Source organism: Mustela nigripes, chromosome 12 (genome assembly GCF_022355385.1).
Source record: "Mustela nigripes isolate SB6536 chromosome 12, MUSNIG.SB6536, whole genome shotgun sequence".
Taxonomy (NCBI): Eukaryota; Metazoa; Chordata; class Mammalia; order Carnivora; family Mustelidae; genus Mustela; species Mustela nigripes.
In genome coordinates this window covers 34,007,596-34,151,774 of record NC_081568.1, presented here as the reverse complement: position 1 = coordinate 34,151,774, position 144,179 = coordinate 34,007,596, and the positions used below count along the sequence as shown (strand labels likewise).

The 144,179-nt window shown below is 40.0% G+C and overlaps 1 protein-coding gene, 1 long non-coding RNA gene and 1 other non-coding gene across 6 annotated transcripts; all 3 read right to left on the bottom strand.

The window, feature by feature from the left end:
- Positions 1-33,190: 33,190 nt before the first annotated feature.
- On the bottom strand, positions 33,191-43,221 carry LOC132028091 (uncharacterized). Its single transcript, XR_009407345.1, has 3 exons — positions 43,193-43,221; positions 37,019-37,106; positions 33,191-33,242 (listed from the first exon to the last, which is right to left on the bottom strand). It is a non-coding gene; the product is annotated as an uncharacterized LOC132028091 (long non-coding RNA).
- Positions 43,222-48,874: 5,653 nt separating this feature from the next.
- Positions 48,875-141,099, bottom strand: NNT (nicotinamide nucleotide transhydrogenase). Of its 4 annotated transcripts, none has more exons than XM_059417091.1 (22): positions 140,931-141,099; positions 135,843-136,043; positions 131,152-131,381; positions 128,430-128,647; positions 125,192-125,279; positions 120,011-120,099; positions 113,959-114,146; positions 95,993-96,126; positions 95,517-95,708; positions 94,453-94,606; positions 91,409-91,570; positions 90,316-90,426; positions 88,959-89,104; positions 87,532-87,727; positions 84,776-85,009; positions 83,480-83,640; positions 80,966-81,145; positions 72,765-72,924; positions 70,613-70,694; positions 52,705-52,823; positions 51,341-51,456; positions 48,875-49,847 (listed from the first exon to the last, which is right to left on the bottom strand). In XM_059417091.1, exons 2-22 carry the CDS (start codon positions 135,994-135,996, stop codon positions 49,698-49,700), a joined length of 3,264 nt encoding a protein of 1,087 aa, XP_059273074.1. In that variant the 5' UTR covers positions 135,997-136,043; positions 140,931-141,099; the 3' UTR covers positions 48,875-49,697. The 4 variants fall into 4 exon arrangements, with proteins under 4 accessions (XP_059273074.1, XP_059273076.1, XP_059273073.1 ...); XM_059417093.1 differs by lacking the exon at positions 140,931-141,099 and adding an exon at positions 140,817-140,905; XM_059417090.1 differs by lacking the exon at positions 140,931-141,099 and adding an exon at positions 140,518-140,648.
- On the bottom strand, positions 129,282-129,407 carry LOC132029025 (small nucleolar RNA SNORA33). The gene has a single exon (XR_009407662.1). It is a non-coding gene; the product is annotated as a small nucleolar RNA SNORA33 (small nucleolar RNA).
- Positions 141,100-144,179: the final 3,080 nt, after the last annotated feature.

Below are 144,179 nucleotides of genomic sequence, written 5' to 3'. Positions count from 1 at the left end.
ATTTTTAACATAAGAGTGGTTTGGAGTTCCATTTAGTAAGGCACATACATAGGTCTTCCTTGGTGGGAACACTCAGTAACCGGTGACCTTTTTGGTCCACATACACTCCTCCTCTTGTCAAAACTTTGTAAGAGCCAGATAACACGTGCATTGTATCTTGAGATTTCAATTGGTATTAAGCCGTTTTCCACTGTCTTGTGTTTTTGTTTTTGTTTCTTGGCAAAGATTTCTTTTCTTAAATTATGTTCTTATTCCTGTACACTTTTATCTAACACATAATGAGACTGGCTTTTATATTTGATTTTTACCCCCTATCACATGGGACTCTCCCATGTCTTTGTTCTACTAACACTGAGCCCTGGGTATACCAATATGTTGTCTATACTGGGCCAGTTAGAAAAACCAAAGAAGTTTAAAATCAGGGACAAGTTTCCATGAAAGATTCAAAAAGGTTGAAATAGGACACATGGACAGAGCATCACTGAGTGAGACCCTGAGTGAGATGCCTAGTGCTTCGTATACTTTAATTAGGCCTTAAGTAACACGGGACTATCTTTGCTTCTAACCAAGGCAACTGTATAACAAGAAACCCTAAATATACTAATTTTTTCTTGCCTTTCTGGACCAAGAGACCATCATTCAAATAAGGCTATACATACCAAAAACAAATGTAACGCTCATAACATTCACAGCCAGGAAAAAAGAAATTCACATTAGTGAGAAACAAACCACCTGAAGAAAGATATAAAGAAGACACCTTTAAAGATGTGTAATAGAGCTGCCAGCCCAGGAAAAGTATCGCATACAGAGAAGCCCATAGGAGAAAATAAAAGGAGCTTCTACGGCTCCAAAGGTTTAGCCAAGATCAGTAAGATAAATAAGACAGCTGTGGAATTTTAACCCTTCAACAGTTCAGCTAAATATCTTGTGATGGAAAGTTTAAGATTCTGGAACAGATAAACCTCGGGCCTCTAGGCCATTGAGTTTGCTTCCACATAGGAGCCAGGTAGTGTCCATTCCCTGTGAAACCTTTTATTCTAAATTGTCACTCTTTCTCATAGTTCTTTGAGAAGATCATCACTACCTCTGCTTTTGATGCTTTTCAAAAAATAAAACAGTTCTGAATTTATTCTTGGTTAAACATACTGGTTTCTAAAAGAGATCCTTTCCAGTCAAGACCTTCACCTTACCCTATTAGTCAACAGCTTCTCCTTATCTTTCTAGGACTTGCTGTTTATCATTGCAAAGCCTAGGGTAAACAAACTAAACATGAAAAAAATGAAAAGCGTAGACGACATTAGTTCCTAAAATACTTCCTAGGATGCTCACCACCAAAACAACCCCTACCCTTCATTCCATAACAACATACACACAAATCTATCCCTAGGATCCCTTATTCTTCAGCCATTTTTCCCCACCAAATGTATGCTATCACACCCAAGCCTTTATTTGATCCCTCCATCATTAATTATATTAAAAAACAGTATAAATATCCATTCTACGTAAGCTCGTAGGTTGAAAAAGATAAACAAGTTTCTGCAGACTAAGCCAAGCATTACTGTTAAGTAAAACACAGTTTTCTATGGGTTAAAAAGTATAACTGTCACTAGAAAACTCTAGACCTATCAAACTCTATACCTATATTACAGATCTTTCATGATTATTCAATATATGTGGTACCAAGGCTTACCAAGGTCCTTCAAGATTCAACCCATCTTCCATGCTTCCTTGTTTGAGTTCTGTTTTTTCAAGTAGGGTTATACCCCACCAATAGAGGATCATAGAAGAGAAAGCAGGAGTTGAGGAGCATCTCATTTCCTAGGCAAGATTCGGGACCAATATCAGAAGATGAGTCTTGGGTCCTATGTAATAAATCCATTCTTCTCCCAACACCCCTGAACCGCTCAAGTTTTCCATGGACAAATTGCAGCAACCCATACCCTTTATTCCTCTTTTTCTTTGTCTAGGAAAAAAGGAATTACTAAAACTGACAAGTCCCAACAGAGGATTCAGTTAAACTCACCCCCAAAAAACATTTTTTAAAACAATTTTAAAAAAAGATTATCACTGACCTGAGATTAAACTGATATTGTATAAACCTACCTAACTCTTCAAGGTTTGAGAACTTTGCCTCATCTCCTAGGTCCTGTCTCTTTTCTTGACGTCTGAATAATACCCCTCTGTACTAAACCTTACCTGGGATTCCTGAATGTACATTACTTTCTCCCCTCCGTGAGGTTGCTGCAGACATTGAGTTCTGCATTCTCTAGCCATGGATTTACCTCTAACCTCTACTCATTTTGCACCTGTACATGTCCACCCCAACCATTTTCTCAAATTCTGAGATGCCCAGCTTGGCTTGACTTCTGAGATTCTAACTTCCGATTTATTCCAAAGGCTCTCCTTAGTCACTCAACCTCAGCCCTGCCTTCTTCTGGCCCTGTCTCCTGACCTAATACTGCAGACGACTTTCCATGAAGTCCACATCCAAGTCTAACTTAGAAAATATTATGGAGGTCTTCAGCCAACCCTTCAACTTAAGGAAAAAATAATGAAAGGCCTATTTAAGTAGCTTCCACCTATTCCCACATCAAGCAGAAAAAAAGGGGGGGATCTCAGCTCGTCATTTCAAATAAGAATTATGGTTAAAATTATTTGAGGAAAGCACTGACTGAGAACCACATTTTTTGGCAAACAAATCTATCAGTTTGTAAAATTGGGTTTGTTTTTTTTAATGATTGAAGGAAGTTTCCCCAACCTTATTTGTATGTACATGTTAGAGTCAGATTTTAATTATTACTGCATAATAAAGTGACACTTCCCCAAGAAAAAAAATATTCCTTCTTTTAGGGAACTGGCGTTACATAACCATCAGAGATTTCTCCCTCACCGATACTTTAAGAGAGTTTTTCAATACTGCTACACTCTTCCACACTTTTCTTCATTCTGATCCTAACATCAAAAGTGAAATTCCTGAATGTGTCATACTTAGGTTTTCACATCAAGTTTTAGTAGCCCCCTACACAACATCTCTAAATCACTTCTGCCTCAGGGTTCACCGCTGGTCATTTGCTGTGTGAACAGTGAAACATGCAGTGTTTTTCCAAATGGTACAATATTCCAGTAGAAGCCACAGCGCCTGGGCCCCCCATTCCGTCTGCCTCTGGTTTCTGTCAGGCTGACACTCTGTAGGTCAGTTCACTCATCCTTAATACATTGTTTAAATATACAGTAAAAGCAATATTCATAGAGTGGTATAAATATCAGACTCCCAAATTACAACACTTTTATTTAAATACTTCCATCTTCTACCAAACTCATGGAGAGTTCAACATTTCCACAACGAGATTTAAACAGACCCAAAGAAATGCCTGAAGTGGATGATCCAAAAGCAAAACACTGCAAGGAATATAGGGTTGTTGGGTTGGGTTTTGATTTGCCTTTTTTTTTTTCTTAATCTCTGCTTCAAGTGTCATTGTTTTGCAACTTTTAAGAAAAGTGCTACTGAACATATGGATTGTTCTAAGGGATAAAGATTTGTTCTTTAAAATACTTTGATTTGTATAAACCTTTTTCCATCCCTAGTGAGGGACTCGGGGTGATAAAAAGAACAGGTGCTGGTATCCGCAATTCCAGATTATATGCATTACTAAGGTGATAAGACTAAGAATCTATCTAGAATGAAACTAGTGAGAGTGTTCATCTGCTATACTTACCTTACACACAGGCAAATCAGTATAACACTTGACCAGAAAGTCATGTATATCACTTATCACCCATCTTACTGATGACGAGGATTCCCTGTCTTGACTTCCCTACAGTCTGACTTTGCTGGTATTTAAACAGTAGGAAGTTTACATTGGGTCTAGAGAGTGCTCTGCAAGGGGGAAAAAAATCTTCCTTTTTTCCCCAAATAATTGCTAAATAAATGTGTGGTTTAGCTCTGAAATTAGAGAGTAATGTAAGTCTCTTCTTTACAATGTATCAAAAATCACTCCCCAAAATCCAGAAAGAATAAAATAGTTTCTTACACCGTGAGAGTTCCTAAACCCAATATCTGTACTTATGTTTCAAAAATGGTTATAACATTTAAGAGTAGGCATAAGAAAAGAGTAGATTTCATTTGGGGAGAAAGATAAGAAAAATCAAATTGTCTATCCCGGTATTTCATATATACTACATATACTACCTCTCTCTTACAATGTATTCTAAAATGAATATAAATAAACAAGCTTGAATGGAGCAAGTCACATGAAAATAATTTTTCTTTTGAGAGGAATGCATGGCATATAGTAACTAATAGTTCCAGTCGATGAAGAACTTCCTGACATGAAAGATAGTAACAGATAGTCAATAACATAAGGTAATACTGAATCATAAACCAAAACTTTAGCTACAAGCTTCAAAGACCCAAAGAATTACTAGTGAATAACATTTAAATCCATTGATATGAGAAGAATTTTAAGTATTTTTCAAATGCAGATGTCTTTAGAATAATGAATTCAGGGAAAACTTGATTTTTATTGAGATCTTTTTCAAAAGAAAACCCATCTCCTGATGTTGGTTTAATAGCAAAACTTCCTGAAATTCAACTGTTGTCGAGTGGGGCCCCCTTCCTCTGCTTTTTGTAATTGTGGACAATCACTAGACACAACGTTTTCCTGAAGTGTAAGCCAAGCCCCAGATGCCTGCCCAGATTCTCTCCTTCCCAATTTACTTTGACGTCCTCAGTTCCTTTCATAGGAAATGAACATTACCCTCTTGCGTATCTCGCCTCCTCGGGTGATGTCCCGTCCAAAAAGACCATTGTCAGAAACCAGCCAGTTTTTACCTGACCCAGACACATAATTGAAATGCAATTCTACAGGTGTCTGGCAGATGAACTAAGAGAGAAGCCTCTGCAATTTCCATTTTCTTTCTATAACCCCAATCTCTGGTGCGTAAATCATTTTTCTCCCTTCTCTCTTCTTGAATGTAAGTGAATGCTAAAATAGTTAATAAAGTGAGACCACACTGTAATTTCTGCCATTTCCTGAAATCTGCCAACTTGGTGTACTGTTTTCATCATTTTGCAACCCATTCCACATTCGGGCAAGTGTCAGCTCCCAGTCTGACATGCTGAGCTGTGGCATCATTCATGGAAGGATGAAGAACTTGTCCAACGGTCAGTTTCCCGAGCGATGTAATACCAGCTAAGGTTGGACCCAGGCCTCAGCCTGTGGGGCTTCAGGAAGGGTGGTCAAAGGGGGAAAAATACACTTTTTTTCCTTAGACACAAGTTACCTCTGATACAATTTCCTTATGAACTTGCTGGCAATTCTCGAAGCAAACGGACTATTTGTTCCTCCATGGGAATTTTCAAAGCCACAGGATAATGGTTTCAAAGAAAGGAAGGGGGAATGATGAAATCAACAACAATGCTATTACCCTTTCAAGGAGAAAAACTACCAGCATATTTCAACTGGGTGGTCCAATTATTATGAATGAATATTTGTTTTTTATTTGTTTGTTGGTAGTGTGACTTATTCCAGAAAGGATTTAAGGCAGCTTCAAAAGAAACTTATAATAGAGCCAGATAAAATAACTTTAAAACACATATGGGGGGGAAAAAATCAAAGAAAAGCTAAAAGGATGGAAAATGAGAGGGAGAAAGGAAGTCAGTAAATAAAATTCATGTTATGTCCTTTGTCTTGCTAGAGGCATATCACAGATGATTACTATTATTATTAACTATAAATTAAGAATCCACAAGTAACAAAAGCACTCCTTGTAGAATGAGGCTATAAGTTTGGAGGGCACTGATAGCTGTTCTTAAAATGAAGACTACAGAGTTCTCTGTCGGGCAGCCTTCGGTCTCAACAACAGATGGGCTCCTTTCCCATTGGAGCAAACATACACATGCTATGAGCAAGGTGCTCGACCCATGAAAACGTTGCAGTCTTTGTCCCTAAGCTCCTATGTATTTAAGCTAACCTGAAAGAGTGACATGATTGGGAGTTCATATTTATCTGTTAGGGGCTCTGGCATGAAAAGTTCCCCCACACTGAAGTATTCAGGACTTGCACCCTGAAAGCTGATATCCTTGCATTTCATGACATTGACGGATGAGCAGCGGCACCATCAAATAACACCTATAATCTGGACCCAGCTCTCTGTTGGCTGGAGAGCAGTTTCTTGCACACCTATGGAAGGAAAATCACTGGATCAAATAGGGGTTTGGGGGAGGAAAGGGGAGAATTACTTCCTTTGCCAAAAGAACAGTCGATATTCATCCATAGCTTGGCTGATCTATTACTCTCCACCGTGAGATTAGCACCTAGGATTCACTATTCATGGAAGTATTCTCTTCAAGAACCTATGCCCGGGGGGCACCGGGGTGGCTCAGTTGGTTAAACGGTTAAGGGTCTGCCTCCCACTCAGGTCATGATCCTAGAGTCCTAGGATTGGGCTCCCTACTCAGCAAGGAACGGTTTCTCCCTCAGCCCCTCCCTCCTGCTCATGCTTACTCTCTCTCTCTCTTTCTCAAATAAATAAATAAAATCTTTAAAAAAAAAAAAAAAAAAAGAAAGAAAGAAAAAAGAAAAAAGAACCCTATGCATGACATGTTGTGACACAGCAGGGTCATCAGGGTCTGTCTCTCACTCCTCCCCTAAGTGGCAAAGAGCTGAGAATCGCACAAGCTCTTCCCCAAGGGCTGTTCCCTGATGGCTGCTTTCTCTACTAACAAAACGGACATTTAGAAAATGGGACCTAAAGAGAAGTTCAGCTGCTTTAAAATTCCTCATGACATCTTCTATGCTACTTTATCTTTCAGTGACATCATGGACTTTTCTATACTGGCCAGAACACTGGCAACTATGCAGGCCACAGTGTTCGTCCTAAGGCATAGATGGTTCGCATTGGCCTTTTTCTTGGCACCAGTGCAGTACAGTGTGGTCAAGCTCCAGGGAACATCAGTGTGCTGAGTGGTGTCATTGGAAACATAATGCTTCATTTCACAGTGTGGAACTGAGATTTCCTAAACTTCCTCAAGATTGGTTCCAGCCCAAACCAATACATCACTGAAGACGGCCAAATTCCCCTTGCTATGAATAAAACACTTTTTATTGGGAGGGTCAGAAGTGCTGAAGTGTGCCCGTGGAACCTCTCACTTCCATTTCCAGAGGCTGCTGGTGTATCAAGAACCAGAAGAACCACCGACCTATGTGCCCTTCACTGTTACTGAGATTCCGTCACCTATCCTTGCCTCCATGGCTGCAGAAATAACCGCTGTCATCCTAACCAGAGTGAATCCTGACACCAATGGTCACAGCCACAGTTCTTACTTCCAAAGGACCTGCTTATGTGCCTGGCACCATCCGAGACGTTTTACTATATTTCATTTGGTCTTCACAATAGGTTTATGAAATTGGTTTTATAAACCCACGATTTTATAGAGGGGGGAAACCAAAACTGAGGGAAGTAATTTGTCCAAGATTACGAAACAAGCAAGTGCCTATGTTTCAGAAGTGTGAGTTATTGAAAAATTTCTTCCACCCCCTTGAAGAAATACACTATATGAGTTATAAATTATTGGAAGCCTCTGAAAATTTTTTTCTTAGCCTACTTATAGGCCATGAAATTATTACAAAATAAAATCAGTGAGGTATAGAAGGCCAAATGGATAGCACGAGATCTCCAGTCCAGACAAGCTGAATAGCCTGGTACCATGTTTATGAGTCTGTTGCAAGTTGCTATTTGATAGGCTACACAAATTAAATAATGGCCAACAAAGTGTCAACAGGCTTTATGTCTATCCAGGAAGGTGGGACTCAAGGGGCATAGTCCATAGTTATTTTTTTTTTACCCAAAATTCATCCAGGTATTAAAACCAGATCAAGCTCCATGAAAACATGTTTCAAGGAATCCAGCAAAATTCTATCCAACTAAGGACTTAGCAAAATGCCTACAACTAATCCATGGCCTGTGGGTTCACTGGGAGCTAGTTTGGGAGGTCAAAGCTTACACACAAGGGAAAACAAAACATGTACAAATGTAGCTGAATCTTTCCTCCCAAAGCATGCTGGAGAACTCATGTAAATATACAAATATGCTGAGCTGTATTGTGAAAGGAGCCATTTGTTTTACTAAAACAAGTTGGTATGGTGCAAGATTTTTCTTGGCAAATAAACAGAACACAATGGAAAAATTTGTAAACAATGGGGTTTTCTGGCACTTTTTTGAAAGCTGAATGAACAGCCTTTCCAAAAGGTAAAAAAACAAAACAAAACAAACAAAAAACAAAACAAACAAAAATAAAAACAAAAAAAAAAACCTCTTCCTTCTCCTCAATCTCCCATGAGATACTACTCACATATAATCATTTTAAAAGTCAAAGCAGATGAGGAATTACAGCTCAGTGATCAGCAAAGCTTATTAAAAGGACCATTTTGTTACTAGTCAACTAACCTGCCAAATGTTCAACTTGGGGAGCCATGTAGGCCAAGCCATACTTGCCAGAATGAGAAGTCTATTCATGATGGTCACACACTCGAGTTCAGGAGGTGAAGAAATCACTCCTCTTCCCAGAATTCCTCTGAAGTGTAGTCATCGTCACAGTGACGGAGGTTTAAATAAAGGAATTGTTTTAATTACCGAATGTTACTACAGGGACCAAATGTTCTTGCCTAAACACAGGTTTCATTGGAAAAGTGTTGGCTGATGGTCAAAAATACAGAGGAGGAAAGTTCCCCAAAGATAAGGTATATGATGTTGGCTGAAGAAAACTCTACCTAGTATGGTCACCCCTCTCTCATGAGCAGATTCCTGATGAAGTGGATGAAGTCTGTCTTTAGCAACCTGTACATCTTTTTTCTACTTGGCCATTCAAGATGGTTGAACTCACACACGCACACACACGCACACACACACACATGCACACACACACATGCCATTGTGAAGTCATTGACTCATTTCATTCTTTAATGTGCTCAGAAGTACATTTACATCATGCATATACTAAAGATGCAAAGGACTGTGAATTCAATCTTTTCTTAGGTCAATTTATGTCCAAAAAACTTTTTAAATGAGAATTTTATATACTTTATTATGCATAATTGCATAAAATTCCACATAAAAGATGTACCTTGGACTTTGTTATCCAATTTCAATTCCTCCTCCGTAAGGAACTGGCAATAACCCTTCATTACTGTGACTAAGGGACTCATGCAGGCACAATTCTAGATCCTCTACTCTGTATCCCATGGTAGGCTTATTCCATCTGGTTTGTACTAGGCTATATCCTTATTTCAGGGTTTCTGCGATTAAAAGTCATAAATGTTGCTTAAGTACTTAAAGCCTATCCACTCTCAACCAAGTAACCACTGTTAACAAGCTGCATACATATTTTTATAATCTTCTGCATGCTCATATAGTCTTATATAAACACATATATAAAAGATATGTGTGTTTATATACATAATTTGATATATATACTAATAAAGGTATTAGGAATTCTCTGATTTTCAAGAATGAGGCTACATGCATACATACATACATATATACATACATACATATGTTTGGAGGCTTTTTTCTCACTTATGAGTATATCATGGAAGGAACACCTTGGAGGTTCAGTCAGTTAAGCATCTGCCTTTGGTTCAGGTCACGATCTCAGGGTCCTGGGATTAAGCCCCAGGTTGGACTCTGCTCAGCAAGGAGTCTGCTTCTCCCTCTCCCTGTGTTCTCTCTCTCTTACTCTCACTCTCACACTCTTGCTATGTCTCAAATAAAGAAAATCTTTTTTATTTTTTTAAGAGTATATCATGCAAATCCCTCCAAATATCAATTCAGTTCATTCCTTTTAATGGTTGCATAATAGGTCATAGTAAGTGTTTGCCAGATTTCAATCAACCATTTCTCTATTGATGGGGATTCATTTTATTTTCTGTTTTTTTTTTCCCCACTTAAAACAGTACTACCCAATTAAAAAGAAAGTACAATGGAGATATTTTAAAACTTTATCCCTCCAACTATTAATTTAGCTCATTCCTTTTAAAGGTTGCTTAATAGTTTGTAGTAAGTGTTTGCCAGAGTTTAATCAACCATTTCTCTGTTGATGGGGATTTGTTTCATGTTCTGTCTTTGCCCAGTTAAAACAGTGCTATCCAGTTGGAAGGAAGGTACAATGGAGATATATATAAAAGCTTAATCTGTAGAGCTACAAGTACGCAAGGCCTACTCTAAATAGAACACCAGTGAGGGATTATCCACACATGCTTTCTATTCCTTTGTTCTTCTCCCGATCCGTATAACCGGCACCTATAACACTGCAGTGCCCCCCAGCTGGTCTCTGCTTCCACTCCTGGCCTTTCCATTCCACTTCTCACACAGCAGCCAATGAATTGTGAAAATAGTAAGCTACTTTGTTTCATTCCCTTGTTCAGAACCTTCCATCCGCTTCCATTCATACAAAGAACGAAGTCCATGGCCAACCAAGTTCTACGCAATCTGGCCCTTGGCCACCTTTCCAATCTCACTACCTGACATTCTCCGTACTCTCGCCCCACTAACTAAATTCTCTCTCTGGTTGTTCCTCTACTGCACCAAGAAGCCTCCAACTACTGACCTTTCCTTCTACTGCTCCTTATTCCTGAACCCTTCTCCAGAAGTCCTTGGTTCCCTCCTTTACTCTACTCAAGCCTCTGCTTAAACATCCTCTCAGTAGAGAAACCTTCCCTAATTATCATACTTAAAATAGCCACCTACCTTGCTATATTTATCTTCAAATCTCTGATCACTGCCTGACATTACATAATTATATACTTTCCTCCATTAGAATGTAAGCTTTGTGCTTCATCCTCCACAGTATCCCCAGGCCCTGGAAGAGTGCATAGCATGTAGTAAGTGCTCAATAAATATTTGTTGAATAAAGGAAAGGGGTTAGTAAGGGAATGCTATGAAATAGCTACAGTACATGCAGACTTCAAGTCTTTTAGGAGAGTCATAGCGGGAGACATTTTGCCTGGATTTGCTCCCGCATGCGCTTCATCTCCTACCAGTACTTTATGTTACTAACTCCTCTCCACAAGCATAGACAGTTAGAATTTTCTGTGAAAGTAAACAATTGTGCACTGCCCCTAAGGATTCATTATACCATTGGTACTACCCCGCACAGTTGCCTGAGATCCCATTTGTGGTCTCCTGAGCTTGAACTACAGAACTGTTAGTGGAGACCAAGGACTAGAGAAAAACATGTCCCAATAAGTGAAGGGAGTTTTGTTTCTCTTTTGGGAGTTGTATGAAAAGGAATAATGGAAAATGGATGCTGAGTTGTATTATTCTCATTTTTCTTTGAGTCCAACATAATTCAAAAGACAGACACTCCCATTATTTCCTATTTCCAAGTATTCATAGTTTGCATATGGACTTGAGCTTCAGTAAAAAGAGCTAGTTAACTAGCACAACAAGCATTCTGTGAAATGGAAGTGATTGAGGATTCCATTAAGCAGAGTATCAGTAGACAGGGTTAACTCTATCAAGGAACATTCTATCACGGATGTGTCATGATTTCACTGTCATTTCTGCTCCCAAGGCTTTCCCTCAGAGGCAGCAAATGGAGCTGTCCACACAGCAAGCTCCACAGACTCCAATTTCATATTACTGGGCAGACTCAGAACACATCCCAGTGGATGGAAAGCAGTAAGTTCACCAGATGGTGGAAAGACCTGAGATTCATATGAGAAAAACCAGCCTATAAATCCCTCCACCATGACTACAGCAAGCAGAGTAGACTGTGCCCTTCCTAGCTTGGGCTCTCTTCCTCCATCCTGACCCCTGCCTGAAGACATCTTTTATGTTGATTTTGACTTAATATCACCTGAACCAAGATACTGAGAAAGACAGTAAAGTGGAGTACATAAACATTTTTAAAATTTATCAAAGAGTTATAGAGCTTACTATTTGCTAGACTTTGCTCTAAGCATTTAAAAGTTATTTAATCTTTGTGTCAACCCTCTTACGTCAAAGCTGTGATTAATTGGCTTATTGAATTGTCCAAGTCACATAGCCAGAGACCAGCAGACTCAGGATCTGACCCAAGCAGTATCACTCCAAGCTCCATGCTTAAAATCGTAACCCTACCCACCACTTCCTCTGACAGTGTGGGGAGACCAAATCTTATTTGAAAGTTTTCCTTTTTAATTAAAAAAGCTATTTGTAGAAATTGTCAATTAAAAAATGGAATAGCAATAAAAAGCCACCATTAGTTTCCATTTTCAAGCATATCTACTGCTTTTGCAAAACGAACTTAAGGAGGAAGCTTTGTATTTGCGGAAAAAATGGATAAAATATTAATGCTTCATGTCCTGGATTCAGGTTACACCACAACTATTTGCCAGGGATAATTTCACTTGCACTGATCATTTTAAAACCTGTTCCAGAAATGGTTCTGTTCCATGGGAACACCCATTTATAAACCTTGTAATCTGTGGTTAATTCCTATAGGATTTCATTTACCCCAATTTTCACAAGCAAAGTTAAGCTAGTTTTGTGCTTTTTATATACATTTGGTTGTATGTAATTAAGAATATATGGTCTCAGTTTTCCTTTTATATCTCATATTATTTTCTAGCAATTTTTCAGAATGTTCTGTACTGCAGGGAATTTGTCTCATGCAATGTAATATGAGACAAGAATTGAAAAAGAGATTATGTGCTTTGAGAGAGGAAAATGTTAAGGAGAAAGTGTTTATAAAATATATAAACTAACAATGAGGAGTTGAAGAATAGCATCCCACTAGCTTGCATTTTATAGTCCCTCTCATCCCTCAATCCAAAATCTCAAACAAAATCTGTTCTCTTTATTCCAAAAGGGAAAATTTGGTTACAGATTAATTTGGGGATAGTCTAGGGTCTTATGGCCAGTTTGCAATAGAGTAAGGACTCAGATTTTCCACTAATTAAAAAAAAAAAAAAACAGTAAGAAACATTTCTTGCCTTATCAAAATGGTAATAACCCAAGGCATACTTTTATTATTTTATTTTATTTTACTTTCTTTTCTTTTCTTTTTTAAAGGTTGGGAGATACTGATTTTCTTTAAACAAGGTTATAAAGAACAAAGAAAAAGAAGGTCCCAGACCCTGGACCATGTTAGCAGCACAGGGATAGGAAGCTTTAGGCGGCAAAGTAGAAGGGCTACTCATCACCTAAGACAGTCAAAGCAAAGATGGCCTGCAGGAGACAGCCCCCTCCTGCCCTTGGAAATGGTATGCCTGGGCAGCAGGGGAAGGCCACCGTGCTGTGATGAAGCTGACAGCAAGGGCAAAGATTGAGGATGCTGGCCTGTACTGTTTCTATGAACAGTGACATGGAAACCACACATGGAGAAGATAAGCTATGGGTCTAGAAGAGGCAACCAGGCACTCCACATACTCCAGGGACCAATTATGAAAATGGTTAAATTTGATTTTTAAAAACAACTCCTCAGGCTTTAGCTTATGATTTCATACATGGGCTGTATTTTACCTGGATTGCTATGTGACAGGTGAGGGCCTAAGAGACCCCTGGAAGAGCCTGGCCTCAGCCCAGGGCAGGTGTTAGAGCTACCCTACATTCCAGCAATTACACTACTTGGTGTTTATCCAAAGAATACAAATACAATGCTTCAAAGGGGCACATGCACCCCAATATTTATAGCAGCAATGTCCACAAAAGCCAAACTATAATAATAATAATAATATAATAATATGGTATTATTATACACCCTAATATGAGACTTGGGTTCAAAATCCAGTCATGCTTTTTTCTGATATAATAATAATAATAATACAGTTGCTGTTACCAGAACAACAGAAAAGCATGACTGAATTTCTGAATTATCTGGGTTTGAGGGAAACTTTCTTAACTGTGACTCAGAACCCAGACACATTAAGGGAAAAGACTGACACATTTCACTACATTCTCTATAAATTTAAAAATAACAATTTTTTGGAAGGCAAGAGGTTCCATTAGCAAAGTAAAAACACACATGACAAACTGAGAAGAGTATTTGCAATATGTATCAGAAAGCATTAATAATAGCCTCAATATGAAAAGATCATATCCACAAAAATAGATTAGATTTTGCCATAGTAGGGGCACCTGGGTGGCTCAGTGGGTTAAGCCTAGGCCTTCGGCTCAGGTCATGATCCCAGGGTCCTGGGATCAAGCCCCGCATCTGGCTCTCTGCTCAGCAGGGAGCCTACTTCCCCTCTCTCTCTGCCTGCTTCTCTGCCTACTTATGATCTCTGTCTGTCAAATAAATAAATAAAATCCTAAAAAAAAAAAAAAAAAAAAAAGATTTTGCCATAGTAACAAGCAACCTGAAACATCCCAATGGCACTAAAACATTATTTCTCACTCACACTGCATGTCCATTATTGGTCAATGGGGAACGCTGTAATCATACTGCCTCAGAGACCCAGACTGATGGAGGCCATCTCTGCCCACACTTTTTCAATCACGGAGGCAAGAAAAAAGGGACGGGTCTCACCAGGGGCTGGTTCTTTAAAGCATCTACTGAGAATGCACTTCAGTTCCTGCTCTACTGACCAAAGCCAAGTCTCATGGGAATAAGTTCAATAGGTGGGAGTATCAGTCTTGGTGAACCATGACAACACACCCCACGATCTATTTCTAACAATGAGGAACGAACAAAAAATAAAATTTCATATGAGAAATAATCAATAGATATGTTGACAAGAGAGTTTTTCTACGTCGGCACTACTGACATTTTCAGGCAGCTAATCCTTTGTCGTGAGAGCCCCGCATCTGTGAGATACCAGTAGTGCTGCCCTCCAGTCGTGACAACACAAAATGTGTCTGGATATTGCCAGATGTCCCCAGGGATCAAAATCACCCGCAGTTTGAGAACCAATGCTTTATACAAAATGAAATGCAAATGATCCTGTTTAAATGGCTATCTGCTCAATCTCACCCGTAATAAGAGAAATGTAAATCAAAACTGCAACGTACCATTTGCCACTCACAATGTGGGATGAAATTTAGAAGTTGGTCAGTGTAATCCCTTCTCAAGGCTAGGGAAAAGTCCAAAATATATTAAATGGGAAAAACAAGGTACAAAAACTTTTAAAGTATGGTACCCTTGGCCCAGAATATGCAACTGTAGATTTGTATTTATTTGTATTTTTGAAAATAAATAAAACAAATGAAAAACAAATTAAAAAAAAGGGAGGGTCACACTTGTTGGTAAGAGGAACAAACAGAGAAGGAACAGGGAGGGAAGCCAGATTTACCTGAATATACTTCAGGGGTTTAATTTTGGACATGTAAATATTTCTCATAACCAAGAACAGAAATACTTTTTGAAAAGTAATTTCCAAATTTAAAAATAAGTAAGCCTAAAAATAATAAGCAAAATAAATAAATACCTAACCAAATATGAAGTTAATAGCATGACCATAGAGAGAAGTGTTGTTTCAATTATTTTAAAATATAGTATTTGTATTACACATCAATAGTGGAATATATCCTAAGGACACAAAGAAAAAAATCCTAAACTACATTTAAATGTCTTATTGTTAGTACTGATAATATCATTGTTATTTCGAAACTGTTATATATTAATCCAATATTATATTTATTTGGATAAAGTAAATAAGTAATATATGAATGTGTTTGGAAATCAAGCTTCAGTAGAAAAGAGGTGTTAGGGTGCCTGGGTGGCTTAGTTGGTTAAGTGTCTGACTCTCAGTTTTTTTTTGTTTTTTTTTTTTTAATTTTTTTTTTTTTTAAGATTTTATTTATTTATTTAACAGAGATCACAAGTAGGCAGAGAAACAGGCAGAGAGAGATGAGGAAGCAGGCTCCCTGCTGAGCAAAGAGCCCGATGCGGGGCTCGATCCCAGGACCCTGGGATCATGACCTGGGCTGAAGGCAGAGGCTTTAACCCACTGAGCCACCCAGGCGCCCCAAGTGTCTGACTCTCAGTTTTTGCTCTGGTCTGGATCTCAGGGTCATGAGTTCAAGCCCCACACTGAGCTCCATGCTGTGCATGGAGCTTACTTTTAAAATAGTAACAATAACAATAATAATAATACAAAAGTGATAAAATAAAAACCCTGTAATCTTACATTTGAGTATGAAATACCACAATGAATTAATAATTTACTTTCTCTTCATAAAAAAACAAACATTTATTAAGTATATCTGAAAGGGCCTGGGAAAAATGACAATTCAGCAGTAATGAGCACACCTAATGACCAGATCTCAAAACACCACTTTGTAGGTTGGGCAAGTAATATACAAAATGAGCCTGGGAACTTATCATGCCAGAGGTCAAGAAAGTTGTCAGATGGGGTGCCTAGGGGACTCAGTCGGTAAGTGTCTGCTTTTGGCTCAGGTCATGATCCCAGGGTCCTGGGATCGAGCCCCGCCTTGGGTTCCCTGCTCATCGGGGAGCCTGCTTCTCCCACCCTCTCCCTCTGCCCCTCCCCATGTGCTCTCTCTGCTCTCTAAATAAATAAATAAATAAAACCTTAGGAAGGAAGGATGGAAGGAAGGAAGGAAAAGAAAGGAAGAAAGCTGTAAGATAACACTGGAGACATGCCATAAAGACATAGAAATGAACTCGAATGAGCCCACTGGCTGAAGAGGGCTCTCACAAAGCAAAGAAATCTTAACATCAAAAAAACAAGGAGCACCTGGGTGGCTCAGTGGGTTAAGCCTCTGCCTTCGGCTCAGGTCATGATCTCAGGGTCCTGGGATGGAGCCCCGCATCGGGCTCTCTGCTCAGCGGGGAGCCTGCTTCTCCCTCTCTCTCTGCCTGCCTCTCTGCCTACTTGTGATCTCTCTCTGTCAAATAAATTTTAAAAATAAATAAATAAATAAGGAAAAACAAGTTGGCCAAGATGTGAAGAAAAAGGAATACTCGTGCACTGTTGGTGGGAATGCCAACTGGTACAGCCACTGTGAAAAACAGTATGGAGTTTCCTCAAAAAATTAAAAATAGAATGACCATATAATTCAGTAATTCTACCACTGGCTATGTTCCCAAAGAATACAAAAACAGTAATTAAAAAAGATATATGCACCCCTCTGTTTATTGTTTTTTAATTAACATATAATGTATTATTAGCCCCAGGGGTACAAGTCTGTGAATCACCAGGTTTACACACTTCACAGCACTCACCATAGCACATACCCTCCCCAATGTCCATAACCAACCACCCTCTCCCTACCCTTCTTCACCTGGCAACCCTCAGTTTGTTTTGTGAGATTAAGAGTCTCTTATGGTTTGTCTCCCTCCCAATCCCATCTTGTTTCATTTATTCTTTTCCTACCCCACAAACCTCACATGTTGCATCTCCACTTCCTTATATCAGGGAGCTCATATGATAGTTGTCTTTCTCCAATTGACTTATTTCACTAAGTATAATACCCTCTAATTCCATCCACATCGTCGCAAATGGCAAGACTTCATTTCTTTTGATAGCTGCATAGTATTCCATTGTATATATATACCACCTCTTCTTTATCCATTCATCTGTTGGTGGACATCTAGGTTCTTTCCATAGTTTGGCTATTGTGGACATTGCTGCTATAAAAATTCGGGTGCACGTGCCCCTTCAGATTACTACATTTGTATCTTTAGGGTAAAGACCCAGTAGTGCGATTGCTGGGTTGTAGGGTAGCTCTATTTTCAACTTTTTGAGGAAACTCCATGCTTTTTTTCAGAGTGGTTGCACCAGCTTGCATTCCCACCAACAGTGTAGGAGGGTCCCCCCATTTATTATTGCAGCATTATTTACAACAGCCAAATTATAGAAGCAACTCAAGTGTCCATCAATAGATGGAAGGATAAAGAAGATATAGTATATATCTACAATGGACTATTACTCAGCCATAAAAAAGAATGAAGTCTTGTCATTGGACACAACATGGGTGAGCTAGAAGGCATAATGGTAAGTGAAACAAGTCTGTCAGAGAAAGATAAATACATAGGATTTCACTCATATGTGGAATTTAAGAAGTAAAACATAGAAAAAAGGAGGTAAACAAACAAACAAACAAAAAAAACAGACTCACATATAGAGTACAAACTTGTGATTACCAGAGGGGAAGTGGATGAAATAGGTGATGGGGATAAAGACTACATTTACCATGATGAGCACTGATGAGTATAGTTGTGCTTTTTCTTCTCTAAGAGCACACTATGTCTCTCAATAAAAATCAAGGGTTTTTTTCACAGAGAGAGTGGGAAAACGAGCAGGGGGAGTGGGAGAGGGAGAAGAAGGCTTCCTGATGAGCAGGGAGCCCAATGCTGGGCTTGATCCCAGGACCCCGGGATCATGACCTGAGCCGAAGGCAGACACTTAACAACTGAGCCACCCAGGTGCCCATTTATATAGATTCTTTACATTTGTTACTAGGTTTATTCCTAAACAAATTATATTTGTGTGTGTGTATGTGCATGTGTGTGTGTATATATAATACATATATAGAGAGAGTCATATTAGCTATGACAATAGTATTGTGATAATAGTTTTAAGCCCTATCTGTTAGTGATATACACTGAAGTATTTATAGATCAAATGATACAAAGTTTGGAATTTGCTCCCAGTCCTTGGTGGGAAGGGGAAGCAAGCCAAGGCATGGGGCAGAGTTAAAATAAAACTGGGAAATGGCTAACAATTGTCAAAGCTGAGTGATGGCTATATTGGAGTTCATTACTAATTATCTTTGCTTGTATGGATGTTTCAAAATTTCCTGAGTAAAAAGATTTTTTTTCAAATTCTTGGCAGGAGGCTCCCAAGTGGCTCAGTTAGTTAAAGGTTGACTCTTGGTTTTGGCTTAGATCATCATCTCAGGATTGTGGGACGGAGACCTACATGGGCTCTGCACTTAACACAGAGTCTACTTATCCCTCTCCCTCTTCTCTTCCCCCATCCACATGCATTCTCTCTCTTTCTCTCTTTCACATAAATAAATGAAATCTTAAATGTATAAGGAAGATGTGGTCCATATACACTATGGAGTATTATGCCTCCATCAGAAAGGATGAATACCCAACTTTTGTAGCAACATGGACAGGACTGGAAGAGATTATGCTGAGTGAAATAAGTCAAGCAGAGAGAGTCAAGTATCATATGGTTTCACTTATTTGTGGAGCATAACAAATAACATGGAGGACATGGGGAGATGGAGAGGAGAAGTGAGTTGGGGGAAATTGGAAGGGGAGACAAACCATGAGAGATTATAGACTCTGAAAAACAATCTGAGGGTTTTGAAGGGGCGGTGGGTGGGAGGTTGGGGGAGCCAGGTGGTGGGTATTATGGAGGGCACGTATTACATGGAGCACTGGGTGTGGTGCATAAATAATGAATTCTGGTACACTGAAATTTTTTTAAATTAAAAATTAAAAAAAAATCTCTTGGTCAAGCTCAGGTGTGACATTGTCAATCAACAGCCCTACCCAGAACCTGTCTACCTGATCTTCCCTGATATGTCTAAGAAGTAAATACCCCCTGCACTTGACACACTCAGAGGATGCTCTGTTCATCTTCCATCCTTCTTACTCACTGAGTATCCCAATTCTACATTGCTTCCAGGCCGAGGAGATAAAGGATTGAATTCAGCCCTAAAAATTAATAGGCAATGTGTATCAGCTGGTTCCACAAGCTAGTGACATCATAAAAGCATTTGACTGAGGGCCAGCCTGGGTTAAAGGTCATACTGAGTTAACGTCTATCAGATTGAGGAGTGTGTTTGTCAGGACCCTTCATGTGGATGTTCCAGAACAATGACAATATGTAGATACCAGGGCTGAATGAAAATTGAGACATTCCCAAGATGCATAAACTGGATTTACAACCCCGCTCTGGCACCACCGCTTTCTCCATGGATCATATCACAGAAGGATCTGATTAGAAATAGAATACACAGACAGACTATGTGACGATTTTGCAATCCTCTGCTTCAGGGCTAGCAGGCTGGATGTGCAAACAACACAATCAAATGATCCCCAAACAACATCTTAAATCCCTTTATGAACTATTTGGTACTATGGAGAAAAGAGAATTATGACATGAACATCAGCAGGAAAGGTGCAGTTATGCCATGTTACCTGACAAGATCCAACCTCCTGAAAACTGCTTCTGAGTCCAGAATGCCTACAGATCTTGGAGTCAGGCCAACACGCATTCAAATCTTGCTTTCGTCCCTGCCCAGGTGTCCATCCCATGGCAGGCTGTTTAACTGTCTGGGTCTCACTTCCTTCATCTGTCACGTGGATATGAAAATGCCTCTTAGCAAAGCTATTGTAAGGATTAAAGAAAACTCTACACACACACATACACACACACACACACACACACACACACACACACACAAGTGCTTCATAAAACACATAATGAGGACTAAATAAGTAACAGCTATTACAGTTATATGAGCCAGACTGATGAAATGTTCTAGCCATTTTAGACGGGAGGCTCTAAAATGACTTTGTTACAATGCTAGGAAAAGGGAATTCAACAAACCATTTTAAAGACTATTTCAGACACGTAACAAGACATGAACCCTTTATGGATCATTTATCAATGCTGAATACATGCCTCCTCTGATGTGGTAGAAAGAGATCTCGGCCTCGACTTACAAAAGCCAAAATTGCATTACTAAAAGTGCCTTGGGTGAAAAGAACAGTTGGTCAGTGGAAATTTCAGTTCTCTGTTTCCTACTACCGCTCTTGAAATTTCCATCAGTCCATTTGCCACATCACTCTGACTGCATCTCAATTCCTGCCCCAGCCTGTGCACAGTTCCCATGGCTATGCCCACCTTGTGTGCTCATCCATTATCTCACTCCTAAAATTTCTTTATGTTATGTAAATATTTGATTGTCCATTTTTTATAATAGAGCTTCATAAATTTATTAGTAATAATGCGTGATAATGTGAGTAGGCATATTGCTTTGCAAACCTACCATTTATCGTGCCTTCTTCTTAGGCATTTACAAACACTTTTTATACATCTGTAGTAATAATAACAATAATAGCTAATATTTATTTAGCACACATCATGTGCTAATAACACTACTAATTTCTAAAGATCATTAAATAGCATAATCTTAGTGACACCTGATGATAGGTACTATCATGCCCATTGTATAACATGGAAACTGAGATTTAGAAAAGTTTAATTACTTTCTGGTATCTATATAGCTACTATGCAGACGAACTGAAATTAGAGCTCGGTAAGTCAGATCTAGAACCTATGATTCCTATCACCTATTAATATTTAGGATTCTGTCTTATAGTTACTGTATAAACTCTTAATATTATTTTTCAAATATTTTAATATTATTTTTCAAGTAATTTATTTTTCAAACAAACCCCAAACCGGTAAAAGATCATGTCTCATTCATTTGTGTGTCCCCAGAGCTTTAATGAAGACCCTGACACATATACAGACAACCTTTGATGAATGAATAGATCAAGTGATTTCACACAAGACTGTACAATTTTAATTATATGGTATTTGTCTTTTTCTGACTGGCCTATATATACAATGGAATATTGCTCAGCCATAAAAAAAGAATAAAATCTTGTCATTTGCAGCAACACAGATAGAACTAGAGAGTATTATGTGTATATAATATTATATAGTATTATAGTATATAATATACATATTATATTATATATATTATAATATATATAGTATTATAGTATATAATATTATATAAATACTAGAGAGTATTTATTTTGTTTTTCAGTATCTGCCCTAACACTAACATGTTCATTTTTAAAAACATTCTGATCTATTAATTTAATACAAACCCCTTTGCTGGCTCAGTCTGAAGAGGATATGACTCTTGATCTCAGGTCATGAGTTCGAGCTCCACATTGGGTGCAGAGATTACTTAAATAAATAAAACTTTTAAAAAAAAAATTTTAAAGACCTGAGAACTATACATGAGCAATATTTAGTAGCCTAGTATTTTTTAGGTTCTTCAAAGTAAACTTCCTTGCCTCTCTCACGGATCTCTAGTTTACCCAAATCCAACTCTCTGCCTACTCTGTGCCTAGCCTCAGTAACCCAGTGTGGCTAGAGGAAAGCAAACCACCATACAACAGGTCTCACTTAGCACTCATTTCCAGTTACCTACAAAGGTCCCCTGACACTGCCTGGCAATCGTCATCTCCCTAGTCCATTCACTGTTCTACTGTCCTAGAAATTTATTTTGCGTGTCTCTGATTGAACCACAAATACCTCTTCTCCCTCCTCTCTCTCAGTTCTGGGCCTTAGTTCCAATGTCGCTGAGAAAATGGAAACCATCAGAGGAGTACCTTCCACGTGTTCTCCCCCATCAATTCTACTACTCTTGTCTCCCCTGCCTTCCTGCCTCTTGGAAATGGTGAACTGCCCATGGTCCCTTCGGGGTCCCTTTGGGGGCCAACTCCTCCACTGAAACATGCTTCCCATCTGCTCTCATTTAAATCAAGGTCATGGCTTCTACAGTTCTCCTACTCTCTTCTGAATCACCAGGTTTACTGTTTACTGGGTCAGCAGCATTGTCTTCTTCTTGAAACATTTTCTTCCCTCGGCTTATGAGAGATCACACCCTTTTGGTTCTTTTCCTACTTGAAGAGCTGTTCTTATTTGGTCTCTTTTGATGATTTTTTCTTATCTTCCAAAACTTTAAATGTTAGAGTACTAAGCCCTCTTCTGTTCTCTATCTCTACTCATACCTAGGTGAGCTCAAGACTATAAATTCCATATATACCTTCATGACCCCCAACCCCAATCTCTCCCCTGAACTCTTGTATCTTGAACATATTTCCACTTGAATGAGTAAAAACATCTCAGATTTAATATGTCCAAAACTAAACTCTTGATTTCTAATCCCAAACCTACTCTGCTCCAAGTAGTACCCATTCCAATGAATTGCAGCTCTCTCTCTTGTTCAGGAGAAAAACTTTGGAGAGATCCTTGATTCTTTTCACCCATATCCACTCATTCCCTCAACAAATCTTGTTGGCGCTCTCTCAACAACAAATATAGAATGTGATGACTGCTCCCTGCCACTGCTCACACACACTAAGTAGAACGACTGACATACTACTTAGAGATCATTAGCTTCCCAACCGGTATCCCTGCTTCAACCCTTGCTCAACTTTGGTCTGCTCTCAGCAGAACAGCAGAGTGATCTTTTTAAAAATGTAAGTCATGCCTTCCTCTTTCCTTTCCTTTTCATTCTTTATCTCTCCTTTCCTAAAAACTGAGTTCTAAGACCATTAGAAGCAGAGCAAGGTAGGCATCCTCCTGATTGGGGGAGTTGTGGTGGCCCAGAGTGGGGCCTCATAGACCAGAGTGGAGTAAGTAGTGTCCCCCTTGGGAGGACTTCCTGTCAGAGCCTTGAAGGAAGGGAAAAGTGGGGTGAAGAAGGCATCCATAGAGAACAGTGGTCCAGGATAGGAGGTCACAACTCAAGCATAGTGCAAAGAAGACCAGCATGAAAGAAGAGTCCAGCAAGGGACATGAGAGCCCAAGCAGGGTAATAAGGACATCCATGCAATAGGGCAGTACGCTGTAGGGTGTCCAACAGAGGGGTGTCCTGTGAAATATGAAGGAGTCCACATAGGTGTGGGGAACCAACAGGTATAAGGCAGTAGACTCAAGAGCTCAAACAGGGAGAAGACCTTCACAAGGGGGTGTGGCCAAGGAGTATCAGAATCCAAGTGAGGTAAGGAGGATATCCGTTCTAGACACTGGAGTGTGTCTATACAGGTAAGGGACCAAGTTGCAGAAGTTAAGACCTAAGAAAGATGAAGAGCATGTCCACATCTGGGGCAGCTCAGCAGGGGGAAGTAAGAATCTGAGCTGAAGAGGTTTCCATGCAGAGAGACAGTTGCATGTGGGTGTCAAAGGCCAAGCCGAATGAGGGTCTATATAAGAGGAGCAGGTGGGTGTGAGCTACTGGAGCTCCAGGGCAGAAACAAGAGCATCCATCAGGGCAGGTGCAACAGCAGCATCAGGAATCTGGATACCAACTGGGGGGTTGGTCAAATAAGTAAATGTATTTAGGGTACTGAGAGCAAATTTCCTCACTTTTAAGTTACAAATGTGGAAAGAGAAAAAAAAAATAGAGTCACATTGGAATTAATAGATACTGGTGTGATTTTCCACATATAGTATCATATCATCTGCGAAGAGTGATAATTTGACTTCTTCTTTGCCGATTTGGATGCCTTTAATTTCCTTTTGTTGTCTGATTGCTGAGGCTAGGACCTCTAGTACGATGTTGAATAGCAGTGGTGATAATGGACATCCCTGCCGTGTTCCTGACCTTAGCGGAAAAGCTTTCAGTTTTTCTCCATTGAGAATGATATTTGCGGTGGGTTTTTCATAGATGGCTTTGATGATATTGAGGTATGTGACCTCTATCCCTACACTTTGAAGAGTTTTGATCAGGAAGGGATGTTGTACTTTGTCAAATGCTTTTTCAGCATCTATTGAGAGTATCATATGGTTCTTGTTCTTTCTTTTATTGATGTGTTGTATCACATTGACTGATTTGCGGATGTTGAACCAACCTTGCAGCCCTGGAATAAATCCCACTTGGTCGTGGTGAATAATCTTTTTAATGTACTGTTGAATCCTATTGGCTAGTATTTTGTTGAGTATTTTCGCATCTGTGTTCATCAAGGATATCGGTCTATAGCTCTCTTTTTTGGTGGGATCCTTGTCTGGTTTTGGGATCAAGGTGATGCTGGCCTCATAAAATGAGTTTGGAAGTTTTCCTTCCATTTCTATTTTTTGGAACAGTTTCAGGAGAATAGGAATTAGTTCTTCTTTAAATGTTTGGTAGAATTCCCCCGGGAAGCCGTCTGGCCCTGGGCTTTTGTTTGTTTGGAGATTTTTAATGACTGTTTCAATCTCCTTACTGGTTATGGGTCTGTTCAGGCTTTCTATTTCTTCCTGGTTCAGTTGTGGTAGTTTATATGTTTCTAGGAATGCATCCATTTCTTCCAGATTGTCAAATTTATTGCCATAGAGTTGCTCATAGTATGTTCTTATAATAGTTTGTATTTCTTTGGTGTTAGTTGTGATCTCTCCTCTTTCATTCATGATTTTATTTATTTGGGTCCTTTCTCTTTTCTTTTTGATAAGTCGGGCCAGGGGTTTATCAATTTTATTAATTCTTTCAAAGAACCAGCTCCTAGTTTCGTTGATTTGTTCTATTGTTTTTTTGGTTTCTATTTCATTGATTTCTGCTCTGATCTTTATGATTTCTCTTCTCCTGCTGGGCTTAGGGTTTCTTTCTTGTTCTTTCTCCAGCTCCTTTAGGTGTAGGGTTAGGTTGTGTACCTGAGACCTTTCTTGTTTCTTGAGAAAGGCTTGTACCGCTATATATTTTCCTCTCAGGACTGCCTTTGTTGTGTCCCACAGATTTTGAACCGTTGTATTTTCATTATCATTTGTTTCCATGATTTTTTTCAATTCTTCTTTAATTTCCCGGTTGACCCATTCATTCTTTAGAAGGATACTGTTTAGTCTCCATGTATTTGGGTTCTTTCCAAACTTCCTTTTGTGGTTGAGTTCTAGCTTTAGAGCATTGTGGTCTGAAAATATGCAGGGAATGATCCCAATCTTTTGATACCGGTTGAGTCCTGATTTAGGACCGAGGATGTGATCTATTCTGGAGAATGTTCCATGTGCACTAGAGAAGAATGTGTATTCTGTTGCTTTGGGATGAAATATTCTGAATATATCTGTGATGTCCATCTGGTCCAGTGTGTCATTTAAGGCCTTTATTTCCTTGCTGATCTTTTGCTTGGATGACCTGTCCATTTCAGTGAGGGGAGTGTTAAAGTCCCCTACTATCATTGTATTATTGTTGATGTGTTTCTTTGATTTTGTTATTAATTGGTTTATATAGTTGGTTGCTCCCACATTGGGGGCATAGATATTTAAAATTGTTAAATCTTCTTGTTGGACAGACCCTTTGAGTATGATATAGTGTCCTTCCTCATCTCTTATTATAGTCTTTGGCTTAAAATCTAATTGATCTGATATAAGGATTGCCACTCCTGCTTTCTTCTGATGTCCATTAGCATGGTAAATTCTTTTCCACCCCCTCACTTTAAATCTGGAGGTGTCTTCGGGCTTAAAATGAGTTTCTTGGAGGCAACATATAGATGGGTTTTGTTTTTTTATCCATTCTGATACCCTGTGTCTTTTGACAGGGGCATTTAGCCCATTCACATTCAGGGTAACTATTGAGAGATATGAATTTAGTGCCATTGTATTGCCTGTAAGGTGACTGTTACTGTATATGGTCTCTGTTCCTTTCTGATCTACCACTTGTAGGCTCTCTCTTTGCTTAGAGGACCCCTTTCAATATTTCCTGTAGAGCTGGTTTGGTATTCCATTTACAATTGCATCCAAAACCATAAGATACCTAGGAATAAACCTAACCAAAGAGACACAGAATCTATACTCAGAAAACTATAAAGTACTCATGAAAGAAATTGAGGAAGACACAAAGAAATGGAAAAATGTTCCATGCTCCTGGATTGGAAGAATAAATATTGTGAAAATGTCTATGCTACCTAAAGCAATCTACACATTTAATGCAATTCCTATCAAAGTACCATCCATCTTTTTCAAAGAAATGGAACAAATAATTCTAAAATTTATATGGAACCAGAAAAGACCTCGAATAGCCAAAGGGATATTGAAAAAGAAAGCCAACGTTGGTGGCATCACAATTCCGGACTTCAAGCTCTATTACAAAGCTGTCATCATCAAGACAGCATGGTACTGGCACAAAAACAGACACATAGATCAATGGAACAGAATAGAGAGCCCAGAAATAGACCCTCAACTCTATGGTCAACTAATCTTCGACAAAGCAGGAAAGAATGTCCAATGGAAAAAAGACAGCCTTTTTAATAAATGGTGCTGGGAAAATTGGACAGCCACATGCAGAAAAATGAAATTGGACCATTTCCTTACACCACACACGAAAATAGACTCCAAATGGATGAAGGACCTCAATGTACGAAAGGAATCCATCAAAATCCTTGAGGAGAACACGGGCAGCAACCTCTTCGACCTCTGCCGCAGCAATATCTTCCTAGGAACAACGCAAAAGGCAAGGGAAGCAAGGGAAAAAATGAACTACTGGGATTTCATCAAGATCAAAAGCTTTTGCACAGCAAAGGAAACAGTTAACAAAATCAAAAGACAACTGACAGAATGGGAGAAGATATTTGCAAACGACATATCAGATAAAGGACTAGTGTCCAGAATCTATAAAGAACTTAGCAAACTCAACACCCAAAGAACAAATAATCCAATCAAGAAATGGGCAGAAGACATGAACAGACATTTCTGCAAAGAAGACATCCAGATGGCGAACAGACACATGAAAAAGTGCTCCATATCACTCGGCATCAGGGAAATACAAATCAAAACCACAATGAGATATCACCTCACACCAGTCAGAATGACTAAAATCAACAAGTCAGGAAATGACAGATGCTGGCGAGGATGCGGAGAAAGGGGAACCCTCCTACACTGTTGGTGGGAATGCAAGCTGGTGCAGCCACTCTGGAAAACAGCATGGAGGTTCCTCAAAATGTTGAAAATAGAACTGCCCTATGACCCAGCAATTGCACTATTGGGTATTTACCCTAAAGATACAAATGTAGTGATCCAAAGGGACACATGCACCCGAATGTTTATAGCAGCAATGTCCACAATAGCCAAACTATGGAAAGAGCCTAGATGTCCATCAACAGATGAATGGATCAAGAAGATGTGGTATATATACACAATGGAATACTATGCATCCATCAAAAGAAATGAAATCTTGCCATTTGCAACAACATGGATGGAACTAGAGCGTATCATGCTTAGCGAAATAAGTCAAGCAGAGAAAGACAACTATCATATGATCTCCCTGATATGAGGAAGTGGTGATGCAACATGGAGGCTTAAGTGGGTAGAAGAATAAATGAAACAAGATGGGATTGGGAGGGAGACAAACCATAAGTGACTCTTAATCTCACAAAACAAACTGAGGGTTGCCGGGGGGAGGGGGTTTGGGAGAAGGGGGTGGGATTATGGACATTGGGGAGGGTATGTGATTTGGTGAGTGCTGTGAAGTGTGTAAACCTGGTGATTCACAGACCTGTACCCCTGGGGATAAAAATATATGTTTATAAAAAATAAAAAATTAAAAAAAAAAATAGATACTGGTGTGAGCTCGTGGTTTCCAATATATACAGATAAAGAAATAGGTAGAGATATGTGTGTAGTTATGAATCAGTGTGTGTCTATGTAGCTGGATTTTTAAAAATTAAATTGAACAAAAAACTACAAAGAACAGATCCAAAGCATAAGTGCATAGAAAAGTTGAATGTAAAACTATCAAAAAAGATATACCATGAAAACTAAACTAAAGAGGAACTCAAGAGCCAAATTTCAAAGAACTTTATGTGACCCACTAAGGACTCCGGACATAAACACCATCATGGGTTGGGTAGTACGAGATACAGTCTGGTTCACAAGCAAGATGGGTTTATGGGTGAGAAATTCAGTACAGTAGCAACTGGGTCACCCAAAGAATGCAAAAATTTCAGTAACTGGAACACTTTAACAAAAGGAGGAGAACTCATGCAACTGTGAGGTTAAGGTGTATTGTTCGTCTGAGGGAGGCCAGTGGACGGTTCATGCAATCTAGCACAAGGTGATATTTGCTTGGAAAATTCACCGGACCCAGACTCTGTCTCTCAGAAACACAATTCCAACATCCCAGAGTTTATCAGACTCAGGAAAAAATTACTCTGACAAAGCTCACAAGAGCCTGGTTTATAAAACCAACATGTATGATTCATTAACATTTAATGAGAAAAAAACAAAAATACTATGGGTCAGGCTGACCAGCCTATTATCTTCCTACACCTACATGTCAAGCCATACTAGAAGATGATCTAATGAACTTGGACCCCTATGTGGTTTTACTCGGCTCCTTCCCTTCCATCTTCCTTGTTGGCTCTTCTTTGCCTCACTTCTTATCTAGAGAGGTTAGCCGCAGGGTCCTGCAGGAACCCCCTACCCTCCTTGCCAGAGGCTTTGATTTGGCTTCGAGTACTGAGATGCACCAGCAGGAAATCAGAGGGTGGGAAAAAAGTAAAGTTGAGACGTTTCCTCCTGGTCTCTCCTTGCTGGGTTCCACTTCTCCTGGCAGAACCCTCATCCCTCAAGATCACTAGGAACCTCATCATTTAGGCTCCAGCATCACTGCCTGGGCCCTGAGCCTGCAAACCCCACTTCCTCCCCCTTGGGTCGTTAGCCTCCAGATAAGTGATTGTTTCCAGTTGTTGCTGGTCTCTGTGGACCACCTCAGTATCCAGTTTGTTCCCTCAACCTGCCCACACCTCTGTACGTCTCTTCATTAGAATTATCTGGGCTGACTTGCATTTCTTGCAGTCTGAATGAGTAATACAGTGTTTGTGGACCACCAAACACTTTTGTATTCTACTTAGGGTGAACAGCCATCTCCGTTTGCACAGGACTGAAGCAGGATTCAGAATGTTCTGTTTTCAAATCTAAAAAAAAAAAAGAAAGAAAGAAAGAAAGCTGCTTAGGGGCGCCTGGGTGGCTCAGTGGATTAAGCCTCTGCTTTCGGCTCAGGTCATGATCTCAGGGTTCTGGGATCAAGCCCCGCATCAGGCTCTCTGCAGAGAGCCTGCTTCCCCCTCTCTCTCCGCCTGCCTCTCTGCCTACTTGTGATCTCTGTCCATCAAATAAATGAATAAAATCTTAAAAAAAAGAAAGAAAGAATGTTCTGTTTTCCTGTCACGATGAGTTGGTCATCCTAATCCCACCTGACTTTGACATAACTTCTTACCACAACTATCTGGCTTTTTATTTCACTTTTTCTTGAAATTGATTCATTCCCCATTCAGGTTTCCCTCCCTTCCCCTATGAGCCTCTGGAGTGTTTCTTGTGCTCCACATATGAGTGGAACCACATGATAATCGTCTTTCTCTGACTGACTTGTTTCACTTAGCATAGTCCCCTCCCGTTCCATCCATGTCGATATAAATTGAATTTAAATTAAAAAAAAAAAGAAATTGATTGATTTCATTAACTTGTTGCTTTTAAAAGAAACATTAAATCACTACTATAAATGGAAAACTAATATAACTTGCCTTTGATCGATTGAACTAAACATATTATAGAAACAAGAATAAATGGAAACTACATGATAATATAAGTAGAAATTATTATTTGCAAAGGGACATGGGCACGAATCCTGCTCTCTCTATGCTTGGTATTAAAGGCATTCAAGACACACACTGGCCCCAAAATTAAACTTTTTGCTTCGTGTATCACAATGTGATCATATTTTTGCCATATGAGTCTATGTTATTTAAGGACGTGCATGTAGGTACATCATCTCGTCTCTGCCCTGTGGTATGGGTTCCATCCTTAGGGAAACAATGGTGTGGTGGAGGGTCAAACACCCAACAAAATCAGGCTCTACCACTCAGCTGTCCGACAGAAGACACTTTGCCCCTGGATGGTGCTGGGATGGATCATGACCAGGTGCTTCTGACTTTATTTCTATGAGCCCAAGCCCTATTCTAATGAACAAATCCTTTTCTTTGGATACAGCAATCTTTTTATCAGGAAATAACCAAGGCTTTTAAACCAGGGACAGCTTGGTCTCTTTTAAATCTGATAGAGTATGTTTATCACACATTTTAACTCTTAGAATACGATCTTATTTCTTTCCATTCTATGTTTTTAAAAGGTCATTCAAAATTACATCTGTGTTCTACCTGTAAATACAAAATATTCTGGCAACTTGTGGGAGTGGGAGTGGGTAGGTACATGTACAGTGACCAGGTTGGGTGTCATACAAGAGGTGACATTAGAACTCGGGCTACAAGATGAATTCGCTTTCTTTAGATGGAGAGAGGCAGCAAAGTTAATCTAGGCAGAAGGAACATGTGTGCAAAGGCAGAGAATAATGAAAAAATAAAATATATGCAAGAACTGAAAGGAGTTAACCATGATCTGGGAGTGGACTTTCAGAGGACATAGTTCCTGTGTAAGTAAAAGAACCCAAAATTCATATAATAGTAATCAGTATGGCATAGAGGTAAAGACGTCAGGATTTAAAGTCAGATTTGTGCTACTATCTCAGCTTCAGAATTCACTCTTTGTATGACCCTCAACAATTTCTTAACATTATAAGTCTCTGTTTCCTCACCTGGAAAATGGGAAATACTAATTCCGTTTCATAGAATTATTATGAGGATTAAATTTAACAATATCCTTAGACCAGTGGTTCTCAACTAGGGGCAATTTTGCCCCTCTAGAGATATTTAGTAGTGTCTGGAGATATTTTTATTATCACGCCTAGGAAAGAAGGAGAAAGTGCTCTTGGCATGTAGTAGATAAAGATCAGATGCTGTTTCAACACGCAGGACAACCTCCCGCAACAAAGGCTTGTCCCAACTAGCATATTGAAGATGCTGAGGTTGAGAAACCCTGGCTAACCTAACACCTGGCTTACGGGATGCAGGAAATGTGGTCCAGAAAGAGAAGGAGGAGGAGGAGAAGGGGTGATACTGTACCATGCGGATGAGTTCAGCTGCCTATTTGGCAGATGAATGCCAAGCTCTTATGAGCCGCTGTCACCAAGTTCACCCCTCATCCCAGCCATCAGCTGAGTTTCTGCCAGACAGTTGATCGTAGGGTGACTAGATAAGAATTATAGACTGATGGGCCCGGGAAAAGGAGTCAAGCACCTAACCCACAGGGAAGTTTTCTAAAACAGGGAGAGTGACCATACCTCCCTATATCTCTGAACCATGGCCACCATCTCCTGTCCAATGAGCAAGTATCTCGGGGCTGAGAAAACAAATGGCAAGACTCAGTAACCAAGTTTGGCAGGTCATTCTGTCCATGAGTCTTGAAATAGTGAATCATCGTGACTCAGGTCTAATGGACCACACATGTACTTAAAAGGGACCTCGGAACACTGTTTAAACAGGTCTTGCCTATAAGACCCGGAAACCAAAAGACTTCTGATGATCCTTCCGTCCTGCCTGACGATGGTGAGGCAATGCTAGGAGTGGCTAGGGACCAGAACAGACGAGGCCCTGGTGAGCATACAGGCTCGGTGATAGTGAAGCCTTTCTCAAACTAAGCTTCAGCTAACCACACTTTGGCAGAACAAAATACAGAAGCAAGGCTCTGCCGACAGAGGTTTGAGCCACAAACCAGCGAGCGATCTGCATGTATACATGATGCGGAAAGAACTGCTTGTCAGATGTTGGTTTTTCTGAGCCACAGCACACATGCGGCGGTATCGTCTTCAAATTAGGAAGGACAGTTGCATTCTTTGACTACTCAGGCATGCGAGGAATTAATGAGGGATAATGCCCTATGTTGACAAGCTAATGTCTCAGCAGGGAAGACCAATTAGGAAATGTGCCATTTAGGGTGCTGCCTATACTTCCAGAATCAATTCGAACAATGTCTTTGTTTGAACTGACATCTCAGGAAAATGGATAAAATACTGAGACTCTGGAGTCAGAATGGGGCTTGAATAGTAGCTCAGCCGCTCGCTCACTTGCAATCTAGGAAAAGCTATTGAATGCCTCCAAATACCCATTTCCTTAATGGGAAGAATGGTAATAATGGCAACTGGAGATGATAACATTGGCGACTTCATGGAGGCGTAGTGAGCACTGAATGGGATAGCAGGGTAACCCCTTGGTGAATACCAGCTGTCTTGAGGCAGTCATGGTCCACCAAGGAAATCACTTACCTTTCCTCCGCAGATCATCTCCTAGTTTTCAGCACAAAGGACACAGGTCTGTCAGTCACATCACGTGATGACAACTGTGGGTGGGGCGTAGGGATCCACGTACACTACACGTATAAGTGTAAACAGAAATGGTAACTGGTGATTTTGTTCCTGATTCTTCCTAGACGTGGACATAGCCTTTCTTCAGTTTAAAACGTATCCATTCAAATGTATGTCCTTTTCTTTTTCACATCCATATTGCCACCATTTGGGGAAGAATACATATTTCCTTGGAATAATTTCTTCCTCACACTCTTTTCTTTCTTAGCGGTGATACTTACCATCCCCTGTAGCATCCTTCAGGTTCTGAGAGCAACAGAAGCTTCCTGGGGAGAAGTTTGCTGTCGGTCACTGCACTCATTCAATCTCAGCAGCTACAATGAGAAAATGAAACCGTCTTTTCCTGAAGTTCAGAAGAAGCTAAGCTATCCCAAACACCGCACATTGGAACATAAATGCCTTATGCTCGCTTTGGCGGCGTGTGTACCAATATTGGAACAATATAGAGACAATTAGCGTGGTCCCAGAGCAAGAACATGAATGCCTCAACTGAGCTTGAAGGGACGGTCTGTCCCCTAAACAAACACTTGGTAAATATAAGTGAGTTTCATAGATAAAGACAGAGTGGTAATAGGTTAGGATACTAGAAGGAGAAAAAAAGGAAAGAAAGGCTAACTTAATTAAAGTGACTTTTTCCAAGATTGTTTTGTGACTCGGAATATATAAGTCTTCACTGGTAAGTGAAACACGATGAGAAATGTCAAGAATGTTAACATTTTTGGAGGGCTTACTGTGTGCCAGGCACCAGTTTAAGTCTTTTTTTTATATATATATTGTCACAACAATCCAATAAGGCGAAAACTATGGCACCCTCTTTTTCCAAGATGAGGGAAAGGAAGTCTAGAGAGGGAAATTCCCAAGACTACACAGCTAGGAAGGGGCAGATCTGGAGTAAAGTCAAGCAGTATGAATCCAGAACCTTCTCATTCAACTCCTACACTTGAAAGCCTCTAAATGAAAAGAAAGGAATATCCTATCACACCATTTAAAATCCAGACAATAACCCATTTCACAAGTAACACTATGAAATGGAACGATTACTCTCCACATGTAACAATTTAAATGGTTTTGTTTCCAGCCAAAGATTAATGCTACATTTTAAGGAGAGGAAAGAGAATTTTTTAATTCACTAGGTTTGGACGGTTAGCCCACAATACATTCAAAATTTACTGATTATTCTTAATGAGAATTTTTTTTCTTTCAAAAGCTTAATATTTTTACCAAAAAGGAAGATGAGATTTTCTCCAAGTACTCTAATAACTCTAAAGAGCTGTCTTAAAGTTTTCTAATTTTTCATAGCCTTATTCTATTTAATTCACAAATTTTCCCCTTGCCTCCCCTTCAGTGAATAAACCATAAACCCAATCTTTTTTTCTAATTAGCTCACAAGCACCATCTAGTGAAGAAGCAGAATAATTACAGAACAGTTCCTGTTGCTGATCATGATTTAATCTGTACTAATTAAGCCTAACCTCTGTTGTAAAACAGAATGAGATTTGTGAAATGCAAACATTATGACTAAGGTCAAAACTATGCATTTCAAGTTTTGTTGTTGTCTTGAATTTTTAGAAATTGAATTTTAGAAGTTGAATTTAGAAAATTTTTAAAAATTTGAATTTTAGAAATTCAGAGTTTTAAAAATTAGCATGCTTTCTATTTCCACTTCCAGTTGGCCTTTCTACTACCAAATATTATGGGTCCTCAGACAGCATAAAGTGACACATTTCACTGTATGAATACCCCAGGGTAGTTTTGACATTTCATTTTCTATGTCAGTCCATGCACTACTTTCTTCCTCCTTCTTTTCATTATCACACTAACATGAATTTCTTTTTTTTTTTTTTAAGAGAGAGAGAGCACACACACAAGTAGGGGGAGCAGCAGGCAGAGGGAGAAGCAGGCCTTCTGCTGAGCAGGGAGTCTGATGCGGGGCTCGATCCCAGGACCCTGGAATGATGACCCGAGCCGAAGGCAGACACTTAACAACTGAGCCACCCAGGCGCCCCCTAACATGAATTTTTTAATATATTCACCTAACCATTTGTCAAGGACTGTCTCTGCCCTCAAGCTCACTGTCCAGGAGATAGAGACTTTAGGGAAATAAAGTATTACAGGTATTATTACAGAGGTAATGTGCTCAGAGACTATGTTAATTACAGTGGTAGTATCCTAGAGAAGAGACATTTTCCATAGTGGCCAATCACTGGTGTCAAATGTGACAGAGGTGTCCAAGAAAATGGGTTCTGAGATTTTCACTGGGTGATAAGGAGATTGTTAGTGACTTTCAAGAGAATGATTTTAGCTAAATAATTAGGATAGGAGCCAACAACAAAGGTTTCTAAGGAGTAAAGAGGGTGTCGGCAAAAGTAAACTACTCATCTGAGAGCTTGAATTGGTAAAGAAAGCTTCTTGGTTCTTTTTAAGATTTTATTTAGTTATTTGACAGAGATCACAACTAGGCAGAGAGGCAGGCAGAGAGCGGGGGAGGCAGGCTACCTACTGACCAGAAAGCCCGATGCAGGGCTCGATCCCAGGATCCTGAGACCATGACCTGAGCCAAAGGCAGAGGCTTAACCCACTGAGCCACCCAGGCACCCAGAAAATAGCTTCTAGGTAGAGAAGATAAACTAATGTCAGATTAATGTTTAAGTTCTCTTGTTTTAGAAAACCTTGATAACGTTTCACAATTTAGAGCAAAAAAACAAAACTATAATTAAAACCCAAGAGCATAGTGGTTTGCCTCCTTAGATTATTATAAAGCTTCAGCTATGCTCTGCCTCTAATAATCAATATTAATGTTTAATATTTCATTTTAACTTTACATATACTAGATAAACAAGTACAGAAAGACAAGTTTGGGGGTAATATAGAGGAAGTAAAATGTGGCTTAGCATTCTTAGCAGAATTATTAGGCTAATAAAGAAGAAAAAAGAGTCTAAACTGTGAGGAACTGCCGAATGAAAGGAAATTTTCTGCAAAAATTCAATCAGCTCTGCTCTAACAAAGTAACCTCTATAGGGCACAGGGACCAGCAGAAGACAAGGAAGATCTCAGATGGCAGCAAAGAGCAGGACCAAAATTGGGGCAGGCTGGAGAGAGTGTGCTTATGGAGAGACACATCATTAAAAAAAAGGAAAAAGGAAGAAAGGGAAAGCCCAGGAGCAGCCTGTACTTAACAACTAGCTGTCCCTATCCTAGGAGCGAAGCACAGGATCCTTCTCATGGCACCACACCAGAACAACAGACTCTGTATTTCTAAAAGGTGAAGACATCTTCTGGAAAAATCGAGTGCCAAATACAGGAATGGAGGGAACAGATGTCAAAATGGTACATTAAACTGTACTTCTTGGCTTCTTTGTTCAGCATCCCTAAGAGTTCACAAATTGTATGTAGTTCCCATCTGACCAAGAGGTTGTTCTCTAAAAGTTAGCTGGTAAACCAGTTCTATGACTGCACAGTACTGTGATTCAGAGTAGAGCTGGACTGCCCGGGTTCCAGTCCTGACCCCACCACCTACTAAAGTCATTGGACTCTGAGCTTCTATAGCTGTTAAAATGGGATGCCTACTCAAAGGATTGTTCTGTTGTGCTTAATGAGTTATCACATTGACGTTCTTACAGTCACGTCTGGCACCTAGGATTCAACAAAGGTTAGCTATTATCATAAGTAGCATGCTGATAGGAATAGGAACCCAGTAGGTAGTTCCTAGAATAGGAGGGTCAGAGAGCTGTGGCTATGGAAAAGGCCAGGAGACCAATAAGTCACCAGGGCTTTGGTAAATGTATAGACAAACCTCTCTAAATAAAAACAGAAAACTTCTAACTGCATAAGAGAAGACTTCTAAGTGTTTAGCAGACATTTAAATTCCAAAGAGCCCACAAACCAAAACAATAAATTAAAATACTGAATTTCATTTTAAAATTCAGTGACCAGATGACAGTAGGAAATGCTGTCTATTATGTCCTTTCTTCTTGGAGCTTTACAATGAATGTTATCAGACTCTGCAATTAAAAAAAGAAAAATACCATTGCATTTTGTTTAATCCGGCTTTGCCTAAACTTTTTGACCATAGAAACCGTTTTCCTCTTACCTGTCATTAGCGACACATTTTGAGAAATGCTTCTCCAGGTCAGTTACTTCCCAGATACTCGAAATTAAAGAATAAACAGCAGTTATCCCTGAGGAAATAAATGGACAAGGTTTTGATTTGACAACCCTCAGAGGATTATAAAAACGCTATTCATAAATTGAATATTGGCTAAATCATGATTGCCAGTCTTGCTCAACCCATTCAAAGTCAGAATAGCAATGTTAAAATAAAACATAAAGCTCCAACATTTCCTTTTTTCTGCTCACATTAGTAAACCCACTATGAATGATTTGATTTTCTGCTTAATTATTACTTATTTTAATGAAGATAAATGTGAGAACTGCAAAGTGTATTAAAGCACTATAGTTCTGACTTAATATGGTGATCATTTAAAGTGGACACAAATATTAAATCCCTATGTTGTACACCTGAAAATAATACGTTATATTGTCAGTGGTACCTCAATTAAAATAAAGCATTACAGTTCTTTCTTAATAATCTGAAATTTAGTTATAAAAGAAAGGGAAGCTTTTAACTCTTATTGCATGAGAAAACAGGAATATTTATGGCAGCCCAGTGATGTTTTTACAAGGCGTGCTAGTACTCATGTGAACTCTTATTAGTTTTCTTGCTTCTGAGAAGGTCTTTATTCAGGGGTAAGAACTTAAGTGGATTAGGCATTGCAAGGGGTCCATCATGCTTCAGTAAGTCTTAGCTTAAGCATAGCACTCTTAACAGATTTCCCCCCTCGAAGCATCTCTTAGGGTTTTTAGAATGCCAGGGGCCTGCTTTCTTGCCCATAATAGGACTGAAACACCCAGTCCAGGCACAAAACTGTCTAAAGTAAGAAGGTAAAAGAGAAGTCAATTGTTCAGAATCTCGGTTCCTCCATCCATTCATTCATTTCTCTAACACACATATATTGAACACATTCCATAGCTCGCAGTATATTCTAAGTATTGAGAATACTCCAGTGGACAAAAATCAGCAAGATCTCTACCTCCTTGGAGCTTATGGCCTCAGGTGGTATAAATGTAATATAAGTACATATAAAAAAGGTTAAATGGATATTGCTCTGGAGGAGGCATGTGGCTCCATGAGCACGTTTCATAGGAGAATAGCCTTAATCAGGGCCTTCTGGGACACTTCCCTAAGAAAGTGGTAACAGAGCCAAGAACGGAAGGAAGAGAAGTAGTTAACTGGATGACAAAATAAGGGAAAGTCTTGCAGACTGACGTAAATGTGGGAGCAAGGCTCTCTGGCAAGGCAAGGCCAGCTCCTCTGAGCCACTTCCTGGGAGAGCAAAGTAATGAAGGAAGCCTGGCTCCAAGGTCAATGACAGGGAGCGATGTTGTATGTCCAAGGATAGTTGCGCATTCATCTTTGGAGATGGAAATTCTTAGCTTAGAAGGAAAAATATTGTTATTTAAGTACTGTTGAAGTGTCAAGGACCAGGACAGCCTAAGAAGAAAGATATTCTGGAGTATTTCTACGTGTCTCCCAACTCTTGCCACCTGGAAAAATGACCACCCATGCTTGCATGAGGAAGGGGGAAGTGGAGACAATGAACCATAATAGAACCATAATAAGAAGGAATTTAAGGAAATGGGGAAAGGATGCATAGTCAGAACTAAGTCAATGCATGGTTTTTTTTTTTTTTTTTTTTTCTAAAAGAAGAAGAGAGAAGAAGGAGGAGGAGAAGAAGGGGAAGAAGGAACAAAGTCTGTGATCAGCACTTTGTCATAGCTGTTTCAATCTTCCATTGCTGTATAACAAACCACTCCCAAACAACAAGCTGTTATTGTGCAGAATTCTGTTTATTAGGATTCTGGCAGGGTTCAGCTGGTGATTCTCCTGTTACAAGGATGTTGCTAATGCAGCTGCCTTCAGCTGCTACATCCAAGACAGCCCCTAATCCTCCAAGACTCTCTCCAGATTGCCTCTCATGATTCAGCCCAAGGTTCCTTATAGTCTGACCACAAGTTCCCAAGAAAAAATTTTCCAAAAGGCCAGGTCCCGATCCACAAGCACTTGTCCAGCCTCCCTCTGCATATCACTTGTTAATGCCCGTTGGCCAAAGCGAGGCATGTGGGAAAGCCCAGAGTCAAAGGATTGATTCACACATGCAAAAACAAGAGTTCTTGGAATTTCTAAAAATGGTGTCAATTATTCTCTGTATGTGTGCATATTCTAGAACAAAAACATCATGGAAATTTTTAGTCTGCTCTTTTTTTTCATACCAGCAAACATTCTCTTCACACCCCCCCCCCCACTCTATGCCAAAAACAAGATAGCTTTCACAAGTGTTTTAATCCCTATGACACTAGGTTGTGCTCTTTGGAAAAAGCATGGATCTATATGAAAGAATCATTCACTGAATTCATCTTTTAATCCATTGGCAAAGCTGGTGAGATGTGAGTCATCTAATTTTGATATTTACTAGGAGAAACGGTTGAAATTATTAAATAAGATGCTTGAGCACCTGTAATTTCAATTACTTATGCCATCCCAATTCCTTATCACCATTAATGATCACAAATTAGTTACATTAGCATTCATGACGTGTCATGAGGGACCTCGACCAGTTAAGTTTCAATCGGGGAAGCAGAACCACTATGAGTGATAGGAAAGAAGAGATTTACTAGGAACACAACTTGACACAATTGTAGATGCTGGGAAGAAGTGAAAGCCTCCAGCCCAACATGAGCTGAGAGAGAGTGAGGACACACTGGACCCCTCATCTGTCACACACAACAACACAGGGGACCTGCAGAAGCTGGTGCCCTGCCCAAATCCATGTACATGGGTTTTGCCCAGAAAGCTGAGAAGCTGAAGAAAGAGATCCAACACGAGTGAGAAGAGCTGGGGTCCCAACTGAAGTGCAAGGTCAGCAAATTGGCCTGGAGATAAGTCCCCATGAAGCTGCAGCAGTCCTTGGGGGCCTGGAACAAGCCTTCAGAGTGGTATGGCTGCTGCTTTGCCTCATCTCCCAAACTTCACAGTTTCTCTCGGGGTTAATGTAGGCCCAGACAAGGAAAGAAATTCTAGGAATGGTACTTCCAGATTAGCTAAATTGACACAAAACCATACTGACGGTGGTCACCACCCATCAGAAACAGGCCTGATAGACTGATCTTCTGAGATCAACTCAGAAGTCAAAGAAGTCCCAGACTTTGGAAAAGGTAGAGAAACCGGTACTACTGAATAACCACTGTCAGTTTCAACCGACTCCACTATTTCTTGGTAACCTGAGGCTTCCATAACACAAATAGAGTTCCTCCTTCACTTGTGCTCTAAGATGGGGGAGAATAGATTGTGAAAAATGCTGACAATGTTATTTTTTATTTTACTTGTGAGAGTAGCATGAGGAAAGAGAGATTCATCAGTACCAAAATTGACAAATGACTACTGAAAGGCAATAGAAAAAATTTTTTTAAAAACTATGACTATTCCAAGACTCATGACTCCAAGTGTCCTCCCCACAATAACTTGGAAAATGACAGTCCTCTGGCACCAGGGTTTTATTTAAAATATTACCAACTATGAATTAAAAATATGTGTTGTTACATATTTGAAGAGAATTATTTCCTGTGAAAAACTGTGATTCAGTGAATTTTCACATGCTATCTCTTCCATTTAAAATGTTTTTCTACAGGATGGGATCAGGAGAGACACAAACTATAAGAGACTCTTAATCTCACAAAACAAACTGAGGGTTGCAGGCGAGAGGTGGGTAGGGAGAGGGTGGTTGGTTATGGACATTGGAGAGGGTATGTGCTATGGTGAGTGCTGTGAAATGTGTAAGCCTGATGATTCACAGACCTGTACCCCTGGGGCAAATAATACATTATATGTTAATAAAAATAAAATAAAATAAAATGCTTGTTCTGGGACATCTGGGTGGCTCAATCGGTTAGGCATCTGCCTTCCACTCAGGTCATGGCCCCAGGGTCCTGGGATCGAGTCCCGCATCAGTCTCCCTACTCAGTGGGGAGTCTGCATCTCTCTCTGACTCTCCCCCCTTGGTTGTGCTCGCTCTCTCTCTCTCACTTATTCTCTTAATCTCAAGTAAATAAAATCTTTTAAAAAATAAAATAAAATAAAATAAAATGTTTGTCCTTCCAAAGGCACAAACCTTGTGCCTAACCACCTCTTATTTATCTTCTAAAACACTTCTCTGCACAAGGTCCCCAGAATTCCTTCCTCTTACCCAGGCAGTAAAATCATTCTCTTCTATGAGCTACCTCCATAATTTGCAAATCATTTCATTTCTGCACTTCCACTAAGTTACAATTTTGCATCCCATATTTCACTGCAAGAGAAGATGCCACATGTATCTGCTCCCTGGCATAGCACATGTCAAACAGTAACTAACAGCTAGGCTTTCCATTGCCCTTGATCATATATTTTATAGATAGGAAACCCAATTGAGTCAGTGGTGGAGGGAATAGAATAAAAAACATTGCAAGCACGGCATCTGGGTGGCTCAGTGGATTAAAGCCTCTGCCTTTGGCTCAGGTCATGATCCCAGGGTCCTGGGACCGAGCCCCGCATCAGGCTCTCTGCTCAGCATGGAGCCTGCTTTCCCATCTCTCTCTCTCTGCCTGCCTCTCTGTCCCCTTGTGATCTCTCTCTCTATGTCAAATAAATAAATAAAATCTTCAAAAAAAAATTGCAAGCATAAGCAATTTCCTACATCACCTTGTGGTCTAGAAAATGTCATCAGTGCTACCATTAACTCTTTTTATGGCTTCTTCCAGTTTAAACAAAAACTCCTTACTCCACATCTTTTCCAAAAATCTCGTGCCAAACATCTGTGATTCTTCTCTCCTTTGCCACCCCCTCTCTTCACCTGGAATCTAGAAGAACTAGCATAGTTTGGGTTTGCCCCACCTCCTGAATGCTCCCTCCGTCTCTCTTCTGTCCTTCCCCATTTCCCCCAGGCTGAGCAGTGGCCATTTCCCCCTTTAACCCTCTGATCCACCTGGACAAGACCTCTAACCCTCCAGACTCTGGTACATCAGGAACATCTTTTCTGCTAAGCTCTCTACATGGTTGCCCCCTGTTGTCCCTTGCAGTTTATTCTACTTTCATACTCCAGTGGTGCCATGAAAATATTAAATCATGGTACTTTCGAACATATTTATTACCTTCTTTGTTCTGTTTGTTCAACTTCCTTTATTCCAGTGGGCGGGGGAAGGAGAATATATTATTCCAGAGGACCAAAAAGTTTATGCATAAATTAGGAATAGTGATATTTACCAGGCATTGTAATTTAAGAAGACAAATATAATTAATTGGCAGAAGATACGGTTCTTGTTGCTCCATCTGCCACAGGGTAATTAGGGGAATATTGTCATGTTTTGTGCTCCAATTTCCCCAGTGAAAATTACAATTAATAACATACACAGAAATCATTATTTTTAAAAAAATATTTCATCAGTACAAAAAAATTAGATGGGCTATAAATTCTAACTGTGTTCTTAAAAAGACAATATTTATCAAAAGAACTTGGGGTTTGTTTTTTTTTTTTTACCTTTTTGTTTTTATTTCAGATGTGCTCCAACTCACAACAATGGTTCAACTTTGGCTATAGATTTAATACCAAAGTGCTGCTGATAAACTAATAGATGATAGAGCACTTTACATTCCTCATAGGGCAGAGGACCAAATGAAAAACCTTCCCCAAAACAGCTCAATGTCTAAAGTTTTAAAAAATAAAGGTCTCTGACCTGAAGCTCACTTTCAGTTGGTCTCAGGAAAATAATTAAATGGCTCCTCAGAATTTCTTTGGTTAAAGCATTCTAATCAATTCATTTTAAATTATATAAATAGAGTACTTAACTCCTTTCTTTGTAGAAATATTATTAATATTCTGTTCTCATAACAAAGGCTTTCACCCCAAATATAAATCATAGGAGAAATTTGCCAAAATATGTTGAGAGGATGATATCCTCCACCTTGTTCATTTCTTCCTTCCCATTCTACATGGCTTTAAACAATCTTAGAACTTCTTTCATTCCATTAGACCAAAGAGGAAGTTAGAGAATGTCAATGGGTAAAGATATCAGTAACCACATCTAAGTAAGAGGAATAACAACATCAGAGGATGCCAGACTAGACCGATGAAGACCGAGGACCCGCGCACTCCGCTCAGACATCTCTGTAACTCACCCGGCTCTCCACCCTACTTTGCCTCCGAGTGAAGATGTGCCCCCAGGAGTAGGAGGAGACGTTTTCAACAACAGGAACAATGGGAGTTCAAGAAAGGAATTCAGTTCAGTTATGGAAAATAAAGTTGTATTTTGGTACATCAGAGTTTGTGGCCTGGGAGGTGGCAATTCACACCAAAACACTGTGGCCTGACTGTTGGGTGGGAGGCTGTGAGAGGTCGAAGCAGGCATGGCAGTGCAGTAGGTAGACTCCGGAAAGCAAAACCCAGAAAGGCTGCTCCAAAGGCTTCTTGTTTCTGCTCCTAGGGAAGAAGCAATCCCAGGACTTAAGCTTTTGTGCATGAGGCAAATAGCAGCAGGTGTTTGGAGAGAGAATGGGTGGAGAAGCAATCATGACAGAATAGGCAACAACTTTTGTGGTGCCATATGTGAAAAATATACTTGAATCGTTTAGTATGACAAGGTTCCTCCCTTTCGTGAGTGCCCACTTTCCTTTAGCTACTTTTGCTTGATAAACATCAACAGAGTGATTGAGGAGACCTGCTGCCTGCCAGGTCGAGGGTGCCATTTTCTGTTGTAGGAGGCCCTGAAAACTCACAGGAGGTGAACAGGATGGTGCCCAGCATGAACTGAGCACTTGTTAACTAGTAGCTGCTGTTAATATTACCCACTGAGCTACTAAAATAAGTAAGAGAACAGAGTCTCTCTATCTGGAATTTAAAAAAAAAAAAGTTAAGATAATCTTCCAGATACTGAGTCCTAAACAGAAATCCATGTGGACCACACACAAAAATCATTACCCTCCCTCCACATCCATGGGAACATACTTAGTAAAATGCCTTTATGTTTAATTAAGCAAAAGGTGAGACCCTCCATACATTAAACGTTATCCAATGTGGTTCATTATGTAGAACATAGTAACACTTTTCATAGTGATGCCATCATCCAACCACTTGTCCTATATTCAATCATCAAAGATCACCCATTCATGATACTTACACAGACAGTGTTCTAGCTGAGACAGTATTCTGATCCATGACAAGAACCAAAGTAGTACAGATACGCTAAAATTCTTACGTGTAGAATAAGACTTTCATAAGATTTTGTCATAGTCTTTGAATGTTCTATTGGTCTCATTTACAATGATGATTTCTAATCCTTATCTGACCATGCATCCAAGTTACTATAATTATACCTAACACTAATGAAGCAGTTATCCCTAATCAGATACAAGGGTGTGGACCTAAAGGACATCTACATTTCCATGCTCACAGATACCCCAATGGGACAAAACCACAGAGCTGGCTATAATTTGCAAGAACAAAATTTTCCATGAATCAGTAAAGCCCTGAAAGCTTTACAAGGCCTCTTCTAGAAGGAATGATATCTGAAGCATAGTGTTCCAGTAAACTTAGAGAGCAGTGACAAAGCATTCTAAGATAAAGCCATGACATGCTGTTTCCTCCCTCTGGGGAAGAAGTTACTCCCTCTGACATAATACAAGGAACTTACCCACTCAGACTTTCTCCCATTTCTCTAGAGGTTCGAGGTGATCTTTCAGTTTGAACCCAGCATCTGTGTGTGTGTGTGTGTGTGTGTGTGTGTGTGTGTGTAGTGGAGGTCGAGAATCACAAGGTCTGGATGGAATTCACCAGGCACAGCCCCTACTACTCTGTGTAAGCACCAGACTTGTACAGAAAATGGACTTCCTTAGAAGGGGGAAAAAAGCAAGGCTGGCTGACAACTGTTCACTGGCTTTTGGAAAATTGGATCCAGAAAGGGCTGATTTAGATGAAAGTTTACTAGCTAAATCTAGGTCTACACCTTACTGGAGATGTTTCCAAATTTCCAAACAAAAGCAAAAAATTCTTTTTGCTTTTTTTTTTTTTTTTTTTTTTTTCCTGTAGTAAGCCAAAAACAGAGTGTGTGGATGAGGGGGAATATGGCCTTCTTTTAATTTCTAAATGTTCCTTTTCCATGGGTTTTTCCTATTCACTATATATCAAATCACTGTGCTGCTGTGTTTTTCAATGTCCCAAATGCAGCAGGGAGGAGGAGGAGAGAGCTCTTAGATCTTCCTCTTCTGTCTTTATAACAAATAGGAACACCTCCAACCTCTTGCTCTAAGGTCTCATTTCCAATTCACGTCTCTCCATCACTGTGGGAAGTGTAGCTACCATCTTCCCACATGTCACCTGCATACCCCAAATCTACATCATTTCAATTCTTCTCAACATCTGTGACAACCACTTTTACTCCTCACCATTCTACTGCTGCCACATATACTTCCCCCAAACTCGGAGTCCCTGAGGTGAGCTGGATCCCTCCCGTGCCCCCATTCCAGTACCTTCAAATCTTTGTTATCCACAATGACCCACACAACACAGCCCAAGCACCTAGATCTCTGAAGGACTGGCTTGGTCTCTGAGCAAAATATGAAATATCTGGGGCAAACTGGACTCCATATCCTTTATGCTATCTTTTCATTAATTATTATTCTTCAGAAATGGGCTTTTGGAAGGAATTGGGAAATAGAGTTCAAAGTTATGATCTTTGGCAAGGGTATGAAGTACAAATATTTTATATAGAATCAAGTAGTCATCTGCTTTCACAATCAACATGACAGAGATGTAGTATTTCCCCACTACTTCAGTTCAAGCTTTTAAAGTTCTCCATAATCATAAACTGGCCTATCTCTACCTATCCAATGTAGTTTTCCACTCTTCCTCCCAAAAATTATGTACCAAGATCCAACTATCTTTTTCTACCACTATCTTAATTATATGCCAGAGTTTCAAATACTAACATTCTAATTACTGTCTCATCAGCTATATCACTGCAAACTATATCACTGGAAACTGTATCACTGGAAAGCTAGATCACTGGAAACCAAAAGGTTTCCATCCAGAATTACAGTATACACCACAGTAAATGTTCATATAACCACCTCAGTCGTGAACAGTTCAATCCCTTAGTCCAATATGGAACTTCGAAAAGTTTAAGAACTGCAATCTTAAGTGCTTTGACATTCAAAGGTTACCATTTCTGCTCCTTTACTAAACTAACACTTCAAAAGTTTCACTTAAAGGAGCGCCTGGGTGGCTCAGTGGGTTGGGCCTCTGCCTTCAGCTCAGGTCATGGTCTCAGGGTCCTGGGATGGAGCCCAATGTTGAGCTCTCTGCTCAGCGGGGAGCCTGCTTCCCCTCTCTCTCTCTCTCTGCCTGCCTGCCTACTTGTGATCTCTCCCTCTGTCAAATAAATAAATAAATAAAATCATTTTTTTAAAGTTTCACTTTAAAAGTTTTCCCCCTCCTTGTTAATTAAACTAATGCTTCCTTCCTTTGAAGATTTAGATTCTTTGAGAATCTAAAGAGGAGCCAGAATATACAAGTTGCTGCCACTGGCGTGTAGAGCTTTGGTTGTTTTTTGTTGTTTTTGTTTTCTCTTACCATTCTGACCCAATAATACTTATTGGCAAGGACTCTCAAAAACTGGCAAGAGCTATAAATTAGACATTTGAACTCTTCTCCCCCAGCTATTCAAAAGAACTGTCCAAATTTCCAGTACGAAAATGCTTTAACTCATAAGGCTTATGCCTTAAGGGACTTGAAAATTTGCCTCTCAGTCAGATGAACACATGGGTTATGAGTTATTAATTATACATAATAAGGCTCTGGGATAGCATAAATTGAACTAAACCATAAAGCTGACGGATACATAATATATCCCATATTTGTGTTGGATGATAAAACAGCAAAATCTAAAAGTTAGGGCCATGACTTGGATGGAATCAGAAAGGCGAGAGCCCACTATCCAGATTCATTACCAAATACCGAACTGTTTTCACTGAGTCCATCAATGCCTGAAACGCCCACTGCAGAAAAAGATTAGTCCTCTCTCTGTGTCCTTTCTATTCCAATCCCTAGAAAAAATGTGGAGAGAGAATGGTAAGAAGATTTATATGCCAGAAAACTGTCCGCAGTTACACAGACAGAAACATACATCTAATGCATTAAAATGTATACATTTACTTTTACACATTATTTACTTAGATGCATAACTTTAAACACAAACTACCAATTTAGGACAAACAAGAGAAAATAAAGGATTGTTAAAAGGCCTAAAAGACATGTCAACACTAACCTTTCAATGCCTAGGTAGAATTAAAAAAAAAAAAAAAATATATATATATATATATATATATATATTTGGTAACAGACTCTGGGGTACAATGGATTGATTTTGAAAATTCTTTCTAGTTGAATAGCACTATACAATGTGAGCAATACAAGAATAAAAAGAAGTCGCATCTTCTAGTTACAGGACTTAGCAGAAAAAAATGGAATAAAAAAACAGGATAGATAAAGTTTTTTTTTAAGATTTTATTTATTTGACAGAGAGAGATCAACAAGTAGACAGAGAGAAAGAGAGAGAGAGGAGGAGGAAGCAGTCTTCCTGCCGAGCAGAGAGCCCGATGTGGGACTCGATCCCAGGACTTTGGGATCATCTCTATCCCAGGACCCTGGGATCATGACCTGAGCCGAAGGCAGAGGCTTTAACCCACTGAGCCACCCAGGCTCCCCAGATGAAGATTATTTTTGTTGATATTAGACTTTACCATAAGTAACCCACCAAATTTTAGGGAGTTGTACTTTAAGAAATTATATATTCAAATTCATTTAAATATCCTAACCAATAAAGTAAAATAAAACCAACTGGATATGGGTTCAATTCAGTTAACACAACTGGATGACAAAGGACTAATGAGTAGCAAATAATGAGGTCCTAACTTAAAAACATGGAAAAATACTTACTACAAAAAATAAAAATAAATAAATTCAAGTATAATTATTTTTAGTTTAAGTTGAAGGCAGGAATTATCTCAACAACAACAACAAAACAATCCAAGTTGCTGCTTTCCAGATGTACCTACTACTTTGATATAGGGAAAAGGACATAAATAAAGATAATATTTACTTTTTTCTAGTAGAACTTTCATGATATAATCCAGACTTGAGGTTACTAATGACCTGAGATCCATTAGCAAATTGCATTTACCACTTAAAAATTAAAAAGGAGTCTTTCCTGCTTTAAAACATATGTACACACACACACACACACACACACACACAATCACACACAGATCTTGATCTCAGGCACAACAAAATGGAAGCTGCTTACCAAACCAGCAGATACCATGAGTTTTAAACTGAGTAAATACGAGCATGATAGTAAAAAATTTCACACCAGCTATTTCTTTTTCTGGTTTAGAAATAGCTTTTCTGTGTTTATAATTGTTTTTGAGAAACATAGTACCAAATTAATTATGTAGAGAGGCAGATATCCCAAGTACTCCTCACACATTCACCTAGACATTTTGGCACAGTACCAAAGTCACAAAGAAAATCTACACTTTTGCTGCAAAAAGACATGATCTTTACTCGTGCTCAGATAAACAAAGAGGTAGTGCAGAAAAGGTGCCACCATTTTTCTCAGATGTCATCAATTACATAAGACCTCAAAACACACTCTGATTTGGAAAAGAAAAAAAAAGAATTCTTGCCAACAGTTAAGAGACTTAATTTAACTTCATCTCTTTCATAGTAGCAAGCCTTCCCCAGATGTTACTAACAGGCAGAACTATTCGCTTTAGCCCTTTGTTACCAGAGACAATTGCTACATCTCTATGCAAACATGATGAACTCATTTTATTAGTCAAATACTTGAATTCCATTCAAGTGCACTTAATACAGTAATACACATTATAAATTGATTGAAATTAAAAAAAGATCTTGGATTGGAAAATGGATTTTTAAAAATACTAATTTCAAATTACATGTTTCATTGATGTCCTGATGAAATACACAAAGCAAATTATTTGTTTCCAGCATCTCTGAAAGATTATCTAGTCCTTTAATATATTAAAATAGAAGTCAGAAAATACATCCCTGAAGCCTAGAATTGGAAATACAGTTCAAAAAGTTGAAGCCAATTTGATAACATTAATTCAGATTATGGTTAAATGGTAAGAGGACAGCTCAGGAGTTGACAGAAGTTTCAAATAAGTAGCATTTGTTGTAAATAACATAAATGAAGGTAGCGGTAATGTTTACAGGGTCAGATTTTTCAGATCCACATATATAATGTAAGTACTAAGATCCTAAAGATTTAATTTCTTAAAACACTGCTGACTATTAAGGAAGAATAAAAAAAAATCCAAATGGATTACAACTAAAATAAGGCTGTTCTTTCTTTTAGAAAATACTTCTGGAATTCATGACACAAAAAATATGCACTGAAGACATGGCGAATCTTTTTTTTTTTTTTTTTTAAATCAAGGAATCACTGCTCCTGAGAAATCTCCCCACATGTTTCGCTTTCTTGTCTTCTTTTTCTTCCAAGAGCTTTGCTACAGATGTGTATCAGCTGTATATAGTGATACGGGATTTGTCTGTTCCCACAACGGAAGAGGTGGCTTTGTCAGACAACAGCTAGGTCTTTAAAATTTACTTCTGGTAGGATTCTCTCACTTTCGCCTGCAGTGCGTCACATGTCTTCTTGGCATCACCTAGAAGCATGGCCGTGTTAGGTTTGTAGAAGATGGGATTGTCGACTGCAGCATAGCCAACACCCAAGGACCTCTTCATAACTATGACCTAAGGAGCCAAGACAAAGGGAGAGAGTGAGTGTATGTTAACAGACACGATGGGGACGTGACAGGGCCAGCACCGCCCTGCCCTAGCTCTGAATGAAGTGGTACCACAACCAAGTCCCCAGTGCACAGACTTCTGTGACACACAGGGAATGTTTTCTTAATACATGTTTACATTGTATTAACTCTCATTTTTAAAATGTGCCCGTACTCCTATCCATGAGAGAAAAGTCGTATTAACAACATAGTTTCTTCTCATTGCTTTTCTCCATACAGACTGTGTAACATCTTCTAGTCAGAAAAATAAGTATCATTCTCTGACTGGGCTTCGGAGAACAAACTTGGCACATAAACTTCTGCTACAGATCCTAAGATAAATGTAGCTGAGTGGGAAAATGGGATGGTTCTTATTCCATCACTTTAAAGTGAGGCAGAAGGTTCCACGACGAAAGCCCGAAGAGCAATCTAGCCCATCACAAGACAGAGCGAATGACTAATATTATGCTCCTACAAAACAAAATGGAAGAAGTCAGTCTGTCTAATACTGATGTGTTAGAGTCACTTACAATTACATGAGTTATGAAGGGTGCTATTCAGTTAAATATCAAGTCAGTTCTTAAAGAAATGGAAAGATCTTCTGTGGTAGTCTGGGACATGTAATCTATCCAAAAATGAAAGCAATATAAATTTACTCCCACTTCACACAGCCTTAGTACAGTAACACATTCTGCAAACTCTCAAATACTGATGACCAGTGCAATAATTTTCCATCTACACATGAACAAGTGCGTATCTCACCCACCACAAATTTCAAGCTCACGTATTTATGATAAAAAGAAACAAAATGAAAGGGAAATGTACATCATATCATTACGACGGTTAAAATGCAGATCTGACCTGAGAGTGGTAAGGAGACCAGCCCTCCGCCAGGGCGGCAGAAATGGACAAGCCTGTGAGTTCTCCATAGCCCAGCAGTTAGCTTCCATGGAGGTAAGGTGCGTGCGCAGGCCTTGCCTCCTTATGCCATGTCACAGTTTGGATTTCTAAATCACCTTTCTTCTGGACACTCCATAACAACAACAGATGCCCTTTCAAAAAAACTAAATGAAAAAATGTGCTCGTCTTCGTATATGAAGGCAATGATACTGACTCACTGTCCCAGAGGGAAGCCATCTGCTTCCCTGGACGCTCTGTGGAAGTCAGCCAAACTCATTTCAAAAGCTCACAGCTCTTTTTTCAGCTGTGGTTACAGATTTTGTTAATCCACCCACATAACATCATCTAGTTCGAATGCTGACCGGCACATTTACTTGGGTTCTCTGGTGACCACCGAACAGACAGAAGCTGGATAGAGACAGTGGGGCCCTACACCCACTCCAGCTCCTGGGGCTCCCAAAAGGCATCGGCACTCCTCACCAACGTGAACCAAGACAGCTCTGTGTGTGTGTTCTAGGAGACATCTGATGATTACAATGAAACACAAGTCTGAAGCCTTACCTGCTTTGACTTCCAGACCTCGAGGACTGGCATGCCTGCAATAATAGAATTGGGGTCTTCTTGAGCGGCTGAATTCACTGTGTCATTGGCTCCAATCACAAGGACCAAATCGGTGTCTACATAATAAAGAAAAAAAAAGAGAAATAAAAAATGCAAGTGGGTCATTTTCTTTTTTCTCAAGCAAATCAGAGTGATCTGGACTTTAAAACAACAATAACAGAAGCTAATATTTATAGGACTCACACTTGTGCCAGGCACTGTACAAAGAGCTTCCTCAGAGAGGCTCAGTAACCTAGCCAATGTCACACAGCTAAAACAGTAGATCCTGCAGCTCAGCCTGAGCATCCTGACCAAACCTTGCATTGCTGTGCTTCCCCTCCCCCACAGTGGATCTACCCAATCTGACTTGACGGTTTTTATTATCTCACAATGATCTTGCCAGTTACATTATTTTATAAGATTTGCATCCCATTTTCATCTTTTCAAATGACCACATAAGATGCTATTTGATGTCTCAAAGAAAATGGTCTAAAGGTCTGTACTGTATTAAAGCTGCGTCCATAATTTCTGGAACTGGCAGGTTTCACACATAATTTAGCAACAGTGAAATCTGAAAGGGGGCATAAAATGTCCCAAATTCCCTCTATAATATAAATTACCTTAGAACTTTGCCAAAAATGCCATGTGAATGTAGATATACATACAACTTCATTATTTTTCTCTAATAAACACTATTTTTTAAGTTTACAGTGGATACTTGCCAGAGGGAACTGGTTTAACTTTAACAAACATGATCTTGAGCCAAATGTCATTAACATTCAACATCTACCCAACAACAGCCATGAAGTACGGCACCTTATCTAGCAAAGTCCTGGCACTTGAAAAGAAAACCAAAAACTACTTTCTTGATCGTGAGTTGTTACAATTGGAAACCAGTAAAATCTCAGATGCTGAAAAGAACTGGACATGAAATTATCAACAGAAGCAATTTTATACGTGAGGAACCTGAGGCTGAGTATCCATTTCCAAAAGCGAGAGTCAGAACCTGGATCCGAAAGCCAGGTCTCTTTAGAGTCCCTCTGCAATGACTTCCACTGCCCCAGCCCCACCCCGAGATTTTCACCACCTTCCCATCTCCTCCTAGGCCCAAAAGTACCCTTACCACTCATGAGCCTCTTGGACCTCATTCCGTACTGTCTTTCATTTATTTCATTTATTTATTTCATTTCAACTTTACACCTCCTAGGAGCAGGTTATGCTTCATCTGACTAGTAGGTCTTCAGTAACCCCACAATTTAGGTCCTAAGACTGGTATCACTTTATTCGGACTAAGAACAAGCTTCTCCATCACCCCCACTACTTACCTGGGAAATCATGGTTGATCTCGTCCATTTCCAGCACAATATCGTATGGCACCCCGGCCTCAGCCAGCAGCACATTCAGCTGACCAGGCATCCGGCCTGCGACTGGGTGAATTCCAAACCTAGACATGAAACAAATCAACAGTTGGCTTTACATGATGGGCCAAAATGTACAGAGACCCCCACGTCACCCCCAGATCTGCACACTTTGTTCTTGGCACCTTCACTCTTCCTGGTACTATCTGATACTCTACAAGAGGGGCTAGAACCGGTCCAGATATATGATCAATCTACAAATATTGAAGTTGGAGGTTTAATCTCTCAGTATACACAAATGAGAGCTCCTCTCGAGAAATAAATGTAACCTTAGAACCTGACTCTTCGTATGTTTCAAGTACAACAAATTCCCAACAACATGAATAAACAATATCACCTTACATTTAAGAAGCATGATGTTCTTTTATGATTCTTTCTGATAAATCTTGCATCTCTAAAAACTTATGTAAGTCAGCCTGGAATTAAACACTTGCCATGAAAAATCACCACTATTCCATCAAAAACTGACTCCACATTCAACTTTAACCTCTATGTTCAAAGCTCGAGAAATAAAAGATTGTCATTACAGGAGTTAAAGGCCTCCCATCTTTCCGAGCGTGGTAGGAAGCATGACTCCGCATCCCAGGAGAAATGTGATAGCAAGACATTGGAGCGTTTCAAAGAAAGAGTGAGACACAAATCAGAGCCCCACATTTTTATTAAGGCAAAAGAAGTCGAAGCATCAAGAAATTTCTTCCAACCACGACCATAATGGGATCTTTGGGGTCACTGAAAGCAGCCTCTTGCCCACAGTATTGATCTCTGCATCCTCAGCACTGGGCACCACGCCTGACACACAGAAAAGCTTCAATCAGGAGGGAGTGAGTGGGTGAGCAAGTGAGAGTGAATAAATGCAGCGAAGAAATGCATTTGATTGTAGTTCTTGGCAGGGATTCATCCAACCTCAGCTTAAATACTTTGAGTAACCAGATACTCACTCCCTCCAGAGGTCAATTCCATTACTAGACAATCCCAATAATTACATCTCTCTCTCTCTCTCGCTCTCTCTCTCTCTCTCTCTCTCTCACACACACACACACACACACACACACACTCATTTTCAGCCAAAGAGAACCCCCAACGCGTTGCTTTCCAAGGTCTGTAGTTTGGCCATCTATAGCCTCTACTCCCTCTTTCATGAGGACTCCTTTGAGCTCTCCTAGAATGCCTACTAAGCAAAACACCCTCAGTTCTATTCATGCCGACAGAGCCCACTGCTGTCCTAGTCACCTGTCTCTACACTGTCAATATCCAGCTCAAACCTTAGGCCCCCAAAGTGAATACAATATGCTGGATATCGTGATCTAGATGCACGAGGCGCAGCAAGAAAATCACATTCTGCGCTCTTCCGTTGACAGTGCCCAAGTCGGCCTCGGCGTTTACAGCCGCCATAACGGCGTTTACAGCCGCCATAACACACTGCTGGCTCATACAGAAGTTATGGTCATTTAAGATGCCCTTTTATTTTTCATGGGAACTGCAGCCAAGTCAGGCCTCCCCAATTTGAACACAAGTCCTGCGAGGAACAGATTAAAGCCACCAAGGAATTGACTCCTCCCCAAAAGTAGAATTGAAAAGAGATTTAAAATGGCCTTTTAGATTGCCCCAATAGCTGATAAATAATTTTCTACATCTTTAAAAGTGTTAACGAAGAGCCTACATGAGGGTCTTGTAATTGGGAGAGGGAAAAAGGACATCAAGTGACAGGTGTTCTTTTGTCAAGTTCACTTTTAAATCATCTTCCTTCTGGGATCACTAAATGTTCCTAGATTAACAACTTATGTTAAAAACAAAACAAAACAAACAGAAACAGAAACCCCGAGCTAAAAGGAAACAAAGCAGTTACCTCTAAGCAGTTATACAAGAGATAGTCATTGTACTACTCCTCTTTTTTAAATATAGTTTCCTAACTTTCTGTGAGAATGTATACGTTTGCGGGGAGGGAGTCAAACCATGTCACTGAGGGGCTTCAGGGCTAGGAGCACAATAAGATCAATGACCTAGCTGGGATCTTCCCAGTTTCACAGATGCCAAAAGGAGGAAAACATATACTTTTTATGGTGGAAAAAAAAGTAACTTCATTTAAAATAAGTTACCACTTCATGCTCTTCTCTTGTAACACAATTTACAAAGGGTTTCTCGTGTGTTATTTCATTCTATCCCTAACTGTCTTTTAAAAATCTCCACCAAGAATTAGAATGTCCAGCAAGTGATTCAAGCCCCGTCCTCGGTCAAACAAGCCTGTGGAGCTGCATTCTTCTCTCCACCAAAAAGAAGCAAGAACGTAGATCTCTTTAGATAGGATGGCTAATGCTGGCCCTTTGTGAGGTGCTATGCAGTGTGTACAACCTTTTCAGTACGTAGTTAAGCTGGGATTCAGACCTAGGTCTTTCTGCCTCCAGAGTCTGAACTTGTAGCTACTATACCATATAGTAGTGTGGTCAGGCAATTTGAGAGGTTATTTTGCTTGGTTAACAGCCCCGGTTTACTAGTTACGTTGATGTCAGGCAGGTTACTTAAGGCCTCTCGGTGTCACCGTTTTCCCACCAAGCAGTAACCTGCGGTTACTACAAGCTCACATTCTGCCAAGGGCTAGAGAAAACGCTGCATGAACAGGCTTGAGAAACACCTATTTCTCTCTGCCTGAAGGAGTTCCAACAATCCAATTCACAGTGTTCTTTGAGAATAACTGAGAGCCCAGAAAGTTTCAACAATGCTAAGAGCTATAAAACAAAATACATTAAATCCCTGCAGGAAAAATGGACACAGGAGAAAAATACGTTGCAGTATACAAAGTATCCAGCACAATGTAAAATATTCACCAGCACCTGCGGAATGCTGGGCAAGTCGATTCTGAAAAATTACCCAGGGTGGGAGTTAGAAATTACCTGGACAGAATGAACTATTTCACTTCTTTCAACTACTTCATCATCCTTCCCCTCAGTGGGCTAGCTGTACTTTTCTTCTAGTGAAAATAAAACTCAGGGCAGTCATTAATTAGTTCACACCAGACCATGATCACCCAAACTCACCACCTCATAAGGTTTTAAGTTCTTCAACCACAAATTCTCCTTTCATTTTGGGGACTGTAATAGTCTGACACTTGAATACAATTTTAAAATATTCTCTAAAGACAAGATTGCTTTCTTTTTAAACAGCAAATTGCTCTCCTAATGTCATAATCGATACCAAACCAGAGTTTTAATCACTCCTGAAAACAAAAGAAATAAGATGAACTACTGAGAATTTATGTTCCCACTCTTCGTGTGGTAATGCAGACTGGATTCAGTACTGTGGCTCTTTTGTGTCTCAGAGCAAGCATTTCTGCAATGTCAGATCGACTCCTTGGTTGGGGTACCTACTTTAAAATTTTAGTATTTTTTACAGTGGCAATAGCATAAAACATTTTTTAAAAAATTATTCAGGCACCCCAGCTTATCTCAATAAATGGGGCTTATTATTACTAAACTTCAAATATGAACATAAATAGCATTTTAATACTTTAGTAATTAATATAGTATTTTAGGGGCATCAGGCTGGCTCAGTAAGAAGAGCATCCAACTCTTGATCTCAGGGAAGTGAGTTCGAGCCCCATGTTGGGTATGGAGCCTACTTTTAAAAAAAAAAGTAAGAAAGAAAGAAATAATAATAATACAGTACTTAAAGCATGAATATAAAAAAACAGACCTAGAGAGAAAGTGCATTATACTGAAATAACTAAAATATATTCCTAAGCCTGTTGATTCCATGAATTTAGAAAAAGACAAGATATGATGAATGGAAGTTTCAAAGGTGTTTGATTTGGTGAACAAACAGCAGGGTGGTTCTCTACATTCGTGAAAAGGTATGCTCACTTTCATCACTGACTAGACCCAATGAAAAAAGTAAACAACAGATTTAGTTCTAGGAGCTATGGTTGAAAAGGATCAGAGGGTACTTGGCTAAAGTTCAAGAGAAACACAAAACAATCTAATGACCTAGAAAAGAACCTCTAAGTGAAAAAAGATCAACTGGCTCAAAAAAAAAAAACGCAAAACGTGATTTTCAAGCACACCAAATAAAACAGAAGTTGACCAAATCATCCTCATTTGCATAAAGCAGAAGAAAAGAAATGGTCTTCAAATGCACAGGAAAGAACTAGAATTTAAAAAATTTTTCTGTGTGCTCAACATCACTCGGCATCAAGGAAATACAAATCAAAACCATGGTGAGATACCACCTCACACCAGTCAGAATGGCTAAAAGTAACAAGTCAGGAAACAACAGATGCTGGTGAGGATGCAGAGAAAAGTGAACCCTCCTGCACTGTTGGTGGAAATGCAAGCTGGTGCAGTCACTGCGGAAAACAGTATGGAGTTGCCTCAAAAAGTTGAAAATAGAGCTTCCCTACAACCCAGCAATCACACTACTGGGTATTTACCCTAAAGATACAAAGGTAGTGATCCAAAGGGGCACATGCATCCAAATGTTTACAGCATCAATGTCCGCAATAGACAAACTATGGAAAGAACCTAGATGTCCATCAACAGATGAATGGATAAAGATGTGGTATATATGTGCAATGGAATACTATGCAGCCATCAAAAGAAATGAAATCTTGCCATTTGTGATGACATGGATGGAACTAGAGGCTGTTAAGTGAAATAAGTCAATCAGAGAAAGACAATTATCATATAATCTCTCTGGTACGAGGAATTTGAGAGGCAGCATGGGGGGATGTGGGGGGGAAGGGAGGGGAAAAAATCAAACAAGAGGGTACCGGGGAGGGAGACAGACCACAAGGGATTCTTAATCTCAGGAAACAAACTGAGGCTTGCTGGAGGGGAAGTGGGGAGAGGAGAGGAGAGGAGAGAGAGGGGAGAGAGATCAGATGGCTGGGTTACGGACACGTAATCAACAAGACAGCTGCAGCAACAATCCTCCCTTTGAGAGGACTGGGGAGGATTAAAAGCAACTGTCTTGGGGCACCTGGGTGGCTCAATGGGTTAAAGCCTCTGCCTTCCGCTCAGGTCATGATCCTAGGGTCCTGGGATGGAGCCCCACATCGGGGTCTCTGCTCAGCAGGGAGCCTGCTTCCTCCTCTCTCTCTGCCTGCCTTTCTGCCTACTTGTGATCTCTATCAATAAATAAATAAATAATCTTAAAAAAATTATTTTTTAAAAAAAACCAACTGTCTTAACCGCTAATAAGAGACAATGATGAAATTCAGGATTTCCAGAAATAAAGAACCGCTCTACTTCAAGTCAATGGTACTATAATTGCCACGAATTACTCATTTGTGCTCTTTTGAAATGCAAATAACAATTCTTGAACACCGAAAATTTCTCCTAATCTCCCAATCTTACCAATCAGTGTTTCCTCCTTCCCCCAGGTCCAAACATCTTCACAAAACCCAATTTACAAGACTTGAGGAAGACTTTAAGTCACGTACTATGTGACATCTAAGGTCTGTATTAGTGTCCTATGGCTGCTGTAACGAATGACACATATTTAGTAACTTAAAATGACACTATCAATTATCTTACAGTTCCGGAAGGAAGCAGAAAATCAGTTTCCCTGCACTGAAATCAAGGTGTTGGCACAGCTGCATGTCTTCCAGAGACTCTACGGGAAAATCCATTCCTTGCCTTCTCTTGCTTCCAGAGGCGGCCCCCATTCCTTGACCTGTGAACGCATCCCTCCAACTTCTGCCTCCACTGCCATCTCTCTTCTTCTGACTCTCTCTTATGGCTTCTTCTAGGACTCTCTCTGACTCCTTCCTCTCTGAGAACCCTAGTGATGACATGGTCCTGCCCAAATAATCCAAGATAGTCTCCCCACCTCCAAATCCTCCCCTCAAATCTACAAAGCCCCCCTTTGCCATGTGAACTAACATGTCAACAGGTCTGGGAATTGTAGGTGGACACTTCAAGGCCATTATTCGGCCTACCGCAAATGTCCTTTCCAGTCCTAAAATTCCATGAACTAGGGTTTCTATTTTAGCTGAATAATCCAATATATACTATATGAATTACTTTTGGATAACAATTCTGTATACCTCCTTTATTCCAGTAAGTTTTTCATCTTAATTAATTTGTTTGTTTTGAATACTGTCCTTGCTTATCTTTCAATTAATCCATTTGGCCATCATCTTTATGCTTAAACTGATAATGTCTTGGGCCAAATTAGAAATCAAAGAGCTCTAAATGTATTTGCTGTTATTGTAACATTTGATTAGCTACAGACTGCATAAAGACATTATATTTGTTGAGCTAGTTGTGAAGAGGAAATAATGGCAAAGCTAACCAATATCTCATGCTGAATATCCCAAAGGACAGATCATTTTCTATCTGTTGGCATAATAATTTATTATACTAAACCTTAAGACTCTAATGTTGGAGAAAAACACACGCAAGGCTCTTACAAGAAAATGCCAGTGTTTTGAGAGAAATAACAGAACACACTGAATTTGTAGAAATATATATGTGCACACTGATAAGTCAATGTGAGTTAATAACAATTCTGGCCCATGTAACTGGCTTATCTCCAAAGTATGTGTTACAGTTAATTATACCAGACATTGGTTTGGCCATGGCCAGTTATTTCCAGGAACTGATGGCCAAAGCTCATCAATGTTCCATCATCGTATGAAGAATATCCAGAATTTGAAAATGCAAAGCCTACTAGCCTTTTAGTTCTTCCCTTTGAGCCATGAAAATTATCTCTATTGTGCACATACTTAACAAAGCAGAATCAGCTGTCCCTGTCCACAACAAGATTCTGCAGAAGGAAAATAAATACAAAAATGAGATCATGGAAAGATCTTCCAGGTCTCAGAACTCTGTTAATGTATCTCCTCCTTAGGTTGCACTGCAACACAGTAACATCATAGTAACATAGTAATGTGGCTTACTTATCAGCTCCCACAGCACCTAGCATTCCTTCTAGGGACTCAATGGGAAGGAAGGAGAAAAAAGGTTTTAAGTAACACCATGTGCCCAGTAAGGTCCATTGACTCATAGATGTTCTACATCTCTTTTTAGAGAAAGAATTTAGGGAAGTAGTAAAGAATTGCAGTGAAAGTTCTGGAGAACCACTGCCCAGATTCCCAACATTTGGACAGCTCACTTCTGTATGCCTCCCTTTCCTCTGCACCCAGTGGGATTGAGAACAAACCTCTTCAGAGGACTATTGTGAGATTTAAGTGAGATAGTTCATATAAAGCAGTTTTCATACAAAATACTTTAGACCGATACCAAGCATAATAAGCCTTTAATAAATTAACCTTCAATGATAATATTCTATTCAAATATATCTGTGTAATATAAATGTTCATGGTATTTTTCAAATAAATGTATCTTTTAATGACCATTTATAGAAAAATACACATTTTTACATTAAAAAATATTGGTTTCATGTCAACATTTGAGTTGGTTTTCTAATTTTTACCTTAAAATTCCAGTAAATAGCAATATAGTCCAATAAAAGCAGTTCTTTGTATTCACAACTACATCAAAAGACTAAAAGAATGATACAGTCAATAAAGACTAAGGCTAGTAACTGTGAATATTGGACTCACTGGAAACGTGTTCATGACAATATGCAGAGACGCACTTCTTTGATAAAATCAGATTTCAAAAGGCCACATTTAATCATTCCACAGATACAATTAGGCAAAAGAATACGGTTTCCTCAACTGACAAATACAAGTGTCATCATTAAGTCAGGATAATTGTCTCACTTATCTTGAAGCAAGAAAAATTCCAAGAAAAAAGATGCCACGTAATTCCTTTTTTTGCTCTTTTCCTCTCTCAAATATGAAAATGATAGTTCTGTGTGAAACATTATATAATAAAATACTATAAAAATGTAATAAAATATAATAAACACTAAGGCCTCAGTCCCTAATTAAAAGTTCCTAATAGACCCAGGCACGGCTCAAAAAAGGGGAATAATCTACTCAGATAAATCAACATGATCTTCAGAGCCTTTTAAATTACTCAAGAAGGAGCAACAGCAAATAAGAGTGTATACAAGAGTGATTTGAAATTTCGTGTTAACAGGATAAAACATGGTAAAAACGCAAGTGAGGAAACACGTTTCCTAAGCTTCTTTTATAACACATGATGCTATAAACCCCATTTTTACACTTTTTCGCAACTTCCCATTAGATTTCAGACACCACATGTTCTAAAGGGGACACAACGATGTGAACTCCCGTGATCGTGAGCCATGGAGACAATATGTCCTGACCAGGGTGTGCTATGGCAGTTATCCTAGGACATGTGGGACTAGTAAAGAGAGCATAAAACATTCACCACACGGATCCTACCACAACTGCTCAAATAAACTACATTTTCCTTCTTGCATTATGGAAATATCCAGATTTAGTTCAGCAATAAAACATGAAGAAGAGCCAAGTGACCCAACTCAACAATAAGACAAAGAAACTACAGAGACAATGGGGCCTCATTTACAGTATTTAGTGTTTTCTCCATTTTGCTGCCTCCTACTATTATAAATACTGCAAAGGATCTTCAGATCAAAAAAAAAAAAATCCTTTTATAACCTTCAACTATTTGGTCATACGTTTTTGCCAGTCACTGCACAGAATGTGTTTTCATACTCAAGATGTTCAAAGAGTTCGTTTCGTTTCTCTTACTGTGTTTTATATTTTCAAATGTATGTTGACAACATTTGGGAATTCTGCCTCCCAGTATTATCATCCCACAATTCTCCTAAATATGTTACTCTAAGCTTCTAGGAAGCTGACAAATTAATGAGGAAAAAGACGTAACAAAGGGAAAATTTTTTGAAGTTTCGCTTGTTGGAAGCCTGTTTATTCTTCCTGCTTTTAAGCATAAATATTTATAAACCAATAAAACCTTAAGAGTCAAAACAAGAGGGCTGAGGAGCCGCTAGGCAGCTCAGGAACCAGGCCCCAGGGAGCTGACGCTTCCTCTTGTGATTACAGGCAAGGAGAAGTCATGCTTCCATACTCAGAACAGGTTTTTGGGAGTGTGGGAACATTCCACTTCCTCACTCCCCAAAATGAAGTTACTTCACCGTTTCTCTCTTCATTCCCCTACCTCAGGATTCCTCAGATTTTTGTCACTTACTATCCAAAGCTCTCCAGTAAAAGAATGTTTTCAAGGGTGCTAATGATGATGTATTTCTCAGGGAGAATGCCATCCAATTCCTCGAACAGGAATGTCTTGGTCTGACTGGGCCGCTAGAACAGAATTCAATAAGCTGGGTAACTAAAACAACAAACATGTCCGCCTCCCAGTTCTGGAGGCTGGGAAATCCGAGATCAAGGCACTGAGAGACTTCTGCACTGGTCTGGAACTGAACCCAGGCAAGGGAAGCGAGAAGGCTGTGGAATAAAATCGGCAAAGACTGGACAGAAAAGAACTGTCACCATGGAGTTGTAAGGTATATAAAAAAAGACGAAGAAAACTAATTATTAATCTCTTGCTAAAGAACCTTTAAAAGATAGGTTTCATATGCCATTTGTCTTTCTCTGAGTTATTTTGCATGATATCCTCTAGATCCATCCATGTTGTTGTAAATGGCAAGATCTCATTCTTTCTGATGGCTGAGCAATATTCCATTGTGTATATATACCACATTTTCCTTATCCATCCATCAGTCAGTGGACATGTGGGCTCTTCCATAATTTGGCTGTTGTAGATAATGCCACTATGAACATCCGGGTGCATGTATCCCTTTGAATTAGTATCTTTGTGCTCTCTGGGTAACTGCCCAGTGATGCAATAGCGTGGCTCTATTTTTAACTTCTTGAGGAACTTCCATACTGTTTTCCAGAGTGGCTGCACCAGTTTGCATGCCCACCAACATTGTAAGAGGGTTCCCCTTTCTCCACATTCTCACCAACACCTGTTGTTTCTTGAGTTGTTCATTTTAGCCATCCTGAAAGGTGTGAAGTGATCTCTCGTCGTAGTCTGGGTTTGTGTTTCCCCGATAATCAGTGATGTTGAGCACCCTTCCATGTGTCCGTTGGCCATCTGTATGTCTTCTCTGAAAAATGTCTATTCATATCTTCAGCCCATTTCTTAACTGGATTATTTGTTTTTTTTGTGTTGAATTTTATATGAGTTCTTCATATGTTTTGGATACTAATGGAAACAGACTCTTCTCTGTAGAGAACTGGTAATTACCAGAGAGGAGGTGAGGGGGGTATGGGGGAAACAAGTGATGGGGATGAAGGAGGGCACTTGTGATGAGGACTGGGTCTTGTATGGAAGTGCTGAATCCCTAAATTGTATACATGAAACTAATATAACACTGTATGTCAACTGTAATTAAAATAAAAACCTAAAAAGTAAAAAAATAAGACTTAAAATAGACCTTAAAGATTCTCCCATCCACTATTTCCCAAGACAGGACTCCTTTATTTAGAATTACACCAAATATGTGTGCTGTATTCATCACAAAACAGGTTGGGAGCTCAACTGCAGAGGCAAGGAAGAGTCCCTGGTCTGGGCCACACATACCTTAAGGACTCGTATTCTTTATGTTTGCACATGGCAATGCTCCATTCTGAGCAGGGCCCATGAAGTTAATAAAAAGATCTTGGCACCTGGGTGGCTCAGTTGGTTAAGGATCTGCCTTTGACTCAGGTCATGATCTCAGGGTCCTGGGATCGAGCCCCTGCATCGGGCTCCCTGCTTAGCTGGGAACCTGCTTCTCCCTCTGCCTCTGCCACTTCCTGTGCTTGCACTCTCTCTCTCTGCCAAATAAATTTTTTAAAAATCTTAAAAAAAAAAAATCTGTTACTATATTCAATTATTTTTGTAATCTAATTGTGCATTTCACCTGTGGAAAATATGGTGGGACCTGAAAAGGTAGGTTCCTTTGGTTTGTCACATTCTGATCACAACTTTTGATTGACAGCTACACGTCACTGATTAAAAGCACAAGGAAGTTTTGTTTTGTTTTGTTTTGTTTTAATAAAGAACTGTAGTAAATGCAGTTTAGAATAAAAACTTGTAAAGCCTGAAGCAGGCCAAATGTTACACAAATCATCCTTACTGGTGAAAAGGCTGGGACCAGCTAGGTAAGGTTAGCTTATTCACCTGAAAAGAAACATTGTGATGAAGGAGAAAACCCTCCTGACAAGGCCACTGCTTCCACAAAAACTGACCAATGAGAAAGGCTGTGGAATCAACTTCCTGGAGAAGCTTCTTAAGTAAAAGAACAGACACCCACCTCTCTAAAATTGTGAAAGACCTTAGAAATAGTGGTTTAGATGAACTCACTTATATGGTTCTGAGTGGGGGAAAAAAAATGTTCATTTAATTTTCTAGAACTTTCCAATAGCCATAATTAGAAAACATTATGTACCTTTTGTTCTTTTATGGAAGGCAAATCAGGGCTGATCTGAAATTTGATGTTTATCTACGGCCTCCCCTTCTTCAGGGAAAAAAAAAAAAAGATTACGAATGTTAAAGAGCTTACAGAAATGTCTCAGGGGCACAGTTTTTCTAATACAGAATATAACCTTTTCAATGACTGTGAATGAGAAAATATTTGCCAAAGGGCTACAGTCCCATTTTCTATTTGTGCATGTGGCCTGGGACACTGAGGTCACCAGAAGAATGAGAAGTCATCTAAAGAGGGCCAGGCCAGAAAACAATGCAAACATCAGTGCAGCCCTCTACAGAACCACACCACAACACCACCTGTTCCCTTCCAAAGATGCTTTTACAGACTGTGCCCAAATCTGGCTTTTCTATCTCTGAGCCAAATCCAGCAACCAAGCCCAGAACAGAAACTGTATGATGACTGACACGCTTTTTATTTCAAAACAACCAACAAGACTATGAAAAATGGTATCACAGGAAAAACAAATTCTATTTGCCACTCGTGTTCTAAAATATTATATTCTGGCATAGGGCAGAGACTTGGTAAAAAAAAAATTATACATAATGTCATCTTCCTGTCTGAATAACCTTCATGATACTGTTGGGAAGAAATGGCCGGTGAGCACCTTAAGCTGACACTGTCAGCAAAATATCAAGGAAGGGGAACATGAAATGAGAAACGGGCATTTATTTATTTATTTATACTCCACCATGTTTACGTGAACGTCACTGAAGAACCTCAGCTCAGAGTTTATCACGACTAATACTAGAACAAGAAGCCGAGAAACACCCTGGTGGTCAGAGGCACCAGTTTCATCGGGAGTAAAGTTTCTCCCTCAGAACACCAGAACTGTGAGAAGACAGACTGAGAAACACGCCCTAGAATGAACTGTAAGGCGGAAGCTGTACCAACCATCACAGGCTTTCTTTCCGCTACACCAATACACCATATAAACAGAAAGCCAAAGGTAGTCTGGCCAAGAGTCGGAATCTGAGAGGGACAGGGTTGTTTTCTAAGAGCACAAGAGACACTATGAGTGGAGAATTTACTGGCAATTATATACAATAGGCTAAACACAGATGTGGGTGGATGCACACGTACTTTCTTCGGTTTTACTCTCTCTGCATATTCACAGATAATATTCTCAGGACCTAGAACAGTGCCTGGCACAAAACACTATGTAATTAGTTGTTCAGTGAATGGTCATTAACATGAGTAGTCACGTCTAAAAAGAACGTATTGCAAAGCTATCATAAAAATGCTAAGGGTGCCTGGGTGGCTCAGTCAGTTGGGCATCTGTCTTCAGCTCAGGTCATGATCCCAGGGTCCTGGGACCGCGTCACGCATCAGGCTCTCCAGGAGCCTATTTCTCCCTCTGCCTCTGCCTCCCCCCAAAGCATGAATAAAGAAAACCTTTTCTTAAAAAAAAAAAAAAGAAAACCTTTTCTTAAAAAATGCTAAATAGGGCACCTGGGTGGCTCAGTTGGTTGAGCGACTGCCTTCAGCTCAGGTCATGATCCTGGAGTCCCCAGAACCAGTCCAGCATTAGTATCCCCGCTCAGCGGGGGTCTGCCTCTCCCTCTGACCTTCCCCCTCTCATGCTTTCTCTCACTCTCTCAAATAAATAAATAAATAAATAAATAAATAAATAAACTTTTTAAAGAATGCTAAATAATGTCTTATTTCTTTGCTCAAATATGAAATCTTTTACCTGGCCTAATATCTATTCTCTTCAGAAGCATGTGCTTTATCACTCTACAAATGTGAATGTCCTATCTCTTCTTGCACCTCAATAAATAACAAATCCAAGGTGGCTGAACTCTATTTACTTGAATTACATTTAACCTTCAAAAAAAGAAAATCCGGTTAGTTTGACAAAGTATTTCATCCTGAAATATTTTCAAAGAGTGGATTCCTAATCAAAACTAACCTATATTTAGGGGCGCCTGGGTGGCTCAGTGGGTTAAGCCGCTGCCTTCGGCTCAGGTCATGATCTCATGTTCCTGGGATCGAGTCCCGCATCGGGCTCTCTGCTCAGCAGGGAGCCTGCTTCCCTCTCTCTCTCTCTCTGCCTGCCTCTCCATCTACTTGTGATTTCTCTCTGTCAAATAAATAAATAAATAAAATCTTTAAAAAAAAAAAAAAAAAAAAACTAACCTATATTTAAACCAAAGCCATGTCACACAAGACCATAAAACACTATTAAACCACAAACGCCACTGGTGTCTAGATGTGTTTAGACAGAAAATGAAAAAAAGATTAAATGTTTTTAAAAACCTGCAAAGAAATTCATGTCACGAGTAGCATAAAAGGTTTAAAATGTCCCCGGGACAAATAACTACTCTCCTTTGCATTCTGACCCTCCTTCTACTCTACTTTTCCTAGCACACTATCACGTTAAATGGAATTCATTCACTGAGTCATCTGTTTATAGGCTTGTTTGCTTCATAACCATACACTTTTGAGAGTGGTAACTGGGCTTATGCACCCTTTTCTCTCAATACCTAATAACAAGAAATTTCTATCAGCAAATTATTAATAGAAAGATACAGCAATGTATAACATCAGTTAGCCAATCAAAGAAATTGAAGGGTGGTTTCATGAACTCAAAAGACTTCTGTGATAATCTAAGCAATAATGCTTTCTGAAAAGAAAATTGAACTGTGATTAATTGCAAAAGAAAAAATACACCTCTTTCTAAGAATTACTCAGTGGGAACACTATTTCTGCTCTATAGGGAAAAGCCCATCATATCAATCCAAAGATTGGGAAATCAAGAGAAAAAATGTCTATACTCTCATAGCATAAGGTTTTTGTAATAAAATGCTTTTAGAGATCAAGCATAAGTTAGGTGAGTTACAGAGGTGCTCTGGGCAACTGGGAAGCAACTGTACACTGGCCACTGAAGAAAGCCTAGGTTAGTGAACACGCATGAGCTCCTGTCATGAAATGTCACGTGGTTCATTATGTCATCTCAGCTCCCGGTGAGCATGTTATGACTACAGCCAAAGCACAGGAAAACAGGAGTGTCTCTAAATCAATCATGGGCCGTGAAGCCAGACAGACTGTATGACAGAGGCAATTTTTCTTGGCACCACTTGGGCATAACTAATTGATGACAATCATATGTCCACACTGGCATATTTCCACGGGGGATGTGTGTGAGTATGTCACCACATCTGGATGCTAGGCAGCGGGGTCCTGAGGCACAAAGATCTCCTAAAACCAGAGGCCCAGCAGCTGTGCTCAATGAACACCGTGGGAGCTCCACAGGGTGATGAAAGGACTAAATTACTGCTAACTGTAAATACAGATTTATTTCATTAAAATACGAGGTAACGCTGCAGCCATCTCTTATGCAAACAGACATTTGTTTTCTAAAAAAAAAAAAAAAAAGCTAGCATCTATGGATACACGTATTCCTAAGTCCATCAAGAAAATCTGCATTTCTCCTAGGAAAGGCCGACGAAGCACATGAGACAAAAATTAACAATTTCCATGACTCCCTTTAAATTAAAAAAAAAAAAAAAAAATCCCTATTCAGAAACTAGAAGGGAAGAATAGGACAATCTACTATTACTGTGTCAGCAAGAATAGTTCTGGAATCTTCCATTTAATTCAAACACGAAATCTGCATAACTTGCTACAAAGCCCATATTGAAAATTCAACAGATCACAGTAAAAAAAAACCTGATATACTAATAATTAATTTCACCTTTATTATGAAATTAATTGTTCAATATAAGTGGCTAATTTTTCCTAACTCACAAATAGAGAAATTAGACTGAACAGTTTTACTCTGATCCTACATAATAAATTATTAGTAAGTTTATTATTAAATTATTCAAACAAACTACGACAATTATGTGAAATGACAGGAGCGCTCTCTCACATCAAGTCTGACATCCTGTTCACAAAATTACTTCAATAAAGCACAAATTATAACTGAGATACTTTCCGTATATGTTTAATATCTTCCATATAGCTTAAGTCAAGCAACTATTTTTCCCACTCAGGGTGACAGAAATCATCCTAAAACAGCAGTTTATTTTATGTCTTCATGAATCAAAATCAAATTTTAGTCAGGTCAGAAACTGAAATTTCATTTATTTCATCCCTTTTCTTTCCAGATCATTTTCTCCATCCCTCCTATTCCTTTCCCCTCACATCCTGCTTCTGTCAAGTTACGCGACCGTCTTGAGGCCCTCCAATACTGCATCCACCTCACCCCGGACTGATTTTCCAAGATGTCTGGTTAACATGGGCTGGTCAATGAGTAATAGAGAGGGATGTCAGGTTAATCATTCCCTTCCCAAAGGAGAAATGGCTTTGCTGTCTTAGTTATCCTCTGGGAAGGGAATAATCTAAGACAGGAAAGCCATCTTTCTCTACTTCATGAGATTGCCACTCATGTCCTAAACATTTGTGGTGATAGAAGGCATTACCAATATATTAGGACTTCTCACATGTGGACTGAATAAAGAAAAACAATCGCTGTTTAAGAAAATCATAAAAGATTCTTTAACACATCCCTTTCCTTATGTAGGTCTGCAAATGCTTTAAGCGGCAAGCGTATGATTAAAAGGGCAGCCCTGTACAATATCGGATAAGAAAATGGACAATGGTGACCAAAATGAGACTTCTTAGGTGAAAATCAAAAAAAAAAAAAGTCAGTGGGGCACCTGCCTTCAACTCATGCTGTCTTCAGTCATGATCTTAGAGTCCTGGGCTCAAGCCCCACATCGGGCTTCCCGCTTAGTGGGGAACCTGCTTCTCCCTCTCCCTCCCTGCCCCGCTCGAGTTCTCATGCTCCTTCTTGCGTACTTGCTCTCTCTTATATAAGTAAGTAAAATCTTTAATAAAAAAAAAAAAGTGATTTTTCGCATCGTCTATCTTCAATTTTCTAAGATTATACTAAACATGGAAACACTGACATCACAGAAAAGCTAGACCTACCACAAAAGAGTATGCTGACTCTATATGAAAACACGAACTATGGATCACAGGAAGGCAGAGTGGGGAGTGAGGGAGGGAAGGAAGGAAGGAAGGAAGAGAGCAAATGCAGCTGATACTAAAATGACAGATCCACTTGGGGCGTCTGGGTGGCGCAGTTCGTTAAGCGCCAGACTCTTGGTCTTGCCTCAGGTCGTCATCTCTGGGCCCTGATCTCAGGATCGTGAGATCAAGCCCCACCTCAGACTCTGCACTCAGCAGGGAATCTGCTTGACATTCTCTGTCCCTCTCCGTCTGTCCCTCCCACTTCTCCTCTAAAATAAATATGTAAATCTTTAAAGTAAAAAAAAAAAAAAATGTCAGATCCACTTATTCCATCATGGAAGTCTCTTCACCACTATTAACAGCCAGGACATTCAGGATTCTGCACCCAGTCTTGCATAGACGCTCTGACTAGTTCTGGGCACATGGCTGAGCTTATTTTCTTATCATCTGCCTCAGAAAAAGTGTAAGATAGACATCTAAAAGGATTTTCATTAATAGACATTAACAGTTTTGTCAACATACGTTAACATTCTGGTGAACGAACAAATTTTATTTTAATAATAGAGTTAGCCTGTCTCTCTGACTTATGGTACCATATCAATGAAGCTGTGAGAGAACCAGCTTCTCTAGCAAAGAGGGAGCAGGTATCGACTCCTAGGGACAACTCCAGATATTCCCTTCACAGACTCCTGACAGCAGAGTTCCAGAACAGGGATCCAAAGGTACACCGGACAGATGTGAAGTATTCCAAGGGTCTGTCCCCCACCGACCCCATTTTTACATCCCTCAAACACTTTATCCAAGGGAATATTGGAAATGCAGCGTCCTCCACTTCTCCACTGTGCTCAAGATCCTCCCAAGGGCAGAGTCTAGTGCCCAAATGCCAAGAAGCGGCCACAGCTACTGCCCTCACCCTTATTTCAAAAAGTGTACAGTGTTAGGAAAAGAACATTTGTACCGGTCTTGTCCACAGACGAATATGAGAGCGAACCCAGTCAGACATTAACCAGCCTAAAGGATCTCCACTGGGTCTCACTCACTCTTCATCAGGAACCTCTAATTTGACATACTTTCCATGAGTCAGTGCAAATGCTAGGAACCAGAAAGGGTCAACTTGATGTGGGTCTTTGACCTCCTTTATTTGACCTCCTTCCCCAAATCCAACCAGAAACCGGACTTCTGTTTTTCCCCCATTAATAAAAATCCTGGAATTCAGTATAAAGTTTCTTTTTCTAAAATGAGCCTATGTTTAGGGTTCTGCGGTATGAGAGACAGCGAAACGGGGCACCCAGACTAAGGCAAGCACAGGGTTTTAACAACTGTTTCTTACTCCACTTTAAGAAAGTCATCTAAACATAAGTCATTGCTTTTCCTTTCCTTACACACACACACACACACACACACACACACACACACACACACATGCAAGCCTCACACTACACCCACTGACCTGACTTTCTTGCCCTGTTCCAAGAGCATCTTCACCAGGTCGGCAATGGGGTACTGCGCTTTGGCTGCACAGAGACCATAGCCTGCAAAGAACATGAAGCACACAGAACAGGGTAATTTTTATTTCGAAATCTTATGAAGAATAATTTCTCCCTTGATCAAAACATATTTTTATGCCAAAAAAAGAAAAAAATAAGGCAATCCATTAATAGGATGAGAAATGAAAGCAAACTTCTGGACTTTTTAAAAATATTGGCCTAAATGTCAAATTCAAAATCTAATGGTCCCTCATCCATGTTCTGCCTTGTCTGATACTGCTGGGCACCCCCTCCCCATACACCACACTGCACACACACTTGTATACGCACACACACTCTGGGTGTGTGTGCCTGTGGCCTGCGTAAACAGTCAAACTGACTTCAGACTCGGTTTTGAGAACACTGCAGTTCCCTGGTTCCTCTCCTCACTTCGTTACTACTCTCTGACATCCTTCACTAAATCTCCTTCAGTTCCCATTAAACAATGAAACTCCCCAGGGCCTTGGCTTTACCCCTCACACTCTCCTTGGAAAGTCTCAGCCCATCCCATGGCTTCAACAACCATCTGAGGACCCTCAATCTGTGCCCAGGCTCAGCCTGTCCTTTGAGCTCCAGGATGGCACGTCCATTGTCCAATCTCCACCTCAAACTTAATGTCTCCTAAGAAGAACAGAAAAATGTCCTCTTCTGCCAAAAAAAACCCAAAAGTGCTCCCTACGTCTGATGTTATTATCGGTATGACCACAAACTGCAGACCTCTTCCTTCTCCATTAACCCTTACACTCCGTCCACTCCCCCCATACAATCAACCACACCTATCCTCACTTTTCTACCCCAGTTTTCCAAATATCAAGTCTCTGCTCAGTCTGTTCCCTCTGCCTTCCCCCATCCCGAACACGGTGCATCCTCAAGGCCCCAAAAGACCCCTCACTTCCTGACACTCCTTTTTAGGCTCCTCATGATTAACAAGAAAGGGTGTCTACACAGTCCAATCTAGCCCTTATCGTAACCCCAATACGTTATTTATTGATCTGACCTCTTCCCTAGATAGAAAATGTCTAAAGGGAGAAGATTTTGTCCTTTACATCTTTCTACCTCTATACTCCAGGTGTTTCTCAGCAGGTAACACTAATGCCACTGTGGGTGGGACAATTCACAATGCAGGAATGTCCCTGGCAATACAACATATTTAGTGTCTGCTCCCACACACTAGGACAGTAGCAGCCCCATCTGCGAGACAAAAACCCAAATCTGCATATTTCAAATGCCTCTAGAAAATAATACTGCCTCAATTGAGAAGGCTTGCAGCTGAACATTCAACTCTGCTAGTGTTTGTTATTTACATCTTAGCATATAACCAACCAGCAAACCACCCACACGTCAAACCAATAGATTTCCTTTATAGAAAACTCTTATGATAGCATGACAGAGTTAAAATCTTAATCTGAACCCAATGTATTAGCTGTAATACCACAGCAATCTGCAGTCCAAATAGAGAAAAATGGAGCTAACCTTCAAAACATTAGGGAATTGAGGCCGGGAGATTAAATGACGTGGCCAATGTCACGTCAATTGTTAGAAGCAAAATTAAGAACAAAAGTGAGGTGTTGTCACTCCCAGACCAAGTTCTTTCTATTAGGTCATGTTACTTCATCTTATTGGAAACCATACGATTCTCAATGGTTTTTTTAAATATTTACTTATGAAAAGAGATTAACATTTACTAGCCTTCACTGAGTGAGTCTAAATACTTTCATGTACTACATCTAATTTAATATTGACAATAATTTCAAAAACTATCTACGAGGAATACATAACCAAAATTCAAAGATGACTAAATGTGTGAACAGAATCACAGAAAGACATGGCTAGAACTACCACACTGATCTGTAAAATCTCTGTTATCCCTGAAATATTAACTGAAGCCAAGGATTCTCAACATAGTTGAGAGTTTTTAATTGATAATCATAGTGTTGCTTCTATGTTTCCATTAAATTTTCAAAAATGAATAAGTTCCAATTCAATTTTTCTATTATAAGAAACTGCACGAACATAATTCCAATAGCTATTATAGATTGTTTGCTTTTTTCTTTTTTTCCTTTTCTTTTTTTTTACCTGGAGTAATAATAATGCTATTAGCTTCTCGGATCATGTCAATTGCATTGTCAAGGTTGATTTCTGTATGTGTGCCAGAAATCTCCATGGGTTTTCCACCAGCTGTTGAAGTGGTACCATAGCCTCCGAGAATCACATTAGCCAAGGAGCGATTCATTGCCTGGAAAGCAAAATTATTAGCTGTGAGAGTTTAATCCACATAACTTTTTGAAAGTGGTATGAATCCTACGTATATGATATTCATAATCATTTTAAGAGATTTGATCTTCTAAAAAAAAATCACATAGACCACATCTATAAAAGATGTATTTTGGGGCTCCCTGGGTGGCTCAGTGGGTTGAGCCTCTGCCTTCGGCTCGGGTCATGTTTTCAGGGTCCTGGGATCGAGTTCTGTATCGGGCTCTCTGCTAGGCGGGGAGCCTGCTCCTTCCTCTCTCTCTTTACATGTGATCTCTCTCGGTCAAATAAATAAAATCTTTTAAAAAAAAAAGATGTATTTTCAGTAAAAGTTAATTTTAAAAGAGAATTTAATGGAAAATTACCAATCACATTAAGAAATCAATGAAAAATTCAGACAAGGTTATTACTGTCCATGTACTGATTAAGCAAGTTCTATCTCCATATTCACATATATGTCACTAGTATAAAAGAGAGTGGTCTCTATGAGAAATTTTACAAGGTGACTACAGATGTCTTAGGTGAATCCTGCTACCAGCTGCAAGCTGTCAAGAGGCAACCAGGAGCTGTTAAAGGACAGCGAGCCACAGCATTTAGAAGTCTGCTGCCCTCTGTCGTCAAGAAAAAAAGAAATGCGGGAGCTGAGAGGGTCTTACTTTCCAGATCAGCTACATACAGCTCCACGAAGCTGTAGCAGAAATAACAGGATTCACCATTAGGCTCCTAAAATATTGACTTCAGAAAAAGCAAATGAGTAAGTTCATACCCTGTTTCATTGAAATTTATGCCTGCCGTTTTAACCGGAAAAATAAGCTCAAAAACAATCAGAGGAAGGCATGCTCATTTACAATTATCCAACAATATGCCACACAAAGGCAACAACTAAAACATGACAATGGCAGGGGTGGTTTCTAAAACAGATCTTCTGCAGACCTCTGGAGCTGGGGGTGTAAAAGACAAGACAAGCAGCTAGATAGTCTGGGTAACCCAATGCCCCCCCCCGCCAAATGCCTTTTAAGAATTCAAATCAGTACAGGAAGCAGTCATTTTATATAATCATAACTGGATGTCTCACTTCAGAAAAAATTCTATTTTAATAGAAATTATTAAACTCTATTTTAAGGGCTATAGTAAACATCTCATTGACCCATTGTTTATTCCATGTAAAAGCTATGTAAGTGTGGATCTATCACTTACTAAAAAAAAAAAAACAGGGGCACCTGGGTGGCTCAGTGGGTTAAAGCCTCTGCCTTCGCCTCGGGTCATGATCTCAGGGTCCTGAGATCAAGACCCACATCGGTCTCTTTGCTCAGCAGGAAGCCTGCTTCTCTCTCTCTCTCTCTCTCTCTCTCTCTGCCTGTCTCTCTGACTACTTGTGATCTTTCTTTGTCAAATAAATAAATAAAATCTTTAAAAAAACAAAACTGGTTCAAAGGACTATTTCAGATATTGATGTATTTCTGTCATAGGTAACTTCTTTTAGAAAAGTCAAAACCACAAAGTGGCTTTATCACCAGCATCCCACTGTCCTGCAGAGGGACAAATGACAGAGGGACATGATGTAGAGGGACAGATGTACACGAATAGGACCACCTTATTCTAACTTGGCTTAAAAGGAACTATTCTATACAAAAAAATAAAGATTCGAAGGGACATATACAACCTCCAGTGTTTACAGCAAGATGTCTACAATAGCCAAACTAAGGAGAGATCCCAAATGCCCATCGGCTGAAGTTGTGGTATGATGTTTATTGCAGTAATGGCCACAGTCACCAAAGTGTGGAAAGAACCAAGATGCCCTTCAACGGACAAATGGATAAGGAAGATGTGGTCCATATACACTATGGAGTCTTATGCCTCCATCAGAAAGGATGAATACCCAACTTTTGTAGCAACATGGACAGGACTGGAAGAGACTATGCTGAGTGAAATAAGTCAAGCAGAGAGAATCAATTATCATATGGTTTCACTTATTTGTGGAGCATAACAAATAACATGGAGGACAAGGGGAGATGGAGAGGAGAAGGGAGTTGAGGGAAATTGGAAGGGGAGGTGAACCATGAGAGACTATGGACTCTGAAAAACAATATGAGGGTTTTGAAGGGGCGGGGGGTGGGAGGTTGGGGGAACCAGGTGGTGGGTATTGGAGAGGGCACGGAGTGCATGGAGCACTGCGTGTGGTGCAAAAACAATGAATTCAGTTACACTAAAAAGAAATTTAAAAAAAAAAAAGTTGTGGTATGTACATGTAATGGCGTATTACTCAGCCATCGGGAAGAAAGCCATCTTGCCATTTACAACAACATGAACGGATCTAGACAGCTAAGTCAGAGAAAGACAAACACCATACAGTTTTACTCCTGTCGAATTTAAGAAAAACAGATGAACACAGGGGAAGGAGGAAAAGAAGAAAAAAAAGGAGAGAGGGAAACAAGCCATGAAAGACTCTTCAGGAGCGAGAACAAACAGGGTCGATGGAGGGAGTGAGCAGGAGAGGAGCTAGCTGGGTGACGGGGACTAAGGACGGCACTTGTTATGGTGAGCCCTGGTTGCTACATGTAAGAGATGAACCACTGAGTTCTACTCCTGAAACTAATATTGCACTGTGTTAACTACCTAGGGTTGAAATAAAAGCTTATAAATAAATAAATAAATAAATAAATAAATAAATGGAACCATTCTTCCTTCCCTATAAAACTGAATGAAGGAGAAGAAAACAATTTCTGAGGACATTTAACTACCCACTATTCTAATGGCATCTTCGGGAGAAAAAAAAAGGAACCACACAGTAGTTTAACAATCAAAGTCAACTTGTTGAACACATATCCACAATTATATCATCATTAAGCCCATTCCATGTGGTCTCTTAAAAACTGGATTATTTTTCATCTCTGAATTTACCATTGCAACATCGTATTTTCAACAAATGTTTAGGGTTTAGGACTTTGTTCTGTTCCTTTTTTTTTTTCCCTGCTTGCTTAAGTGATTAATGAGACTATCCTGTGAGCACTGATCCACAGATTGAGAAGTTCCCAGCTTCGAAGACAAAGTATTCGCAACACTGTCCAAGACTGTTCCTTTTAAGTCATTAAGCCCTATAATGAAAATTGTATGCTACATTAAAGAGACCCCTAATTCACGTAATTCCAAGCAAACTCTAAGAAAACAGTCTGAAAACAAAGGGAAGGTCATAAAATAGACAAAACCAAAGAAATAATACCATATACTCTATTTACTATCATCTCTCATTTCAGTGTTTTGTGGGTGCTGAATAATTGACTGCAAAGCAAAAAAAAAGTAAAAATAAATATTATTGGTTTGGCTTTGACCCACTTTCCTTCTGTTCTATTTTCATTTGGAAACAAGTAACAAAGTGCAAAAATCAGAAAATTTGGTTTGAAAATGCTGTCCCATTGTTGTAAGCTCTCTATTTCCCAGGCACTTTGGACACTATCTCAAGTAAAGGAACTATAGAATCATGAAGAGGTTAATGACTATGTGACATCTGGACATAAAACAAATCATTCATTTGAGTTGGTTGTCCGGACACTCGAGACATTTTTCAGTTTAATACTGGATATTGTATAACCATAGCGTGTGGCTTAGTAGACACCCAAAAGAATTCTTTGTCAGAACAAAAATTCAATTTTAGGGATTACTGATTAGCCATTCGGAGAGCATTCCATTCCCTCTCCTACAATAAAACTACTCTGTTCTGGTTTGGACTTGCATGTTTCTTCAGTAGATAATAAAATAACGAAACTAAGCATACTAGTATTATCAACAGATCCTGATATATGGCAGTACATCTGTTACCACGGCCTATCCATAGAAGATTCCAAAATATGAAATGAGCAAACAAATAAAACATTCATTTAATAATTATTTACTCATATGACTGTGCCAGGTGCATGGTCAGCCTCCATAAACACAAAGGCAAATCATCAATGGCATCTTAAAATACCTTCCTTGCAAAATGAGACTAGTATTCTCTACCTCCAGAATTAGCGTGGGGACTAAATGAGCTAATATTTGTAAAGCACCCAGCGTTAATGCCTACAGTATATTAATGCCTGCTACTATGCCCAATTACACGCGGCTATTTCATTTTCATTATTATCATAAACCACTCTGAGCTGTTAAAGCCATGAAGAAACAATTTCTTATAATAAAGAAGCACAAGCCAAGAATCAATGAAGATTAATGTGAAAAGTCGAAATCAGGGCAATTTAGAAGGAAGGAAAATTTCTATCTTCAAAACTGAAAAACACAGCAGGCTGGTTTTTGCTGTTGGCCTTGTTTGTTTTGTAATAAGATGGAGGAAGGGCAAGCATGCAGGAAAACGAGCACCCCACACATCGCTGGTGAGCGCTCAGGCTGGAGAGTCCTTTCTGGAAATCAACTCATCAATATCAATAGCCCACAAAAAGCCCTTACTCCATTCCCAAGGAAATAATCAAAATGCACAAGGAGGTACACTGAAGGTGGAAAAAAACCCCACTAATTATTAGTGATATAATTAAACAAAACACAGAATATATTTGAATATAGGCTTATGAACAAAGACTAGAATTAGAGCATTAAATTTTAAGAGCTAAGTGATAATGGTGTTACAAATGACTTATTTATCCTCTTCTACTTTATTCTACATTTCCCACATTAAAGACCTTTTACTTTTGTAACTGGATAGTATTTTTTTAAAAATTAAAGCTTCAACTGTCTTTAAATCCAAATTAATGCAAGTTGCTATTATAAACTGAGTATCCGTCTGATCAGGGTGACACGTATTGTCACAGAGAGCTACAAGAACACTACAAGTACAGGAATAAAAAATAGCTATGGTATGTGGCCAGTAAATGGCATGCCTAAGGTGGTGGAATAGAAAGGAAAAGAAAAAGAAATATAGATAACAGATCAAGAAATATGAAAGGAAAGAATAAGAGAAAGAGGGTATAGTTACAGAAATACACGCAGGAGAAAGTCTTTTCAGCAAGTGCCTCTGACTACCTTATTCTAGTTACTGCCATTGAACTGCTACTGTAAGTGTCTGTAGTTACTATAACCAACAATAATAAAAGAAAACTAGGTGAAGAAGAAGGGGTGAGGAAATAAAAAAGACAAATTTGGGAAATACTACAAATACCTAAGTAAAACCATTTAAGAAAAAAACACTAAAGGCAAGAAGGCACCTGTGATGACACTCCAAGAACTAGACACAGGTCCTCAGCTCTCTCCATATCAGTATGCCACTGGCTTTGTTAAAATTCAAATCCTCCCATTTAATTTTAAAATCAGAGTTTTGACCAACCACAAGTTAAAGTAATAATGAAAATCTGCTGCCCCCTGCTGGTCATTCTAATTCACCAAATGAAGCAAAGTCAAATGAAGTGTAAAAGTTCGTGTTTTTAAAATTTATTTTATTTTGGGCGCCTGGGTGGCTCAGTGGGTTAAGCCGCTGCCTTCGGCTCAGGTCATGATCTCAGGGTCCTGGGATCGAGTCCCGCATCGGGCTCTCTGCTCAGCAGGGAGCCTGCTTCCCTCTATCTCTCTCTCTGCCTGCCTCTCTGCCTACTTGTGATCTCTCTCTGTCAAATAAATTAAATATATATATATATATATATGTATTTATTTTATTTTATTTTATTTTATTTTACTTTATTTTAAAGTGTTCCAAAATTTACCGTTTACGCACCACACCCAGTGCTCCATGCACTATGTGCCCTCCTCTATACCCACCACCGGGCTCATCCTTCCCCGACCCTTCTCCCCTCCAAAACCCTGTTTGTTTCTGAGAGTCCGCAGTCTCTCATGGTTTGTCTCCCCTTCCGATTTCGTTTTTAGATGCTAAGTGAAATAAGTCAGTCAGAAAAAGACAAATACCATATGATTCCATTCATTCGTGGAGTTTTAAGTAACAAAACAAAGGAAAGAAAAAGACACAAACCAAGAAACAGACTACAGAGAACTGATGTTTACCAGAGTGGAAGTGGGTTGGGGGGAGGATGGGTGAAGTAGGTGATGGGGATTAAGGAGGGCACCTATCATCATGAGCACTGAGTGATGTATAGAATTGCTGAATCACTATATTATACACCCAACCCTAATAAAACACTGTATGTTAGCTATACTGGAATTAAAACAAAAAGCTTTTTTTTAAAAAGTTCATTTTTAAAGAAAACTATGTCTAATACAACTGAATAAATTTTTCCTTCTTTATAACATTTGTTTTTTAGAACCCCAAAGCCTGAAACTTTTGAAATAGGAGACACAAACCCCCCTTTCCAAATTTCCTGAACAACTTGGGAGATTTATTTTAAAACCTCTTCCTTGGGGCTATCAAATCATTTGTTCTACAAAATGGCCAAAGAAAACTGATTTTTTATTATAAAAAGATAACTTCAGTATTCAATTTACAAAGAGATTTTCAATTAATATATATATGAGGAATTCTGAATTATAAAATAAGGGGCTGGGGTGCCTGGGTGGCTCAGTGGGTTAAGCCTCTGCCTTCAGCTCAGGTCATGATCTCAGGGTTCTGGGATCGAGTCCCACATCGGGCTCTCTGCTCGGCAGGGAGCCTGCTTCCTCCTCTCTCTCTCTGCTTGCCTCTCTGCCTACTTGTGATCTCTCTCTGTCAAATAAATAAAATCTTTAAAAAATTAAATTAAATTAAAAATTTAAAAAATAAAATAGGGGACTTTTTTGGGGTACCTGGGTGGCTTAGTTGGTTAAGCGGCTGCCCTCAGCTCAGGTCATGATCCCAGGGTCCTGGGATCAGGCCCCAAGTCAGGCTCCCTGCTCAGGCCCCCCCCTCCCCCTGCTTGTGCTCCCTTTCTCTCCCTCTCAAATGAATAAATAAAATCTTTTTTTTAAAATATATATATAAAATAAAATAAGGGGCTTTTTAAATATTGTAATAAAAGAACAGAGGTGGAAGAAATATCCTTTCTCTGCTTGAACGATTAACCAGCACAGTCATGATCTGACGTCACTCCATTGCACACTTGCCCTTCTGCAGTCATTCAGAACTATCATTTAGAAAACAGTTATCTACCATTTGAAAAAGTTTCCTAGTCAAACCTTTAATTATTTGCAGGTTATCTTCTTGCCATCCAGAAGAGAACTAGAAACAAAAAGGAAGCCAGGAATATTTATTTTCTTGATTTTTTTTCTTCTCTTTTTTAAAAAAATCATGCTGACCACAGAACTTTTAGACAGGCACCTTCACAGATGACCCGTGGGAGTGCAGATTGGAGCAAGCTCGCCCAAAACAACACGGTAATAAGCAGAAAGAGCCGAGAAAAATGAGCAAACCTCTTTCACTTCAAGGAATCAATCCGAAGACAAAAACCGCAAGTGCCAAACATGTATTTATGGACAAAGAAAAATTAAAAACTCAAAAATAAAAGGTAGAGCATTAGGGAAATGTTAAATAAATTGTATGTATCCAAATGATGGATTTGTATTAAGTGCCTTAAAATGGTATTTTAAAAGCATTTTAAATAAGAAAATGACAAGCCTATAGCAAAATGAAAAGAATAAAATGGAAAGGGGGTGTGGGGGAGGGTAGCTGGGTGACAGGCATTAAGGAGGGCACATGTGGTGAGCACTGGGGGTTACATGCAACTGATGAATCATTGAACACGGCATCAAAAACTTATGATGTGCTATATGTTGGCTAACTGAACATAAAAGAAAAAGAAAGAAAAAGAATAAAATCTAAAAACAGTATACAATATGAACAGACTAGTAAATACTCAGATATGTAATACAGAGAGAAGCAGAAGAGAAAGAAATAAACCAAAATCTTAAGTGCTTATCTCCAGATGGAGCCCGATTTTTTAGCTTGATATTTAATTTTCCTAATTATCTACACTTTGGGGACTTTAAAAGCAGTCTTACATATTTATTCAAATGAAACACTCGGACATCTCTACTGAAGAAAAATAAAAACCGACAGAGTGGTTTTTGACTGCAAGTAAAATAACAAACAGATCCCTATTTTCAGAACACCAGTTTCTTACCACACACATGATGTAGGACAGGATGGCCCCCGAGGAGCCGATGAGCGCCCCCACGATGGTCAGCAGGTTGTTGTTCAGCAGGAAGCCCTCCGCACACAGGGCCCAGCCTGAGTAGCTGTTCAGCACAGTGATGACCACGGGCATGTCCGCACCCCCAATAGCCGCTGTCAACGTCACGCCCTAGGATGAAATCCAACGTGGAAATCAAAATTAATAAAATAAAAATAAAACCTCTGACATTGGACATCTTGGTTTTTGATCATTCTGGTTTTCCAATTAATGTATTCACCTTGAAGTTCCATAGCTGGTAATGACTAAGTGCCTCCCATCTGATCACTTCTCCCACAGATATAACACAGGTAAGCACTAAACCACCTTCCTCTCCATCCCCCACCCCCGGGAATAACCCTAAATCCCTAACAGGCAGTGACGAAAAGCAGGCAGAAACTAGAGAGGGGTCTGCACTTGAAAAAAAGTAACAGCATCAAGTGAATTTCCCAGTTTTTACGGTGTTAACGTAAGGGAAGGCCAAGTGGTGCCAAGAGAAATAGCTAAATCCAAAATATATGCTCATAGTCTTGCTAGTTTGAAGATCCAAGGATAGGACTTAGGGTGACTATGGCAGCTGGAAAGTGAGAAGGGAAATTGTGGAGGGGCAGGCAAAAGAAGAGGGAGCCCCAAATTTTATGTATGAACTCTGCCCAAAACTCTGGTTGACTCCAAGCAAACCTGTGAAGGATAAAGTAATCTCAGGTTTCAGCTGCCCCCACCATAAGGGAGCCAGATCTGAAATCTGAATGCAGCCAAGTTAGCTGCCTACAAAAACAGGTAAAAAGTAATGATCAATACTCTTTGGAGGAATATAACAGAATCCAAAGTCTCTCTAATGCAACTCCAAATCACCAAACCCTGGAAATGGGAAAGAATGATGGGGAGAAAGATTTTTGCTTTTTAGTCCATATACATCTACCTATGTATTTTGAGTTTCAGATGTGAATGCATTCATATACCACTTAATGAAGTCAAAAGCCATTAAAATAGTCCACAAAACATTTTATCTTACTCATTCTCATACAAGCACAAAGTACCTCTTAAATATCAAATTCATCTCTTCTCAAAAATGGTAATTCTTAAAGTTTTGCTTTTCTATGCTGTTAGTTTATTCTGAGACATTATGCTTTACTGGATTAAAAAAATACCAAAACCATTTTTATTTTGTTTCAAATAAAACAAAAACCAGTGCTACATACACCGGAAAAAAATGGACTGTCAGCAGTCAATAGAAAGAATTTTAAGTTAATTTTCAGACTTCTTTTCTTTTCTTTTTTTTTTTTAAGTAGGCTGTATGCCTGGTGCGGAGCCCAGCATAGAGCTTAAACTCACAACCGTGAGATCAAGACCTGAGCTGAGATCAAGATCAGACACTTAACCGATGATCCACTCAGGAACCCCTACTTTTCAGATTTCTAAAAAGTTTCTCTGCCAAAATCAGGCCTCTCAGCATTACATAAAAATAAGTATCATTTTTAACACTGTAAATCTTGAGCCAAGCAGCCAGTATGTGTTTGATAAGCAATTACTGTATGTCTAATTTTGTGCTAAGCAATACAAATTATTTTAAAAACCTAAAACATGGGGCACCTTCGTGGCTCAGTTGGTTAAGCATCTGCCTCCGGCTCAGGGTGTGATCCCAGGGTCCTGAGGTCGAGCCCTGTACCAGTCTCCTTGCTCAGCGGGGAGCCTGCTTCTCTGGACCCTGCTCCCCCTGCCTATGTTCTCTCTCCCTCTCCTCATCTCTCTGCCAAATAAATAAACAAGACCTTTGAAAAAATAAAAACCTAAAACACATACCCTGTCTACAATGTGGACTCCAGGCTAGGCAAACATGAAGGAATCCATGGGTAACAGCTGTTTTGCAAAGCACTATACACTGATACAATACAATGTTTCACTGGGGGACACAGACAACTAGAGAACACTGTGTGTATCAATATACTAAACACAAAAATGAGAGCGGGAGAGGAGGACCACACTGATCATTAAGGCTTCCCTGACCTCCCCCACTGAACACACAAGGTTTATTAATGTATCTCATTTTATATAATTCTTTAACTTGGTACCACAGCTTCCAGTAAATGAGCATAACTAATGCTCAAGGAATATCTGATCCTTTTTTGCATACAACCCAAAGCACTGTTTTGTGGGCCTTGTCACAGTAAGTAGGCACCTAATGAAAAGAATTGAAACACTTGGCTTTTTAAAATTCCCATCCATCCAGTGATCCACCCCAGAGCACTAAAGATGTCACCTGACAACTTTGAAAGGAACCATTCGGTGGAGAGAAAGAGTGGCTTCCTTCTTACACTTTCCCGTATTAGCCAGATTCTAAAAAGAAGAACGTGTAACATCACTCTGAGACATGTTTATTGCATCGAGGGTCTTGAAGAGCTAGAGACATGGTTAGACCGCACTCAGCTCCTCACTGAGGGTGTTCCTTCTGCCCCAAGTTCTTACCATGACAGCAGAGAGAGCCGACACAGAGCCCAGACAGGTAAGGCCGGTGGTAAAGCTAGGGTCCAACATGAATGGGATTAGCCCTCCCACACTAGCCGTCAGCAGGCCTGCATTAAGTAAGTGCCTTCCAGGAAGAAGGAGAGGGGCGGATTTCAGGATACCTAGGACCAAGTGCAAGTCCGTCAGAAGCCAGCACATGTCATGGAACACCAACCACCCCCCCACACACACACACACATACACACTCTTAAGTGCACGCCATTTAATCCTAAACTATCAAAATTAAGTATCGGGGGGGAAAAAAAGGTCCTGAAACATAAAAGCAAATTAGGGCTCTTACACGTAACAAATGTTAACAGAAGTAGGAAAAGTATGGCTCAACTTAACTGTTCTTTACTTTGATCATACAACAATTTCTTTACTCTTTGTCCTAGCATCTTAAAAAATTACATTTTTCCCGTATGACCAACACAGAAGTTGTTAAGTGTGGTTTCGTTTATTTAAAACTTCAAAACAGAGTCCTAGCACATTCACATTTCTGATTCTATCAACTGAGCCCAAGGGAGCAGAGCCCTGGTTTGCTAGTTGTTTTTGAAAACAAAAGCAGGAGGCAAGAGCACTGGAGGCTTGAAGTTCTTTTGTGACTTTTAAGTTTCATGGAAGTTCTCTATTTAATTTCAATGGCTTGATTACTCAGAGGCAAAGACCAGATCCTTATATCACAAACTAGTTTCTCTATAGACTCAATTATTCACGAAAACACTGAAAACAGCCTCTGTGAGATTTGGAGGGCTCCCCCCCACCACTTCTAATCTCATGGCTGACCTCGGCAGTTGCAGAAGATGGCAAGCCAGAGCCGAAAAATGTGTCTGTGTTCAAAATAAGTACTATACGGTGATCACACAAACCTATTCAACAAGCTTCTCTCTACTCTGGAAAATGTATTAGTTCATTTCTGTGAACAGGCATCTCTAACTAAGGGTTGAGGAAGGCAGAGTTTTGTTCACATGTATTATCGATTGTCAGCTGGTCCCTCTACACAAATTTCTGTGCACTTATTTCCTCCACTGGCTGTCTGCAGAAGAACAGCTTCCACGTTTAGGAGATCTGTAAGGATCATTCAGGAAAGCAATCTTTTATATACTCATAATTTGTATGTTTATGTATTTATGTATTTCCGAGTGCTATACAAATTCTTCACCTAACGGTTCTACCGTGAAGCCATTTTCTGAAACTGAAACGGACCCTTGAGTCCCCTGAACAACAGCTGTTCCTTTGTTACGTGGAATCACTTACCCTGCAATTTTCCATAGGCAACAAGAGAGCCACTAAACGTGACACCGCCGATGTAAGTACCGAGGTAGGCCACAATCTTGGTGAGATTTGCTGCTGCATCCGTGGCAAAATGTGGATATTCGACAATGTACTCAGCTATGCAAGTGAGCACAGCTGCCAAGCCTACTAAGCTGTGAAAAGCAGCAACTAACTGAGGTAAATCGGAAATCTGGATGCGCTTGGCAATTGTCAGTCCTGTTGGGAAATGCAGGTCAAAGAGGAATTAAAACTCAACAGACCTCTGAGAAGGGACAACAATAAAGCCAACACCTGAAAATTATTCAGCCACAAAAAGACAGAAATCTTACCATGTGCAATAATATTGATGAACCTTGAGGGTATTATGCTTAGGGGAAATAAGCCAGACAGAAAAAGACAAACATTATATGATCTCACTTATGAAATCTAAAAATAAAAAAAAAAAAACCAGGGTACCGGGGTGGCTCAGTCAGTTAGGCGTCCAACTCTTGGTTTCAGCTCATGTCATGATCTCAGGGTCACGGGATTGAGCCCTGAATCAGGCTCTGCACTCAGTGGGGAGTCTGCTTGTCCCTCTCCCTCTGCTCCTCTCCCTGCTCTCTCTCTCTCTCTCCCTCTCAGATAAATAAATAAAATCTTAAAAAAACAAAAAACAAAAAACAACCAAGCTCATAGATACAGAGAACAGATTGGTGGTTGCCAGAGACAGGGGATGGGAGGTGGGCAAAACAGGTGAAGCTTCCAGTTATAAAAGAAGTCATACGTATATAATATAAAGCATGTTGACTGTAACTAATAATACTGTATCACATATCTGAAAGTTGCTAAGAGAGTAGATCTTAAAAGACCTCATCATAAGAAAGAAAATTCTGCAACTATGTTATGGTGACAGATGCTTACTAGACTTATTGTGATCACTTTGCAATATATACAAATACAGAATTATTATTTTGGACATCTGTCAACTTTACACCTCAATTTTATATTTTTTATTTTATTTTTGGAGAGAACACATGCATATGGGAAGAGGCAGTGGGAGAGGGAGAGAGAGAATCCCAAGCAAGCTCCACACTGAGCATGGAGCCCAGGACAGGACTTGATCTCACCACCCCGAGATCATGATCTATTCTGAAATCAAAGAGTCAGATGTTTAACCGACAGAGCCACCCAGGTGCCCCAATTATACCTCAATTTTTTTCAAAAAAAAGGCCACATTTAAGGTTTTCCATCCTTGCCCCTAAAAAGTATTTATCTGCTTCCTAGTCTGGGGTAAATATTCTCTTACAGGGACTGTAGAGAAGGTAAGGACACTGATTATGTACCCTTTCAAAATAGCAGGTGTTCTCAACACACCTAACCAAGGTCCAACTCCAAAAACTCACACATACAACATTAACACATGCCTTTTCCATCACAACCTGCAAACACTCCCGAACACTTCTTCAGATTACCTGAAGCTCCAACCAAACCTTCCCATTCTCCCCACAGCATGAATAACCCAAGCGCTCTTCTCCATAAACCTACCCCTTGCTCCTGAGCACAGGAGAAACAGCTGGAATCAGAAAGCCTGAGCTTTCAGGTGGGTGAGTGGAAGCCCTGTCCAAAGGTAAAGAAATGCAAATCCCTGGGTAGTTAATATTCAAATGAGGAGCCTGTGAAAGAGCTACATGGCTCTAGGCAGGTGACAGAGAAGGGGTGCACCTCAGAATATCTGCTAAGATCTTGTCTAGAGGTCCTCCTGCCATGAGCTTACAGCGCATTGTCCTTGTTCCTCTCCAGGGACCATCAGGAAAGGACACAACGCTTGGGTGGGGAGGGGAGTATGAAAGAAGGCCTAAAGCTACTGTTACACTGGTAAATACACCACAAGCTTCTCTGGATAAAAACATGTGGTTATATAAATGTGTACCTGAGTTTTGAATGATATAAAGTAGCATAAAATTTTCAAATAATAAAATATATGATACTCTTTATGGTAAACTCCATATTGCCAACTGACTTTCACGGGGTGTTTTTGTTGACTTTTGCCAAACTCTTCAATCTGTTACCAATCTAGTGTTTGCAACTGATGAAATGAGTGTAGTTCCCACGGGAACGTTGGCTGACATTTTTGTTTGCATTAACAAGACAAAAGTGAAACAAGATATAGGTGAGAACCTCACTCACTGTCAACAGTGTGAGCAACACCCCGACTCTGATAATAGTTTTCAAATATTGGAAGAATATTTGCTCATTTTTTGGTGATATTTACGAAGTAATGGCTACAGTCGCAGCACACTTTTACGTTTAAGCTGCACTATTAATATTTACTCCATCTCTTTCTAGGTCTAGACAATCAATGAAACAATAAATGAAACCCAGATTTGTAACATTTGTTGAATTCCATGGTATAAATGTAACCACCATGGTCAATTTCAAGCTACCAATGTATGTCATTAAAGATGGAGTTGGGAAGAGATGGAAAAAAGCCCACCTTCACACAACGTGTCTAAAAACAGCTATAATATGGGTAATCTCAAGAGCACAGAAAAAAAAAACTAACAAATTAGAAAGTTATGAATAATATAATTTGTGTACAATGTATTTATTTTGGTGAACAATCATAGTTGGTGTAATTCTCATTAAAATATAAACATTTGAAAGCATCAACATTGAGAAGGTAGATCAACTATGTCAAAAGGGTGAGCTAAAAAATGGGCATGTGTTCCCATAAAGGCAGAATTCCACCAAGTGCTTACCAATGGTACCGCCCAAAGCCATTGCTCCAGACATCTGAGCTAACAGTTCTGGGGATGGTTTCAGGCCTCCGAGGGTGGCTGCCAGGCCTCCGGCCACCCCAATCATGCCCAATGCATTGCCAAGACGAGCTGTTCCCTGGGTGGAAAGGCCGGCCAGGGCACCAACACAGCAGAGACCTGAGCCCAGATACATGATCTTTTTAAAAGAAAGAGAAGAGAAGAGAGAAAGAAAGACTATCAAAACATCCAGTCTATTACCACAGGGAGAACTTCTCTTGAGGAAACACGATTTCGTAAGAACAATTTTAAATTCAGACAATGAAGGGACCAGTAGGACTTCTTCTTCTTTGAATGTTTCAATACATGTTTCCATCCATTAGGAAAATTAACAAATTAAATATCTTAATTTGTACTTGTAATTATACCATTTATGAAACTGGGGGGGGGGGGGTGGTGGATTGGATTGGTTAGCATGCATGAATGCATTAAAAAGTACCTGAATTTAAACAGAGTTATAATGGGAACCAGACCTGACCAAACGCTGTAAAGGAGCCAACCCCTGATGCTATAAATGCCAGGGACCATAACATCCACTTTACTCAAGTCAGTCCCATGAGATTCATGGAAGTTGAAAGAATTATCATCCTCATTTTACAAAAGAAAAAACCAAAACTTAAGGTTACATAATTCTTCCAAGGTCACATGATCAGAAAATAGCAATTGCAGGATTCAGAGGGTCTCTCTGACATACCACTCCAACTCTTCTCAAAAAAGATTTTGTTCACTCAACAAGTAAGAAATGTTGGAAACAGCAGAAACCAAGGGAGACATGTTCTTTCTGCTGTCAGTTGCAATCTCCCAGTAGTCATTAAAAAGTGATTAAAAAAAAATACTGTGTTCAGGACAAAGTTGAGTCTCTATTATAATCACATTGAGACATGGAACTTTCAAAGTTCAACTTGATTATTTCTGTTTTTCTTTAACACTCATTTTTACACTATCTTTTTTAAATGCATTGACATAACATCTCCTGGTTACAAGAGATGATACACTGAGTTTGTAGGAGAAGAAAGTAGGAAAAAGACTAACAGTACTTAACAGAAAATTTTCAGATTCTCTTGCCAATTATTTCATTGTATCCCCACAACAATCCATACAGGTACAAAATAAACTTTTGACACTTTTTACAAGTGGAAAAATTGAGGGACAAACAGGTAAACCCACATTAGCACATCCAGGTAGCAGGCAAATCCGTTTCTAGAATCCAGGGTCTTGATTCTTAGGGGACAGGAATGCTCTAGTTGACCAAGATGTTTCTAGAGTTATTGTATTTGCTTGGTGGAGCCTGAATTTGGGTAATGATGATGTTGACTAGTGGGAAAGAAAACACGGTGGCAAAAATAAAAATTCTCAAGACAGTCTCTTACTTGTTCAATGTTATAACCACTAGAGAGGGCAGCCAGATATCCTCCAACAAAGGTAGCAGCAGGGAGCAGATACAGGTAATTGAATTCTGGGGGATCCGTGGGACGCTTGAACATGTCCAGCATTCTCTGGGTCACCAGAAATCCGCCTTATCAAAGTAAATATGAAACAGAAAGAGGTATTTTGAGCAACATGATTTTCAAACTGGCGCAATTTCTCCATTTTAAAGACATCTTGATCACCAAGGGATAAATATATTAATAACATTTTAGAACCTCAAAATTAAAATTCATTCTAACACTCAAGCCAGTTTCACTGAAGGCAGGAAACCTTATATTCAGGAAGAAAACTTCCAACTATTTCTGCATGACTACAAGTAAACAGGCATTCAGACAGCTTGGGAATGCAAAAGATCAAAGGCCAGTATTTTTTTCGAATAAGTTATTCTGTTTTGTTAAACCTATAATAAGTGATAAAAGAAAAAAAAATGCCACATCAACAGGCACCAGATTTCTTTGAGCCATCAATTAATTTTTCGGCTACAACATAGCATCAAATGAGTTTACCCAAGTAATGTGCTAGGCTTTCAGTTTTCAGAAACACAAGCTAAGATAAGGCAAAGGCTAAAATTTTATCTAACAGTATACTCATTTACAGATGTTATGGTGATAGCTACAAGTTAACTTAATTCAAAACTATGCATTCAATAACTTCCCAGTTAACTTGCAGCAAGACAATCATTTTGCTTATTTATTATTTTGGGGCACTGAGGGAGGGGGTGTTCTTTTATCAAACAGTTTCTAAAAATTACAAGTGGGCAAAATGATTTTTCTTCACAGAGCGCATTCATGGTCTGAGTAAAACAATGTTTAAAGGCACAATCAAATTCTTGAAATTCAAATGTCTAAAAAAAATCCAAATGTCTATTCTGTATGGATTGATATTTGCTTCTCATGTCCCCATTAATAATAGCACTCAAGGGCAACCCGGTCAGGAACCCCTCACTCTCGAGAGCTTTCTCTGTGTCTTCACTTAATGAACTTCTAATGCTCTATTCACTCTCTGTTGTTGACAAGATTCATTTGACTCTGTGAGACAAGAAACTAGTTCTCCCGCTTCCCTTCTGCCCTTCCCCTCCACTCATGCCTTCCCTCTCTCTCTCTCAAATAAATAAATAAAATCTTTAAAAGAAAAAAAAAAAAAAAGCACTCAAGCCGGGGCGGCACCTGGCTGGCTCAGGTGAAAGCGTATGTGACTCTTGATCTTGGGATTGTGAGTTCGAGCCCCACTCTGGGTCTAGAACTTGTGCAAATAAATAATTTTTTTTTAATAGCACTCTGGACTCTCTCAGTACCGTACCTGCAATGTTGACTGAGGAAATAAATGTAGCAAGAGCGGCAAGGCCCTGAGAGGTTGTGGAAGGATACACATGGCCTCCCATTAGCGCCAGCCCACCAACTGCGGTCAACCCTAGGAAGAAAGAATCAAGATGGTGAATGGTTGTAGAGACAAGGACAAATGAAATGTCACAGGGTCTCACAAGGACAGGCACAACAGAGAAAGTCCTCATGCGCCACCATCACTGGAGTATGCTTGTGGGCCAAGAGTTAAAACTTCTTCTGCATAAAACTTTGGACTTCCTTTAACTTTCTAGCTCTGTGCGCCCGATAAAGATCTAAACCGATCATGTCATTGGACAAGAGATAAAAAGGCAGCGTGGTGAGATAAGCTTCTGAACTGGACGGAGCTATGCATGAACTATAAACAGAGGAGGGCAAAGCCAGGACTCTGAGCGCTCCAGAACACGCTGCCCCTTGGAATTCGCCACGATCCCTGCAGAGCCCCCCCGCGGCTGTGTCTGGAGCACTGGCAGCACGAGGCCTCCACGCCAGGGCAGGCCCCACACCCGACTGTCCGAGGTGGGTCTCCCACCTCAGATCTGAGCATCTCTGGGGGCCAAAGAGAAGAGCTCCTGGGCAGCTGTGTGGACACGGACCCCTGCGAAGACTCACAGCACAGTGTGAGGCTCGGCGGATGCCTCCCTGGCTGGCCAGCTGGTTCCTGTTCCAAAGGCTTCACAGTAAGTCTGACGACAGCTGTGGCCTGCTTACCGCTGAATGTTTAGATGAATCTAAGACTAGTCCCTAAACGATGCTGCACGATTCTGTGATATCAGAGGAATCCTTTCTTTAAAGGAAATTACAATCGAAAGAACGAACAATGGCTCTGCACTGCTTGGAATGTGAGCAGCCCAAAGGCCTGACACACTCACTCTGCTGGACCCTCACTTCTAGCCCTGCCCTCCCCACTCTGGGAGCCCAAACCACCCACCTCAAGAGGCCAAGCCATACAACTTGTAAATAAAGACTTTGGAAACCTCATTGAAAGCAACTGGAAAGTTGAATAAGCCCATGAAAACTTAAAATGAGAGAAAAATGAGAGAAGAGCAAACCTGAGATTGCATTAGTCACAGACATCAGCGGTGAGTGGAGAGCAGGGGTCACTCCCCAGACAGTGTGGTAGCCCACGATGCCCGCCAAGCCAAAAGTGGTCACCATCTGGGAAAAGGCTAAATTGGGCGCCACAATGCCCAAACCCAGAATCCCAGTGAGACCTACAGAAAGAGAAGAGTGTGAGCTGGGATCCAATTATCTCAGGATTAAAAGCACACACAAATGTGAAATAGTCAATGCTTGTACATTCTGTAGCCAGTAAGGAGTCTTCCAATAGTGAGATTTTTTTACACATTTCACAATGGGGGGCAGGGGAAGCTAAAGGGATTACGAACAAAACTCGGCTTCCTGACCACCACCACCTAAAATAAAATAAGCTGTAAAGACCTAGTGAAATTTATGAGTCACCTTAATAACAATTTCCCCATTGTCCTCTCCCCTGTTTTGACTTTCATTGACACTGCCACATGTGTATACAAGTGCTTTTGTCCCAGAATTAGAAACCTACATGGGATCTACCCAAGCATTTTCTACTTGGGCAAGACATGACCTTTATAAGGCAGGAGTGTTTTGAAGCCAATGTCATGTCACTCAGCTTTGGCTGAGGAAGAGGGATTTTAAAAGAGTAGGAAGGATTTCATTCACTCCAGCACCTCCCCAAAACATATGGCCTCTCCTCCACCCCCTCCACCCCCGGGACAGGAGTTTTGCAATTGCTCCTGAAGCTGGACTGGACTGCTGGCCGGGGCACTCAGCTCCAGCCTTAACACCAAGTCAGCAAACAGGATTTTACAAAGAAAATGAAAAAAAAAAAAAACAAATTAAATTAAGAATGTGCAGAATACAAGCAGTCAGCTCTGAACATACATCTTTAATTATTGCCTTTCCTAATAGCAACCATGTGGACCGCTGTTCTGCAACAGAAGGAAGGGTTACCTAGTGGTCAGTAAAAACAGAATGCAAAGGGGGCACCAGGGAGCTGGAATTCAACTTTCTTGAGTAAGGTACTCTTTTCCCCCTCGATACAAAGTATTTCTTTATAAGTGGCACAGCTAGAACATCTAAGAATTGACATTAATTTTACTTTAGATCATGTAGTAAGACTGCAGTTTTAATTTATATTCCTCTACTACATATAAAATGCCCAGGGTTCCAATACATGGCCTGTTGACCATCTGGAGGGAGAGGAGACAGAATATTGTTTTGTGCTCTAATTAAACATCAGAGAAGCTATATAGAGTTGTGGTTAAGAATATGTTTTCATAAGCCAGACTGCCTCGTTCAAACTGTTGGTCTGCTGCTTGCTAGCTGTGTGATCTCAGGCAAGTTACTTAACTTCTCTGTGCCATAGTAACTTCTCTGTGGCATAGTATCATCATCTGTAAAATTATCAACCCTCTCTGTCCTCTCCTGGAAAAAGAAAATAATAATATGCCCACCTCACTGAGGTTTTGTAGAGAGTAAATAGTATATGAAGTATTTAGTGTAATGCCTAGCATTCATTAAACTAGCACATTAATCAAGCAGCACTAAATTATCATAATCTGGAGTCCATTTTTTATTGGGCATCTAAGATAAAAATCACCTATGTAAAGGTTTTTTTAATCAACTCTTTAGTAAACTAGTATCTTTTCTATAGTATATTTAATAATAATAATGTATTTCTATAGTCTTTGTAACAGAGGAAAGAGAAAGGCAGAGAAAAAAAAGAAAGGGAAAAGAAAGCAAATCATATTCTTTGGAGAATGCTATTCAAATAGATTCCTAACACACACATAAAAGAAAAATACTTGTTTTTATTATAAAGGAAAAAGTTTAAGGTAAAGAAAAACAAGTATCAGGCCATTCTTTTATTCACTAAAATATGCTAATTTCAAATCTATTAAAATACAATAAACCTCAACAAACAAAAGTGCAACCTAGAAAAATAAAACATCATATGTGCCTCACTGTATTTCCTGACGAATCGCAAAGAGAAATGGAAATTTACAGTCTTCCCAAGAATCCTCTCCAGGTACAATATAATAATCTGGTTTCTTTCTTTCTTTCTTTCTTTTTTTTTTAAACAAGCAAGTGCAAGTAGGGACATTGCCCCATTTATTCACCATGTCCACAACCAGAGGCTTTCAGTCATCTTGCTGAGAATTGCTCTTTCTTCAAGAAGAGTTATATTTTTCTCTTTCAAACATCTGGGCTCACAGGGGAATTTGGAGAATGCTGAGGCTACAAGAATTATGTGCCTGCTGATGGTCCTTAATTCTTTATAGCTTGCTTTTGTTTTGTTTTTGCTTTGGCTCCAAGTAGATCTAAATAATTTTAATTCATCTGATGAGAGAGAAACCAATTTAAAAACCAAATGTCCATACTTCAGACTCTAACACTTCATAACCAGAATGAATATTTACCACTATTTTACAGCAACTGCTTAATGTTTTCCTAAAGATGAAAAAGTCAAAGAATTTGTGTTAAATTTTAAAGAAATGAAAATTTCAAAACTGAAATTTGTTACTAGGTGAAGAACTTAGGATGTTCGACAAAGAACCAAGGGCCGCACCTGTCTCCTACTGTTTATTCTTCACCACAAACATGTGGTTCCCCAGTCTTACCCAACATGCAGACAATCATAACTGATGTTTTATAACTCATAAAGATAAATAAATAACCACATATATAGGCACTTAGCACCAACACAATCTGACACACATCACTACCCAATATATTTGATGTAAGATGAAACTCTTAACAGCTGTATTTTAAGTGTTTTCTGTGAAAGAAAAGCATTAACAGCCCGTCTATGCTTTCACACACATTTATTCCAATATCTAGCAAGTGCCTGTGTCTCTGGGGTCAGCCATCAGCGTGGTCCCCAAGGCCTCGGAGGTGAGACTAGTAACCCGTTTACGTAAACTTGCTTCTAACAGGCCCACTTCCTCATGGAATCCAAAGGAGGACAACAGAATCTCATGACACTAATTTTGACACTTAATGCATTTCTTACAAATCCAAACCATCAGGACCCCATCCTCATAAATGGGGCTCTCACCAGCTGTATATGCAGAAGCCGTAGTCATCGTCTTCCTGAAGGGGGTGACTGTAGCTGCTTTCTCAGCTTCCAGCTCAGCCACTGTCTTTGGTTTTACTGGGGCACCTTGAGGAATATTTTTTGGGGTGGGAGCGGGGAAAATCACTTCACCATCCTAAGAGAAATTAGAAAAACAGACATTTTTTTAACAGTCAGTCCTGCATGTCAAAAACACAGAAGATAGTGACTGTGCTGGGGGTGGGAGGGAGGCTTCTTTTAAACATATTTTTTTTAAAGATTTAGTTTTAAACAATCTCTACACCCAACATGGGCTTGAACTTACAACCCTGAGATCAAGAGTTGCAGTATGCTCTACTGATTGAGCCAGCCAGTCGCCTCTTTAATGTAATCTTAAATGGGGCGCCTGGGTGGCTCAGTGGGTTAAAGCCTCTGCCTTTGGCTCAGGTCATGATCGCAGGGTCCCGGGACCGAGCCCTACATTGGGCTCTCTGCTCAGCGGGGAGCCTACTTCCCCTCTCTCTCTGCCTGCTTCTCTGCCTACTTGTGATCTCTGTCTGCCAAATAAATAAATAAATAAAAGCTTTTTAAAAAAAAAAGTAATCTTAAATAAATTCATGTCACTTTAACTTATTTTATAAAATATGTATGTTTGTACACATGCATGGATACAGTATGTTTGTACAGTAAATACAGTATGTTTGTACACATGCATGGATAGTTTCTATATGCACATATATGGAAAAAACATAGACCAATCCCCTAAAAGGAGATAGATGGCAAGGGGAAAGTTTAACTTTTACCTTATTCAGTTCCGGTTTTTTGTTTTGTTTGTTTGTTTTTCAAAAGCAATGCATATTTTGGATGAGTTCACGTGTATGTAAGCCTTTGTGATGTTTTTCTTTAAATCATTCTGCATTTCTAAACACTTTTTATGGGTATAAACCCAACACATCAACCCTTTATTAGATTTTATCTCAGTTCCAGCATATGATCCTTCCATAAAACAGAAATCTTAAAACACAGTTTTAATGAAAACGCAGGAGGGAACAGGTGTCTTCCCTTACCTTCATCACTACAGTTCCTCTAATGACATGACCCATCGTACCAAAGTCGAAGTCATCTTTCACTTCAAAATAAAAATTATCTTTGTCAGGGCTGATGGCCTTCAGGAGCTTGGTGATGTTGTTGGAATATAAGGTACTGGCCTGCGTGGCCATTCGGCTGGGAAGGTCTGTGTAGCCGATGTGAGTAACTCCCTACATAAACAAAACTACAGTCAGAAAGGTCAATCTCTTCACAATCCTTCTAGAACACGTTTCCGCCATAGCCAAGGCTAAGTTGTGAAATTACATACCTTTATAAATATATACACATCTCACAAACAAATACAGATTTCAAAAGAGCTTTAAATATACCTGTTTTTAATTTTAAAAATTTTCAGGCCTCAGTTTCTCTGAATACTTAAAGGAATAAACATTCCCTTACAAATCACTAAATACCTGGGAGTCGGTTCGTACACGGAAGAAGCTGTTTGCTATACCTTATGGACATAAAGTTCTCCTGGCTTAGTGGTCTCAAAGTTTCCGCCAGCCTCAGCAGCTAAATCCACAACAACTGAACCTTCCTTCATTGACTCAATCATCTCTTTACTAAATAAAACTGGAGCTTTTTTACCTGATAAAAATCAAAGAGAACAGCACAAATTATATTATGCTTTCTTCAAACTCTTATTTCCTAATTATTATAGTTGTCTCTGGACACTCAAAAATGTTAACATCTGAAATTTTAATTCTTTCAAGATACCCCAAAAGTCCATCACACCGTCGAAACTGGTCATCCTCCTAGGAAGAAACGTAGTAAGTAGGAACTGCAAAGTCAACATGCAGGAGGGATCTCGCCCTTTACTTCACGCAACCCTGTTCTTCCAAACGGGTTTACATCCAAGGGCACTCATGAAAACACAAACATTTGGCCCATCTCTTTTTAAATGCATATAGTAAGCTATTAAGGAAAATACGTGTATCTGAATTGGACAATTCATAAAGATCACAATTGTCAAGGGAATATTCAATAATAATTTATGAATTAAATTAAATTAAATATTAATTTAATTAAATTAAATATTTCCAAACATCTTAACAAACTTCACCAGACTTTCCCACATGTTTTATTAATCTACCTTCATTTAACACCGGATAACTTCAAGGACGGACAGAAGAATGCCATGAAATGAAAACAATAGGAAATCCCAGTTTGGGATTAGAATTGAGAATCACGCATACACTTTTATTCCCTCTGCACACTGTTAATTCTGCTTCTGGTGAGTTGAGCCTTATACTAGTGCTCAGAATATACTGGTAGATAAACAGAAAAGAACTCTGTTCTCATAGAACACTCTAGCCATGAGATAGTTCACACTTAAAATTCATTCGCTGACAGAGCATCTGGGTGGCTCAGTGGGTTGAAGCCTCTTCCTTCAGCTCAGGTCATGATCTCAGGGTCCTGGGATCAAGCCCCGCATCGGGCTCTCTGCTCAGCAGGGAGCCTGCTTCCCCCTCACTCTCTGCCAGCCTCTCTGCCTACTTGTGATCTCTGTCAAATAAATAAAATATTTTTTAAAAAATTCACTCACTGATTCTTACATAGAAGATAAAGCACCAAACGTTAAGATTTTTCAACCTAACCTATATTAGTAACATTCAACAGGGCCCACACCATCAGTATATTACAATGCTCAAGTTCCACGGAACAATATATGGGTTAGCCAAAAGACAAAGGAAATAAACGTGTGAGACTGGTAGTAGAAAAGTAGAGAGTTAATAGCCTAAGTATCATTGTCTCCTCTTTCAGAAAGTTTTCAACTCTGTTTACAGAATTTTAGGAAGACCACTATTGATTTTATAAATGGAAATAAATATAAAATAAAATTTGCACTATAATTATCTGTTTTTCAATCCACTTGGCTGGAATACATGTGATTCAAAAAAAGAAAAATAAAGATTTGTAGCATATGTGGAAAAAAATGGTTGTAAAGGTACAAAGGGGTATTTATATAGTACCTCTCTCTTTCTCAACACCAACTGTATACCGCCAAGATAAAGTCCAAATCCCAGGCCTCCTCTTGATGAAGGCCTTCCTGACTGGGTATAAGCACTCTTTCTCTCATGACTGCCCCGCTGGACCTTCTGTTCCAGCCACGCAGGGCCAGCTGTCACATGGTTTGTTGGATAACCCTTTGACTCTCCATGAAAGAGCAACGAGGAGGTATTTCCCCCAGAGACAACACTCTGAAGTCCTGGTGGTTTCACCACCTCTCAAAATTTTCTGGAAATATCCCTTTCCTCTACTCTCCCCCACTACAGTCCAACAAAGCCATCCTGGATATTTAAACTTTACTCAAACATAAGAATTTGGGGCTGCAACGAACATACATCTGAGGACTCTTGCCCCCACCCCCACCCCCAGAGGTCAGGCTGCTGAGCTCTGAGATAATATAAAGCTATGGATCACATGGTCGCATCCACATAAACTGTCAAACTTCAAGTGCCAATGTGTACTTTCTAGGTGTTTCCGATCGTCCTTCTTCCTCTTTTCTAGTCCACGACCTCCTCTCTGTGAACCGGCCTCTTGCTTGCAACAGCTTTTCCTCACACCTTACTTGTTCCCTCCAGTCTTAGGGGGATATGCCTGATGGGGCAATCTGGGTCCAAATGCACCCCCTTTGACTTCTAACTGCCCCCACTTTAAAGGCACAGGCTTCACAAATTCAATTTGGCATCGAATTCCTCCCACCCTAAAAATTCTGGAATCCTTCCTTCTTCTGACCCAGCGAGCGCTAAGGATCAGTTCTGGACTGTGTCACCCTAGTGACTTGAAGTGGCCAAAAACATTTAGGCTCCCTAGAAAACATCCGATATACCACCGATTTGTCTTTGCTTTTATTCACTCAACCTTCACAAAACAATTAGGCACTGGCTGACACAACTTTAAATGCACACACTTGTATCTTTAAAAAGACAGTAAGGGGACGCCTGGGTGGCTCAGTTGCTTGGACGACTGCCTTCGGCTCAGGTCATGATCCCGGAGTCCGGGGATCGAGTCCCGCATCAGGCGCCCAGCTCCATGGGGAGTCTGCTTCTCCCTCTGACCTTCTCCTCGCTCATGCTCTTTCTCACTATCTCTCTCTCAAATAAATAAATAAAATAAAATAAAATTTAAAAAGATTTAAAAAAAAAAAGACAGTAAGTATTCTGTCTATACTGTCAGTCTGACGTCCATTCACTTTTGAAAGGACAGGCTATTCCTTCACATAAAGTAATTTCCTTAGTCAAATAACTAGAGGGTGAGTTAAAATTTATTTAAATCATGGAGGAATATTTAGAATACATGAAACTATTATAAGTAAAATGCACACAGCAAAACAGTAGGTATAACTGCTGCCTTAATGTAAAAATAATTTTTATATATACATATATGAATTTTATATATATTTTATATATACATGAAACACTACACATACTATATAGTTTCTAGTAAATTGTATGTTGTATAATATTTAACCATAGCAGGACATCTTGAGTGGTTAAGAATATTTTCTTCTTCGTGCTTTTATCTCCTAAATTTTCTGTAAGAGCTAGTTTTAATTTTGTAATTTAAAAAAAAATCAATAAAGGCTACAGGGAATACAATGATGAATATAACAGTGCAGCTGGCTTTAAGTATTCACATGTGGATTAATTTTTTGAAAATTCTAAAAGTGTAGAAATGAAAATTGAAAACAGAAGGGAAAAAATAGAGCCAAAAGAGGAGCAGAGTACATAAATTTGGAACATAAAAGTTCCAAATGAGCAAATCCTCAAAGAATAGTTCAAGAGGAAGACTAAGAAGGCAATTTCAAAATACTGTCTTACCCTGATGGCCTACTAGGGTAAAAACGTAATATATGATAAATGTGACATCACAAAATGGAAGGAACAAAAGGTATAAGATGATCAGTGAGATATGGGGGGAGGGGAATCTACCCAAATCTAATATCAGACTTCAAACTAAATTCTAAATTCTATTGATTAGAATGAATTATAAAAGAGAATGAGCCTTTGTGGCACCTGTGACTCAATCAGGAGAGCATGCAACTCTTGATGTTGGGGTCGTGAGTTTAAGCCTCACATTGGGTGCAGAAATCACTTAAATAAAATTTTTCAAAAGAGAGAGAACTGGAGCACCTGGGTAGCTCAGTGAGTTAAGGCTCTACATTCAGCTCAGGTCATGATCTCAGGGTCCTGGGATCCAGCCCCCCATCGGGCTCTCTGCTCAGCGGGGAGCCTGCTTCCTCCTCTCTCTCTCTGCCTGCCTCTCTGCCTACTTGTGATCTCTGTCAAATAAATAAATAACATCTTAAAAAGAGAGAGAGAATCAACCCATAAAGAAAAAGAAAAAAGGAAACCTTGGTGAATCTCTCTCTAGTCTTTGAATTAAAAAGTATTTCTTAAATTAGAGCAATGGGGAAAATAAGGAAAACATCAATAGATTTAAATATGAAATGTGTATGTATTATACTCCTCAAAAATCAATATGACAAAAAGTTAATATAATAAAAATTTAATATAATTCAATATAATAAAAAATTTAATAAAGACAAAACACTAAGATCCTAATACATGAAAAACAAACACAAATGGTCAATGCTAAAAGAAATGGTAATGACCAAATTAAAAAAAAAAAGTTCACCCTTATATGAATCAAAGTTACAAAAAGTGAGATACTTTTTTTTGTCTCTCAAAATGAAAGAACCAAAAAATCCTAATAATGGGGGGATCCAGATGGCTCATTCAGTAGAGCATAAGACTCATCATCTTGGGGTTATAAATTCAAGCCCCACACTGGGTGTAGAAATTACTTAAAAATAAAATCTTTTAAAAATCATAACAATGTTGAAGTGAAACAATTAGCTGGATGATCCATTGATGAGATTATGAACTACGTAAAAGTTTCAGGAAAGCGTAATTTACCAACATGTATCAACCAGCCAAAAATGTTGATATCCACTCAACCAGTAATTCCACTTCTAAGATTTGATTAATCCCAGGGAAATAAATGAAGGCACACATGATGAAATAACACAGAAAAAATGTTAGCACATTATTTTTAATTGACCAAAAGTGGAATTAAATGAAAAGCCCAATTTTGTGTTAACCATTGAATAAAATGTGGTGTATTAAAATAAGAAAATCCGCCCAAAATTAAAATATATATACAAAAATTTCTTAATGACTCATCATGCTATATGAAGGAGAAAACTTATGATAAAGTACTAAATGGGAAAAATGAGGGGCGCCTGGGTGGTTCAGTTAATTAAGTGCCTGCTGTCGGCTCAGGTCATGTTCCCAGGGTCCTGGGATTGAGTCCCACATCAGGTTCCCTGCTCTGCGGAGAACCTGCTTCTCCTTCTCCCTCTGCCTGCTGCTCCCCCTGCTTGTGCTCTCTCTATCTCTCTCTCTGTCAAATAAATAAACAAAATCTTTAAAATAAAATAAATGTGAAAAATGAAAATGATATTATATCCTGATCCAACAGGATAAAAATGCATGGAGGGGCACCTGGGTGGCTCAGTGGGTTAAAGCCTCTGCCTTTGTCTCAGGTCATGGTGCTGGGATCAAGCCCCACATCGGGTTCTCTGCTCAGCGGGGAGCCTGCTTCCCCCCCTCTCTCTTTGCCTGCCTCTCTGCCTACTTGTGATCTCTGTCTGTCAAATAAATAAATAAAATCTTTTTAAAAATGCATGGGAAAAAAAGCTAAAAGGAAACAGTAAAATGTTAATAGTACTTTTCACTGAGTAGAGAGATCACAGACGATCTTTATTTTCTACTTTGTACTTTACCGCATTTCCAAAAGTCACATACTATTTTTATAAAATAACAATAATAATAATAATAATAAAGTATTCCTAAATAAATAAAGTACTCCTGTATAATCACAACCAGTTTCTTCTCTAGGTTGAAGACATAAATTAAGAGTTGTATTGGAAGAGGGATACCTGGGTGGCTCAGCGGATTGAAGTATCTGATTCTTGGTTTTGGCTCAGGTCATGATCTCAGGGTTGTGGGACTGAGCCACAAGTTGGGCTCCACAGTCATCCTGGGGTTTGCCCGTCCCTCTCCCCCTGGTCCTCCCCCAACTTGTGCAGTCATGCTCTCTCTCTTTAAATAAGTAAATAATCAAATCTTTAAATAAGTAAATAAAATCTTTAAAAAAAGAGAGAGAGAGAATTGTACCAGAAGAGTTAAAACAACTTAAAAATGCCATTAGACCAATCTATTTACTTACCAGTTGAATATTGCTACAGCAAATGAAGCTACACAGTTAGGACAGCCTTTCAAAGTGCTTCTAAAACACTTACAGAGTGAGACAGAGACCTAAATAAGGATGGGTAGCAAACAGGAAGGTTTTTATAATATAAAACACAGAGAATACTATATCCAATTGTTTAATTCAAATCCTTCAAATATAAAGAGATGTCCCATATGCCCTAGAGACAGTCTGGTATAGATTCTGGATATAAGAATAAAAAATCAAATGATCATATCAAGTGTTTCAAGACATAACTGCAGAAGTCAGAAGAGTTAATTAAAGGGGAGCCTGGCATTTTTCAAAGTGCTAGAACAAGAAATCCTAAAATTTTTATAGAACCAGAAAAGACCCCAAATTGCTAAGGAAATGTTGAAAAAGTAAAACAAAACTGGGGCATCACATTGCCTGATTTCAAGCTTTACTACAAAGCTGTGATCACCAAGACAGCATGGTACTGGCACAAAAACAGACAGAGACCAGTGGAACAGAGTAGAGAGCCCAGATATAGACCTGCAACTCTGTGGTCAAATAATCTTCAACAAAGAAGGAAAAAATATCCAGTGGAAAAAAGACAGTCTCTTCAATAAATGGTGCTGGGAAAATTGGACAGCTATGTGTAGAAGAATGAAACTCGACCATTCTCTTACACCACACACAAAGATAAACTCGAAATGTGAGACAGGAATTTATCAGAATCCTAGAGGAGAACACAGGCAATAACCTATTCAACATTGGCCACAGCAACCTCTTTCAAGACACGTCTCCAAAGGCAAAGAAAACAAAAGTGAAAATGAACTTTTGGAACTTTATCAAGATCAAAAGTTTCTGCACAGAAAAGGAATCCGTCAACAAAACAAAGAGGCAACCCACGGAATGGGAGAAGATATTCACAAATGACACTACAGACAAAGAGCTGATATCCAAGATCTATAAAGAATTCCTCAAACTCAAAACTCAAAAAACAGATAATCACATCAAAAAATGGGCAGAAGACATGAACAGACATTCTCCAAAGAAGAAATGCAAATGGCTAACAAACACATGAAAAAATGTTCATCATCATTAGCCATTAGGGAGATTCAAATCAAAACCTCATTGAGATACCACCTTATACCAGTTAGAATGACCAAAATTAACAAGATAGTAAATAACAAGTGTTGGAGAGGATGTGGAGAAAGGGGAACCCTCTTACACTGTTGGTGGGAATGCAAGTTGGTGCAGCCACTTTGGAAAACAGTGTGGAGATTCCTTAAGAAACTAAAAATAGAGCTTCCCTATGACCCTGCAATTGCACTACAGGTATTTATCCCAAAGATACAGATGTAGTGCAAAGAAAGGCCAACTGTACCCCAGTGTTCATAGCAGCAATGGCCACAGTCGCCAAACTGGAAAGAGCCAAGATGCCCTTCAACAGACAAATGGATAAAGAAGATATGGTCCATATATACAATGGAATATTATGCCTCCATCAGAAAGGATGAATATCCAACTTTTGTATCAACATGGATGGGAGTGGAAGAGATTTTTTTTTTTTTAAAGATTTTATTTATTAATTTGACAGAGAGAAATCACAAGTAGACGGAGAGGCAGCCAGAGAGAGAGAGAGAGAGAGGGAAGCAGGCTCCCCGCTGTGCAGAGAGCCCGATGCGGGACTCGATCCCAGGACCCTGAGATCATGACCTGAGCCGAAGGCAGCGGCTTAACCCACTGAGCCACCCAGGCGCCCCGGGAGTGGAAGAGATTATGCTGAGTGAAATAAGTCAAGCAGAGACAGTCAATTATCATATGTTTCACTTACTTGTGGAGCATAAAGAAGAACATGGAGGACATTAGGACAAGGAAAGGAAAAGTGAATTGGGGGAAATCAGAGGGGGAGATAAACCATGAGAGACTATGGACTCTGAGGAACAAACTGAGGGTTTTGCAGGGGATGTTGGGTGAGCCTGGTGGTGGGTAGTAAGGAAGGCACATATTGCATGGAGCACTGCGTGTGGTGCATAAACAATGAATCTTGGAACACTGAAAATCTTTTTTTTTTTTAATTTTTTTAACTAAAAATAAATAAAGGGAAGCCTGGATGGCTCAGTCAGTTAAGCATATGGCTTCATCTCAGATCATGATCCTGGGGCCCTGAGATCAAGCCCTGCATCAGCTCCCCACTCAGTGGGGAGGAGTCTGCTTCTCCTTCTGCCCTCCCTGCCACCATGCTCACGCTCTCCCTTGCTTGCTCTCTCTCTAAAGTAAATAAAATCCTACAAAAAAAAGAAAAGAAGAGGAGTTAATCTTCTTAAAAGGCAGTAAGAGGTGTTTTGTTTTGTTTTGTTAAGCAGGCACCACTGGGCTTTCCCCTTTGTCATTTCTGTTAATTTTATAATTTTATCTGCAAAACAGCTACACAAATAGACCAAAATTGTTACATTTCCTCAAACCACCTCCACTGAAAACAACGACAACAGAAAATATGACAGAAAAAAATCAACAAAGAGAACTTTTTTTTTATGTACTTCCTGGCACAATGCAAACTGTGGCTAAGAGATCTGACCTGATGTCCAACTTCATGAAATATTTCTTGGTTCCTCCTGGTTCTTGGACATCACATTCATGGTAAGATTATTCTGTTCTCTCCCAGTGGGGGATGTTTGTCTCCATGTCTTAGCCAAGGCAACGGTAGGACATCGTGCCGTCACAGTCATCATTCAAATATTCATTTTTCCATTCACTCAACTACTATTTAGTGCCTACCACGTTCAGGCTGGATAGGGAAGGTAAATTTTCCCTGTAACTCTGAAGACTAATATTTTAGGACTGAAAGAAGCTACATTCAAAGCTTAGTGAACAGTTACATTATCTAAAACAGTTGAGGTATTTAAAGCAGTCATCTAAAAATTTTCATAGCTTCCTAATTGGTTGGCCATTATTCAGGGTGAGTGGGGATGGCACAGATATGGGTGAGTATCCTTGAATCTCTGTGTGCATCAGAATTGGCTCCAGGCTGAAAAAGTGCCTCACCTGTGCACCATTTCTAGCTGTGTGGATGTACGGCTGTGATCCACACACATACATTCCTAAATATGACTGAAGTCACAGTTTAAGAATTCATAGAATTCTTTTCATACTATGTATCTTCTCATTAAGTGAACGCTAAGATGAAGTTTTAAAAGTATTAAAGTTAGAAACTTCCAGAGATGTCTGGCTGGCTGAGTCAGTTTCGCATCCAACTCTTGGTTTCAGTTTGGGTCATGATCTCAGCGTTGTGAGACTGAGCCCTGCATCCAGCTCCATGCCCAGAGATGAGCCTGCTTGAGATTTGCTCTCTCCCTCTTCCTCTTCCCTTCCCCTTCCTGCTCACTCTCTCTCTCCCCTGCTCCCCAAATAAATTTAAAAATCTTTGGAAAAAAAAAAAGAAATTTCTAGAAAAAATTACTCATTTCTGAAAACAGCTTTAGAGGCACCTGGTGGGCTTCGTTGGAAGAGCATGTGACTCTTAGTTCCATCTCAGGGTCATGAGTTCAAGCCCCACATGGGTATAGAGTTTACTTAAAAGGAAAAAGAAAGAAAGAAATAAAAATAGCTGTAACAACCAGGGCTATATAGCAAAAAAATATATCATTGCCCTCTCTGCAAGATGATATTCAGAAGAGGGATTTAGCTTAAACTGAATACCAATGAGTAAAGAGTTACCAGAAAGTTTCAATATATTATACCTCACTGAATAAACCAGGCTTAATATGATCATCTGAAATCAATAAATTCTCAGACTCTACCGGGAAAAGAATCAAGCCCTCACAGACAACTTTAATCACATCAAACAAACAAACAAACAAATTAAGAGGAAACCACTAAAAATATTAAGGACAAGACACCAAGGGGAGCCTGGGTGGCTCAGTTGGTTCATCATCTGCCATCCGCTCTGGTCAGGAGCCCTGCTCAGGGAGCAGTCTGCTTCTCCCTCTGCCTCTGCCCCTCCCCCCCACCTATGCTCTCTCTTGCTCGCTCTCCCTCTCTCTCTCTCAAATAAATAAATAAAATCTTAAAAAAAAAAAAAAGACACCAAGATGAAATGGATTTACCACAAAATTCTGTAACGATTCTAATGAAGTTTTAGCATTATTTACTGAAATTATTCAATAGTATGTAATTGGATCGGGGAAATTCCTGACTTCCTGACCTATAAGGCATCCAATTAGACAAGCTCAAGAAACACTTTCTGCTTCAACAAGGCCATAGTATATTTAACGATATAGTAGCAAAGACATTAAAATTATAAATTACAGAATATATTTATCCAAACCAAAAGAAATATCTCATGAACAAGCACTACCAAGACCAGGAGAATTTTTAATGTAATGTAATACTATACATTGATTCAATGGCAAGTACAGCATGTAAAAACATTCTGAACTACAGCATCTATACATGAAGAAATGTCGTTATTAATAGTACATAATTTTGCACTGAGTGCTGTTGTTTACCCAGCACCCACTTTGTTTGTCCTCTGGTCACTACTCTGATTTCCATTTTCTCCACACAGTGTAGGACCTTGACCCCAGAAACCACTCCAGATGCAGGCTGGTTGCCCTAAGGGTAATCTCATCACCTTATTAGTGACCAGTTCAGAAATCCAGATGTAAGCCAAGGGGTTTCTCATTGCCTTGTCTCCGTGAACTGGCTCAGAGATGAACACTAACGCAATGAAGGCCAATAAGAAGACGGGAAGGTTTGCTCAGGGCTTCTGAAAAAGAAGTTTCCTTCCTCTTCAAGAGGGAACCAGCGGAACTGACCTGTCTTGTCCTGTGGGCATTGTGTTGGGCATGCCAGAGGGCTCAACCCGCTGCTTCCTTCCAGCACTGAGGACAGGGCCAACTCACCGAGCAGGGCAAGACAAGAGAACACAGGAGCACAGTGAAAGACCCCTGATTTCAGCACACCTACCCACACTTCTGCCTGGACTTCCTCTGCATACCTAACCCAAGAAATATCCTTTCTGTTTAAGGCAGAATGTGCAGGAATTTCTGCTTCTGACAGCCAAAGTCATCATAATCAATACATAACAAAGGCTCTTCTGGAATTTCAAAATCACAAATGGGGGTGAAAGCTTTGGCTTTTAAGCTATAAAAATGCCTACAGAGAAGGACAAAAGGGTTTTTATACACTTAGGTATACCTATGAGAAAAACAGATAATTGATTATGTAATTGACCAGAAATGGCAAGAAACTGCAGAGTATGTGATCCATGGGTCTTTCATCTACTTGGGTGGATTTAGCCAGCCTCATGGTGCATGGAGCAACATACTGATTCAACCCCTCCTCTATGTTATCACTGGCTAAGCTTTAGACAGCTGTGTTGGCAAACAGAGATTCTAACCCAAGCTTAAAGAGCCAAGCAGAGTATTTAACATGTGAGTTCTATTCATAAAAGTAGAGACCAGTTTTCTCTGCACAATTGTATAAGAAACAGAGAGAAAGCCAGGCCAGCTAAACCTTGGCTTTTACAAATTGAATGCCGTGAGATATTTCTAAATGTAATACTTACGAAATGTGATTAGTCAACAGCATATTTTAGCAAATTAGAGAAATCCCGAAAGATTTATTTAATGAAAAAAAGCTAAAAACAAGCTTTTTTACCTAATTATTAAAGGACACATTCATAAAAAATTTTTTAAGGATTATCTTAATAATCCACCTCTTATAGCTGCAAAATTCTGTATAAATAAAAATCAAAATTTGTCAAGATTTTACCATGGCTCCATAAGCAGTAGGAATTCTTAAAAAAACAGTCTACCATATTTAAATTGTAGCGTGAAAGTATAATGTTCTTTTTTTTTAAGATTGTATTTATTTATTTGTCAGAGAGAGAGAGCACAAGCAGGGGGAGCAGCAGGCAGACGGAGAAGCAGGCTCCCCACTGAGCAAGGAGCCTGATGGGGCACTCGATCCCAGGACCCCGGGATCATGACCTGAGCCGAAGGCAGATGCTCAACCAACTGCATCACCCAGGCACCCCAGAAACATATCAGGTATACATTCTTAAACGTGTAACATCTCTATTCTTGTATAAATTACAACATTCTTTGTGTTCCCTCCAACACATGCTTAGATGTACCTTTGCTACCAAAATGCCTTAAAAACTGAAGCAATGAATATATATGACACATTCTGATTTTACTAGTTTTATAAAATCATTAAAAAGATTTTTTTTAAAATAGAAATAATACTGCTTATTTCCAATGTTATTCAACTTAGGTCAGGATGAGATTACCTGACAAAAGAGCCTTAATGAAATGCATATCTTTGGAAAATGCAGTTTTTCAGGGAATGTCTTAGGCATTCCACAGAGTCCTTGAGACTGTCCGGACTTCCTATTAAAAAAGTCAAGGGGTGCCTGGGTGGCTCAGCTGGTTAGGTATGAATCTTGATTATGGTTCAGGTCATGATCTCAGGGTCATGAGACAGAGCCTCAAGTTGGGCTCTGCACCCAGTGAGGAGTCTGCTTGATAGTCTCATTCCCTCTTCCTTTGCCCCGCCCCCAGCTTATGCAGGCGTGCACAGGCTCGTTCTCTCTCTCTCTCTCTCTCTCTCTCTCTCTCCCCCCTCTCAAATAAATAAATAAATAAAATCTCAAAAAAAGAAAAAAAAGAGGTAAGTTTTCAGTCCTGAGTACCATTTGTAAAACCAGGCATCACCAATGGCAGAAAAGAGAACAATGCTAATGCTCTCTATGCCAGGCCCTACATGGGATTGTTTTCTTCATCTACTCATGAAAGAGTTCTACGGGATAAAAATTTTACCCCATTTTCAGAGATGAAGACTTGGAGGTTCAAAGAGACACATCAGCCAGCTATCAGGCAGTGGACCTAGCATCTGAATCTACTCTATTGGGCTCTAAATCCAAGATCTGATCCCCTGTGAATACATTAAACATGAGATAAAACTACAAAGTGAGAAAAAGGAAAAAGCTATTAGCTGCTCACCAAAATCCATGTTTGTTTTGGGCTGAATTGTGTCCCCAGAAAATTCCTATGTTGGAGCCCTAACCCCTAGTACCTTAAAATAGGACTGTATTTGGAGCAAAGGCCTTGAGAGAGATGATTAAGTTAAAATGAAGCAATTAGGCTGGGCCCTAGTCCAGTCTGATGGATATCCTTAAAATAAGAGAAAATGTGGATACAAAAAGAGGCCAAGACCATGTGAGGACACAGCAAGAACAGAACCATCTACAAGCCAGAGAGGACTCAGAAGAAACCAGACCTGCCTATGCCTTGACCTAGGACTGCCAACCTCCAGACTGTGAGAAAATAAACACCTTGTTAAAACTGGGATTTTCTTAGCAAAATTAGCTACTACTTAGCTAACTAATTAGCAGACTAATACAAGGTTCTGTTATTCCTGCACATACAGCAAAGCAACAATTCCCAGCTTCTCTTAACAGTTAGGGTTGGCCGTATGACTAAGTCTTCCGAAGAAACGTGAGCAGGAGCCATAAGTGGCATTTCTAGGCATCCTATGCACATTCTTCTATGTCCCCATTCCTTCCAGATGACTGGAAGAGAAACCGTGCCTAGAGTGCCCTTCAGAGCCTCATAATGACGACGACAGCTACACTGTCCTACCTGAATCTCCAGACAACCATGTGAAGGAGAGTTGCCCACCAGTGTGTCAACCGCCCATTCCTGTTAACTGAGCAAGGAGTAAATTTCCATAATGTCTGAGCTTTTGCCTTGCTTTCTTAGAACAGCCAGACCACTCCAACACGGAGGCACAAGAAAGTATAGGGAGAGTGGAAAGAAGGAAAATACTGAAATGCATGTGGAGGGCCACACTAGCTGCTCGCAGTAACTCCATCCGGGGTTCTTCCCCAGAGATGGCCTCGGCCTCCCAATCCTTTTCAACTCAGGGACTGCCAGGGATGGGAACACAATGCTTCCAATCTTGCAACACACTTTTGGAGAAATAACAGACCAAACCAGAGTATAATTCTATGCCATAAATTTTCCTAGCAGACCATTTGTTAAATTTGGCCCAATAACTCACTAAGTGTGCTCAAACACACTCTCAGAAGTCACGACTGATAAATGGTAATGAACACTCCCCATCTTGGCATCTTCCTCCTGATGACAAGTTGCCCTGTTTGTGCTGAAAGCTACCAAGAGGTGTGTAGACAGCCTGTGGTTACCAACCCTTGATATTGCAACACTTAAGTCTTTCTCTCCATCCTTCAAAACTCTCAAAACAAATGAAAATTCGTAGAAGTAATATTACAAAATTCCATACAGCCATATGATAAATTTAAGGGAGGGAAGGAAGACCCATGAATTAGATCAGTCAGTAAAACACAATAAATAATTAGAAAAGAAAGTTAGAAATGACTGATCTCTATAGTTTTGTACTGTGAGATCCTCTTGCTTACAGAGAAGGAGAAGACCAGTCTCTCTAAACAATAAACATGGACTTTGGGCCAAAACTCCATAGAGGCATGAAAACAATATTATCTTGGTGGTTTTCACAAATGGGAGAGTATATCACTGTATCAATTATTCTCTTGCCTGAACATAAGTTTGAACATTACTGTGAAAAACTATTCTTGTGTGCCGTATTTCTACTCATCGGGATAGATAGATTTCAAAAAGACAAGTAATGTCAGATGGAGAACTAATGCTGATTTTTGAGGCAATGGCAAAATATCTCCAGTTTGCTGTCCTACGCAAATAGCCTTTACATGTCGGGGAAAACAGCCCCTCCCATTTCTCCAGAGTCATGTAGAATGATCACAAGTATCCTGTATAGGGTATATTCTACAGACCTTACCTAGTATAGATAAAAAGCATCATAATCTGTATTGTGCCTAAAAAGATGTCCCAGCTTATATGACCTATGAAATTATAATTTATAATCACACAATGAATATCTTCCTTTCTGCCCAATAAACACTTTCTAACTCCTAGACAGACCTCCTACTACTTCCCAGTTCTAGCTCCTGAGAGACCTAGCTAACCACCTCAAATTACAAATGTGGCAAGTATTCTGGTTTTGGAAAATTTTAAAAAGCTAGGTTCCCAGTCTTAAGTTAGCCTTTGCAGCATTCTTATCCAAAAGTTGAGCCAAGAGAGTGTTCTTTCTCTCATTCCTTGGACAGCACCGAAAAATAAGAGATATAACAACGAAGACCTCAAGATGGCACCCACAACAAGAGAGATGCTGAAAAATCTCGAGTCTCAAAAAGTTTAGCAAAAAAGATTATGAGCACAACCTGAACATGGCCAGAGGGACTTATTTTTTAATAGTAGCCCCAAAGGACAAAGAGCCAGACAGGGAAGTTGGGTAGTCTTCCCGTGTGTGCAGAGCACCACAAAACGGGACTGTCAGCCCTGTCCTGAAGCTACCTACATTAAGTGACACTAGAGCCTTTAACCCTTCACCCACCCCAATCTAGGGAGTCCAGATGATGGCACAAGTATGTGGTACAAAATGGCAGCATAATAATTAGCAACCTCCAGAGATATTTCATTCCACATACAATCTACACAAAAACAATGTAATTGTTCTTTCAAGCCCGAAGACTGAGTACACCTTGGAGGATCAAAAATTTGCCAGCTCCGTAAGGTTGCTACCCGAAGCTAGCTAACTGCCCATGCCCCCCTCTGAGTGTCCTTATCCAAATCCAGTCCTGTGTGCAGCCTTCCAAGCACCTGTGTCCAAGCAAGTGAGCTTGGCCAACTTCTGACGTTTGACTTAATCCCCTTTGGATCCACTCAAGGAAACTTGAGAATAGCTTGTGTTCCGAGAAGTCTTTCAGGACCTCGACACACATCAGGTGATCCATGCAGAGACCCAGGACATAAACCAGTCAAGGTACAATGCCAAGGACAGTTTTTCAAAGGGTATTTGTGCTTTTAAAAAGTCTTTTCATCTTTTCGTTGAAATGCTCACGCTTTCGGGTCTCAGGATAAGAAAGATCTTTAGAAAAATCATCTTCTTCATAATATTCCCACCAACTTTTCTCTTTTATTTTGGCTTTCAAAAAAAAAAAAAAAAATGTAGGGAGACTTGCGTGGCTCAGTGGGTTAAGCCTCTGCCTCTGCTCAGGTTATGATCTCAGGGTCCTGGGATCAAGCCCCGAATCAAGTTCTCTGCTCAGCAGGGGGCCTGTTTTTCCCCCTCCCCCTCTGCCTGCCTCTCTGCCTGCTTGTGATCTCTCTCTCTCTGAGTCAAATAAATAAATAAAATCTTTTAAAAAAGGGAAAAAAAGGTAACAGAAGACTAGTCCTCTGGTCAGCCACTTCATCTAACTTGAACATGCTCTGAACAGATCACTGCTTCAGAAAGGACAGAAGACAGTAGAGGCTCAGTGGAACAGATTAACAAAATGTCTTTAACAAATCCTCTTTAAGACTATTACACAATTTGATCTTTTACTAAAGTATACTTACTATAAAGTCCTTATTTAAAAAATAAGTATTATTAGAGGGAGTAGGCCCTAAAAAGAGTATGTGTTTTATACAAGAAGTCTTGAGTTGTATTGCTTACTTTAGGCTTTATCCCCAATAATAATTCTATATACTATGTCCAAATTATCTGATGTCCAAAAAGAGCATGACTTGACTAAAACCAGCTTCCTGTCCGAAATCATGTACTCCAAGAGGAAATGTTTTAGCACCCTCTACTGGCCACTTGTTGTACCTATTCAGCTCATAACCTCTCCCGAACATGCAGCTAACTTCCAAAGGTCAGATGGGGACTACAGCAAAGACCACCCCAACCCTCCTTCAACATCCCTCCTGTGCAATAGCTGGGCCACAAGCCACTGCCACAAAAGGAAAGGACAAAATCCTTCAGCACTCTCCTGCCACTGCTTGTTCATGAGTCAGCAGACTTCACCAATACTGCCATGAGCCCCTGGCTGGCCTGATCTGCATCCACCTCCAGTAACCAACCCACCTCATTTCTAGACTCACAGATTCTTCTATGGGTTAACCCTGTGTCACTAGCCCATGCCATCTGCTTCCCCTGGCCAGCTCGGGTGGGCTGTGGGTGTCTGGAGAGACCAGCTCGCCTCTCTGATATCCTCTGGGTAAACAGAGGACAGAAAGAAGAGCTTGGGGGACACATTTTCCCCTAGAGGCTCACAGATGTGGTGTCACTCAAGTTCTTGCCCTTGCATACACATTATTCAGCTGGGGGGTTGTGGGAAGATGCCAGAAGAGAACTTCTCCTCTCCCATGACCTCATGACAAAGCAACTTCTAATTTTCCACTGTCCCCTACAGAAAGCAAGCCTCCTTTAGAAGATTCTAACACAAGTAACCATTAACCCTCTAAGCTCTCATTATCTGGCCCACTTCCTTTCAGAAAGGAAAACAGTAGAGTTAGCACGGTGGTCATAGCAAGGAAAGGGAGAAGAGGAGGGGTAGAGCATTTCTTCAAAGCCGAAATCTTGCTAGATCAAGCTACTGTTTCCTGATTAATAACTGCTTACTAAACCAGTAAGGTCTAATCAATCATCTACTGAGAGAAAAATATTCTTTAAAGAGGATGTGGTAAAGGATTGGAAAGTAATTCCTGCCATCAAAGAGCTTGCAATTTGGTTGCAAAGACCAAACATGCCAAAGGAAATGATTTTAAAAGTGATAAAGTGTCGCATCCTTTAGTAAAAAACATATACCAGAATTCCCAAAAACATGCACACACACACCAAGTCCCCTTCTCTCTCTCTCTAGTGTATGGAGAAATGGTTAAAATATTAATAATGGTCATCTCTGCTGCAACTTCTGGTCTGTACTTTTTTCTTCATATTTTTCAGTACTGTCTGGATGTCCTACAATAAGAATGTAGTATCTTAACAAAGGGAACAGAAATAAATTAAAAAACCAATTCATCAAGGGTATCAACAAACGAAATCGCTTACAAATATAATACGATATATAGAATATGACTATGAACACAGTTACATAAAAATATATAGAAAAAAAAATGGATGCCACTATTAATGATCCTCTTTATCCAGGCAATTTTCGTCCATTCTGGCTTTCATGTGCTTTCTCATTTTCTAGAAAGTAAATCAATCTTTACTTAAAGAAATTCCAATGTTAAACAGCTTTCACCGTCCTTTTGAAATACCACTAGTCAAAGTGCTCTGCTGATAAGCGTGAGCTTAAGGACGTACCTGGAATCAGCGCTGTGCTGATGAGAATGTCCACCTCCTTGCACTGTTGGGCAAAGAGTTTCATTTCAGCCTCGATGAACTCTTTGGACATCTCTTTCGCGTATCCTCCTTGTCCCTCCCCAGATTCCTTCAAGTCCACCTCCAAGGGCGCAGCACCAAGAGACTTGAACTGCTCCAAAGCTGCAGCTCTGGTGATTATTGAAGGGAAAGCGGTGGTTATTTCAAGCCCTTAACAGAAATCAAGATCAGCTTTGACCTACACATTTGGGGGGGGGGGGGGGGGGGGGTTGAGGTTTTTCTTTTAAGTTTTTACTTATTTAAATTCCAGTTAGTTAACATACAGTGTAATATTAGTTTCAGATGTACAATATAGTGAGGCAACACTTCCATACATCACCCAGTGCCCATCACAACAGGTGCACGCCTTAATCCCCACCACCTGTTTCACCCATTCCCCCACCTACCTCCCCTCCGGTAACCAGTTTGCTCTCTACAGTGAATAGTCTGTTACTTGGTTTGCCTCTTTTTTTTTTGCTTTTGTTTGTTTGTTTTGTTCCTTAAATTCCACATATGAGTGAAATCATTGTTTTTTGTCTTTCTCTGACTTATTTCACTTAGCATTAGGCTCTCTAGCTCTATCCATGTCACTGCAAATGGCAATACTTTATTGCTTTTTATGGCTGAACAAAATTCCATTGTGTGTGTGAGTGTGAGAGAGAGAGAGAGAGTGTATGTGTATACCACATCTTTCTTATCCATTCATTAGTCATTGGGCGCTTGGGCTGCTTTCATAATTTGGCTATTACTATGTTGCTATAAACATTGGGGTGCATGTATCACTTTGAATTAGTAATTTTGAAAAAAAAAAAAACTAGTATTTTTGTATTCTCTGGCTAAATACTCAGTAGTGCAATTGCCAGATTGTAGGGTAGTTCTATTTTCAAACTTCTGAGGAACCTCCATACTGTTCTCCAGAGTGGCTGTACCCGTTTGCATTCCCACCAACAGTGAGGGGGGTTCCTCTTTCTCCACATCCTCACCAACACATGATGTTTCTTGTGTTGTTCATTTAAGCCATTCTGACACGTGTGAGGTGATCTCTCATTGCAGTTTTGCTTTGTATTTCCCTGATGATCAGTGATGTTGAGCATCCTCTCATGTGTCTACTGGCCATCTGTAGGTCTTCTTTGGGAAAATGTCTATTCATGTCTTCTGTCCATTTTCTAATTGGATTGTTTGTTTTTTGCGTGTTGAGTTTTAAGAAAAGCAAACTGTATATATGCAAAATTGGACATTTTCTTTTGATATCTCTGACTGGGCTATCTCAGTTATTTCCAAAAGTATGTGCCACTTCTACAAAAATTAATTTTTCCTGGAAAAATTAAAACTATAGGGAATTCCAACTTCTACTTACTTCAGTCACAAAAGGAATTTCACTACTGATAACTCCAACAATCACTTCTGATTCTTGGGGCCCCACTATCAATAATGATGTGAACTCTGACCTACATTAAGATTTGACTTCATTCAAATCACTCAAGTTGAGGTCTTCGTTTATAAGTGTTCTGAATTAGGGTGACCTCTCTCTCATGAATGACTCTTAGAAGTATTTTAACAAAGTTATTTTTTGTCCCTAGTCCTCATTAAACTGTGCTTGAAAAAAACAACCTATAAGAGGTATAAAGAGCCAATACATTTAAACTACATAAAAATACATTCAGTTTAAAAATAAATAAACACTAGGGGCAGTGGGGTGGCTCAGGTCATGTCTCCAGGTCCTCAGATTGAGCCCCACATCAGGTTTCCTGCTCAGCCGGGCGTCTGTTTCTCCCTCTCCCTCTGCCCTCCCCCTACTTGTAGGCGCTCTCTCTCTCTCTCTCTCTCTCTCTCTCTCGCAAGTGAACAGGAGATCTTAAAAATAAAAATAAAAATAAATAAATAAATAAACACTAGCCATGCACCATGTACTGGTTGGAAAACCAGAGCCAGCAAAGATCTCAGTCACGCCGGATGGTGTGTTTGACTTGTCAACACCCATCCCCCTATAGTGAGTCCCAAACATCCCTGATGACAATGATTATTTCAGGGGCTTGCTAAAACTTCAAATTCGTAGGCCCCTTCCCAGACCCACTGAATTACAATCTCCCGCAGAGAGGCCAGAAGCTTATTTTTAGCAAGAGCTGTGGGTAATTCTGGCCACCAGGGAACTTGGGGAAACTGTGGTCTGAGCCTCCCAGTCCCCAGCAACCACTGGGGTCAGAAAGAACAGACCCAGTGAGTAGGACATGATTGAGCAAGAGGTCTTCACCTTTCTGCTGGCTTGAACAAGGAAACTTCAAGCCCAGATTGCCTGCAGAAGCCAACCTGAGCCAAAGCTGAAGACAACAGAAAGGACAAAAAGAACTTGGTCCTGGAAGGCACCAATGCGCTGCTGACACGAGTGTGAAAAATGGAGCCCTTCCCATGAATTTTCATTTAGGAGAGCTAATACATTTTCTCAGAGTTTAAGCCAGTTTGAGTTGTTTTCTATTCCTTACAGCCGAGGGTATACTACTGTTTACCAAGTTTTAGAAATGTCTACTATTTTTAATGAAATAAGATAAATATAAAATGACATATATGTGTAAGTGATCACAATTTTGATCAAAAGGTATCTACATAAATATCTGTAAGAAATGATGCCCTAAAAATCATTAGCAATTATCTAGCTGGGAGAATTACAAAAGGCATTTTTCTTTTCTTCCTTATGGTTTCTCTGTATTTTTCAAAAATGTACATGCATAATCGGAACCATAAATGCTTTTTTGTAATTTTTTAAGATTTTTTAATTTATTTGTCAGAGAAAGAGCGTTCACGTGAGGAGGGGGAGCAGCAGGCAGAGGGAGAAGCAGGACGCAGGACTCGATCCCAAGACCCGGGGAATAACTGACTGAGCCACCCAGGCATCTCCTATTTTGGAATCTCTGCCTTCAAAATAATTATCATTTAAAACTATTATAATATATCAAAATGTAAGACATGAATATTTTTGACCCCAAAATTCCTCTTCTAGGAATTTACCCTAAGGAAATAATGAAATCTCTCGAAATACATATGTTCTGACACAGAAAATACATGCAGTATTGTTTATACATAGTAAAAATGTCCATTTAAAGGGGACTAATTAAGTAGGTCACTGTAATTCCACACAGTGGAATCCTATGCAGCCATTAAATATATTTGTAGGTAAGTAAATATCTTCATGATCTACTGTTAAGCCAGTTAACTAGTACTATCAGTAAAATTATATTTTAAATTAACATGTAGAAAAGGGAACATATACAAAGATGTTAATAGTTCTTTGCAGGGAATAGGCTATTTTCACTTTTTGTATTATTTTATATTTTTCTGAATTGGGGAAATAAGCATGTATTATGTTTATGATACGAAATAAAACTGAATGTTATAAAATTGATTATATCTCTTTATAATATGTAAAGCAGGGCTATTTATCTCTACATCATAGAGATCTGTAAAGAACAAAATAAAGCATATAGCACAACGCCTGAGAGAGTAAGCATTAGAACAGGTGTCCAAAAACTACAACTCCTGACCTGCCAATTGTTTTTTCTTTTTGTTTTTAAGATTTTATTTATTTATTTGAGGGCGCCTGGGTGGCTCAGTGGTTAAGCCGCTGCCTTCGGCTCAGGTCATGATCTCAGGGTCCTGGGATCGAGTCCCGCATCGGGCTCTCTGCTCAGCAGGGAGCCTGCTTCCTCCTCTCTCTCGCTCTGCCTGCCTCTCTACCTACTTGTGATTTCTCTCTGTCAAATAAATAAATAAAGTCTTTAAAAAAAAAAAAAGATTTTATTTATTTATTTGAGAGAGAGAGATCACAAGTAGGCAGAGAGGTGGGTGGCGGGCGGCGGGGGGGGGGGCAGGCTCCCTGCTAAGCAGAGAGCCCAATGTGGGGTTCGATCCCAGGACCCTGAGATCATGACCTGAGCCAAAGGCAGAGGCTTTAACCCCTGAGCCACCCAGGCGCCCCTGCCAATTGTTTTTGTAAATAAAACTTTACTGAAACACACACATATATACACACACACACACAAACAGAAATATTAAAAAGTAAAGCTATTGTTTTCTAAACTTCTCAATGTAGGCATTCAGTAGGATGCTCACTATAGTTACGAGGGGAATCTCCTAGTTATTGTTTGAAAAAAATTTTAAATCACACCCCTTTAATATCACTGAGCAATGAGTTGTCCTTAAGGTTTTAGGATGTTTATCTGAAAATATATATTATTCAGTCTTCCAACAAGAATTTGTAATCGTGTGTTTTCTAATACATTTGGATTTCACATTTATATATGATACCAATCTCCAGTCTCAAAATAGTGATTAATGAGCTATAATTCTTAGAAAAGCATTATATCAGTTTAGGCACATCTTTCTTCGTTGTGTACTTGAACTATCCTAATGAGCGGTAAATGGAGTTAAGCAACAGCCACCCTCAAGCTATCAGCTCTGAATACAATCTAAACCAATGACATCAAAATACCTAATAAATTCTCAGTAGCTGTCCCAACATCAAGTTTCAAAACCTCTCTAAGCCAAAAATACACATTTCCACTTTAATGCTGCTTACTGTCACTACAATGAAAATTTGCACAACCTCCTCCCTCTGGGTTTGGCTGTCTTCAAAGACTTCACATCAGCAAAATTAAAAATTAAAAGACATCACTAATGACAGGCTTGACTCTGGTTATCCTTGTCTTGCAACCTGGTTACTTCAAAAATGCCTTTTCTCATGTGAGCAGGATAGCTTTCCATCAGTATATCACTTCTCTAAACTCCAGGTAAGCCCTGACAACCATGTTCTATGGAACATTCCTTACTCCAGAAATGCACACTCTTTCCAACTTTGAATATTGCAAATTTTTTGGAAAATTTTGATCATTCTATTTTCAAGATTAGCCATGGTATTATTCCTTTACCGATCTCAACTGATAATCACCTTATGCTTCAACCTTGAAATAGTATTCATACACATAAATGAAAGCCACTCTCAATAAACATTTAATAAAATCCAGTATCTAGTATCTTCTAAAATGAAGAACAATTTTAATCAAAATTTTCTTTAAAGAATTATAGATAATGTTGATATACCTGCTTTAAAGTACACTGTGAACCTAACTGGCGACTCTCCCCTAGAGGCTCTACTATTGCCCAATCACCTCTATCTGCTTCCAACCATTCAAGGCAGAGTATACCCCTTACCTCTCTGCCACCTGTCTGTTCTCCAAAATGTCTCTAATGCTGACTTTTTTTAAACTAAACTCTATGCCCAACATGGAGCTCAAACTCATGAGGCCAAGATCAAGTCACATGCTCTACTGCTGAGCCAACCCAGTGCCCCCAAAATATCTCCTCTACTACTTTTTTTCTTCAAACTCACAGATGTGGTGGTCACATCCTGCCTGATTTGTAAATGCATCCTGAACAGAAAGAGGACATGGTAGAGCAACATATCACAAACTCAGGATAGGATTAACTCTAGTCCCACTGCTAATCCACAGAAAGAAACAAAACTGAATGCAAGTCTTTTCTTTTCAAGTCCTCTGCTTTTTTTTTTTAAGACTTTTACTTACTTGACAGAGAAAGGCACAGCAAGAAAGGGAACACAAGCAGGGGGAGAGGGAGAGGAAGAAGCAGGGCTCCCATCAAGCAGTGAGCCTGATACCAGGCTCGATCCCAGGACTCTGGGACCATGACCCGAGCCAAAGGCAGACACTGAACGACTGAGCCATCCAGGCGCCCCCAATTCCTCTGCTTTTTAAATGATTTCTTCAGTACTAAGTCTGGGCCCTTCCATTTTTTTTTTTTTTTTCCCACTAGATAATATTTTTCCACTTCGAGTTAACATTGAAGAAGCAAAAATAGTTTTAAGTGGAAAGAGCTTATAAAGCAGTTCTCAATGTGCAACTGCCATTTATAAATCCTAAGGAAAGCATAATACCCACCTGAAACAAAATGCTTTTGCCTTAGCAGCAATCACTAGGAAGGCACATACCTGGTGTCAAATCCTCGAACAATTGCACCCATCGACTTCGCCGCACCTGCAGAAGCCAGCCCAGCAACACCACCACCAACAATCAGAATCTATGGGAAAGGGCAGAATGGTATATTTTAAATAAAGTTCATTATCAACTGATTGTGAAAAACCACCAGCTAATAACTGTCAGCGGCTAGGGCACTACACAGTTAATTCAGTAACATACCAGGTGTGCTGGTGGTGAATAGCCCTCAGTTAATACACTGAGTGGACAGACAACTCTTTAAAGGAACCACCACTGTTTTCACAAATTCATCAAAGGACCACCTCACCTGCTGGCAAAGGCCCACAACCTTCACTGAAAATAGACAACCAGCCTCTCCAAGTGGAAGCCACGTACAGTCTGATGAACAGTACACACATTAAAGATTACTAAGTCTTTCCTAGTGTATAAAAGCTATGTGTACTGAAACAAATTCCCAGCGTAGCATTCTAGCTACCTCTCCCCTCTCAAATGTGAAGGTTTTTCTATGTTCATAAGATGTCAAAATAAGTTTCAAAGATGGGTACAACTTTGGTGAAATAGCTACTCTGCCCTGTATTTGGAGCTCAAATGCTTCTGAAAGAACAGCAGGTGACGAACTACGTAATTCTGAACCATTATGAATGAACCATACCACGGCAACACAATGACTCTCCCTAGCCATGGAAGGATCAGAGCCAAGAAAACCAAAGAATTCCTGAGAAACAAGAGTCGCCCCTGCCTTCTAAGAAACACAATAAGAGTAGTGTTGTCTCTAGTCTGGAATGGGCCTTCCAGAAAAAAAGTTCTATTATACTCCCCAGTCAACTGAGGCAACTCCTTGTGGTTGTGTTTAAAAAAAAAAAGCCACCCACAGACACAGAAACAGTGCAGCTTTATAAATTCCCACCTACCCATCATGTCCCTATGTCCTTCTGCCTCTTTAAGAAGCCTAGTCAACCCATGCTCCAGGGCCCCCCTAAGCAAGTGTTTTAGAAATCCTGTGAATTCATCTTGATGGTGATGGTTTAGGGTTTGGGGGTTACTCCACAGAAAAGGAGACAAAGAGAGACCAAGGAGGCTCTGGGCTCCAAGGCACCCACCCCACTTCACACTATGACAATGTGAACTAAGGGATGCTTCAGGTGAAGCACCTGCCTTCAGCTCAGGCCTGGGATCAAGGCCCAAGTCCGTTCCCTGCTCAGCAGGGAGTCTGCTTCTCCCTCTTCCTCTGCCTCTCTGGCCCTGCTCCTGTTCTCTCTCTTGCTCTCTTGCTCTCTCGCTCTCTCTCTCTCAAATAAATAAATAACATCCTTTTTTAAAAAAAAAAACTAACAAAAAAAGAATATGTGAAATAAAAATAAAATATCTAAAAATCACAGGACTAGACCAAGCTATCCTGCATCAAGAAATGACCCACACACACACACACACACAAAAAAAAAAAAAAAAAAAACCCTTAATTTAAAAGCCATAATTGCACAATAATAAAGCTGTGTAGATCTCACAACAGGAATTTATTTTTTCTGCAGCACCAGGTGAAGAAAAAGACACAGAGATTAAGGGGCACAGTCAAATCCTGACTCGACTACCAACTAGTCCTGGGTGACCCTGAGCAAGCCATTTGGTTTGTGCAACAGAGCAGTCAAAACACCCCTACCCAGATGGCAGTTATATTAAATGATTGAATCTAAAGCTTTGACTGCTGACTCACAGACCACAGACATATACTCGGGAAACAGGGAAGGCCATGGGAAAGAAATGACCTTTAGGAACATTCTTTATCTCCAGGGTGCCTGGGTGGCTCAGTCAGTTAAGTGTCCCAATTCTTGATTTTGGCTCCGGTCTTGATCTCAGCATCGTGAGATCATCAAGTCCTATGTCGGGCTCCACACTCAGAATGGAGTCTGCTTGAGACTCTCTCCCTCTGTCCTTCCCCTCACTCACATTCTAAATAAATAAATAAGATATTTTAAAAAAGGGATATTCTTCATTTCCAATCACTTAACGTGTTCCTCCTCTCAGCCTGCCAGCTCAGTTAAGAGCGCTAATTGTGCGCACAACTGTTCAAGCCAAAACAGGAAGGTCATCTTGAGGCTTCCCTTTGCACGTTTCCACCTCCAGTCCACCAGAAAGTACTCTTGGTGTCAACTTCCAAAGATCTCCCAATCCATCCCCTTCTACACATCGCTCTTGCCACTGCCTCCCAGGGCACAACTTCCACCGTCAATTCCGTACAGATCTTGCCTTCCCTCTCCCCCCTACTAACCATTCTCCCAAAGAACTTCCATACGATTTTTTTTTTAATTCTCATGAGATAATTATATATATATATATATATATATATATATATATATATATGCCTCTGTCCCTAATTCCTGACACAGAACTCCTAGAACCCTTGTAATTTCCAAAACCAGAAAAGCACTGGGAACATTTTTTGCTCTAATAACTCGTCTGTGACCCCAGTTCATGACACAGAGTTCCTAAATCCCTTGGAATTTCGAGGGTGATAGCAGGATCTTCTGTTCTAACAGAAGATGGCCGCCGACAGCTGCTGAGAATTTTCAGCCCCACCTCCCATTCTCCAGAGAGAGGAGAAGGGTCCAAGGAGTTAATGATCAATTATGCCCACATGATAAAGTCTCCTTTAAAAATCCCAAAAGTACAGGGTTTGAAGAACTTCTGGGTGAATACAGGGAAGTGCAAGAGACAGGAGCGTCCACGGAGGGCACGGAAGCTCCACGCCCCTTCCCACCTCCCTTGCCTCAGGCATCTCTTCCATCTGGAAGTTCATCTGTACCCGTATAACCTTCTATAAATTTCCTGAGTTCTGTGAGCTGTTCTAGCAAATTAACTAAACCCAGGGAAAGGATTGTGGAAACCTCTGAATGATTTACAGTCAGTCTGCCTGTAACAACCTGGACTTGGCGACTGGCATGGGAAGGGGGGTGAGGGCAGCCTTGGGGGACTGAGCCCTCTACCTGTGGATCGCACACTACCCCCAAGGAGATGGTATTAGAAATAAGTTGTGGGACACACTGCTGGTGTCACATAGTTGCTCAGTGTAGAGAAAGCCCCACACATTGGGTGACCAGAAGTGTCAGAAGTGAAGTGTTCTATGGGACAGTAGAGACACAGAAGCAAAAGTGAGTTTTTCCAAAATGACCCTGAATTAGACATTTCCATCAGCTGTAAGAGAATCTGAACAACCCTGACAAGAGAAGCCCAACATCATCCAGCTCCAACCTACCTTTCCACCAACTCACATCACTCCCCACCTTGTTCACTGCACTCAAGACCAATAGCCTTCTTTATCCTTCTCTGTTTCATCTCAGGGCTTCACAGGTGCTGTGCCCTTTGCCTGAAATCCTGAATACCTGGTTCGTTTCTCACCATCCTTTAGGTCTCAGCTCAAGTGTCAAAGGAGCCTTCCCACAGTCCTAGTGAAAGCAGCTGGCCCCCACAACTTACTATCACACCGTCCTGGTCCTTTCATGTTTAAGATTATCTCATATACTTGCTTGATTTATCGCCTCACTGTGGCCCCTACTAGAGTGTAGGTTTCATGTGGCAGGGATCTCTTTTGCCTTGTTCATTCCGCAGCTTCCAGAATAGTGCCTGACCTATCATAAGCCATCAAACGAGGCTTGTTAGCTCATTCTAGACAAGGAAGAACCCTCCGTATTTATAGGAAACCCAAATAAAAAGTTATTCAATCTACCTTGATATCAATGCCCCCCTAGTGTCTAATTCTTCAATACCAAAAAACTATTTCTGACGGATGACCACAGTCCCTTAACCTGTGGTTTAAATTCTCAGTAAAGACAGTCTCTATTCTACCTTCTAAAAGCTGATTGATTCTCCTTCCTTTAAGCCTCTCGTCTTCTGTTTCACATTTTAATCTCTTATATATTCCCAGCTTTCCTCTCAGTTTCCACATTCCTCAGGAAAGAGCCTAACCAAAACTGAGTAACAGGTTTGTGCATCAAAGCATTCAGCCAGTTTAAAAACAACCTTGAACTGCTGGCTGCCATGAGTGCCAGACCTACTCTTAAGATCCTGACAAAGAAATCAAATGGAATCCCTTCAGGGGCACCTGGCTGGCTCAGTCAGAAGAACATGTGACTCTTGGTCTTGGGGTCATGAGTTCAAGCCCCACTGGGTGTAGAGATGATTTAAATAAATAAATAAATAAACTCCCCCCCCCCAAATGTAAACCCATCATATGTCACATCCCTGTTATTTTTGCTAAATTTCCTTGCTGTGTATTCTGGCCTCCATTTAAACCACTTGCCATTTTCCTCACCTGGCCTTTTTTTAAGGCAATATACCACTAGATTCCTCAAAGCTGCCATATCTTTTTTTTTTCCCTTTCATTTTTTTTTTGGGAGATTTATCTTGTATGAGTTCTCAGTTTGTATAATAAAGTACTTAAGAGCAGGAAGCACCAAGGAAACCTGTGCCGACAGACATCCTCTTCAGTCCTATTTCCTCTACCCAGACAATGTGCTTCCACCGTCATTTCGTGGATGCAGGGCTGAAGGGTTTCGAAGCAATCTCTCTTCCACCCAGCCATCCCCACAGCTCATCAACGGCCCCTCTCGGCTTTCAATCTAGATTAAAGAAATCACACCCCTTCTCTCTGCCAAGGACCGGGATGACGCCACCTCCCTTCCCTCCCCCCTCCTCTTAACCCATTTTTGAAGATAAGGGAAAAAACTAAGACAATCTTTTCTGTGAGTGAAATGTAACAGCTGGAAAATCGAGAATTTGCTGAACTAAGACAATCTTTCCTATGAACCAAGTGTCACAACATTGTGAAATCGAGAACTTACTGAATGGTATCCTGAAGTTTTTTTTTAAAAAATCAGTAATAAACTAATAAACATGCTACACAGAATGAGTTACCCAAAACACCTCCAAGAATTCAAGTTAGCAAGTCAAAAATGGAAAAACACTAGCATTTCCAGAAATGTCCAAATTCTTTTCTGTCAAGCATCCGTAAACAGCCTTGAGGCTCCACCGTGTGTCCGTAGGTGCCACAGGGTTATTAGTGTGAAGTCAACATGGAACAAAACTTTTAAAACAATTATAGTTTAGTACTATTTAGTACTACACCTACTCTCACTTTTCATCCATTCATATTATAAAGAAATATGCAAAGTTTTTCCTACCTTAGCTGGAGGAACTTTTCCAGCAGCTGTGATCTGACCAGTAAAAAACCGTCCGAAATGATTTGCTGCTAGTACAACAGCTTTATAACTGAAAAAAATAAATATTTCCATGAAATGAAAGATCTTAGACTCCTCTATTATCCTACCTTGCCAATTAAGCTTTCTTTAATCGTCAAAGAAAAGTCACTAACATTTTCGAGTACCTATTAGTACTAGTAACTACTAGTACACTAGTACACTAGTACTAGTACACAAGTACACGTACACTAGTACACTCACATGTTCCCTGGGTCCTGGCTGGAGTGCTGTGTACAGAGGAGACTAAGGCACTTTCTGCTCGGAGGAATGTGGCTCAGACTGAGGAATCATGCCTGCCCTGGGGAGGGATGGGAGAAGCTGTCTGAGGGTAGCCTGTTCCGGACTTTGCTAAAGAGTGGGGAAAATCTGGAAACAGATGATGCTTCTGAAATCACCTCCTCTAAGAGACTAGTTGAATTAGGTTTTAAGCATGAAACCTGTCAAAAACCATTCTCACTGTCGCATGGATACCTACTCCTTTAACCTCCACCACAATCCTGTAGAAAGGTACTGTTACTACCTTCATTTTATAGATGAGTAAACAGAGACACAGAGAGAGTCAGGGAATTTAAAACAAACAAACAAACAAAACACTTCCCTTGATCAATAGTGGTTGAAAGCATGAGATGCTGAGACAGACTGCCCTCAGCTCAGGTCCCAATTCTACCACTAACCAGGCTTTGTGACCTTGGGTAAATTTTTTTAATTCTCTAATCCTTGGTTTCCTTGTCTATAGAGTGGGGGGGAAAAAGCATCTGTCTCTTAGTGTTTTTGCAAGGACTAAATGGAATAATGCAGGTGAAGCTCTTGGCACAAAGCCCGCCACAATAAATGCTTGGTAAATATTAGTGTTTCTGACTAAAGAAATACTCTGTGCAAGAAAAACTAGTAAGATATATCAATTTTCCTTACTAGGATATGTTTAACATATTAGAGTGAGTTCATTTTCAGATCATTTTATACCTTAAAGACACTTCTGCAGTCTCACTTGATAACATACACACAATTAAAATCACAATGCAAGTGTGTAATAAGATTTACTTGCTAGCTGACAGTAAGACCTTTCCCTGATCCTATTTTTTATAAAATAATACTTGATATGATAATGGATGCAAAAGTGTAAAATAGTAACCACTATTACTTTGAGTATTATTATAGCAGGAAAATAGTATTTTAGAGATTACGTTATTTGTTAGTCTTACTTCTGAATCCAAGTCATAGAAATTTTCAAAAAGCAAACTTAATAAAGATTCACAGGCCACTGTAAGACACTGGAATATTTCAAAAGATTCAGTTGATATGCTGAAAAAATAACAAAAATGAGATGGAGCACACAGGAAATGTACAAGAAAATGTTGATGGGGGAAAAGTAGTAACAGTTTGTCCTTTTTTTGATGAGAACAAAATAGCCCAGAAGAACATCAGTGAACTGGAAGGAGTGTGTCCTCACTGTAACATGGCTATGTGTGTGAGTTTGACAGTGATTTATCACATACTGTGTGGATAAGTATACCAGAAGATTCACCTGCAACTATGCCCTTTGTATATATCAGATGAGGACATAAGATAGTGATTCTTTACACTGTACCCCGTAAATCCCCAAAGGTTCAAATTTCAGCCAGCTCTGGAGTCATTTGAGGAAGGGTAGAGAATAAATATGTTTCTGGACACCCCTTCATCCCTCAATTTAAGCAAGGCCACTCTGCTCTTCCTGGATTTGTTAATATCGCCTCATAATATTTCATTTGCTCAAAAGATTCATAGTTAAAAACCAGTGACCTAGATCCATTCTACAGAAAATATTTAGTCCCACAATACCTAATGTAACTTTTCTACAAACTAAGTAATATGGCAAAAACTCTGTCCTTTGGTATATACTTTGTATCACAAAAATCATCTTCCAAACCAACCATTTGCCATATTATAGTAAGAATAACAAAATGTGTTTTCAATTTGTCCATTCTGTCTTCCACTTTTCTATAAAAAACGGACAGTTGAAACCCAAAGTAGAATCTCTTTACTCTATTGGCCTATTTGACACACTACATCTAAGATATAAAACCTAAGAAAAACTTCAGCTCATGTGTCAGGCCATAAAAAGCTTTATTCAAGTTAGTCTCGCTTTCAAGCATTGTTTATTTAACCATTTTCATCTGTCGGTGCCTCATTTATATTAGCAAACTGTCACCACCAATGGTTTTCATGCTTAAAACCTAACTCAACTAGTCTCTTAGAGGAGGTGATTTCAGAAGCATCATCTATTTCCAGATTTTTCCCACTCTTTAGCAAAGTCAGGAACAGGCTACCCTCAGACAGCTACTCCCATCCCCCCCCCCCCCCCACCCAGGGCAGGCACAATTCCTCAGTCTGAGCCACATTCCTCCGAGCAGAAAGTGCCTTAGTCTCCTCTGTACACAGCACTCCAGCCAGGACCTGGGGAACACGTGAGTGGCAGGCAAAGATAAGAGGACAGAGTTAGCCCTCAGTTAGCAATATGGGTTTTAACAGCAGATGAAACTTCTTCAAGTCCAGAGATTTTCCATATTCATTAAATAGTTTATGAATTTACCTAAGTAAAACCTAATTAAAATGGCAAATACTAACATGTACACATTAGGTTGAACCATATGAAACTGCCAATATACAACCATTTTTACCTATAAAAACAGCCATTTATAACAACTAAACTTACTGTGGTAATCATTTCACAATATACTGATAAATCATTATGTTTATCCCTTAAACTTATACAAGGTTATAAGTCAATCATCTCTCAATAAACCTTGAAAAAATATAGCCATCTCAACATCACATATCACAACATATCACCAAAAATAGGCATTTCATGTAACCACACATATGTAGAAAAGAGTCTATTCCTCATACAAATAATTTCATAATCATTTGCTCAGTGCAAGGAAATAAGGCTTCTACCTATGAAGACTAAAAAAGCGTGCAGAGCAGACTATAACATGAAAAGTCATTTCCTATAATTGTGAAAAAATAAAATAAGCCTTAAAAATAAGCAAGCTTTCAAAAAGCTGCGATCTCCAACAAGTATTACAGGTAAGATCCCTGTAAGAGAGAAAAGCTAAAATGAGCATGTTTCTAGAGCACCAACGTACTTTTGTTCAACTGAAATGTAAAAGAATTGACATACCCAGCAATGTTGGCCATGGAGCTTAGCGCGTCATATCCCTGAGCAATTGTGACTCTTGGAACCTGGTCCATTGCCAAAACTGTAGTTTTTCTTTTAGAAAGTTTATTTAGCAAGTCTGGATTTTGGGCTGGGTAAATAAAGCTAATCAGTGTTCCCGATGTTTTTAAAAGGTCAGCTTCGTGAACACCTAACGTTGGGTTAACCATGGGGGCTCGTACCTGAGGGGAAAAAAGTCACGTCACTGATTAAAAATGTAAATATCTTTACCATATTTTTAAGTAACTAGGACAATGTAAATAATATGCCATAATTAAAATAACACTCCAGAAGTAATCTTTCAGCAATACATTTCTGATTAAATTCCTAAACGAGGTAAGGAACACAAAGATCTTTGCCATCTGTCCTCTGATTGATGACCTATGAACTGGTCTGAGTACAGAGCATACTATTATTCTGGTAAGATTAAGAGATACTAGAAAAAATGGACAGGGAATCTTTGTCGTGTGTTCTTTGATTCTTGCAAATTTTGGCAAGCACAAACATCTGGAGTGGCAAGGAGTTAAGAACAGTATAACCTAAACTCTCCACTGTCATACCTATAGATTTATGTCACCTCAAAATTCCAGGGGAATATTTATGGATGAACACTATTCAAACTAGTAGCCTTGCTGAATTGCGCTTAAGCAAAAAGCAACTCTGTCCTGGGAAGAAGTATCAAATAAGTCAATGAACATACACACCATATGTTAGGAAGTTTCAAATGTCCATGTTCTGAAATCACATTTTTTTTAAATTCCACCTAAAAAGATTTTTTAAATGTGGCTTTTCTTTTTTTTTTTTTTTTTTTTAATTTCTTATAGCCATTTTCAGGGACCTTAAATGACTTCAATATCTTTAAGGCTGGTAACATGGTTTACTACCACCAGCTTTTCCTAAGTTCCTGCAGGCATTCAGGTAAGCCAATTCATTGGCTGGCTTTTAAAATGTGTTTTATATCCAAGTTTAAAAATCAGCCTCCAATTAACATGTATCCTTTCATTAGCTCTCATTTCGCAGCCGTGTTCTTAGGCAAGTAAGCCCAGAAAACAATAGCTCAGGGACTTACATTTTAAAAGGAAACCGAAACACAGACACTGGGTCAAAACTTTCATTCCACAGCATTTCATCTCAATTTACCTATGAGACACCTTTATTGGTTACTCCCATGTCAGTTGCTGCTCTAGTGATTTATGTGATTTTAATTAATTAATTAAGGTTCTGTACTTAATTAAGACTCTCTGGCAAGGTCTATTTTTCCTCAGTGAGAATCTATAATATAGATTTAATAAAAATTAGAGGACAACTTTGCATTAATGCTCCTGGCCCCTATCAAATGCTCAGCTGAAACAACTGGCACCTGAGTGATTTAAGTCAATAGAATGCTTCCCTGAATGTGCTTTTTAGATCACTAGTTCCATAAGATAGTAAAGGCTTGATTAAAAAAAAAAAAAAAAAAAAAAACAGGTCCCAAAGCCAAGTAGCTTATTAATGCAAGCATAGAGTTATATGTTTCAATATTATAGGGTTTCTCAATGCATTTAACATGCTCCTACACACTGAGTCTCTAATAAGAACACAAAGCATTTCCAAAACTTATGTGTACCCTACCCTACCAACCCTTTACTGTGGGATGTCTCAAAATTTTTTGATCCCTAGAGCAGATATTGGAATGGATTATACTTATTTTTCTATCTAAGCTCTTTTAACATACTAAGTATATCACTAAGCATCTGCACACCTAAACATTCTAAAAGCTTTAGTTGAATTACAACTTACCTACATACCATTTATTTTACTACTAATGTCTACAGCAAAAAATTTTTTGTCTTCTGCAAAAATCACTAAGACTCTACCCAAGTTATTCAATAGAGATTATGAAAAAAATTATGTGACTGATTCATCTTAGAAATTAATACACACACACACACGCACACACACACAGCTCGTGTTTCCTAAAAAAGTAAGGAGCTTCTTTCAGCCTAATGATCATGCTTCTATGATCCCTATTTTCCTCCTTGTCTTGGTTGCAGAAGGCTTAGGATTTAAGTTAATGCTCCCCTCTAGTAATTATCTCTGCTAGACTTGGGATGCAATCTCTTCCTTCCTCTATATGAATTTTTACTTTAGGTTTTACATCTAAAGTTCTTCAGCACAGAGATGCTATTGTATATTAAAACCTTTTATTAAAGTAGGTATGGCTACTCTCCACTCAGCCCCATGTTGCTTTATCCAGGGCAGCGCTGCCCTCTCTAGAAATAGCATTTATGTCAATTACCTCACTGATCCTTCTATGTAACAGAAGATCACTGTACATTCAGTCCCAGTCCCAGGAGGATTCCATGCCTTTTTCCTATTCCAGTAGCAGTTAAATACTCACCTGTAGGTATTTTAGATATATATGAACCAGGAAGTGCAAATTCTCCCCAGCGAAAAAAAAGGGAATTCCCACAGGACAAATATAAAAAGGAAGATCACTTTCTCCTTTCGTGGTTAACCATGGATCACACTGCCTGATAAAAGTTCTACTGGAATATGAAGAATATTCACAACATGCAAGGATTTCTCTGAGAAAAGGCATTGTTTGAAAATATGAAGAGACACAGCAATAGAGTAATATAATTTTCTTATGAAAAGTTTTTTAAAAGTCAGCATGCCATAAATGAGGGGGGAAAAGAATAATTACTTTGACCACCAAATCAGAAGCCAGCACTTCCTTCACCCCTTGGATCTGGGCACCTGCTGCTCTGTAGTGATCATCAGAAAACTTAGAAGCTTCACCAGCACCTGATTCCACGACAACACTAAAGCCCTGCTTGACCAAGGCCTGAACACCAGCAGGAGACAAGGCCACCCGCTTCTCATTTTGGAAAATCTCTTTGGGGACACCAACAGTCAGTTGTTTATATGGAATTCCTACAAAGGTAAAAAAAACAACATAAAAACAAAAATGGGCAGTTTGTTCAAAATATACTACACATACAAGTTACAGCTCAACATAATGTTCCCACTTCATAGTCATACTGAGTTTTTTTTATCAATGATGGAAAATATTTATGCCCGTTCCCCAGAAAATACCCAAATATTTCATTTAGCCAAATGGCTCTCTTCAAGGCACATGACTAGATTAGTTTAGCCTTAGGGGGGGAAATGGGTTGTGAAAAATCAATCAACAGGCAAATTCCACTCTTCAAACGACCCCTCTGGGGTTTATGGTCTCCTTGTCCTTACCTTTAAGGAAGACGGAAGTAATTTGCTGTTTTGAAGAACTACGCTATACTAGACACTTTGGTGGCCTGCTGCACTCAAGAGTTTCCTTCCTGGCCATTTGACCACAAGAAATTCCTCATAGATTTCCAAGGTTATATCCTGAGACTCTACATTCTTGGCCACAGCTGATCAGACCAGGGATCCACAGCTGGGTCAAAGATAACAGTCTACAGGCCAGACACCTCTGATATGACTTACACAGGAACTGCCCAAGGACACTCTATGTTGGCCAGTGATGATTCAATCCAGTCAGGTTCTTTCTCAGGGATTCTGAGTGCCACAGAAAAGGACAGAGGGAGTAAATGGTACAGAAGCTATTTGGAAGCAGTCAAGAGGTAATCAAAGGGAGGTATACAGCAACAGCAGTAGAAACATTAGGAGTAGCGATACAAAGATGAAAGATGAGCCATAGCTATGAAATCCAGAAGAACATTCTACTTTTCCAAGAAGTATATGAACAGTTTCCTGGGCTTCTGTACTTCCCAAGAACACATACAATAAACCCTCATCACAAAATATATACTAATGGGATCTTGTTCCTTGCAAACCAAAACAGCCTGTATGATATACGTAAAGTATTTATAGATGGTTCTGAACAGCTTTAGCCAAAGTAGATTAGTTTCTTCTGTTGTTTTACTCAACATGCAGGCATAAATAGATTTTTTTAAAATAAAGATCTGCTTCTATATGTTTTACTAAAGCTTAGGAAATCTATTCTAACAACTTACACTCTAAATATACATAATAAAAAAAATTATCTCCACAGAATAACAATAGTCATTAAGTGAGGCCTTAGAGAAATGAAGTCAACCTAAAAATACCTTCACTTGATCACAGTCTTAGACCCCATACTCCATAATCAGTAATAACTGATAGTAAGCCAAAGGCAAAAATACAATGAATCTTACCCTCTACTTAAAGAAGAGGGAGGAAAATAATAGAAAGCTGGAAAATATTTTGGATTGATGTGCAAAGTTAAATCACACTTGGAGTTTACTTATCTGACAACCTCAGATTACCTAGGCCCTATTATACCTTAAGTCAAGGAAGCTACCAAAGATGAATGAAGATTCAGGAGCCAACCTAAAAGGGCATCCGCTTGGCCAAATAAGAAGCAATCTGAGCAGGAAAGAGAATAATGAACTGCAATGTAATAAAACACATCCAAGTGAGCTAGTCATGATACTCAAAAAACAAGAATTTTTAAAAAGCTTCGCTAGCCAGCTTTAGCAGATGTGTAGAAAGCAGAGTAACGGTCTCCCAAAGATAGCCACAATCTAATCCTCAGAACCTGTGGATATGTTAGGATACACACCAAAGGAGAATCAGGGTAGCAGATGGAATTAAATTGCTAATCAAGTGGCCCTGAAACAGGGAGATTATCCTGGATTATCTGGGTGGGCCAAATGCACTCACCAGGGTCCTTAACTGTGGAAAAAGAAGGCAGAAGAGTCAGAGTCAAACAGTAATTTGAAGATGATATGGAAGTGGGGGCCACGAGCCAAAGAATGCAAGCAGCTTCCAAAAGCTGGAAAGGTAAGGAAAAAGACCTCCCTCTAAAGCCGCCAAAAGGACAGCCCCACCAAACCTTGATATAAACCTAGTGAGAGCCATTCTAGACTTTGGCTTCCAGGAGTGCAAGACAATACATTTGTGTCATATGAAGAAAGTATATTTGTGATCACTTGTATAGCAGAAATAGACAACTAATACTTAGGGGTACCAAGACATTATTACCAAAACTAGTAAATAATGGGACAGAATCAACATTCATCCCACCTCACCATCGCAACCTCAGGGTAACTAAATAAGAGAGGGAAAGTTTTTCTTACAGAAAAATTCTAGCTCTAAATGGAGATAAAATGATAGCATATCACCATTTTAAACCCCCCCCCCATGAAACCATGGATTTAGTTACTGATCATTAAACAGCTGTATAGCCTTTGAATGAAACACTGATGAGAACTTGTTGTTGATGGATACCAACAACATCTAAACTCACTGATTAATCTTCTTGATGTAATGTAATAGATCGTACACAGCGTCATCCATGAAGCATTCCTGCCCAAAAAAAGACAACCTGAGTCTGATCAAACCTCTAGATCTAGCCAAATGGCACAGAAAATACAAGGGACAGAGGAACTGGATAAATAAGACCAAGGGAATTCCGTCAGCTAAATCTAGAATGTGAAATTCTGCAAGGCAACAATGATATTCTTCAACAAATAAATTAAAGGAGAAAAAGGAAAGCACAGAGAACAAAAGAAGAGATGTAGCAAGCAAATACAACGTACGGACCTTGTTTGGATCATTATTTGGGTAAGGCAACCGTTAAAAAAAAATGGAAAAAAAATATGAATACTAACTGGGTACTGTCCGTTCTTTTCAATGTGGTAATGAAATTGTGGTGTTATATATTTTAAATAGAATCTTTATCTTTTAGATATAAAAAGGAATTATCTAGGAAATAGTCAAGAGCCAGAAATTGAGGGGCGCCTGGGTGGCTCAGTGGGTTAAGCCGCTGCCTTCAGCTCAGGTCATGATCTCAAGGTCCTGGGATCGAGTCCTGCATCGGGCTCTGTGCTCAGCAGGGAGCCTGCTTCCTCCTCTCTCTCTCTCTCTGCCTGCCTCTCTGCCTACTTGTGATCTCTCTCTGTCGAATAAATAAATAAAATCCTTAAAAAAAAAAAAAAAAGAAATTGAATAAACAAGTCTCCTGCATAGTCGCTATAGAGACCTAGATGTCCAGCCTTTATTCACAAGGACAACTCTCACATACTCAATGCAGTTACTTACTTTTATCTTATACACAGTTTTATCACACTTGGATCACTTGGCTTTCTAGAACACCTAAAATAAAATAAAAATCTGAACATAAAATTGAGGAGTGTGCAGGTACCAGTGCAGGTACATGGCTAAGAGTCACTTGCCATGTGAGAACAAGAAAAGAGGCTGTGAATTCTGTGATAGACAGACCTAAGAACTCAAAAAGCATAGCAATGTTGGGATCCCAAATGCAAAGAGTCCCACAAACTTAAAAAGAAGGGCATTATTCTATGTGGCAAAGCCTTTAGGTTACCCCTCCCCCCAAACATCCATCCTGTTCTTCCACCTTAGTTAAAAAATGTCTATTTTAGTGGAATATGTCATCATCTAGAACAAAGGACCTCTTTTATGTCCAAGTCTCCCTTACAACCACATAATGGCCACCTGAGTTTTGGCCAATGAGGTATAGACAGAGTCCTAGGAGGGCCTTTGTGCAAAATGCATAAACGGATCTCACTCAGCTTAGAAAGCCCTTATTTAGCTTCAGCTCCTTTTGGCCTGCACACTAGAACAGCAGCATGGGGATCCTGGCAGGGAAGGCCTTGTAGGCCACTGAAAGACTTCAGATCTTAACTCTGCATGGGCTAGGACACTGGCAAATTTTGAATAGAAAAGTACATGATCTTTCATTTTTAAAAGATAATGCTGTTGTGTAGAGTACAGACTGTAGCAGGAGCAGAGGCAGAAAGCATAGAGAGCATTTAGAAGCCTAGCACAGTAGTCCCAGTGACAGATGATGGTGCCATGGAACAGGACAATAACAACAGTGATGGTGAGAACAGACTCTAGATATAAGGTAGAATGACCCATACCTACTATGAAGATCTAGGATGACCCCAAGGTTTCTGAACTGAGCAACTGAAATGAAGTTGCCATTCACTAAACTAAGAAGCACTACTTCAGATTAATTCATATACTTAGTTGCTAATTCTTGAGCAGAGATGAGCCATGTATATTACAATTCCTCAGTACTGACAAGGAAAGAGGAAGAGCTGCTGGGAGAAATGGTTTCGCTGAGCAATAGCTTCCGGGATACAACTCAACTGGTTTATTGTTCCTCTTTTTCTATTTTCTTTTCTTTTCTATTAGCACTGATGATCAGTAACTTCTACACATGGAAAATATAAAAAAGCACTCCTTGGGCTTTTTTTAAATGCAAAATAATGACTCACAAACACCAGGCTATCACATTCCATGTTTTTCCTTTTATCAATCATCAGAAGATCTATTAGCTTCTACAACTTGAAGGTTTGATTTACATAAATTGACATGAGACTTTACCTGGTTTTCCAGATTTACACCACAGGGCCTGATGAGTATGAAATGTTCGTAAAAAATCCTTCTTCCCATGTATAACCTTACAGGACCCCAAATTGCTAAGTAACGGACATGAACAGCCCGTCACCACGGTTTTCAGTAGACTCGCCATGTTCATATGAGCTCCCAACTTTCTGGATGCCAAATTTCCTTGACGGTAAAATACTGAAAGGAAAGAAAATAAAGCATTTATGTGCTAAGAAAAACATACTTTGTCATTTGAACATCAAAAACATTTTTTAAAATACTAATTCAAAGAGCTTGGAATATAAAAGTTGTGTGTGGGCACCTAAGATGAATTTATTTGCCGAGTCCTTTACTTACAGAAGATGCTTCAAAAGTTTGTTTCCAACTCAGATATTTAAAACTTGGAATTCATTTTCCCACTTAAATTGTGGTTCTAAACCTATTATTCAATTCTAAGCCTCAATCACCTAAGTCTAATTGATCCCTAATGTAGCTGGAAAGCTAAAAAAGAAAACTGCTAGAGTTCAGTCACATCTAACAGGCAAGTTACCTTCTAAGTCTGCATGTACAACAAAAATAACACAGGTACCCTTGAATTTCCCTTAAATGGTCTATAATTCTGTATAATAGCAAGCTACTTAGCCACCATGTTGAACAGAAAACACTGGCAACCTAGTCAGTACAGCAAGATGCTTATCCTGTAAGACCCCCTGAATTGAGATAAGTGAACATGAGATGCATGTTTGCCAAGTGCACATCTTAAGAAAATTAAACTTGGGGCACCTCAGTGGGTTAAGCCTCTGCCTTTGGCCCAGTTCATGATCTCAGGGTCCTGAGATCAAGCCCCACATCGGGCTCACTGCTCAGCGGGAGCTTGCTTCCCCCTCTCTCTGCCTGCCTCTGCCTATTCTCTCTCTCTCTCTCTCTCTCTGTCAAATAAATAAATAAACCCCCCCCCCAAAAAAAGAAAATTAAACATGTGTGGGCTATGACTCCAATTTTTAAAAAGAAAGGAAAATGCCATTATCACATAAGTTTGTGCTTGTAGGTATGGGTGCCACTAGGAACTCTTCCATCAGTGGTTCTCACAAGTGGCCACTCTTCACCAGCTCTACGGGGCTGGAGGACCTAAGCTTCAGGGGTTCCCTCCACTGCTCTCCATGGCAGAACCCCAGGGGTATGTGGAAGGTACCCCCACCATTCCTGGATTCCCAATGTTCCCCTAACCCCCAAACTTCTTTTCTTTCCTTCAAAATCAGGAAAAAGTAGAGGATCTGAAACCCTATCATTCAAGCTCAGCTAACTCCACCAACTACTTTAAAAGTTCTGCACCATCATGTGGGCCTCCAGTCCCAGAAGACCTCCATAAGCATTCTTCCAGCATCCAGCTCCCTCAGAACTGCTGCTACAACTCCCTGATGCAACTTCTTACAAATACCAGAAAGCCACACTGGGAATGGAAATCCTTAATCCAGATGGTGCTTATTCTTAAAATGCCCTTTAATTCAACAAACACGTGTAGAGAGCTTAGTCAGAGGCACAGCCGTTAGAAGCATCTGTAAAATCAAACTGGAATAGGTCACACATTTTGAGATAAGAAAAGTCAACAAGTAATAACACTACAAAGCAGAGTAAGGCAAGTCCAAAGTTCTTTGAGGCCTCGAAGGAGGAGATTATGCATTCTCAGAAAAAAAGAAAAGAAATAAACATTTAAGATGGAGAGAGTAATAAAAAAAAAAAAGGTAAGTAAGGGGAAGCATGCGAGATTGGTTCAGGCAATCAGAAATGTGTATGAATAATGCTTTGCCCTTGAAGAAGTTTTATATTTTCAGTGTTTCCACATGTCATTTCATTTCAATCCCAAGCATTCCTGAGTCCCATAAATATTCTCCTTATTTATTCATGGGTCACTTGTAGGGCTAGTCATGGCTGAGGATGGAGAGCAAACCAGCCCTACATTCAAAACATTCAGTGAATCTATGCCAAGAACCAAGGGAGATACAAAGATGTATAAAAGATACAGATATAAAAAATTCTTGCCTCGAGGGAGATTCGTCCTACCATTACCAATGACCTAGTCTTATTCCAATCTCCCCACTTACCCTAGTTTCTCTTCTTGGATCATCCCACCTCCCCAACAACCACCGTTCTCGTGGGGCTGATGAAGTTTACCCAGACCCACTGCCACTCACTCCCTGCTTGACCTGAGTCTCTCTGCACCTCAATCTGCTCATCTATAAAACATAAGAAAGCTCATTTGTAAGACCCCCCCCCCAATTCGGCTCTAAAAACTTTTATGATGAGATTTTACAGTGCCTTAAAGCTGAAGTCCTATTTCATAGAATCTGGAAAAAACTGCCCTGCCTACTTGGAAAATGGGAATTTGATGTTGAACAGATCCCTGGCATCAGACATCAGTTAAGGACAAGGCCCTCAGAGGCTGATCTCTCCAAAAAACTCCACATAATCAAGTTATGAACGTAACCAGACAGCAATCAGAAAGTAGTTTATTGACAGGAACGGTTCCTACCACTAAGCCTAAATCTCTACAAATGACCCTGAAAGATATTCAGAGAATATCTGAGACTGTGTTCTCACAGGCAGGTACTTGTTTCCATCAAACATAGAATACTAGCTTAATTGTCACATTTACCCCTTTCTTTCCTTCACTTAAAAAGCTCTCTTCTGGGGATAAAAATATATTATATTTTTATAAAAAATTAAAAATTAAAAATTAAAAAAAATTTTTAATTAAAAAAAGAATTCTAAAATAAATAAATAAATAAAATCTTTTAAAAATTTTTTAAAAAAGCTCTCTTCTATTTTATTATCCACGTGCTTCTGTGACTTTGAAGAGATGGGGGAAATCTTTACAACTCAAAATTGAAAAAAAAATTAGTATATCATCCGTGCAGCAGTGTAATGTTAAGTAATTTGAACAATTATCTTCCCTAAAATTCTTTTTTTTAAGATTTTATTTATTTATTTATTTGAGAGAGAGGTAATGAGAGAGAGCATGAGCGAGAAGGTCAGAGGGAGAAGCAGACTCCCCATGGAGCAGGGAGCCCGATGCTGGACTCGATCCTGGGACTCTGGGATCATGACCTGAGCCAAAGGCAGTTGTCCAACCAACTGAGCCATCCAGGCGTCCCATCCCTAAAATTCTTGAGGGCAGAGAGAGAGAGGGCAGCCTACAATCTAACAAGGTGACCTGTGGGTTTTAAGCCCCCATTCTGCACTTCATTAGCTGTGTCCTTGGCCAATCAGTCACTTAACTCCTCTGAACCTGATATCCTCACCTTTAACATGATAATGACAGCACTGCCCTTTTTGGGTTGTGAATATTAAAAAGACACAGTATCTTAATTGCTATTATTATTCACTTTGGTATTTTAACTGGCCCAGAGCTTTGGTAGGTAGGAAAACAGCAAGTGTTTTTTTGACTGAATGAATGAATAACTAGGGCTAGGTAACCTGAAACCTAGGTATCTAGGGAACACATTCTACAGAGTTTCAGGAAATTTCCTTTGAAAATCAAATGCTGTGTATCCTTGTGGAAAACTGATTCCATCAGCAAAGGTAAAGCCTGAGCACATTTGCTGATAAGAAAGTAATCCTAAACTGTACATTTAATAAAATTTAAAAAAAATAGCCAGGTTTGCAAATAAAGGGGGTGCGATGGAGAAGAGGGGACATTTTAAATAAAAGCATGCAAGCCCCCTCCAAACGGAGTCTGTCCCACAAGACTCCTTACAAGGCGATCTTTTTACGACTGCCCTGAAAAACAGGACGAATAAAGGACGCCCGCAATCGTAAACAAGTCACGCTTTTAAATCGAAGCATACCAACCAAGGACACTATATCCTACAGAAGCTTAGACTGGCAGGCAGTGTGACCTCGCCCAAACCCACCGGTACCGCCCCTCTCCTCCAGCCACTAAACTGCCGCGCAGCTGGCAACTGCACCGGACCGCTATTTATAACCTTCCCCCGGAGCCGATTGGCCGAGGCCGAATAATAGACAATCCGCCTCCAAGGTTCGAATCAGCTCGGCCCCCACCGTTGTCTCCTCCCGGTCGCCAAACCCCGAGCCCCCCTCTGCCCGGCTGAAGTTTGCCAGGACCACCATCAGCCCGCACAGACCCGCACACTCACAACTTTCGCTCGCCTAGGTCTCCAGCCGATCGCCGACCCCGAATTCCCTCAAGGTTCTAGCACAATTTCGGGGCGTCCAGCTGCCACTTCTCCAGGTGCACCCTCTATCCAAAGTCCTCTATGACCTCCCCTCCTCCTCCCATCTTGCGGGCAGAAATGACACCGCACGACTCCCGCTCCCCCCCCCCCCCAAGCTCCAAGATCTGCACCTGCACAGCTGCCAGTCCCCTGACCCCTGCGAGTACCCAGTCTCCCAACCACCCGGCCACTCCTTTCCACGTCGCCCCAGCAAGAGACAGGAAAGAGGGCCCTCGAAGCGCGGTTCTCCTTCCGGACCCAAGCCTCTTGCCTGCGGGCGCCGCGGGGCACCCCGCACCCGGGTCACTGCCGACCCCGCCCCCTTCTGCTCCTTGACAGGTCTCCACGGCGGGGGCCCGAACCATCCCCGCGAGCCCCCGCGGCCCCTCCCCAGCTGCGCCCCAATCCCGCGCCTGGGCGGCCCGCGCCGCGCCGCTCACCTTGGCTGGGAGGCCAGGCGGCCGTGGGCGGCACGCGGCGGGGGACGCCGCGCTGGCAGACCCGGGTTCGGGCCCCACCGCTCTGCGCCTCCAACCCGGAAGAACAGCCCCAACCCCGCGGAGGCGGAGGCCACGTGACGGCGGCGCGCACCCCTCCACCCCCTCTTGCGCCCCCTCCTCCGCCCCGCGCCCCCTCCCCACCCCGCCCCGCAGCCCGCTCGGCCCGGGTGCCTGCCTCCCTCGCTCCCGACAAGAACACGACGTCGCCGAACGCCCCCTGGGAGCTCAAAGCTAGTTACCCCAAGGGGCCCTTCACTCCTCAATAGCAGCCAAAACCTCTTTGTCTCGGGCTCGACCCGCGGCCCCCTGCCCCGCCTCCGCGCTTTCTCTCGGCGCGTCCTTGTCAATCAAACCTGGAGCCCTGCGCGGGCGCTGAAGTTTGCAGCGCTACATGTGTAACTGGAGAACCAGCTGCAAGTGTGATTTCCTCTCCAGCGTCCCACCAGAGCAAATAAAGAGATAATATTACTCCACTTTTGGTACCTTCCCCCTAGCTGTCTAGGAAAAAATCAGAACTTCTGTAACAGAAGAGGACCAAAAGCCAAGTGGGAGGAGGTCACGGGGTAGTGAAGGGCGGGAAGGAAGGCGCTGTTTTTGCATTCTGCCCGGGGAGGTGGAGTTAGATTCCTCGGAAACGATGTCAAGGCCCCAAAATTAACACACATCTGCGTATTCTTCTTCCCACGGCGGGCCCAGAGAAAGCCGTGTGACGCTGGTAGTATTAATATCCAGCAGCTAGAGATGGACATGAACTGGCCGGACATGGCCGGAGTTGATGGCACCAAAACGATTAAAGGACCCCAAAACATAAGGACCTGCCTGTCCTCTCCACATAGTTCTGTTAGTCAGCAGGTGTCTTCTGTTTAAAAGTGAGAAGAATCAAATACATAAAATGGTTCACTTAGCCAAAGCTCAATCATCATGAAATGTCCGCATGATCACTGCTTTTTACTTTAAGTGAAATATTTAAATAAATAAAATGTTTAAAAAAAAAAAAAAAAGAAATATTTAAGATAGGCAAAACAGAGATATTCCTTTAAGAAGAATCTTCAGAGAAACCCTTTAATAACATCTCTTACACTTTAGTCTGCCTTCAGCCCTAGGTCATCAGCGGATCCCAGAGCGCCCAGATGGAGCGAGCTGAGCAGGGAGCCTGCTTCTCCCTCTGCCCGCAGCTCCCCCAGCTTGTGCTTGATCCCTCTCTCTCTCTCTCTTTCTCTGACAAATAAATAAATTTTAAAATAAAGGACGTCCATCTCGTGCTTTTAATCAGCATAAAAGGTCATTCAACTAACGAACTTCTACTGGCATCCAGAGGATGTCAAGGAAAAACACTGCCCTTCTCCTGAAAGAGTTCACAGACAGGAAAGGACACAAGCCCCGTATTTCAGAAAATATAAGGACGGCTGCTGGGTTCAGTCAGTTAAGCATAGGACTCTTGATCTGGGCTCAAGTCATGATCTCATGGGTCCAGAAAATGAGTCTGGCATCTGCTCCAGGCTCAGCGGGGAGTCCCCTTGAGAATCTCTTCTGCTGCCCCTCCCCCACTCTTGTGTTCTCTCTCTCTCATCCTCTTGACAAATTTTTTTTTAAGATTTTATTGATTTAGTTGACAGAGGGAAACACAGCTAGAGAGGGAACACAAGCAAGGAGAGTGGGAGACAGAGAAGCAGGCTTCTCTCCCAGCAGGGAGCCTGATGCATAACTCCATTCCAGGCCGTGGGATCATGACCTGAGCCAAGGCAGATGCTTAAGGACTGAGCCACCCAGGTGTCCCTCTAATCCTCTTAATAAACTTTTTAAAAAGATTTTATTTGTTTGAAAAGAGGGGAATCACAAATAGACAGAAAGGAAGGCAGAGAGAGGGGGAAGCAGGCTCCTCACTGAGCAGAGAGCCCCACATGGGGCTCCATCCCAGGACTCTCCAATCATGATCATGACCTGAACAGAAGGCAGAGGCTTAACCCACTGAGCCACCCAGTCACCCCCTCTTAATAAATTTTAAAAAATAAAATAAAAGCTTTGAGCACCTGGGTGGCTCAGTCAGTTAAGTCTGTGACTCTTGATTTCCCATCTGGTCATGATCTCAGGGTCCTGATATCAAGCCCTGAATGGCGTTCCATGCTCAATGCGGAGTCGGCTTAGGTTTCTCTCTACCCCTCCGTCTGCCCCTCCCCTCCACTTTCTCTCTCTCTCTCTTGAATAAATAAATTTTTAAAAATAATAAAAGATGGAGCCCCTGGGTGGCTCAGTGGGTTAAAGCCTCTGCCTTTGGCTCAGGTCATGATCCTAGGGTCCTGGATAGAGCCCCGCATCAGGCTCTCTGCTCAGCAGGGAGTCTGCTTCCCCCCATCTCTCTGCCGGCTACTCTGCCTTCTTGTGGTCTCTCTTCCTGTCAAATAAATAAATAAAATATTTTTTAAAAAATAAATAAAAATAATAAAAGATAAAAAGTGTAATGAACCATGATAAATGTAACCAAAGAAAAAGGGTCAAGATACGGCAGTTTCAATGAGGCAGAAGTAATTGGTAAGGATTAAGACTAAGCCTCTTTCATGATACACGTAAGTCAGATCATTGTGCTGTATGCCTCAAATGTATACAGTGCTACATGTTAGTTATATCTCAATCAAACTGGGGAAACAAATACTCGTTTTAAAACACTGGGGGCCAATATTTGTTGCTTTTCTCTTTCAAGGCTTAAAAATTAGTGGTTCCAAAAAAAAACCAAAAAACAAAAATCAGTGGTTCCCAGCTGGGGACACTTTTATCCCACTGTGTCCAGAGACATTTGTCCTCACGCTGCAGAGGGAAGACATCTAATGGGTAGAGACCAGGGATGCTGCTAACCAGTCAACATTACACACGACAGCTCCCTTCAACAAAGAATTATCCAGGTCCCAAACACCAACAGTTCTAAGACTGAGAAATTCTAGCTGAAATGAATGCTTAATGGGTTATTTAATTTCACCTTCTTATTTCACATCAGAACAGATTCAAAGATGACATACCACTTTTCACTTTTTCTCTTCTCACTTTTTCATGTAAGTATATGATAATTTTTAAAATTCATTCTTCTCATTTGTCGAACATAGCTTGGTGCCATTGCTCCAGATAAAAACATTTGTCATTTGGAAGGTTCTGTTTTAGGCCCTACTCTCCTACATAGTAATTACAAAATATTCATAGCAGTCTCCAAAGAAAATTGGATTAAGTTCCAAAAGTTTGTAAGTTAGTTGCTTCTGAATCTTAGAAAATATCTTGTATAAAATTTTTGCAAAAATGTTATATTCCCTCTTTGGTTTTGTGAGGACTTTGTCTGCTTTGATATCTGCTTCTTCTTCCCGGCTTTTCCCACCCCCAATCCCCACTTAGAAAAGTACCACCCCTCTCAGGATGCTGGGGTGGTTCAGTTGGTTAAGTGGCAGACTCGATTTTGGCTCAGGTATGATTTCAGAGTCTTGGGATTGAGCCCCATGTCAGGTTCCCTGCTCAGAGGAGAGTCTGCTTCTCTCCCTCCCCAGCTACCCCTCCCCCACTTGTTTCTCTCTCTCTCTCTCTCTCTCTCTCAAATAAATAAATCTTTGAAAAAAAAGAAAGAA

What these genes read in the sequence shown, in the direction of transcription:
- NNT (XM_059417091.1), bottom strand. Translation starts at nt 135,996, where the DNA reads ATGAACATGGCGAGTCTACTGAAAACCGTGGTGACGGGCTGTTCATGT. An exon ending in GGCTTTGGGCGGTACCATTG is followed by an intron (nt 85,010 to 87,531) that starts GTAAGCACTTGG and finishes ATTTCCCAACAG; the next exon opens with GACTGACAATTGCCAAGCGC. An exon ending in TAGCATTATTATTACTCCAG is followed by an intron (nt 70,695 to 72,764) that starts GTAAAAAAAAAG and finishes TGTTCTTTGCAG; the next exon opens with GCTATGGTCTCTGTGCAGCC.